The sequence below is a fragment of the Scomber japonicus genome, chromosome 7 (assembly GCF_027409825.1).
Source record: "Scomber japonicus isolate fScoJap1 chromosome 7, fScoJap1.pri, whole genome shotgun sequence".
NCBI classification, from domain to species: Eukaryota; Metazoa; Chordata; class Actinopteri; order Scombriformes; family Scombridae; genus Scomber; species Scomber japonicus.
Window position 1 is genome coordinate 16,488,534 of NC_070584.1, and position 128,421 is coordinate 16,616,954.

Sequence of the window (128,421 nt, forward strand, 5' to 3'; positions counted from 1 at the left end):
CAAGAAGCAGAGGGGTCCCAACACAGCAGTGATCTCAGGGACGAGGTCAGACAATGACGTCATCTCTATACCCAGATCTCTGATAGGAAGTAACTCCATATCACTTTGATGTAGTTCTGTGCTGCCCCGAACCCTCACAACCACCTCCACCTGCAGAAAGTATAGAAATAAAGGAGAAATGAAGAGTAATTTGTTGCTGCATGCTTGTTATGCAGTGACTATAGCCTTTTGTGTAGTAACAAGCTGACTGAGAGACAATTTAACACAAACAGTCCTACAAAAAAAAACCCTTTGTATTAATACATACTAAATTACACCTCAAAGCCTTGCAAGCACACAAAAAGCTGTTTGTATCACCCCAAAAGAAAAGTCTTTAATCTGACAGGATGGTGTTTGTTGCTGTTACTCTAAGATATTATTGGCATTGCAGTTTTTTTTTTAGAAAGCTGTCTTATGACAACAACTAAACATTTCAGTCTTACCTCATGGTCTTTCCTTGACTGTGTGGTAAGGTGTGAATCAATTTCTTTGCTGGAGTCTCCCAGGATACGGACAACTCTACTGGCTGAATTAGTTGTGTCAGCAGTCCAGGACTGGTTTGCTGTACAGCTGACAGTCATGTGCTGGAAGGATGTGTGGCTGTGTAATCGCAGAAACCTCAGCTGGACAACATTCACACCAGCGTACCCAAACTGAGACAGAGACAGAAATCATTCATCTGAAGTCTGATGAAATTGCTCACTGATGATTTAATAAAAGATCCTCAGTCAGTTTAACACAAATGTGTTAGTAGATCTTACCTTGTTCCCACCATGTTGCTGACTGAACCACTGGACACTCTGTCTTGATTTCTGCTTTTCTGGTTCCCACCTAAACTTAAACTACATAACAGAGCAGTGTGAGTTGTTACACCCTTTCTTCACAGTATTTTTACATTTTTCATAGGCTATTTTATATGTAATTGCTTTACTTTTTTATTACTGGATGAATTACTGGATGATTAAATACACACACACAGAAAACATCAAACACACAAACACAATGCTGCATTGCCCCTTCTCCACAGAACCTATTTATTCCTATGACATGTTCATTAATATATCCACTTATTTTGTTTCTATTTTGATTTCTCTCGACATCATTCCTCTTGGGTTCTTATTGTATGAGTTAACAGTGCCATATCATATATTTCACCCACAATTTCCAGCCATTCATCTGGCATTGGTGGTCCCACCCTGTACCATCTCTTTGTGATAGCTTTTACAGTGGCGGTTTTTGCTATGGGCAATATGGGCAACCGCCCAGGGCGCATACTTGGGGGCACACGAGCACCCTCAAAAAAAAGAAAAGCGCGCCCTCAAAAAAAAAAAAGTTTTCTAGACTAATACTGCTCATTTCAACATCAAGTTTGTGCAGTGGGCGATGAGGCGCCTCTACTATCACGTCAACTGGCTGCTGAGAGTCACGTATACAGGTTGTGTGTGTCAGAAGAAAAGGCAAAAAGGGAGGGGGGGGGTTGTCAACTTGCAACTGCAGAGGCTGTGAGCAGGTTGTGGTTGTGAGTCTCACTCTCAGCAGAAAAGCAAGGGGGGGGGGGGTCAACTTGCGACTGCAGAGGCTGTGAGCAGGTTGTGAGTGACAGCGGAAAAGCAAAGGGGGGAGGGGGGCGGGGGATAGACTGACCTGTGATGATTATGATCCCAGGCCACACAACACAAACTGCTGCTTCCAAATAAATAGTAATACATTTATAAAATTAATACAGACCCGTTATAGCTACATGTAAGTTATTGGGTTATGTGAAAATGCAATAAATAAATAAATAAATAACTTTACACCTGCACTTTCATGTGGTCAAGCACTCCCTGATAGCAATCTAATCACCCCCAAAACATTTTAATGCCAGTTGTAAAAAGGGTGAAAGTCTGTCAGATTACGTTAATTATTAGTGTTTTTCATTTATTTATTTTATTTTATTCATTTGTATGATGACGGATGTGTGTAATTTACTTTGGTGTTTACATACTATATTTCATTTATTTATCTTATTTTTTGTGTGATGAAGGATTTGTGGGGAGGTGCACCAATAGTCGGTCCGTCCAGGGCGCAAAACTAGCCAGGACCGCCTCTGAGCTTTTATACAAGCTGCCAACAAAACTTTGAGTAAATAAGGACTTTTTTTTCTTTAATAGATCCAAAAGCCCCTACTGCCTTGGGTAAAATAGCTAAATGTATGCTGCTTCCTATATTTGAAATCTTCTGCTAAATCCATTAACATTGGTCTCTTAAAAGGTTTTAAATCATGGATGTGGGGAACTGGAGCAATTTCATATGACCAGCAATGTTAGACATATGTTATCTCTGTAAATCTACTGTAATGTGAAATCACTGGGTCACATCATGATGCTGTTGCAAGACATTAAACTTATTCCATGTTCTGTAATGTGGTCTCTTCACACAACACTTACTATTGCCTGCCATTGTTAAGGCTCGTAGGTGAAAATGATTATACCTGTGAGTGTAGAGGGTCTATGCAGGTTGTTCCTCCTGCTGTGAAGTTACAGAACACCCTCACAGCATCACAGGGACAGCCTTGGTTGGGGTCCATGTAAAAATAACCTAATAGATAATGGAATCCCTCAGATTTATTTGTTATACAGTGTGTCATCACTCATCAGTAATAGATTGATAACAACATACAGTATCATGGTTATGAGTATATTCAGATCCGCACCATCAGTCAGATGTGGGTGTATGAGTCCCAGCTCATAGCAGGTGGTGGCTGGATCATCTTTGGTTCCCTGGGGCCAGCTGAAGGACTCCCCAGCTTCATCTCTTTGATACCATCTCCTCTTCACCAGCTTGGGTGGCTACAGAAGAATCCATCATTCAATCAGACACCCAAACATTCAATCAATCAGCCTTAACGGATAGTAAAATGAGGATACTGTGTAAATAAAGCATATGAACATATAAAGCTTGAACCAACGTTTTGCTGTCCTTCCATTCTTTTCATGATGGGTTTGTGTTTAAGTCTCTGTACAGTTTTCAGCTTGGAGCTTGTTCTGGGTCTTTGAGCCGGTCTTGGCTCATGTTTTGTTCCACGTCTTTGTGTAAACTTATATTTGCCTGGTGCACCTGGTTTTCCCTGTGAAACAATTTATTATGGGGTGTAAAGCAATTTTCACTTCAACCAGAACTTCAAATGTATCTTAAAAGATGACAATATGTTGCGGTTAAGTTTGTTGATCAGGTCAAAAAATGTCTTACTGGAGGTCCACGCTTGCCCTTCACTCCATTTGGTCCTCTCTTGCCTTGGACACCTTTCATTCCCTGTTAATGCCAAAAGACAGACAGGAACTGTGTGGGGAAGTAATGCATGATGACTAATCTCACTTTTCACAATCAAGGCAACAACAGGGGAAACTACATTTATTGTAAGACCAACAAATGTTCTCTATAACAATGCAAACTAAAAACTGTGATTTCATGATGCTACCTGTAGGTCACAGTAGGTCTGGCTATGTGAGACTAGATGCTGCCTGACTTTTAATAAAACACAAATTTGAAAAAGCACTTTCCACCACATTGGGTCCATGAAGGCCCAGAAATATTCAAAACTTACATTAACAGAAAAAGTAATAACCAGTGTCTCACCTTCATTCCAATCTGGCCCTGTAACAAGGACAGAACAGAAATATTGTGCTGTAAGTTGACTAAAATGTTTATGTTTTCAATAGTGTAACATTAAATGTATCAACATACTGAAAGTCCAAGGAACCCTTTTCGCCCAGGTGGACCACGGGGACCAGTATCCCCCTGTAAAAATCAGTACACTGATTAAAAACCTGCTGAAACAGCTGAAAACAACTTGAAAAGTAAAACAGAACTTACCTGCTTTCCCTTACGACCTATGTGACCTTTCAGCCCCTGCAATCCAGGATTTCCCTAACATAAAATTTTAACATGAGATTATGATTTTTTTGCAATTGGTGAATCATTTTAGATTATTTTATATTTAAAATAATTTCAACCAACCTTTAACCCTGGAAGCCCAATTGTCCCAAATAAGCCTGTTTCACCTGGAAGACCCTGTATATGTAGAAAAAAGGATGGGAATGGATTAAAACTGCTCTTCATGCAACAGTTGCATGATTCAGCCAATGCAGTCTATTTATATATTTAAAATAAGTCCACTATGGTGCACACAACAGACAGGTTCAAACTAATGTTGGCTGGAATTTAATAAAGGAACTGTAGCACAAAACATAAATCAAAGCAATGTTGTATGAGACACTAAGTGTCTGCGGGCTGCGCACACGCCTATAATATAAAGGAGCATATTGGACTCTTGATGATGTGCCCCTTATGTAACAGTGAAATATGCACCGACCGCAAGATGGGGCCCTTAAACAGCAGCAGCACACCATATAGAAAGCGGTATGGGAAATATAAGCCCAATACATTTAATATAGCAGTGAAATATATAATTGTGAGGTGTATGATGTGGCTGAGTTTTACCTTGGGACCAGTTGTTGCAGTATTGCCCTTCTCTCCTCTCAGTCCTGGAATACCCTGCATCAAGACCAGTGATAATGCACATGTTTACAGAACCAGGTATTGTTATAAGGTTATTAATTTAAAAAATAACAACAACTAATAAATAACATACCTTTGGCCCCATTGGTCCAAGAGGTCCCTGTTTTCCTTTTGGTCCAGTTTTAGCCTTAGAAGTGCAATAAGTGATCAGTAAGACACACAATGGAAACCATATTGAAAGTAATTTTTAAAATGTATGTATGAGATTCAAAAACTGATACCTTAACCCCTAGTGTTCCAGTGTTTCCTCTGATCCCAGGTGTGCCAGGCTCTCCCTACAATATTGCACATATTAAATGCATTAATTATCACAGCTGCCTCTGTGAGCCGAAAAAGAGTTGACAGATGGCCAAAATTTGTTACCCATCTCTGTATTGGAGCTTACCATCTTGCCAGGCCTGCCAGGTGCTCCAGGAGCTCCTCTGTAGCCAGTATCACCCTTTAGGGTGAGCAGGGGAAGGATTCAATTTAAGAAAAAGATAAAACAATAGTAAATTGCAAGCATGATTGATTTTTCTTACCGGATCTCCCTCATTGCCCTCAACCCCCAATAATCCATCCAGACCACTCAGGCCCTGAGAATAAGATCACAAAAGAAGACATGTCACAACAGACATATGTTTATTCAAGAGATGAGCTGAACCTTTTGGTTTATATGTAATTTTTTTAAATTTTGAAATGAGCAGTGGCTTCACGAAGCAGTAATGTTCTGATGATGTAGACTACATTTTTTTTCTGTCAATGGGAATACTTGCTGGTTTTCCAGGTTTTCCAGAAGGTCCTGGTCTCCCGGGTGTGCCTTCAGCTCCCTACAAAACATCCCACATCAGTTGTGAAGTCTATCTAATTATCTAGATATATTTAAATATAGTTTTTGCATTTTTCAGATGTCAACGATAGAGATTAGGAGGCCTTGCATTAAGTGAAGTGCAATCAAATCAAGTGTATATCAAAACATGTTAATTAAATGAGTTTAATAGAATAGTTTTTTGTATACATTTTTTCATTTCTGCTATGCAGAGGCGGTCCTGGCTAGTTTTGTGCCCTGGGCGGACCGACTATTGGCGCCCCTCCCCACAAATCCTTCATCACACAAAAAATAAGATAAATAAATGAAATATAGTATGTAAACACCAAAGTAAATTACACACATCCATCATCATACAAATGAATAAAATAAAATGAAAAATACTAATAATTAACGTAATCTGACATACTTTCACCCTTTTTACAACTGGCATTAAAATGTTTTGGGGGTGATTAGATTGCTATCAGGGAGTGCTTGACCACATGAAAGTGCAGGTGTAAAGTTATTTATTTATTTATTTATTGCATTTTCACATAACCCAATAACTTACATGTAGCTATAACGGGTTTGTATTAATTTTATAAATGTATCACTATTTATTTGGAAGCAGCAGTTTGTGTTGTGTGGCCTGGGATCATAATCATCACAGGTCAGTCTATCCCCCCCCCCCCCTTTGCTTTTCTGCTGAGAGTGAGACTCACTGACAACCTGCTCACCATAGACATATATACGTATGTATATACGTACGTATATGTCTATGCTGCTCACAGCCTGTGCAGTCGCAAGTTGATCCCCGCCCCCCTCCCCCCCTTTGCTTTTCCGCTGAGAGTGAGACTCACAACCACAACCTGCTCATAGCCTCTGCACTCGCAAGTTTGACCCCCCCCCCCCCCCCCCCCTTTGCCTTTTCTTCTGACACACACAACCTGTATACGTGACTCTCAGCAGCCAGTTGACGTGATAGTAGAGGCGCCTCATCGCCCACTGCATCAACTTCATGTGGAAATGAGCAGTATTAGTCTAGAAAACTGGCGATGTTTTTTTTGAGGGCGCGCTTTTCTTTTTTTGAGGACGGACTTTTTTTCGTTTTTTTTTTTTTTTTGGAGGGCGCTCGTGCTATGTATGTTTTCTTTTGAGAGAAAGGGAGTGTGAGTATAATTCGATGAGTACAAAAGATTAAAATAAAACTCACAGTTTTTCCAGAGACTCCTTTGTTTCCCTTTCTTCCAGGCTGGCCTCGTCTTCCCTTTATAAAGATATCTCATTTGTGACATCTTTATTTTAAGAATAAAATGGTGTGGTTTCTGCTTTAGATTTCCATCTGAGCTGAGCTTCCTCTTACCTTTGGCCCCTGACTTCCTTTAGTTCCTGTAAGACCAGGAGGGCCAGCAGGTCCAGGAAGACCTTTTGCACCGGGAGTGCCAATGAACCCCTTTTTCCCCACTGTTCCCTAAAAAAGTAATCATATACTTTAAAATGACACTATAAAACAACCTTTTGTTTCTGTGAAACAGAATTTTGGGATTGACAGATAATAAAAGCACTAAGCAAGACGGATTGGTCTAATTACAGAGATTGAGAAAAACAAACCCAATGCTTGATGGTTCAAATATGATATCTTACCATAGTGCCTCGTGTCCCAGGCTCTCCTTTTGTACCCATTTGACCTCTTATGCCCTGGGAAATACAGCGGGTCACACAGAGACATTGCGTCACTGTGGTTAGATCTTCATACAGACTATTAAATATGCTTGAGTGATGATGCCCACAGGGCGCTTCACATAATGAAATCCCACCATGTTTCCTTTGATGCCCGGAAGACCGGCCCTGCCCTTTTCACCATGACTGCCCTGAATTGCACAAGAATACACAGCAGAGCCAGAATTAAACATGATCCAACTTATACAGCCAGATGGATCACACTTCTGTTACTCTCACTGCATCAGAATGAAGAAATTATGCATTACACCTTTTGTCCAGTGACTCCAGATTTGCCCTCAAGTCCTCTGTTGCCTGGAACACCCTAAAAACCCCAAAAAGTATATCTTGTGTATTATTTTGTGAATTTAAAATTCCCATTAATAAAACAATACAACAATGTCACAGTCAGATCTTAAGTGATATTAAATATGTTTATAAAGCCCTTAATCACTGTTATAATCTTAAAGAGTTTCACCTACTAGTCACAGAAAAATATTGTTTATCCACAAAACTAAACATAACTAAAAGTCCCACATACACTATATTTGACCAGATTTGATGAAATGCAGACTGAAAAGCTGCTTTTGCTGCCATCTTGTGGTTAAACTTCACCCTATCTCCCTATGTTTATAGTCAGAATCAGTATAATGTCATATTAGAGGTCAGGATGACCTGCATGTAACCCCGTAAGTTTCAACCCGTAAAAGTCAACACAATAATTTTATAAAAAGTATTTCTTTTGAATACATTTAACATTTAACATTAAATCTAATAAAACATACTGGTGTTGATGGTCCAATTTGTCCAGAAGGACCAATACTGCCAGGTGGTCCCTGAAATGAGATGGCATAAAGTTAATTTGCAGCTCTGTCATATCCAAATGTGTTAACACATTTATACGTATGTTAATGTAAGACCATGAAAGACATCACATGATTATTGGCATTGGTTGCCCACATACAGCATTTTTGACATCATTTACAATCAAAGCATCCATCTCTGTTACTAACAGTGTGTCCCCGGAGCCCCTTCTGGCCTTTGGCCCCTCTTGCCCCTGTGTTACCCCCTGGTCCGAAATGTCCAGGCTTGCCTGATAGACCTCTGGGGCCTGGCTCCCCCTGTGAAATCAGCATCATAAATTTAAACCAAACCTTCAACTTCAACTCTCCAGACTTTGGCTTCAACATGATTACTCAGGTCAAGTCATTCATCATTGCTACTCTCAGTTTTACTTCAAATTGACTGACCTTGAGCCCTGGTGCCCCCTGTTTTCCTCTATCGCCTGGTGCACCCCTGTACCCCTGCAAAAAGGATAGATGGGGAGAGAAAAGAGCACACGTCTTTTTTGAATTCACACTATAGAGACATTCAACACTTGACTCAAAGCTATTACAATATTAATAAAATCAACTTAAGAAACAACTCCTACCCACCTGTTTCCCTGGTGGACCATTTGCTCCCAGTGACCCTTGGTTACCTCTGTCACCTTCAGCTCCCTTTGGTCCTCTCTGACCAGGAGGTCCAGTGTTGCCCTTATCACCCTGAAAAGCAAGTTAAACAAATGGTTTCATTGGTAAATTTATGTTCATCTACATGAAGGGTGTCTGTGTAATTGTATGTTGCATTTTCGCATTCTAGATCTGAGTGAACATGAAATAGGATAATGACACTTTCATCCACAGTTTTGAAACTAAAATAATACATCTACATTTACTCACAGATATGCCTTTTTGTCCAGCTGGCCCCTCTGGTCCCCTGACTCCGACTGGACCCTAAAACACAGAAATGCTGGGTTAATTGAACCACATGATCAAGCTGAACCTTGCTTTGGATGTCTTTTCATACAGTCAAACCTACAGACTGCATATGCCTATATTTTCTCAGGTTACATTTTCTCAGGTAAAGAGATAAAATCTGTGACCAACACAGTCTAATCAATCTACCTCCTCACCATCGAGACCAGCAACTCCCTCCTGCCCCAAAACTCCTCTGGATCCCTGAAGAAACAAAATTCAGAGACAAACAGACTGACTAATAATTGATTTGTTACACAGCATCACAACATGACAGAAACTATTCAATATAGTATTTTTAAGAGCAGAGAATGAGCTCTTTACCTTATCTCCTTTGACACCAGATGATCCACTTGGTCCTTGAGGTCCATCTTTACCCTAAATGTGGAAAGAATAATGCAATAATAAATATTTCATGTAAACCTTTATCAAATAGACACAAAAAAATTAAAATGTCCTAAAGGAAAACAGGATTCTCATGTACAACAAACCCATCTTACTGAGCTTCGTAGAGTTTTCTGTGCTTTCAAAATGTATTCAAATTTCTAATTCACTGTATTTACAAATTATTATGTATTGAGACTGTGTTTATTTAATTGTTGTTTACTTTAATGGCGTATACAGCATAAAACATGAAAATGAACCATATATCAGGTATTGTAAAACAACTGAGGTTCCAAAAATCAAATCAAAGTTCAATGAGGAGCAGACCAGACGTGACTAATGGTCTGGCCAAAATCCCATAGGAAAAATTCTATAACTGTAAAGTAGACACTTTCTGTTAGCTCATCACATCAGGCTCCCTTCAGTCCTTGTTACAAGAGGCCTGAATCAGCCAAACAATAAGTAAGTTGACAGTAATTTGTTTTCTCTCTCATGCGGACATGTCCAATGTCAAACACAAATGTGACTAAGAGCAGCACATGACAGTACTACAGCATGCTAACTCACTGGCATGCATTACCAGGACAGATAAGTGTTATGAAGCCGTCATTAAAAGTGCACCTTTCAGGCATTTGGGCTTGGTATAGGCAGCATAGGTGGAGATAGCCATTAAAAGTAAGTAGTCCCATGACTAATGACTTTTCATCCTGAGCTGATTTTCATTTCTCTTCAATAACTTAATGTATTGATTAATAAAATTAGGCTAGAGTGCAGCACTGCACTCCTGGCTCCATGAAACATGTCACTGTTCAAAAACAAAATGTATCCACACTGTTTAGGATTCTAAGTTTACACATGACAACATGAGCATGAAAACAGACTCACTGTGTAACCTGTAACTCCACGAGGGCCAATTGGACCCTTTGGGCCCTGATCACCTTGAAGCCCACCGGGCCCAAGTTCACCCCACGGTCCAATGTTACCCTGGATACCCTGAAGAGGAAAAAGTATTTTCAAATAGAAACATTTTATTTAAAAAACTATTTGTGATCAAAACAAATTTCAGGTCAAGTCAGGTTTTATCAGTGATTTGAAGCTTTCCTGGGTTAGGACAAAGAAACACTACACAAAAAATATAACACATATAATACAGTAAAATAGGACAAATAATCATGAAGAGTAAGCTTCTAGTATATTGTAGAGCTCTAAGTTTATGTAAGACTGACATAGAACTGAGTATCATCTGCATAGAGGTGGAAAGGAGTGTAGCTGATGAACTCAGTGCAACCACTTCTACATACATTTATGTTATTATTTGACATCTTGGCCACTTATAACATCAGAATACGATACTGACAATATGACAAATTGTGGCAAAGCATAATAGGTCCCCTTTAAAATCGGGTTGATTTGGTTGGAAGGGACCTATAGCACCTTCTAGATGACATCAGCTGGAAGAGGTGGTCAGTAGGTTGAAAGAGAGGACATAGATGATTATTTTTGCTCTTCTGATTGTGCGTTTGTGAAATAGAATATAGATAGAAAGTCTTTATTATCATTGTACAAAGCACAATGAAATTGAGATACCATCTCTGAATTTTTTGATCATCACTAATGTGGTCTGTGAAGATGTTATATTTGAGTGTGTCACTGATGTGTGTGCCAAGAAAATTGAACAAGTCTGTGATGGTTATGGGTTCTCCTGAGATGTATATAGGAGTTTTGGGCAGGATGCTGTGACTGAAATATAAAATAAGTTATTGTGTCTTAGATTTTTTGAGCTGGTGGTTGTTATCAAGGCACCAAGTGACTGTTTGGGAAACCCACTCCTGGTATCGGTCTTCGCTGTAGTTGGTCCAATTATGGTTGTGTTGTCTGCATATTTAGGAATGGTGGATGAGCTGTGGTGGGATATGAAGTGGTTTTTGTACAGGGAGTTGAACCAGAGAGGACACAACCCTTGGGGGGGTACCTGTGCTGTGGGTCAGAGGGCGAGATGAAAGGCTATACATCTTAACCCTCTGTTGCTTTCTCCACAGGATGCTCTGTATCCATTGGCATATGCAGGGGTCAATATTCATATCCAACAGGCAGGAATGAGGAAGGGACTTTAAAAAAAAAAAAAAAAATTGGTAATCACCTTGAATTTTTTCCAGATGGTTCTTGTGTCATTAGATGCAATCTGTTGTTCCAATTTTATAGTAGTTTGACTTGGCTTTCCTGAATGCAGAACTTAATTCATATTTGGCAGTGGTATATTGTTCCCTGTCTCTGCTAATGAAATCAGAGTTATTTTTCTATTATATATAGATCTGATATATTTTCTTGTTATGCTCACAACTGACTTTAAAAGTTTATAAAGGTTAGGCCATGAATGAGTGCACCTTGAAAAGGCTGTTTACTTGGACAGACAGCTCAACCTCTCTCAATTTATTGGGGAAAAAAAGACAGAAAGGGAAGCACAGCCCCTGTTCCACCAAGACAGTTAAAATATGCACATGTGTAAGACAAGTGAGTGGGAAATTGAAATCTAGCAAAAAGTAGTTGCCTGTCAGCCAGTCATTGTTTTCATTAAGAGACAGTCATTGTAGGACAATATTTCAATAGTATAGTGAGACTGACTGAATGAATGAGGAAGTAGAAGATCTCTTTCTTATTTGAAAGAAATTAATCACTGAAATCATCTTACAAGAGGTCCTCTGTATCCTCGTGGTCCAGACATGCCCATCTCGCCCTGAAGGACAGGAAGACATGATGAAGAGTTCAGGAAAAAAGACTTGTGTTAACAGTGTATTGATAAAATAATGATATAAAGTAGCCCTGATTTTGTATGAATAATAGCACTCAAACTGATGATGAAAATAATGTACTTACTTTGGGCCCTTGTTTTCCTCTTGGACCTTCCTCGCCTCTTTTACCCTTTACAACAAAGTCAATCCCACATTTAATTGAAATGTAAATTGTCCATCGTGTGTGAACAACCAAGTGAATACATTTCACCAACATGACAGAATCTTTGAAATAATAATGATACCTTTAGTCCTTCACTCCCTGGAAGTCCTCTGTTGCCATCTTTACTTTTAACCCCCTAAAAGAAAACCACATTATTTGTTCTCAGCATGACTGAACATGACTATCAAAGCATCAGAAACACTATATTATACATTATAGTATCTGTCTTGTCTTATCCAAGGTTTAATGTGTCCATTTTTTCAAGAAATGTTTCACTCCAGAGTCCAGCATCGTAAGAAGCCATGTGGGGTTGTGGTAACATACTCTCACTCCTGGCTTTCCTGGCATCCCCTTCATTCCTCTACTGCCAACTTCACCCTGGAAATGTAATCAGATGTACAACTATGAGAATTTACATCTTCCATCAGAGTAAGGTTGTACTATAAAACAATACTTACTGCACAAATTCATAAATAACTCCTTTTACCCTACTGCAACTACTCTAGATTAAAGAAGAGATGAAAAAACAAAGGTGATGGACACCCACACTCTTTCCTACAGGTCCTTGGGGGCCAGAAGCTCCTGTTTTCCCAGGCAATCCCTGTGGAAAATATTTAGCAGTATATTATTAAAGTATTAAATATCCACTTGTAACACTGAACAGTTAAATGCAGGTGTTTTATTAACAGAGGAGTAATCACCTTTGGTCCTGAAGGTCCAGTGTCCCCATTTACTCCATTTGCACCAGTAGGTCCCTAATGGAAAAAGGTTTATCACAACACCAGTACTGCAAGTGATTATCCTAATAAAAATTCCATTAGAAAGCAATCTTAAAAAACTAGCTTTAAAAGAAACTGTTAGGGGTAAATAAAACATTCACTTTTTGTTTGATTATTTAAAAACATAGATGAGTACATTTATGTATTTAAAAAAAAACAGTTGACATTTGGTGTAATGGCTTTTCTAGTGTAAATATCAAAGCTGGCTTTACACAAACATGGGCTTAGAAACTCTGTGAGATAATATGTGTTTTTCCGAAATATGTTAACATATTGTTTGTGGTTGATCTTACCATCACTCCGTGAACTCCATCCTGTCCCCTGTTTCCCAAATGACCTTGTAATCCCTAAAACGGGACACAGATTATGTGAGCTCTTTCGGCTCTTTTTTCCCCCTTTTCTCCAGTGGTTAAATTGCAATTCTCTTTGGCGGTACTGCTGTGAGAGTTTTCTAAACTTGGAATTATGAAAATGTCATCGTCTAACTGTAAGTCTTACATGGATTGAATATGTCATGTTTGAATAGTTTAAATACGTTTACGTGTCAATATCTGACAACATTATGACTGACATATATTATTATGATCACCTTAAGGCCTTTAGGTCCAGTCACCCCTGGGATTCCTGGGGTTCCCTATACAAACAGTTTACACATAAAAGACACATGGCCTCATTAGCATTCAAATTAGCAACAATTTTGGTAGCAATCCAAAGTTGCATGAACATATTTATTGTGGAAACAACAGATTTATAATTGTGAAATGAATGTTTAATGGATTGACATGTAGACCAGTTAGTCTACGATCTTCAAATATTATCTTAAAGTATTAGTTTAAAAACAACCACAACAACATTAAATCACAAGAGCTGTTCAAACAAAAAGTAGTGAACAGTAATAGTGAATATATGTTTGGACTGAAGTTACAAATGGTCAGAATAAGAAGTTTAGACACATAGGAACCTTAATACCAGGCTCTCCTTCAGGTCCTCTTTCTCCAGATTTTCCCATCTCTCCCTGAAAGCAGAAAACATGATCACATCACTAGTATGAATAGAGCATTATAATCAACATCAAGAATAAATTTATACTCTACTCATTCATACTCACAAAAGGACCAGGCAATCCAGAAAATCCTGCTCGACCTTCTCGACCCTTTATAGGATCAATGAACGTAATTGATTAGGAATGTATCCACACTAGTGGAGAGTTCCCACTATAGAGCCAATATAAAGCTGTTATCACTAGAAATAATTTCAAATAGAAACAACAGTGGGCAGAGAGCACCAGCTCAGACATTGTCAATCAATTCAAAAGGGATATACCAACACCTGTGATCACTTGAGTGTATCATCAATATTTATCAGTATATATATTCAATTCATTTTTATGTTTTTGTTTTCGTGCCAAGTTGTAGCTATTCCCTCACTGACATGTCTGTCAAATGAATGTGGTGCTAATACTACAGTTATACAACACAAACACTGAAATAAAGAACAATATTATTAATATCAATTTTTCATCACTTACATCATTAAGCACTCATTTTGTCTTACCTTGTCTCCTCGAGGGCCAGGAACTCCTTGAATACCTGTTGGCCCTCGATTTCCCTACAAAAACGTATGCACATACAGACACATTCACACAGACGAACAAATCGACAAAAATGTACCATTCAAGTAAGAAACATTCAAGTAATGCTTCAAAAACACACCTTCAGCCCTTCTTTTCCCTGTTTCCCTTGCTCTCCCATGATGCCATCAACCCCCTATAACAATGACAAAACCTGATTATTACAATCTATGTAGAATCATCAGTGAACATTTTTCATTCATCAAGTTTATTTCACTCACACTGGTTCCAGGAAGTCCTGATGGCCCTATTGGTCCTACAAGTCCTGCAAATCCTGACGGGCCCTGACGCCCCTTGAGTCCCTGTTTACCTGGAGGCCCTGGAGGTCCCTGAACATAAACATGACATTGATTCACTGAGCCGATCAGTGAACCGATCAACAGCCAACTGAACAGTTTGATGGTAAGAACTTACCAGGCCCCCGTTAAACCCTGTATCACCTTTATCACCTTGCTTGGCTTTAGCCCCCTGAGGTAGAAAAACGCACACACACAGCCACACACGCACACATACACACACACACACACATACATACATGCAGGCACGCATGCATGCACGCAAAAAAACAAACAACCCAGCTGCATATTTAGCTCAGTGGTTTGAAACCAAAAGAACTGCTACAGTATTATGAAATGGCATTAATGACTTGATGTTGAAATAATTAAATATTGTTATGCATTTTAATAGATGTAAACAGTTTAGCTGCAGTCAATAAAGAAATTGCTTTAAATAATCTTACGGGATCACCTGAGGGTCCAGGCACTCCTGGCTTCCCATTGGCTCCCTGAAATTAAAGAGAAAAAGATATATGTATAAGCTCATAACTGCATATCTGGGTTCGTATATACTCTGGTGATCAATTTTTGTGCAGAGGCTTTGGCCTTGTTGTCTTACATTATGTCCAGGTGGTCCAGGTTCCCCTATTTCACCTTCATCTCCTGGATCACCCTGGTTAAGACACAGTGACACAGAGATGATGGATGTGATTCAGTGCTGCGTTTATAGCTTTTGTTTCTGGTTGTTTTTCCTAACAGGTGTACTCACAGGGTCTCCTTTAGGACCTGGAGGTCCGACAGGTCCTGGGCTTCCCTGTGAGAAAAGAAAAAGTTTGGTTGTTTTAATTTTTCATTCTGCAGTATATATTAAACTGTTAAACTTAATATGCCTATATTACATTTTTGCATTTTTGATCAAACATGACCAAACTACCAAGTTAAATCTCTTGTTTCTGTAAATGCAAACCAACAATAACACACTGACTATTTCAGACTCCTGCCAAACTAGATATATAACACTATGCACTACTGAAGTGCTTCAAATACTGTAGTCTTGTTGAACCTGTGGGCCACGAATGCCAGGAAATCCAACTGTTCCATCAGGACCAGGCTCTCCCTGAAGCGACATATGTAGATACAGGTAAGTAAATATCACTGGTTTATAATTATTCATTATTCAAGTGTGCATTTGTGAGTGTTTTCTCACCTGTGCTCCAGCTGCTCCTCTTGGGCCCATTTCACCTTGCTGACCCTGACAGCATAAACAGTTCTTTCATAAATATTTTATTACTTAATTTGTATTATTACTACGATTCACTGGCTATTTACTTACTGGAGGTCCCTTCACTCCTAAGACACCTTTTATTCCTCTGGGGCCCATTTTTCCCTGAGAAGACACATTAATAGATGTGCATTAATAGATTTACTTAAATAGTAGCACATTATTTAATCCATTACATTTAAAAAAAAGTCTAGTATGTCAACTTTGTTGTAGTACATTGTGTTACATAACTTACATGTGGGCCTGGTGATCCGCTAAAGCCTAGAGCTCCAATCTCTCCCTGAAAACAGTCAACAGTGTATCAAACCAGAATATCAGTGTCATTGAGTATTATAAGAGCTGTGTATCTGATAGTAAAGATGGAGCTTAATCATACAGTTATTGTCATTTAAATAGCTATGGGTCATTTTAAGTTATCAGTCTGGCACTGACCGGTGGTCCTGATCGTCCAGGGAAACCAGGAGGACCCCTGGCTCCGGGCACTCCCTAAAAAGGAGAGTTCAGATCTTGCAATGTAGCATTTTACTATGTTAACTTTAACTTCACAATCAATATTAACAAAAATATTTTTCCAGCATACTCCTTATTTTGAACAATTTATTCATGATTTTACAAATAAAATCTTTTTGTGTATCTGAAACTGCACTTTAACATGAATTTACAATAATGGGCACAGAAGGGTCCGTTATTAAATTGTGAAGTCATCCCTACTTACTATGTAGCCAGGAAGGCCAACGAAGCCTTTGACTCCTTTATTTCCCTGTTTGAAGCAAAGGTTGGGGTATTCGAATTACATATATCATCCTTATATTTTTATAAAAGGAAACTATGTGTGCTGGATGCTGAATTTAACCTTGTTTCCTTTTGTCCCTCTGTTTCCTTGTGGTCCAGCCTCCCCTTGATAACCCTAAACGCAGAGAAAAGGGTTTGACAAATATTTAAAAAAAAAACTCCAATCCAAGCCTGTGTAGTGACAGGCATCTCATAAGAAGATAAAAAGCTACAATCAACAATATCCATATAGTCATTTAGACAGACAGACAAATAGATACATTAATATTGATAGGCCTCCATAGTTTTATTTGCCATAACATTAGAAGTCCAGGCCACTCTTACCCACTCACCCAGCTCCCCTTTGCTGCCCTTCTCTCCTCTGTAGCCTTGGGGCCCCTACAGGGATAAACATAAAATCTATTATCAAGCTGATTGCCCTCACACAGACAGGCGGAACTAAATTATGAAAATATATCAAAGACCTGTTTGACATAATTATGGCTATGAAAATATGCACATTTTGCTCCTTAACAAGCTCACCTGTTCTCCAGGTAAGCCTGGAGGACCTGGGTAAGCATTATTACCTGGAGTCCCATCACTCCCAGGTCGGCCATGGGGACCTGGCATACCTTGTGGTCCAGGACTGCCCTGAAGTGCAACACAACAACACAAATGCAGCTTATCTGGCCTAAAAGAATAATTTGATAATGTATTTTCTCCTTTACATTACAAGTCAGTGATGAAGTTAGTGTATTAACTTACTTACTGTATTTTATTCCATTGCATTGTGTTTTATTTTATTCTCAGTGTACTTGGTGTCGAGAAACATACTGAGTCAGTGTGTGTTGGGGACTTAGAGTAGACATGGTGGAAAAAAATAATTTCTGACAGTCTGACATTATTTTCCTACACATCATGTATAATGTATTCACACAGTAAATCATCAAAACCAATTAGTGTAGCTACCACCCAGAATTACCATTAATCCGGATAATATTCCAACAACTATCCAGTGCAACCAGTTAACTTTACCATGGCAACAGCACAGAACACACTAGCAACCACTAACCCTAACAACCGACTTAAGCTGCCATTGCAGTAACTTAAAACACTGTAACAAACACCTAAATGCACCCTGTTAATTATTTTGCAGCATCTTTAGCTACCACTCTTACCACCCGAGCAACACTGTAACAACCACTTAATGATGTTTATTTTATCAGTCATACACACATTTTTCATTAGTAGTTTCATATAACACCATGTTGTTCTATATAAATCAGTTACATGAATGTGTTATTAATAAAAATCCAATGAGGAGGTTGGCTTTTTTATGTAATAGGGAGTGCATGAAGCTTAGCATTGGCTTTTCTAAATGTGTGAAGTTTGAGTAAGTAAATATCAAAAATGTGTGATGAAGTGAGTTCATACGATAGAAAGCAAAGCATCACTGTAGACTGCAAAGATACAAATAAAGTAGAGATACCTACGATTTTTCCTTGAACTCCTTTTGGTCCTTGCTTTCCAGTAATTCCAGGCGGCCCCTAGAACACAAAATGAACCACAGATGTCCTTTATGTTTGGTATTTTATAACCAGGTTCAAACACAGATAGCTGTTTAAACTTTGCCCTTTCAAGTAATCCATAACACTTCTGCATACTTACAATTGGTCCGACATCTCCAGGAGGTCCAAGAGGCCCCAGTGGCCCCTTTAGTTTCTGAGGATTATAAACCCCACATCATTTTTACAGTACAACAGTAAATAACAGTACATAAAGTAATAACGTAGTATGCTGTTGCAATTAGTTCAAGGATTTTGACTTACTGGATTTCAACTTGAAGTTGTGTTAGCAACAAAAAAGGATTTTAAATTCATTTATTTTTTCACTTACTGGCCATGAAGAAACCAGCTTTTTGTAGAATTTCTTTTTCTATGAAGAAATTACGAAAAATATTATGATGAAAAATAACATGATAGTTTTTTATTGTAAACAAATTATCTTTAAACTGAACTTTCAGGACAATGACCCAAGCATGAGAACAGTAGTTTACCTTGAAAACCTCCCACTCTTCTTCAGAGGTTTTAAACACAACAATGGCAGGCATCCCAGGAGGACCAATGGGACCTCTGTATCCTGTCCTCCCAGTCCTGCCCATAACGCCTTGATAGCCCTGAGAACACATAAAAAACATGTTTCTTTGTTGGGGAAACAGGATCATTTTAGAACATTTAGATGACAGAAGCTAATCTACATTCTGATTAGCACTGGTGAACTAATAATCAGACCTTTTCATTACAGTTAGATAATTCAAAGATGCAATAAGCCAGTTTTGACCACAAGGATGTAGAGGAACTGCAAGAAACTGACAAAACTTGCCAGAGATATGAATTCCCAAACAAGCTCCCAAAGTTTTCTTAGTTTTCTGTAACCCTCACACTGGAGAGTACCTAGAATAAGCCCCCCTGAGGGTCACATCCTAAGTTGTCTATATGTGTAAAGTCATTTGTAAACGTGTAAACTAATAATAAATACATTTTAATAAAAACAATTTTAAACAAATTTCACCTCAAAAACATTGAACAGTCTAAACTGTAGCTGCTGTCTAAAGAAAACATCACTGTACCTGAGGTTCTATCAGGGTTGGGCAGTTGCTATCTTACAAATAAATAGCCTAAATTCAAGAATTCTTGGACAAAATTAAAGTTCTGTTTATTTCATAGTTTGAAGAATTGAGGATACAATAAGTATGTCGAGATTATTAACATTCATTGACTTATTGTATGTTCCATAAAAAATAGCAACTTGCTAAAACCCGGTGCGATGCATCTCTCCTTGTTTTATACAAGGTTAATGTTTAATTGTGCACTGTCCCTGTTTAAATTAAATAAAAATGACAAATTACTTGTGTGAAAATCAAAAGTTAGTGTTCATTTTTATAAATAACTAAAAACGTGTCCTTTAAATGACAAAGATATTTACATATATTGTAGTAGAGGATACATCTGTCAATTAAGATACCTCTATGATTACTCCTGTTCACTTCAGCTAAACTACTTAAATGTTTGTGATAGTAGAAACAACCCATCATAGCTAACCTGTGAGCAAGCCTTGCCAACACATCCAGCATGAGCATAACACTAGCATATCCTACTGGAGTTATGTTTATTTACTGCCTGTCAAATGTTACTTGTCTGGATATTTAGCTTGTTAGACAATAGCTTTGTCTGACTGCTCTGTCTGCTGTCCATTTTACTGAGACTCAATAATGAAGCCTGCTTTATTTCAGACTGACCAAAACAATACAGCTAAAAGAGGCTAAAAGCAGTTGCAAAGGGCAATTTATTGAGTGGTAGGTTATCTGTTTGGGACTGTGGATACTCCTTTCAATTAACACAGAGAAATTAGTCATACTATTCAGTGTGAATACAAAGCACATTTCTTGGTGGAGGTTAATAAAACACATACTTTGTCTCCTTTAGGTCCTGGAAGTCCTGGTTGCCCTGGTGGACCCTGCAACCCCTGAGGACAGAGAGATGTTGAACAGTTATATCTTATAATAACATAAACAATAACTTAATAAAATATGTAGACCTATTGTAATTCATTATAGTTTTGGTTTTATTTACAATTCTCTACTATAAAGTACAACATATCAGACTTTGATTGTTCATCAGACTGTTTCCTAAGTTGCCTCTGATGTTTTCACCATCTATCAGCCATTTAACAAAATGGAGACAGGCATTCATTGCCTAATATTAAGATATATATTTAAAATATTTAACAATTAGAAAAAAAGAAAGGTAGGAAGTTAAAACATTTTCTTCACTTAGTTTAACTTTGTCCACTTGACAGAAGTGGAACAGGAGAATTAGTACATGTTGTCAAATCTTAATTCTGATTAATCTGTTTGTTTGTTTGTTGTATAAGTTACACTGCATATGTTTGGTCTTCAGCTTGATGTCACCATTTCCCAGCCCAGGGTTGCAATAACATAGTTTGGCCAGAGGAGGGAGGTGTTTTTCATTGTAGAGATCAATCCTACCACAGACAGAAGAAAGGAACACACACACACACACACACACACACACACACACACACACACACACACACACACACACACACACACACACACACACACACACACACACGCACGCACACACACTTGCATGGCTCTCTAGGTGCTAGAATTGACACAGATATATGTTTTACCCTTTGACCTCTGATTCCAGGTTTCAGTCCTGCCCCATGATTTCTGTCTGGATATGTAGGAAGCTGATTCGCTGCTTCAACAGTCTGCAGTGGAGATTCACTCTCTGATTGGATGAAGGTGTCTTCAGTGCTGAGCGGGGGGATGTCAGTGTCATCATCATAAGTTTCCATTTCTATGTCTGCATGTGTTTCCACTTCCTCCTCCACCCTTAAATCTATCTCATCTTCAGCTGTCACTTTGCCACTCCCTTGCTCTCCACAGGGAAGCTGTTGTTGTGTTGTTTCTGTTTCAGATGAAACATTTATCAACCTGTCTTCGTTTTCCTCTTTTTCATTTATATCACTGACTGAAACGTTACTTCTCTCAGCCGCTGTGTCCTTGCTGCTTAGTGCATCTCTGCTTTGTGGTGTAGGAGTTGAAACAGTCAAGTTTCGGGATGGATCTGTCTGGGGAGCAACAAAGTCTTCTGTTGCTGCTCTCTCTGAAGATACAGTTTCCTCTGTAGCTCTGAAGACTTTAACTGAAATGGGAACAGTTGTGGCTTCTGAAACTGGAGGTGCTACTTCTCGTGGTGATGCCTTTACTTCTCCTTCTTCAAGTGAGGAGTACCTGCTGGGAGCCACCATACTCGACCCTGTGGGGACACCCATGACATGTGTTGATGTGGATAACTCCAAGTACTCTGGCCTATGAGAGAACGATCTCTCTGTACTTGCAGGTTCTGCGTCTTCCCCTTCTGATCCCAATGAGAGAGCTGGAGCTGTGGGATTCTCAAGTTGAATATCAGAACTTGAAATAGTTGTTTCAACATTTTCCAAGACTGATGTGTCATTTTTAGTGAAGCCCTTCTTGGCTGCACCAGAAGGATAATAAACGTGTGTTGAGTTCTGAGCAGTATCACTTGTTTTAACAGATTGAGTCGTGGTTATGATGCTACTTTCTGTACTTTGTGGTTCCTTCATTGATGGTAGTATTTCAGAAAGTTCCTCATTTACAGTCAAATACAGAGTCTCTGGTTCAGTATCTCCACCTCGATTTACTTCCTTACTCACATTCTGTGGTTTGTCTTTTTCTCTGTTGGTTGAATCTACAGTCTGAATGTCCATGCCAGCCTGGGTTTTCACCACAGCTTTGATGTCTACATCCTGTATATCTGATGCAGGGTGTGAGTCCAGTGGATGGGCCAGAGGGGAGGTGCTGCCCACTGGATCAAGTCTTGATGTCAGATCAGTGGGACCGACCTGTTGATTTGTGTCTTGAGAGTTTTCTGGTCTGGATGATACTCTGATGTTAGGCTGAGTAGTCACATCATCTATAGCTCCAGCCTCCTGTGAATGTTTGACACAAGGAGAAATATCACTCTGTGCCTCTGATATTTTAACATGTGTTTTAACTCTCCATTGTACAGTAAGTAACTCAGACCTGAGAACAGGATCTTTCATGTATTATTAGTAGATTTTGCACTGCTTTGTAATTGCCATTTTCCTCAGTTCAGTTATTGTATAATGCAAGAATGCATTAATCTATGCTAACACATAAAGTAAAATAATATATTTCCAAAGTACAGAATTTGTCTGACCTAAGGACAAGACCTCCAAATTGTGAAGCACACATTATAGATCAATAATGAGCTATTTTTAGTGATGATAGCCAAACAGTCTGTTTGGTAATGTAAACACTCCCAAAGAAAATGTTTCGGATGAAATCACGCACAAGAAGTGTGAGGTTAATATACAAAACAAATTGTAAACAATTTGTTTGTACTTTAAATTTTTTATAATGTTAAACCTCTCAGACAGATGACTCTGACATGTCTGCTACCACTCATACTTCTGGATAAATAAATACTATACATTCACATTAAGATGACATAAATGAATAAGAAGCACAGCCACTATCTCAGGTAATACATACTTTAGTTTTTAATATGGAGTGGTGCTGAGGAGAGACTAATTAAGGCCCTGCACAACCTTGGTACATCAACACAGGTGTTTTCACTTATTTAGCCTAATAAGACCTCTTTTAATTAGAGTGTGTGGGTGAGTTCAAACTAAGCTTAATAGATATTGCCCTTGAACAGCCTGTCAGCTTTGGAGTTTGGTGACATCATCTAATCAACCCTGATATATTAAAACACCTGTAGATTATTACAATCACTATAACAACCAATCAACTGCTAATTTAATACATACTTCAATTACTACCTGTTATATTTGATGGAACACTTTGAACAAGAAATGTTTTCAGGACATCATCCTCATGAGAAAAAACCCAGAAAAACTATTTAGACAAGTGTTTTATAGTTGACAGTGGTGTGTTATTGTACCTGTGTGTATGTCAGAGTTGAGCAGCTGCTGCTGTAATCTTGACATTGCTGCCGTGCTGCTGTAGGATCTCCCAAGACAAGGATCATCTGCTGGATAGTGCCCTGAACACACCAGAGACACACACGCACAGAGGATGACATAAAGAAACCAGCTTCATTTCAAACCATGGTTGTACAGGAAGCTTACTGTTTGAGTTTTAAGTGAATCTTATTTCAACAACAACAGTCATTTCAGTAGGTTTAAGTTGTGTCATGTCCTAACCCTTATACATTTTCTAAAATTATGTTAGTTGGTGTTACCATAAAAGTGTAACTATTGTTAAAAAAAAGTTTAAAAAATGATCACAGTGATCTTGAGACCACAGTCAAATGCCACATGAGATATCACCATGAAACGCTTTCTTTACAATGTCTATTTTGAAATAAGGAGTCACCACCATGGAAAAAGTTCCAATGACAAGCCCTCATTTAAAATCATGAAAAATGCAAAGTTATGAACTGTACAAGTCAGTCAAATCAAAAAAGTGTCATCAGTCAATATGTAGAAGTAAATGTAGGAAAAGTGGATCTGTGTAGTATTTTGTAAATACATACTGTACATAATATCTTAACGTGATGTTAGCTTCATTCTCAGGATTTCCCCTAAATCCTCATTTGCTCTTATGAAAAATGTGACCAACCCCGTACTTCTTTCTGGAGAGCCACCATTTTGATGTAAAGTTTAATAAACAGTGACAAAGAAAGAGATATTTTCTGTGCAACATTTTGTGAGATTTACTTGTTGATGTGAAAGTCCTCCCCTCTCTCTCATCCTTTAACATGCTTATGTAAGAGGCCCTAAAACTTGATGTTGGAATATTTGAGCAATGGGTGATACACTGTGTTAAAAAAAACACATGAAGACGCTGGTGCACATTTGCTATCAGTGTCTACATTTACAGAAAAAAATTCATATTTAAGGAGAATTGCTGATTAATCATAACAGAGTCAATAAAAAACAACCCTCAATATGTCAAATAGATAATACTAGAAATATACAGATGGCAATAAATGCTCTGAAGTAATGTTATGAACTGAAATAAGACCCACAACCCTGTGAACAATCAAATTATTAAATGTATTTTAATCACTTGAAACTCGCTACACAACTGTACATTTCTGCTTCTAACTGTTGGCTGATGAACAATCGGCTAACATAACCAACACAAGTTGTCAACAAAATCTAACCTGAATCCATGAGCAACATTTTGAGAGAGACAAATGATTCAGACTTACACAGCTCAGTAGCAGTAGCACCAAACCCTGCATGGCTTCTCATAAACTTCTGGACTCTGCTGACTTTTTCTGCATTTGTGTCTGCAAGTCAACGCTCCAGACAGTCTCACACACTCCTCCAGAGGCTGCCCTTGAAAAACACACCCCTCCCTGGAGGACTGATTTCAGCGCTGGCCTGGCTGACCATACATTTACAGCCCAGAGTAACGATGAAATCAACGCAGCAAGCTGGACACCCAAAGTCACAGCAGGGAGCGATGCCATACAAAGACAGGCACACTGCGACAGCACAAAAACACACCCCCACACACATATATATACATATCCCTCTGCTTCCTGTGGCGACCAAGTGCCAGACAGCACAGTGTCCAAGTGGCTTACACCCTGGAGTGTGAATAACAACAGACTCTAAGTTGTGTTGTCTACTGTGCCTGTTTCTGTACTCTAGAGTAGGATGTTTCTCATGTGGTCCAGACTCCCAGATCATGGCAGATGGACAGCAAAGGTGAGAATTTATAGACACCACAGCTGTCACTGATGCAAAACTGGAATGAGGGATGAGATATTTGGGTCCTGTCATCTTTTCAACCTCCATCTGTCTCCACTTTGACCCTATTATCACTCAAACTTGGTCAATCCACACAGAAAGGTCAGATTTGTTAGCTCATGGGTTAAAGGACAGGTACACCATTTTTCAAGTCTGTCTTAAAACAACAGTCAGGTGTCCATATGCACATTGAAGCAGGTTTTTCCTGCTGTAATCATTCCTTGTGTTTATACTGGCTGTTAGAAGAGCCCTTCCAAATGCACTGACAAAGTAAGTGATGGGGGACAAAATCAACAAGCCTTGTTTTGAGGGAAAATGTATTAAAAAGTTTACCTGAATATAATAAGAGGCTTCAGTTGTATGAAATCATCATCATGTGAAAATCTTCCACAATTAGTCTTTTAGCGTCCCTCATTGTGTCTTGTCAGATACTGTTTTCCTGTTCAGCTGCAGTGAAAGGATCATAACAAAAAGTACTAAAACGGACAGACAGTAACTTTGACAGATATTTAATTGATTTGACTAATTTGGATGACTGAAACTTCATATCCACTTGAAATAAACTCTGAAATATAATTTTACAAAGAAGAAGTTCTGTAACAAAGATCTGTTAGAAGATTATCCCATCACTTATGTTTAAAGTGCATTATTTAATGAATGTGTGAAGAGTGGGATGCCAGTTAGGCCCGGCCCTCCGTTCATCTGTATTGTTCTTCCAGCATCAGTCCTCTGTCTGCCGTCTACTCAGGACATGATGCCGAGCTCCTCTTTGCTCTGTTGTGGCAGGCTACTTGTGGTGCTCTGTGTTCTGGCCTGTTTGGTGAAACCGGACAGGGTGTCTGAGGCAGTGGGGACGCCACTGCAGTGTTCTCCCCATCCCAAAGCAATGGATCATGGGAGGTCAAGAGGAAATGAGCCATTAGCAGGTGGAAAAGGTAAGCAGTTGTAGGAATAAGATCAATTTATTGTGTTTGTGTGTGTGTGTGTGTGTGTATGTGTGTGTGTGTGTGTGTGTGTGTGTGTGTGTGTGTGTGTGTGTGTGTGTGTGTGTGTGTGTGTTTGTGTGTGTTGTTTTTTTGTTTTTGTTTTTTTTACTGCAGTGATAAAGAAACATTTTTAGGCTGATCTGACAAGCAGCAGTGACTCATCATTTTTGCTCAGTAGGAACAGGGGGGATGATTACACCAAGAAAAACGTGTGTGACTGCTGTTTTAAGACAGTCTTGCAAAATTGGGAACCTTTCGTTTAAAGTAAGATGAAGAGAAGATGAAAATCTCCTCAGACATCACATTTTTAAGTATTCTTATTTTTGTTTTCATTTTTAACAGAGAGGACTTTGTTATATTTTTCAGAGAGATACTGTGATTCCAAATATTTTAAGAGCTTTCACTTATTCATCAACTGTTGTGAAATGAGTCTTATTTTCCACCACAAGTCTGTGTCATTTGCCATTGAACTTCACATTGAACCCTCCCTCCATCTTTTTTTGTTCAGGGTTATGAGGGGAGGACTTGGACCCAGGTGAGGAATGTGACATGAGGTTCAGAAGAGCGAGGGGCTGCTGCCTGAAAGGAGTTGTGTCGGGTGAGGATGAAGCTTACGGTAAAGGGTGTGTGATGAGGACTCGAGGCTCCACCCAGCAGTGTCAGGCCTAAGGTGTTGACCTGCAGTCCCGGGGTCCGATGCCAGGGGATGCTCTCCTGTAGATAACAGTCCAGGTATAACTCCAGTGTGGATGCAGAGACGGATAGGGAGACATTGTGCCACCGTTCATCCCACAGGGGAGTGGCAAGAAACCTGTCAGACAGACCAAAATACTGTCACATACACAAAACACAATATGATCATAATATACAGTACATGCATGTGCCAAATAGGGTTGTAAATCAGTTCCAAGTTAAGATATTGATGATGTTTTGCGCTGAATCTCTGCTTCAGCTTATATCCACTAGGAAGGTGGAAATATCATCCTTTGGTGTCCCCCATTGGTGGTGATAAAGATAGAGATAAATGGGCAGTGTTAATTAATAATAAATGTAATAAAGCAGAATAAACGGCAGAATATATCTAATTGGGAAAAGTAACCCCTGATTCCACCATGTGGAGCTGCTCAGTGGGTAACAGATCAGACTGTGAGCAACTGTGTAACATATTTGAAAATAAAAAGCACAAGAACTCTTTCAAATTCTAATCTTTTAAAATAAAAAATGTAAGCTCCTGGTACATTCCAAAAGATGCAAATGATCACATAAGATATATATTATAAATAACAACTTTAAAGCAAGCTCAACAGAAGACACTTTTAGACTTGTGGGGAGTATTTGTGTAAATCAAAATTAACAAGCTTCGATAGGAAACAAGAGTATTGACACTTTATTTTATTTATTTATACTTGTATTTTTTCATCTTCAAGAAAAATATGAAGACCTGGTCAGTTTGAGTTTTGTTGCTGAAACACGGTCTAATATCTCTGTTTCTACAGTGATAATGTTTTTCTAAATGAAATAGCAAAAGGCCCAAGGCTGCAAACATTTATCAAAGTTAGCAATATGTGAATGTATCTGGGAAGTTTTAGTGCTTATGTTTTTGTATAAATACTGGACTGTGATGTGAAGATTAACCCAGTTTGGCCTGTTTCATTGTTCCACTCACTAAAGCAAATATTGCTTTCTCTAATACAAACATTCTTACTACATGTGTAAATCAATGAATGTTTCATGGAATCAAAAGATTAAAAATGCTCTTAAAATGCTCTGACATATTTTGTAAATGTTTTTTAGTGGATCATTGTTTTAAATGTGTGTAATTGTGTAAGAGTGTGTGTGTGTTTGTGTGTGTTTCCTCACTCGTAGGGTTGTTCCCACACAGTGACCAGAGTGAGGAGTCTTGGCCCGACCTTCAACTGGAAAAGCTCCTCCCCTTCTGGCCCTAAAACAGCCAATAGTGTTCTGTCCTCCAACCACTGATGACACAGACGCAGACGTATCAGCACACTCAGCTCATCTGGAAACCTGTCATGTAAACGTTAGCACATTCGCAAATAAATGTACACATACAGTAGAGTAGACTCTCCCAAACGTACTCCATAAAACACACAGGCTCATTCACATGCTCACATGCACATTTTTACATAATTGTTCATGGGACATGGAGAGTTGTGATAGAAAAGAGCACAGGACAGTAAAGACTTTAAACACATGGTTGTGGTGTCAGACAGAGACTGAAGACTCATAGAGAGCTGTTTCACAAGTCAATGTAAACTATATCACAAAGCCGACAGATTCAGATGGCATTAGTATGCTGTGTGCAAACATTCAAGGTCAAGTTTAACACCAAAGCCATGAGGTAAATCCTTCCAACCTACACATCATGGAAAGAAAATCCACAGTAGATAAAGCGGCTCAGTGCAGTCATGTTTGACCTTGTCAACTTGATGAAAATGAAAAATGATCTTGATCTGTGTTTAAAGATGCATTGACATGTTCAGTTCATATGCATTGAGACAACATTCACTACTTAGTTTAGCTAGTGCTTAATGGTTTAAAATTTGTGTGCAGTTTGGTAGCAAGAAAAAACACCAGCTCAATTTGGATTCTTAAATAAAGCAGAGGTTGTGATTCAACTGGAAATATTATATAAATGCATTGTATGATATTCTGTCTAGAAACACATAGTAAACACATGTAAAGTGGGCTTGAATAACTTTTGTGAGCTCTTCCATTATAACCAATTAATCATCTGTTTGAGTTTCACACAACTTACTGCATAGTTGACTATTTCAGTGTTAGAGTACTGGCATTTCGTAGGCCTCATTACAATAATTAGCACAATAATTATCCACTTAGGGGTACATGTTGGCAGAAATATTAGTTTATTGATTGCATAAGTGAATGCATCTGTTTGAAAAAGAATAGGAGAGATTACTTATTACTTGAGAAATTGTGAATCTGAACAAGGTATAGGTGCAGCTATGAAGTAAACACAGTTTGACAAGTGTCAAGTGTAGCGCCCATTAGATAACACAACCTGTTGAACCGTCTGGTTGTTTTGTGGATATGACTCAATTAAACATCTCTACTAGGAAGTGTCCACTCAATAAGCTCAGTATTATTACTGGTTTTACAAAACACTAAACTAACACTAAAGTTAAAAATGTAGTTACATCAGATTAAGTTAAATCTCATTATTACTTACAGAGGGAATAATTTAGCTGTTGGTAAGGACAGTGTGGCATATTGTCCTATTTGATATGCCGGACAGCCTTGGTCGTCTTCTGTTGCAGTGACATTGTAATGAGTGGCTGACTGCATGTCCAAAAGCTGCAAAAGATTCACCTCTGCCAACACAAGGAATTCTGGATTATTAAACAAATTATGTGAAAGTAACAGAGGATGTTTTTACTGTGAGAAGAAAATTAGCAATACATTACTAGATCGTAAATGCTTTAGATTCAAATACTTAGCATTTGGAGATGCAACCTTTGTCCAGAATGTTGTTGAGAAGACTTTTGGCTTCTGTCACTTAGTTTTAGTGAATGTTTTACATCTAATTTGGATCAGTTTATATCAAATCTAGAGGCTAGAGAATCAAAGTTTTTTTGACCGCAGACATAATAAGCATTGATAAATGGTGCTATATTGATAAATAAAACACAACATCCCAGATACAATTTATGACCCATATCTTATTCAGAAAAATACTGGATTTTTTATAATTTTGACTATAATGCATGCTCAGAAACAGGTTTTAGGGTTTAGAGTTAGAGCAAAAATGATGAGTCACCGCTGCTTGTCAGATCTGCCCAAAAATGTTTCTTTATCACTGCAGTAAAAAAAACCCCCAAAAAAACCCCAACACACACACACACGCGCGCGCACACACACACACACACACACACACACACATATCAATTAACCTTATTCCTACAACTGCTTACCTCTTCCACCTGATAATGGCTCATTTCCTCTTGACCTCCCACGATCCATTGCTTTGGGATGGGGAGAACACTGCAGTGGTGTCCCCACTGCCTCAGACACCCTGTCCGGTTTCACCAAACAGGCCAGAACACAGAGCACCACAAGTAGCCTGCCACAACAGAGCAAAGAGGAGCTCGGCATCATGTCCTGAGTAGACGGCAGACAGAGGACTGATGCTGGAAGAAGTATACAGATGAACAGATGGAGGGCCGGGCCTAACTGGCATCCCACTCTTCACACAAACAAACTCAGCTTACGTTTTGATCTCTCAACAACAAACTAGATATCTCACCTACGTCTCTGCTCAATTTCCAGTCCAATGAATCTTTGGCACCTAGTTATTTTGGGAACATTTGAACATGCACACAGTTAAATGAGTCAAACATATGGTCATTGAGCAGCGTGTGGGATTCAGGAAAAACAGGTACAGTAGGGCAGGTATTTTCAGGTATGAAATCCATCTGATCAAAGTCATGTTTCAGCAAGTACCAGACCTCTCTCCATTGCTGCACCGACCTTCTCTTGCACCAACCTGTGTACATTTAAAAAGGACTCAAAATTCACCCTTTTAGAGCTGCTTTTAGTGTTTGACTTACAGTAATGCCCACTGCTCTTAATGCACTTGTGAGTGTTCTCTTGCTTTTAGTGTGTTTTATATAGATATTTTTCTCTTCTGTGTAAAGCATTTCTGAAAAGTGCTCGGAATAAACTGTATCATTATAACTGCCATCAAATATAGTTAGCCATCTTTTCAATTGAAAAAGTGCACTTTTCATATCTTCTTTGGGAGGCTGTTATCACCTCTGTACTGTCTGTACATCTAATGGCAGATGGTATAGAGGTGACAGGACGTAAGGAGAAAGAGAAATAGGATGGTGCAATAAGGATATTTCGACTGGAATTGGGGATGCTGCAATTACTACAGTAGGTCAATGCCACAGAGACTGGGTCAGGGTGCTCTCCATGTTTGTTTAAAACGCATATTAATCTAGACTTAAATATTTGAAGACAGGACAAATGATTATCTTCTAAAAGCAACAATATCCTTGAAGATGACTTTGAAAACAGAACAAAACTTCTATGGCGTAAAAAAAAACATGACTCAGTACAGAAAAGACAAGTGATCTCTCTTTAATGGTCCTTTAAACAGATATGTAAACACTTTTCTTTTGTTAAAGTCATAGACAGGCATCGTGATTAAAATAAAATATTAACAGTGCAATATTTTAAACATGAATTTATTTTGTACAGTTTATACTACATATTTACCAGAAAGCTTCTCTATCTAGCAAATCCAGGCTTAATAGGGAACTCTGGAAAAGTTTCCCCAGGCACAGATTAGGCTGTTCTGTACAGACGGACATCAAGATCAAGTCCTAGGCTGCACTGTACACATTAAGCACGGTCCTACAAACGACAGGCTGAAGCCTTCACCTAACCTGTATACTGTATAAGCCGAAGCTTGTAGTCAACACACTTCAAAGGAGGTTTCTTTTGCTAAGATACATCTTTTCAGTCCAGGAATTTCTGGCCTGTGGAATCTCACACCAGAAATGTCCTGTGTTCACATTTCAGAAACATGTCAAACTAAACATATTACAGCAACACAACAGCACATGATATAAATATACATCTTACTAAGGGGGGACAATAAATGGTCTAAAGTGTTGGGATGTTCAAAGATATCAACAGTGACTGCTGGGACAAATAAAAAGCATAAACATTTCTCTGCCTGATGTTGTTGAAGTGGTTTTAAGATCCATAATAATGAATACATTAAAATAAGAACAATTAGGCAGCTCTGAAACAAATCTCTCTCCCATGATCATCATGCATGTGGAAATGACTTTGGAGCACAGTAAATACTTTCATGCTTATTTCTACTGACCAAAACATAGACTTAATTTGATGAGGGAAAGAATGGAGCAGTTAACACAGAGACAAACTATACTGTGCTTGTGATTCCTCTTTTTTTTAAGAGCATCCATGTTGCGTAAATAATTTGCATCACATTTAAAAAGGACGTTTATTTTCTCTTCATTTTCATGGTCACATGAGAGAAGGCAACACATCCTGGAGAAGACACATCCTCGGCTCTATGTACAGGAAGAAAATGGCTTTAGTCACCTCTCCGAAACGAAATGTTGACAGCAGTTATTCAGCGCAGTAGTGTTTTGAATGAAAATTCATTTGTCCTCACATATAAGTCCCAGGCTATTTGTCCTCAGGCCAGAGCCAATTATGATCCATGAACAGAGCAGATGTAGACCACAAGGTCCTTGTGATGGTCTTGTCATACTGGACATCAGGCTGACTGAAGACTCCTCTAGTCTTTTTTACTTTGTTTTGGGTCCAAAATATTCATCTTAGCATTTCAGAGGATCATACATTACATAACAAATCCAATCTTGAGACAAAAAATCTCTTATTCCGTATCTGTTCCTCCTGTAAATGATCCCTAGCCTCTTTTTTCCAACCACACAGCCACTATACTGTAAACCTACACTGCTGCTCCACAAAAATGTACATTTTCATTGTTATCAAACAGGAAAGAAAAATAATTAACTCAACAAGCACTAGAAATTCAGTTCACTTTAATGTTTGAATTCATCAATTAGTGACTGAGTAATGCCCATAAACCATGTGGACACTGTTTTTGTAAACTTGAACTGTTTGTAATGGCAGGTTGCCGGTTATATTTTGGCTAAATTTGTCTGTTTTAACCCCCTGTTTCATTGCTACTCTTACAACTATACACATAAAGACTAACAGCAACCTTCTCAAATTACCTGAAAATTAGAACCAAAAGCTAAAATACATTCATCGTATTACATTTTTAACATGCTATCTCTATGTTCATCTACACAAAATGCACTTAAATCAGTTTCTGGGATTCAACGTCTCGATATATTTTGTTCAAATAACAATCAAAACATCAACTTGTGTGGAAAGGCTTGGCAACACATGGGTTTGCCTGCAGTGAGCTACTTATAGTACAGTCCCCGCTGTTGTCATGATTTGGCAAATTTTCTCTGTCGAGAGCAAACACATGTAAAGAAACATCCATGTCCACATACGCAGCCTCCCTCCAGCTACAGCAAACACACACACACACACACAAGCACACGTTGCAGACAGACACCAAAGTATCCAGATAAATAGCAGTGAGGTGCCGTTCTGCTTGTTATGCTACTGGTACTGAGAATACAAGTTCTCAGAGCCACAGAGGAGCTAAAGCCTTGTGGCACAGCTGCTCTGGGGTGCCCTGCCTTTCTGTGCATCCTCTTCCCTATCATCCTCTCTGGATTTTAGCAGCGGTCGTCCTCGTCTGTGTCACTTAGCAGCTCGCTGGCGTCAGCTGGGCTAGACTGGCCCAAAGGCTTCCGGAAATGTCCGTTAGGAACCTGCCAGGAGTGTCTGAGCTGAGGGGCGGAGTTTATGGCATTGGCACGTCCCAGACTGGTTGCCATAGCAGTCTCAAAAGTGAGGGTCTCCTGCCCCTCACCTGCTTCACCACCACTGAGGTCCTCGTGAAATGGGAGGTAGGGCTCTGAGATGTAGCGGTGAGGAGATGGGTGGCTTGGTCCCGAAACCTGACTTCCTGATGACCCCTGACCTGCAGCCAGAGGCTTGCCATCCTTATTGGCCCTCCACGACGTCTCTGTAGAGCCACCAGGGCCATCCTGAGGCTGGGTCTGTCCCTCAGAGGAGGTTGCTAGTGTGGCAGATGGGTGGGCTCGGCAGACCAGAGGTGAGTAGGAGATGTAAGGCCGTGGACGAGAGGGTGTCTGGGGAAGCTGGCGCCGATTACGAGGAGTACCAGAGTCTGAGGCTGAAGGCCCGGGGCTGCCTGATGTGTTGACCTGTACACGACATATATGCAGTACAAATACACAGTTATAATGACCTAGAAGCACAACAGTGAGAAAACACTACTCCAGTTTCAGCTGTTATTCTCCTTAATTAGGATTCACTTTGAATCACAACTACATAACAGTCCTTGATTCAGTGGTTTGAATCCAAATCAACAGGACTGAAAGTGCTGCTTTAGTGTGTAATTTTACCCTGTTGTCTCCCCACCTGTCTCTGTAAGGTGTGTGCACGTCCTTCACTTGGTGAGCGGGATTGTGTCCTCTCGCATGATGGGTCCCGGCTGCGCTCCTCAGAGTTACAGCGGGACACATCTGGAGACAGTAGGTGGCGCCGTTCCTTAGATCGCCCTCTCTCATGACTACTTATTTCTCTATGGTTGATTCTCATGCCTAGGAGTGGTGAGGATTCAGCTTAGTCAAAAAAAGAATGAAGCAAGTGAACATTTAGCTTTTAATCAATAGGAATAAAAACATGTCTTCTTCTATATTCAAATTATCCAGTTTAAAAATAACAAGTAATTTTCCACAATGTAAATGTGGTTGTCAAAATGTTGGCTGAAAAAGATACATGTCCTTTGCCCACTTTTATTCCTAAAATGTAATCAGTTGTTAAAAACATGAGCTTCAAATGCCACATTTAAAATTCCACGATTAAACTGGTAATGAATACAAATCAGACTATATGTGTTGGGAAGTGACCTCGGAAGTTCTTCTGGCGAGGCCTGTATGTGTCGTCAGGGCTGATTCTCTCCAGAGAGTGCTGCTCCTGCCACAGGCTGTTCACGCACTGGTCACCGATGGTGGAGAAGGAGCGCTTCATCAGCTTACTGTCTGCTGACATTCCAGGCTACATATACACAAAACAACCAGATGAGCATTCACATAGGCAACCTCATCAAAACACACACATTACTGGCACACAAAGAACATTTTATTTCTATAAATTGCAATCTATACTATGAACCATGTTAAAGTAAAGGTTATCCCTCTTTATTACCTGTGGATCAACAGCCAGTCTGGGCATAGAGGATGCTCTGATAGATGCTGCCCGCTGAGGTGATTTTATCACTGTTGGGTCCCGCCTCTCCTGCTGCTTCAATTGGTTATACTCAACTACATCTGACACCTATACACATACCACAGAAAGAAGGACTGGGTGTCAAGAATCAAACTGAATATTTTATAAAGATCACGTGTCTACAATGCAGATTCAATTTTAAGATTAGATGTGGCCATATTTTAGTTGTCTCAACGTAAGGTTATTACCAGTGTGTGTAAATGGTGATGATGTGGGTTGTGGTAAGGGTGATAGGGTGAATGGTAGTTGTCATCGTCATCTCCCTCCTTCTCTTCCCTAGAGTGAGGCTGCAAGAACATCTCTTGGGGAGAGATGGGGCTGAGTGCCACAAAGCCTCCTCTGGTGCTGCAGGGACACACAAACCGTCAGGCAGGGCAACTACAACACACACTTATACACTGCTCATTTGTCAGTGATTGTTGTAAATGAGAAGGGAACAGAAATCAACTGCAAACTTACTAACCAGATTCCAACTTCAAAACAGTCATATTTCTAACTCTTCCATTATGAATAAGCACAAGCCTGAATTAAAAGTTGTGTAAGGAGACTAAATGTTGAATATTTACAGAGCAGATCCAGCACTGTGTTTGAAGAACATATTGGCATTGCATAGGATTTCTTGAGGCAGAGAGGAGGCATCCATACGCTGGAACATAGGCGCATGTTTCTATGGGGCAAGAAAAACAAATACAAATACAGCATCCTAATTAAAACAAAAACATTGCCAGCAAATTGTCACTGAAAATGATTACATATATAGTATTAGATGGCCAGTTTTGTTATATAGTTCACATCTTATTTTGGATGAAGATGAAAGTTGAAAAATCTCTTGAAAATACTTTTTAATCAACAAAGTCCAATTTGAAACTGCAGGGCCTAAATTTTGACCCAGATGGACACACAAGTATAAATGACGAACCAATGGCCAAGGTTGAAACACTAAAAAGACTTAACTTATACGACTACATTAGGAGATGCTGGATGTTTTTTGGGAGAGAAAAAAAATCAACAAAGAAAAGTACCTGTTCCTCCAGTTGTTGTCGGAGCTTCTTGGCCTTGCTCTGCTTGTAGTAGTCCATGATCATCATGGCAGCATAGATCTTCCCTATTGTCATATCACTGGCTGAAAAGAAGAAAGCAGAAACCATCAGACATTGGATTTGACCCTACAAAACTTCATCAAGAAACACCATTTTACTAACTCAACTATTATGATTACAATAATAGCCTTCTTCTCTTTGTATTAATGATTGTATTGTAATTTGGCCGATGTCACCTTTGTGAATGGGAACCAGCAAGTCCAGTGTCTTCTGAGAGAGGTGAGGCCATATGACACTAATCTCCTTCTGGAGGTCCAGGTCCATCTGATTTCGATCCTCTCCTCCTGAAAATAAACAGTTGACAAATTGAAAAACAAATAGGACACAGGAAGACAACAGCTGTATTAAGTGTGAGTCATGTGTCTGTAGGGTTTTGATGTTTCTTCTAACCTCGGGCTATCTTTATCTCCAGGGCCGTGCGGATGAGGGCCATGAGGGTGGAGGTGAAGTGGACAGACATGTCATCGTCCACAGGCATGTTCATCAGGACTAGTCTCTGATGGTATCATAGAAAGCATCACAATCAGATAACCGAGCTAAATGACAAAACACAGATATAACATTACACACTTCAATAGGACGAAGCCCAGAACTGCTGTGGTGGCTCATGATATGAAACTTTTTAGTTTTTGCTGTTTACTTACTCAATCATTTTTCGAAACCAGATATATTCCAATAGTATTTATTATTTTCTTAATTAATCGATTCAATGTTTTGCCAATAAAATGTCACAAAATCGTGAAAAATAGTTATAATTTCTTAGAGCCCATGCTGATGTCCAAAGGTATTCAATTTACTATCAAGTATGACATAGAAAACCTTAAAATCCTCATATCCCCCAGAAGCTGCAACCAGCAAAAATTATTATTCAAATACCAAAATAGTTCCTGATTATTTTCTGTCAATTGACTAATCGATTAATTGACTTATCGTTGCAGCTCTAATATATCATGGCTAGTGAACAGGTCAGATTTTACATTATCAAGGTTGGACTTCAATGCCATTGCAGGACTTGGGACTTTATAAGTAGGGCAGCTAGCTTAAAAAGTCATGAACAACCATGGCCTTTCTGTGTGACACATAAGAAACTTAGAAAGAGTGTTTCCATTTTAATCATGATTTCATAATAGTTTCAAATAGCTAGTACTTCCTTAACTAACATGTCCCCATATAACTCCATTTAACTTCCTTAAATGGAGTTAGTTTGACAACACTGCTAGACACAAGAAGGACAGAGAGGACATGTATGTAAATACAAGATAACCATTTGCTAATGCTGAGAAAATGGTATTATGTATTACGTCAAGATCAAGAATCAATGAGAAATAATTACACTTTTTTTGCATGTCATCTCTGGGCTTTTATAAATAGAGGCTGAAACTGATATATAAAAGAAGATAAAACTCACACAACACATTGTGCAGTAAGAGAATAGGCTTCATCTGTGATGGCGCATGCTTGCAGGCTCACACACATACACACACACACACACACACACACACACACACACACAGTACACCACATATTACACACTGACGTCACACTGGGCTGTAGCAGGAGGCACATGCAAACAGGTATGGAAGAAACAGAAGTAAGTATGAAAGACATGACTTTGACGGTGACAAGATACAGCATGTAGATGTTTAACAACTCTCTTCATAAAGTCCTGACTTAGAAGAAATAAACTCCACCAAGACTCTTTCATCAGATAACAGCAAACAATGACATCTTAGTTCACTGTCAAGATGCAAAGCAAAACAGGCAAATCATTACAGCAGCACTATTCATCTGCCAATAAAACAAATACTGGAACTTAAAGCTTTTTCAACAAGCGATACTGCATTATACAATAAACAGAAAAAAATGCCTTGCTTTTCCAATGTATGACACACAAAATGAGCTTCAACAGTGCTTGTCCTTTTGATTAAACGTATGAAGGCAGCACCTGTTAGCCTCCAGTGTTTAGTCTACCTTATATGCCACCTTGGAGGGGCATTTCTTGCCCAGGCCTAGAGGTGGCGACATGTTGGTCAACATCTCATACATGTCAGTGTAATGGATGCGACCACTGGGGGTGCCAGGTAGCCATGAAGATGGGGATGAGAAAGAGGAACAGAAAAGAGAGGGATAGAGGAGGGGAGGGGAGGAAGGGAAGGAGGGTGAAGTGGGAAATTGAATAATGGTGGAGGAGTTGGGGAGTGTTTTTCCCAAGGGATAGAGGAGGGGAAAAAGAAACACAGGAGGAAAGGTGAAGGATAAAAGAGAGAATGGAGGAGATACAAGAGAGAGGATTATTCCAATGCATCACACAGAGGGAGAGAGTAAAGAAGAAAAAAAACACAGGTTGTATTATTTCTATGTCACCATCAGGGCATAGAAATCTGGGGAAGGAGAAAACCTCGGACAGCGCAAGCAAAGGAATGACAGCCTCACTGGATCTGGTGCAAATTAAATACTTACGTTGTGTGTGTGTGCGCGAGAAAGTACATCTTTAAACCAGATCCAGAAGGTAGAAAGAGACAAGCTTCCCCCAGATTGCTCCACAATTGCATCAAAAGAGGCACCCTGATTAAATTTGTGAATGAGGGATGTCCTGTGCCTTAGTACCCTGAGACTGGAGTGTCATTATTCTTTGACCCAGGCAGACCTAAGTAACACACCCCTAGGGTCAAGCAAGGTGGTGACAGTTGGTGAAGGGGGAAAAAAGGAGGGAGCGGAAAGAAGGAAGTCAAGAGGGATCCCACATGAAAGAGGCAGGGAGGGGTTGGGGGCTAGGGGTTTGTTGACATGGGGGAGCCAAACCTTGCATGCCACCCTGTGGGGGCAGTTCTTCCCAAAGCCCAGAGGAGGTGAGATGGAGCGTACAACTTTGTACATCTCCTTATAGTGGATCCTACCACTGGAAAGAACATACATGTCTTTAGTTGTGTGTTATTACAGCCTTGTACTCCACAAATAAGGGTGAGTGAGGCCTAAATAGAGGCTGTACATTTTTAGGACTTTTTTGTATAAAATTCCACATTATTAGAATACTCATGATAATCAGTTTTTAAACAATGCTTTTCTATGTATCGGTGAAACTCTTGCTCCAGCTATTTTTTCCTTGCAAAACTATCTACAGTAATATATTATTATACTATTATTATATTATAACAGAAATACCAACCAGACCAAATCTTTCCCTACTTGCATAATGTCTACATGCTCTTTCACTAGTGTCAGTGAGGCACAATAATTTTTTTCTTTTTAATTATTATCTTTATTTTCAGTATCTTCACCGTCCCTAGTTAGTTAAGTAATAGTTCCATGCAGGTTTGTCTAGCTGGTTGATTTAGCCAACCTAAGAGTGATGCTGAAGTGCACAGAAATATCAAAATATCCAGCTCAAGTACTGTAGCTGCTTCTATCCTTGAGTATATGTTTATTGTATTGAAATACCTCATTGTTAATGTAAGGTTTATCAAATAAACATTTCACTGTCTATTAGTGTCAATAAAAAGGACATTTTGTATCTGAACATTTGCATTTTTAAAAACTGTGAGACACTGACCAGGCAGCACGATCATACTCCCCCCAGATTCGGACAAACTCATCCAGGTGGTGGGGACCCAGGATGGACGAGTCCCGGGTCAGATACTCAAAGTTATCCATGATCACAGCCACGAACAGGTTCAGCATCTGGACCAAAGACAAGCAGAGGAAGGAGGTCCTTAGGTTTTTTAAAACTTGGGCTGGAAGGTGAATACCACAACAAAATATGGAATCTAGACAGTGCGGTTTATCCTATTGACACAAATTCTTACACAAGGTTTAAACACTTAATATGTTTACAAGAAAATTAAAGGTATCCTTGCTGGAACTTATTATTCAGATCAGATTACTGCTTCATTGTCATAAGTTTTCGTTCCCTAGGATGGCAACGTAATGTTCTCATGCTAACCCTATCCACTCCTCGTGCCTAAACCTAACCAACTTAACCAACAAAGGCAATGAGTACTAGCCAATCAGAAGCAGAGTATGGCAGGTCTCTGCAGAACATTTTGTCACAGTCTTAGGAGTGTGGTTCAGCCCTTTTTCTTACCAGGAAGGAGCTGAAGAAGATGAAGGAGACAAAGTAGAAATAGGCAAAGTCGGAGCCACAGCCTCCCTCCTGGGCAGTTGTGTGTACTGCTGTATGCGAGGGATCCGTCTCACACTGCTGTCCCCCCAGACATGACAACATGATCTCCTGCCATGACTCCCCTGTGGCACTCCTGGACACACACACATAGACAAATTACACAACATTGGGAGGAGGAGGATGAGGAGGAGGAGTTGGTTAATACGTGTGCTGTCCAGCTCACAGTTTATTCAGTTACATCTGCCATCTGGAGGTGCAAACAAAGCATCAGAACTCGTGACACCGGCTTCATAGACAGCTTTTATATGCTATGAATATAGGATGTACACACATTTACCATATGTTCTATATGCAACTGTGATGATGAATGAAAATACTAATTTGGCCTGCTAGCTTGTCATGTGCAATTTCACTGTTTCCAGGGGCAGACAGCTAGAGCCAGAGAAATAACTTGTATGTTGTTTTACATGTTTAAATGCACAGATGTTTTAGTTATGGCATATGAGGACAAATTTACACTTTAGCTGGGGAAAACAAACAATATCAACTCTTAACACTCTTAACCTAGATAAGTCATTCCATTATTTGACCTCTTCTGCTGTGTGTACAACTTTCAAAGTGTCTGCAAAGCCATTTGCTAAGGAAGTAAATGGTGCACTGCAGCATCCATCACCCCCTGACACTGAGTATCCCCTTGGGTATTTTGAAAGCAAAGCCTTTCTGCTGTAACCTAGCAACATCATTCAGACTACATTAAAGAAATTTGTTATTTAGCGAAACCAAGTGTAGCAAATCAAGTTTAGCTTTGATCACTGCTGGATCTCAATTTAACTGAGATGCAGAGACGGTAACAACTCTGGAATGTTGAAGCTAAACCACTGGATTTAGTGGAGTGTTGAGATTTCTTCTTTTTTTTTTGAACAATGTTTTTATTTATTTTCAACACAGTACAGACTATATCAAATTTGCCAGCGTTCTTATACAATGTATACCTCTAACGTATAACCCATCAAATTCCCCTAAATACCCCCCCCCCCCAATCAAACATACATTTACGTTCCCTCTTGATTTTAACGCTTAAAGTTTTACTTAACAAATGACAATGTTATACAAAATACAAAATGCAAATCAAGTCTCGATGCTACCTTAGCAATAGATAAAAGAATAAAAAATAAAAATAAATACAAATAGTTACAAATAATATAACATGCCTCCATCCCCTTCTGGGGTCTACCATAACTATGTAAACTAATCTGGGTTCTCCACCCGTAGAAGTTTTGCTATATTTTCATTATTAATGAAGTCTTTAAATGGTTTCCAAATCCCTTTGTATACATCAAATTTATTTTTCAAAATATATGTTATTCTCTCCATTGACATGCATTGTGCCTAGCATTGTGCATTGATCCAAGCTCCTATTGAAGGAGCTGTGTCTAGTGTTGAGATTTCACATCAGATCACAGACAAGCTCCCAGGATCATGTTTTAAAGTCCCACAGTACATGGAGAACAGGACTGCAGATCCCAAGGTTTCCTACCTGAAGAGCAGCATCAGAGCACCAGAGAAGGTCTTGAAGTTGTTGTGCTGGTTAATGTGAGTCTCCTCATTCAGCTTAATGTTCCCAAACACCTGATTCACATGTCACAAGTGTCAAAAACAGCAACATAGGATGGGATAGCACTCAGATATACACACATGAACATATGAAAAATGGGCAGCACACAACATAAAGTCACCATTAAACATGTTATTTCTCCATCAGACTAATATTCTAAATGTGCTGTGGAACGCTGAGTGAAAATGGTAATTGCTGCACATTAAAAACTAGTTCCAGACAGAGAGCATCAAGTGTCTGCCTGTGCTGCTTCTGACCTGCATGCCAATGATGGCGTAGATAAAGAAGAGCATGGCGATGAGCAGGCAAACGTAGGGCAAAGCCTTGAATGACTGAACAAAGGTCCACAGAAGGATCCGAATGGTGTAGCCTTGTCTCAGCAGCTTGATCAGGCGAGCTGCTCGGAACAGCTTCAAGAAACTCATGTTGAACGTTGGAAAAGACTGGCAGTGGGAAACATGAGAAGGGAGGGAAACTGTTGTTTATCACTGGTGTTGAGTGATGATAGTTTGGCATACACAGGACTTACATAAATGCTTAAAAATGAGAGAAAAAGAGTCTGTTTATCACATTTTTCTTTTTACCTGCAATTCTACCACAATCTCAGTGATGCTGCCCAAGACAGTGATGAAGTCGAAAATATTCCACGTGTCTCGAAAGTAGTTCTGTACAAACACAAAAGATGCTTTGAGTTATTTCTACAGATTGAAGTGCATGAGAAGTTCTTGAATTCACATTTAGGCTGTGAGTTGTTCTTTTTCCTCTCACCAGAAAGCCGAAGGCCATGATCTTGAGGACACACTCGACAGAGAAGAGAACAGTAAAAGCTGTGTTCAGGTGCTTTAGTACGGCATCATATGTCGGCGGGGCAGAGTAATACTGAAAATACAAAGGCGGCAGGGGTTAATGCACAATGCTACAAGTCAGATAAAAAAATTCCTAACCAATTCACTGCAGCTCAACCTCATGATACCAGTCTGATATCAGCTTGATCTTCAGACCTGTACTCTGCAGACCTACAGGTTGATGGAAGATTCCTCCAGACCCATAAATAGTGCCTTAGTCTCTGCACCTCTCATCTGTCGCACTATAAAAGGAGTCATTCCTCTAGGGGCGGCAGCCACAGTTAATGAGGTCATGCTAAATAGCAGCCCCTGGACATTATAGATCAATATTTAATACAGGCTGAGTCACCCTGCGTCTGTCTGTCTCTCTGAACGACCAGCGCTGCCTAGGAAAAGAACATTTTAAGGAAATAAATAGTGATGAGAGGTGTGGGGAAAAAACAAAAATGTCAGCAACCAGAGGAGAGCTCAGCAGATCCAAACGCAAACATCACAGTGTGTTGAGGTGGTACTGTGGTACCTAAAATGAAAAAAAACTGTGTCTACACATCTCAGCTTATTTTAAAACCAAAGTGCTAACAGTTGCGAGCTCATGACAGAATATGCCACTGAGAAGCAATACAAGGTGTGTTTTTCCCATCAAAGAACAAGGATGTGTGGAAAATGACACATCGTTTTTAGGAGTGAGGACGGAGGGAGGAGAGAGAGATTGAAGTACGTAATGGTTAAAGTATTCATTATCATCTAATATTTTGGCCATATTGCATTTACTTGTAATATTTTCTTCGTCTGATTTTCTTTTTGTCTTCTCTTTATTTTCCTTACCTTCATCATCAGTACAATGGTGTTGAGAGCAATCATGGCCAGGACAGTATACTCAAAAGATGGGGACACCACAAAATGCCACAGACGGTATTGGAACGTGTGCCGGTTTTGGGGCATGTAACGGGTTAGGGGCTTGGCACTGATGGCAAAGTCTATGCATGCCCTCTAAAATAAAGACAACAGGAGAGACAAAGAGAGGGGAAAAAAGAGGAGGTGTGAAACAGTAAACTACAACAGCAGGCATTTCTGTTTGATTTAAACTCTTGAGGGAGAAATGTCTCCTAAAAGGCACACAGACTAGACATCAAATCCATAATATACTCTGCATAGAGGAGAGAGACAGAGAGAAGGACACCAATGTGAACTCAGTGTAAGGAAAATACAACACAGCAATCCTTTGAGACTAGAAAAGCATATTAAATTAACAAAGCAAAAATACTAAAATGTAGCTTGTTTGGGAGTTTCTGCCTTCTGTCAGGAGAATAAATATATTAACAAAGGACCAGCCAGAGTGTGTTAAATTACACCTAGTTGAGAGATTGCACCTATGTTTAAAGCCTGCATGTCTCATTTTGTCTGCTGTTTGCTTTACTGCATCTGAGAGCTACACATTAGAAAAAAAGGAAGAGAAACCGTTTACTGGTTGTGCCCACACTGATCTTTCCTAACCTCGTTCTTTTCCAGGCTGCACTCCTCCATCATCTTATCACCCTGTTCTTGAAAGGTGATGATGATGAGAGCCACGAAGATGTTGACGAAGAAGAAAGGAAAGACAACAAAGTAGATGACATAGAAGATGGACATCTCCATCCTGTTGCCGTGGCTCGGACCCCTGTCCTCCTCTGTAACATCGACTGAGTGCTGCAGGACCCTGGGAGAGCAGACACACAATACTAATGCTAACACTAAAGCTAAAAGATGAAAGAGAACGAAAAACTTCCACCACTCAGCAAGATAGTAACAGCACAAGAACAGTTATAATTTTAATGTAACACCCACTTAAAATATATCAAACTGTTTAACGTCAGTCCCAAGTAAATACAACTGTAACAGGAAAACAGGAACATTTTCCCTTTTGAACAGTGACATTTCAAAAGTGGCAAAAGAATATGTGCTGTGCTACAGCAGCAAAGAATCTATGAGTTCTGGTAGAAACTATTTAAAAGTATCTGCTACTGGGGTGGAGATCCAAAGCCAATTTGCTATTTGGAACAGGATATGATTTTAATTAATTTCCAAAGCAGCAGTCAATTAAGGAGGGTGGGAGCAGCACAACCCCACAAGCACTGTCAATGACATATTGGTGTAACCTTATTGTGCTATAATGAATGGCAAAATCTTTGTTAAATTAATCACATCTATTATATTTCCTTCCTCAAAGGTCAGATTTGACCATTACCAAAAACAAACCCAGATGTTAAAAGGTTATAATGCTCATAAAAACTAACGAGCCCTCCAATATTGTAAAATGATATGTGGGAAAGCTCTCGGTAAATTTCCTCATCCTTCCACTCAGAGACTCACTGAGGCCATCCCTCTCCAGTGGAAACAGTGAAGAGAGTCAGCAGAGCCCAGATGACATTGTCGTAGTGGAACTCATGCCTTTTCCAGTGTCTTCCCTTCACCTCTTTCTTGTCTTTCCCATAATCAATGTAATAACCCCTGGAGGAGAAGAGAGAGTAAACAGGTGGTACATCAGAAGAAAAAGGTGTAGGATTTACAGTTGTTATCTTATTTGCACAGTTTTAGAAGGACATGAAAAGTGAAGAAAAGTGGGGGGAAAGAAGAGGGAAAAAATGAATGGGAGCAGTGAGGAAAAGAAACCAACAAAAAAGAAGATGATGAAGAAAATCTAGATGGTATAAAAGTAAGGAGGTAAGTGAGAAAATGAAAAGAACAGAATAAGTAGATAAGTAATCAAGAAAGAAAGAAAGAAAGAAAGAAAATAAATGTGTGCTCATATTTGTTGACATCCATGTGGACAATAGAGTATCTATCTATCTATCTATCTATCTATCTATCTATCTATCTATCTATCTATCTATCTATCTATCTATCTATCCATCTATCTATCTATCTATCTATGTAGGGAAGGATAAAATACTGACATTAATCAGAGAGAATAAAGGAAGGACATAAAAAGAGCAACAGAAAGAAGTAAACAGGTTTTACTGGCAGTCCTTCTCTGTGTCCTTCGAACTGTCGGTACAGTAGAAAAACTTCCCCTTGAAGAGTTGCACAGCGATGACGGCAAAGATGAACATGAAAAGCTTGTAGACAATCAGGATGTTGAAGACATTTTTCAGAGATGTCACCACGCAGTCGAATACCGCCTGGAAGAGAGGGAGAGAAGGACAGATGAGATAAAAACAATATATAGAGAGATCAGGGACTGAGATCTGTGCAGAGGTTCAGACAAGACAAGCATTTTCATTTTTAAATATTCTCTTTTAACCATTAAGATTTAGTCGTATTAATGTATAAATGAATCCATTCATAGTTATGGTATTATATATATATTTTTAATTATGTCATAATTAATTGAAAAACATTTTAACTGGTAATTGTTTTGCTTTTTGTCTTTAGAAACTGTGTTAATTGTTTTCCAAAGGGACATGAATTTTCAATGCCACATTAAAATCATATTACAACACAGAAAACAAAGTGATGTCAGTGTTGTGTGTCCAGCAGAGAGCAGTGCAGAGCTGCTAGTACTAAATGCAAAATGCTGTCAATAGTTTAATGAGGTGAGCTTTTTCATTTTTGAGATGAAGATGCACTGCTCATGCCAAAACGAAACACAATTAACTGTCCAATCACAGCAGGACCATAGGTGGGGCTTACCAGTGCTGATATTGCCTGATGGCAGCCATGACCTTTCATGTTATAACAGGTTCCTGAGGGCCAGTTGGCAGGGGGATGTTACTATTGAAGCTACATTTAGTTACACTTGTGATTACATGATCACAGTGTAGACACTGTTTTATAAACTCATGTAAGTGTGTTTGAATGCTTGTGAGAAACTCAGACATCTCAGACCTAGTGCAACCAATTAATTGAAAGAAAATACCAAAAACATATCATCCTATTCACAATATCAGTGTTTACTCATATAGTACTTTATAGTAGTTCATGAATGAAAATCTTTGAGCAGATAAATATCATGTCCCTTATGTTAGAGCTTCTTGCCCTCGAACACACCTCTCTTCATTGTTGAACATATTTTGTGTCCTGAATATTTTCAGGTGTTATACTTCTGTGCATGACTTTTTCAGTTTTTGTGATTTGGCCTCTCCTATCCTCTCCTCTCCTCCCTTCTCCTTGATTTCTCCCCAACAGACAGACTACATATGAGATTTGTAAATCCCAGTCCTGACAATATCTCTTCATGGCCTGATGCTCACAGTTTGTCACCTCACGGTCTATCACCTCATCTGCTCTCACGTCTTTAACTTAAAGTGCACCAGACGAGAGAGGATGTATCTTTAACATGATACTTGTTATGCCTCTATGTGTGTTTGTAGAGATGTGTGAAAGCCCAAATTTTGTAGCAAAAATACAATGTATAAAATGTGCAGGCATATACACAAACTTAACTGCAGCGTGTACAACGGCTACATTCATGATTGGAAAAGCAAGAGACTGATTGAAAGAGAGATTATTTTACACTATAGTTAACAGATAAATATCTAAATCCAAACTTGGGATCTTTTGCTCCTTGCACCTCCTAGAAATTTACTTCAGTAATGTACTTTGAAATATAGCAAGGATAGATGTCCACTTCAGGGATTATCTCATCCATTTTTTTCAACTATTACTTATAAACAGACATATAATATTAGATAAAACTTGTCGTTGTCTCATTATGATCTTTGTTTTTTTGTTTTTTTAATTTGTCTGGTATACATCTTTTCTAATTAATTAGGCCATAATATAAAATATTCATAGAAAGGACACATTTAATGCCCCTATGCAAACACAACCAAGTAAATAAACAAAGGTTAAGCATTGCTGACCTTGAGTTTAGGAAGTCTCTTGATGGTCTTCAAGGGCCTGAGGACACGCAACACTCTCAGAGATTTGATGGTTTTAATGTCCCGTCCTTTGTTATTTCTGTACAGGCAGACAGAGAGTGTGAGCATCACACCATAGCAGCAGGGTAAATATCACATTTTTAGACTCCTATATGATATCTGAAACTATATATATAACATAGACTACTTATACTCTACTTATTTTGTCTATAGGTGATATAAGTTCTAGTAGACTACCCCATCACATTGCTGCTGGTCATTCCCACGGGGCCACCATCGACAGATGAAGAAAAACAGAAGAGGGACATGTATATCAACAGTTATAATGTTGTAAGAAAAGTGGAAGAGGTGCTTCAATAGTGTCCAAGCACATGATGTGCCAACTTACAGTTCTATAGACATTTTGATGTTAAGACATATGATTAGACCATAAAATAAATCGTGTGACTGACGTGAGGGCGAAGGCCACCAGTGCTCCCACAACAACAATGAAGTCAAGGATGTTCCACAAGTCTCTGAAGTAGGAGCCATCATGAAGGATTAGACCCTGGTCAATCATCTGAGGACAACATAAGTGAATCAAATTTAAACTGTGACGTCATATCTTTTTCAGGTATTTAAGTTTCAGTTGAAATTTTAAAGAGAATTCATTCCTCTAATCATCATTTTTTTAGTTTTACTGGCTAATTTTATTTTGTCAGGACTCAGCAAATCATTCAAATGAAACAAAGAAAGAAATCCCTCTTTAGTAGAACTGTTCACAACCAGTAGATGAGAGTTTTCGTAAGTAATCATTTCTTCTCTGTCTCTGCCCCGTCTTCTCTGCGTTGCCCTCATTACCCACATATGCTCCTAACTGGACTGGTGTATTTAAGGCTGAGTCTCTGGGTGGTCTCCTAGCAGTGTGTCAAGACTTTTTTTCTGCACTAACCGTTCCAGTCTCCTCTCCTGGCTCTCACCTGTGGACCCTCTTCAGCTAAGCCATCTTCAATTTGATGAGACTCCCCTCAATCCTAATTCAAGCTGCCTCCGTTCCCCTGTCCCCCTCTACCTGCTGACCTACTTAACTCCAGCCCCACTTATTAAGCTCTTCCTGAGTCTGACAGTGAATTTTGCATGTTATCAGTCCACAAACAATGATGTATACACATTAACTCACCTTTATAATCATTTCAAATGTGAAGACTCCAGTGAACACATAATCAAAATACCGTAGAACCTGTGAAGTCAAAGATTAAGATCAGAAATTCAGATGAGACATGAACAAAAATGAAAATGTGCTCTTCACAAAAAAGTCAATTCTTTCTAATTGTTGTATTGTTTCATTTCATTTAAGGCTTTTTTACTTCACAGATTCCCAGCTTGTGGTTTAGTATAAAACAGCCTTCTTAAATGATGGTTATACAACACAGATATTGGCCTCATTCCTCCCATAAACAACCAGGCTCTATGTGTTTCAGACTTCATTTGCCTAACCCATCAGCAATTTAATTGCCCCCCCATCAAGTCACATTAGCGTCCTTATGCAAAACAAGGAAATGTTTTTTCTAAATGTTTTTGTTTTCTTGATGGTACTTTAGCTGCTTAGCATAGATGAAGGGAGCTATGAGACCCAAGGCACCGATAAATAGTGATTGAAATGATGCCTTAGGAGTTAACATAGTGATTCAATCACTGAAACAGCAAAAAGTATTTTGGATTTTATCAAGTCAGTAACATTACATATGCCCCTGTTTGAAACAGATAATTTACAAAAAACATAAATGTGTACACACAAACCTTATTCCAGTCAGAGGAGGTGGCCACAGGGTCCTCTGCAGCGAGTGCTATACTACTAGCAGCTATGACCAGGAGGATGGACATTTCGAAGTACCTGAGGTTCACCACATAATGACACACTCGACGCACTCTGAGAGAGAGAGAGCATATAGAAGCTTAAAATTATGTACAGAGGGGGTAATGTATAACAGAGTGAGGCTGGAAATAAATAGCATTATCAGGCTAAAATAAAGGAACCATGGGATTAAATGATAAGCCAAGGGCTGCATTAGTGTCCCATGGGGCCCCTGTGCACTGAGGCTCATGGCCCCCAAATAACTTTGTCTTTATTCTGATTGGAAAACACTGCTCTTGTAACTCATAGTTTAACTCATATTTATCATACCATAATTATAAAGAGAATGGGTGTCATATTTCTGTATGAGGGGTTTGCTGCAGGACTATCTCTTGGTCAGGTGAGGTGACTTCCTGGAGTCATGTCATCACTTTGAGGTTGCCAGGCAACCAGTGGAGACTCCAGTCAGAGTGGGGGAGTGGTATTGATTTTCTCATCTAACTCTTGACAAGAAAGCAAATAAATACAACTCTGAACATTTTGAATGTGTTCAAATGGTGGAAATGTATTTAGATCGCATCTGATATATGGAACACAATTATTCCCTTATTGCACCAATATAAAAAATAATGCACCACTCCTCCATAAAGCCTCTAGTGTCTGCTCAAACGGGGGAAGAGGCAAAAAAGTAAAACAGCAGCTTCCTGTGAGCAGTGTGTAGTAGCAACTTACGGGTTGTCAGGTTTGAAGATGAACATGCTGTCTGGAGTAACAGTGTTGACAGGCTGTGTCTCCTCTGTCTCCTCCTTCTCTGATTTACAGGTTTCAGGGTCTTTACTGTTGACTAGGGAGAATTGGGAGAAGAAGATGATGACATGAAAATGAAGAAGAAACGTAGAGAAGGATGAGAACAAGGTAGAATGGATATTAATGAGGACACTCTCAAAGCCTAAGCTCAGTTTTCAGGAGAGAACTGTAATCTAGAGAATATCCACGGAGAATGGATTGAGCCTCTGTTGTGACTTGTGACTGACTATTTTCCAGAATGCCTGAGCCCCCAGAGCAAAAATTTGGGAAATAGATACTGTATGAAATCAAGCATGACTCTGCAACCGCACGATCTATTTCTTGTCTCAAATTTATTCAGAAACTAAATTTGCTTTAGCTTATGAGAAATCACATTTCCAGTGCAGTTGTTTTGCTTTTGAAAGGTAAAAACCACCAATAGATCAGTGGGTGGTGTATTCATCGAATCCTATGTATAAAGGGCTCACACTGAAGACCCTTTCCAAATCACAGTGACTGAAGTGAAAATTATGGGCCGGTCTTGTGAGGTTATAGTCAAGGTAGTAATGTCAAGTAATGAGAAAATCCCCATCTATGAAAAAAGTCACTTCATCAGATGATCAGATTATATTCCTTGCAAACTATCAAACCAACAGTTGGACCAGCTGCTGGCTACCTGTGATCGTGGAGAGCTCCATAGACGACTGCTCGTTGGGCACCTCAATGATCACACTTGAGGTGAGCTGAGATTTATCCTGGTCCTGCTCTGCTTCCTTGTCCTCTTTGTTGCTCTCTGGGACAACAGGTGGAGATGGGTCCGATTGCTGTTGAGGCTCCTCCTGCTTCTGGTCACCAGTATGGTTGGCTGATGGGTCAGTGTCCCCTCCCTCATTACAGTTACCTTGTCTGTAGACACAGAGAAAAAGACTTAACTGGATAGACAGGAGGACAGTGACACACAGTGTTCAGTGCAGCAGTCACTAGTGGGCAGAAATGTGGGGCTCATTCTTTGTGTGTGAGAGACCTGGGTAGTTAACTGAGGAGTTTACATAAATCTGCACAACTGAATTTGTGAATAATTTTGAGTGCTGAAAGTAACAACTCAACAAAGTAAAAGACATCCCGTGCTTTGATCTGCTGTAGTAATACATAAAAATGATATCTGTATTTTGTTAGATACAGTAACATCTCCAGTGATAATCACTGACATTATGACACTCTCAACTGAATTTGACCAGGATTCTTTGTTGAATTTAATTCTCCTAACTTCTCCAAATCATTCCTGTCACTCTTTTATTTGTCACAGTCCCAAACAAACATATCTGTCAAAAAATCATGCTGGATAAACAGCAGTTTCTCACCTGTTCTCCTCAGGTTTGGAAACCTCTCCCTCCCTCTTTTCAGACTCTGCTTCCTTCTCCTCTACTTTCCCTGGGTTTCTCTTTCGCTCCCGGCTGACTGATCGATTCTCCAGGTGGCCTCCATTCCGCGGCGATGACCCCTGACTTCTGGTCCCAGTCTGATGGTCACAGTGAGCCCTCCTGCCTCTGACCCCACCATGACCTCCCATCTCGGGTGTCAGGGTGTCATTGTTATCAGGTGGTCGGAACTTCTTCACTGCCCTATGCTGACGCTCGCCGTTCAATCTGGGGCTCCTGCGCTCACTGTTGGTGTTGTGATTAACACCAAGTTTTCCGTCCTCAGTGACGGGCTGTACTTCAGGAGGCTCTGGTACAGCCATGGTCACAGAAGCGTCAGGAAGGAGTACTTTCATTGGATCCAGTGACTCTGGCATCAGCACTGACATTGACGGATCTGTAATGTCACCAGAGAGGGTAGCATCCAGAGGCATATCCACAGCCTGGTTTTTGGATGGTGACGCCAGGGGGTCTGTCAGGTGCTTCAGACTCCCAGATGGTGTTTGTTGCATGGTCTTGCGGTGAAGTGACAGTGGATGCCCGTGCTGGGCCTGAGCTGCAGCAGGCGGCCCATCGTTCTCCTCGCTGGGGTTGTTGTACAGGATCTCTCGGCTGGACATCTGGCGGTGTTTCCGCAGCTGGCTGGTCCTCTGCTCCCACACTGACATGGTCATCCTTTTACTTCTCTCTCTCCTGGACATGAAAGAGTTAGAGGGGTTGAGTGGTGGGGGTGGACGGCACTCCCTGATGCTGCCCTGGGCCTCTTCCAGGGAGCAGGAGTAGGTAGGCCGACTGCGGTGGATGGCTCTTTTCCTGTAAAGGTAGGGCCGCCTTCTCCGGCTTCCCCTAATAAGAGAAAGAAAAGATAAGGTGTCAGTTTTTACATGGAGACAGCAGCTTTAAAGTAAGGTTAATATCTTGGAGTTAGCATATAAGTTGAGACAACTTTATTTTAGCTTGTTTTTCAAATTATTGATCCAGGTTAATAGTTTATTTTGCATGCTGGTAGACTTAAAATTCTACTTTTTAGGCCCTGTAGAAAGTGATAATGTAATAATTTCCCAATAATGTAACAAAAAAACACAAAACTCAATAAATAATGTAATAATGTTATTACAATATTGAGGAAATTATTACATAATTAGGTTCTGCAAAAATAAGGTTAACCCAATAATGTAAAAAACCTCCGGTTAATGTAATAATTTATTACATCATCGGTGCAGATATTTTTACATTATTGGGAAATACACTTTATTATATTATCAGGTTTTATTACATGATCAGGTTTTATTACATTTTTTATTGAGTTATGAGGTTTTTTTTATTACATTATTGGGATATTATTATATTATCAGGTTCTACAGGCCCTTTTTGTTTTATGAAAGAAAAGTAGCAATGAAAACATTTGTTCTAAGAAAAAAAAAGGAAGAAGAAGATTTTAAGCGGTTTATTAGCAACAAAAATATCTTTTCAACATGAAACAACTTACTGGATCAATGAAGATGTAAAGTGATAAATTAATCAAGCCAGGAATTGTTGTGTGACTTCAATAACAAAAATATGCAGAATGAAATCAGTGGAATAGATATAAAATATGTGGAATCAAAATATGTTTGAGAGTTTGAAGGAACAGGACAGAGCATGAACAGAATGGTACAGTATACAGGATGAATCTGGGTTATTTACCCATTTAAGAAAAAGCGAGCAGGCAGTAGTGAGAGATTCAGAGAGCTGAACAGACAGTCTTACTTACTGGAGCGTGGACTCTTGTGTGGTCCGTGTTATCAATGAGCGATTGGTTGAAAACAAGACATTAGTGCTTTTGTGAGCAGAGACAAAACAGGCCAGGAGACACACAGCAAACAATCCTCAAAGATCACAAAACTAGACTTTAACACAAAGACCAAAGTTATAAAAACATCTATATAGAGGATTAATGCCATTCACCAGCTGTTCCAAATTTGTTATTCATAGCTTTAGGGTAAAACTGCTTTTTAGAGGACTACACACACACTGGTGAATTATTAATTTCTCATTTCTACATCATGTATTCAGTTTGCAACAGAACATTTCCATTGCCCACATCCTCTCTTTAAATATTGATAATGAATAAAGAATCAATTTGGAGCTTTAACACTGGACTCTAGATGCTTTGGTGTGTGTCTCCATTGGAACCAAGCAGCACATTGACAAACAAGATGGTGGCAGTATTAGACCAATTAAACAACATTAATAAACATCAACAGTAAGCGCAACACTGATAAGAAGACATCTTAAGTAGATTGAGATGTTAGACAGTCTGAGCTACAGTATGGGCACAGGTAAAAAAACACAGAGATGGACTCCATCAGCAGACACAGGAAAAGAGTACATATTTAGATACCCTTCAAACAAAACCACCACATTGGGATGCAGCTCTGAACACCACCGCCACCTCAGAGCACTAACACATTAGCATTCTTTTAAGTCATGCTAGCACAGCTAAATGGGGAAATTCATGTGCCGAGCTTCCAAATGTTAGCTTTATAATTAGAATGTACAATGGAAGAAAAAACTGTACACACACTGAAATCACTATTCAAATATTCTGGTCCTTTCAGTATCACTTTGTTATAATGTACGTGAAAAGTAGTCTCAGTGAGTGTGTGTGTGTGTGTGTGTGTGTGTGTGTGTGTGTGTGTGTGTGTGTGTGTGTGTGTGTGTGTAACTTCTGTTTTTCTTCCTTTGATCATGCTGACCAGATGCATGCGGTCCCAAGGTGAAATCATCATCAGCCTCCAACATGCTGCATCTCTTTTTTTTTTCATGGAGCAAATTCTGTCATGCAAGTTTCCTGAAGGTCAGCAGGGGCAGGGGGGTTTCATAACTGACATTCGAGATGAGACCCTCAATGTTCAGAGGGTTCTCTCTGAATACAGACACTGGTCCAGATGACCCCATGGTATTCCAGTCTTCTCTATTGGCTTTGACAAGAGCATGACCCTAGGCTGGCTCAACTGAAACTAAAGCACATTTCTAGTTTTCTTTTCTGTTCTCATTTCATTTCTCTTTCAAGAAAATGGCAAGACCCCAAGACAGATAGAAAGACAGAGAGAAAGGCAGAGAAACAGAACAAAAAGAAAGAAAGAAGTATATAATTCATATTAATAAAATGTTGTAAAATCTTCCACATGCCCATGCAACACACTGCTTGTTTTTCAGAACATAGCGTGCATATATATGCAGTGGTCTCCACTCCTGTGCATGCACATGCACGTCTACCACCTACAACACACACTGCAACCAATCCCTGAGTAAAAAAACAAAAAACAAAAAAACTATCTATTCTGAACGCTGGAAACCTGGGCATTGAGAAAACAAGGTCACATTACCCCCTGAATCAAATTTTCCACAAATGAGAACCCTTAGACAGACTTTATTTTACCTCTTCACACTCTCTCCTAGCAACAATATCCACTTTGCTGAGTAAAGAAGGACATCACTGTGATGGACACACCATATTAATTTGGACACTAAGTAACCCTGTCTCCATGACAACAATATAAGCACCTCCCTACCACGTGGTAGAACCAGTAACCATGGAGACATGGACTTCAGTGCTGGGAGCAGGCAGAGGCTAGATATGTTTCAGTATAGACATATATCAACAAGTGTCTAGTGGGACAGCACCAAATACTGATAGCTCAACAGGTCCTAAGTGATATTTAAGCGTTACAAGCCAACGCTTACAGAGCAGCACAACTTGACGCTCTTTATATTGATGACCCTTTGCCTCTATCTATAACTGTTCAGCATGCCATAGTTTCATTATTAACTCTAATCTACTGCAACAAATGATAGACTCGCCATTTGCTGGAGTCAATTCATGCTAAGTGTTGGTGCTGTGGTTTAGTCCTACATGGACCCTTCTTGGAGGAAGGGAGGAGGGAGAGGAAACGAGAGAGAGATGGAGGAGGGGAGAGGAGGGCGTCAGGCAGGGAGAGCAGTTGCATACAGCACTTACTCTGAAGACATGAAGGAGGACAAGGGTCCGACCTCCTTTGCTTTCTGGAGAGCATGCTTCTGATTGAATGCTGCTTCTGCTTCCTCTTCGTCCTGATCAAAAGAGGAAAAGAGCAAAAGGCGGCTGAATAGTGTATCATTTGTGACATTAAATAATTTAACAGAATCAAAGCGATGAATGGAGGAAAGAACAGAGCTGGACATGGCAGAGCGGAAATATTATTGAAACTATTATATATAGCATTAATGAAACGAGATGATCAAAGCAGGCTTGTACTTTCAATTATTCAGTTTTTGTTTTTATTATTATTCACTTTTTTATTACCTTAGTAAGTTCTTGTGCATTGGCAAGGTTGTCCACAGCAATGGCCAAGAAAACATTCAGCAGAGTGTCTGGTCACAGGTGAGTTAAGAATGTGGTCAAAGTGCTATGGTAATAAAAACACTGAGTGGTACAACACTGACTCCTTGCTGTGATGTACTGTGACATTTGCTAGTGCAGTTTTCGCCTCTGTGTAGCTATCATATTGTAGGCAAACACTCTCAGCGCAGACGTTTAAACAAACAGATGATATACTATATTACCTGCTTGGCATGAAATGGCTGGTGAAATGTTTGCAGTAGTAAGCTGAAACCCAAATATTTTTCTGAGGGGGTCTATGGGCGAAACCTGAGCTAAACAATGAGTGGATTTTAAAATGACATTCAACAAGTCTCCAGCAGCATGTGCCTAATTGGATGCACATGTTGCTATGTGTCTGCTGAATGTGTAAATAAGAATTTGCAAATATATTTCCCATAAGTGAGTGCATGTTACTGTACATAGAGGCTCTCTGTAAGTGTTTTGTGATACAGCAACTAGGGGCGAAAAACTTACAATCAATCAGTATCAAGAATGTCACTCTAAAATGACTAATAAAACATTTGACAACATTTGTAAAGCAAAAAATCATCAATTTAAAAATATGGGTACGGTCTAGACCTGCTCTATATGTAAAGTGCCATAAGATAACTTTTGTTGGGATTTGGCACTATATACATAAAGATTGACTGATTGATTGATTGATCAATCCAAATGCTTTATACTGAATGATAACAAATTACGGTACCTTTATAAGGGAAAACGCTCATTTCTAGTACTGATAATGTGTTCAAGCGCAGCAGTACATTTATGTTACATCAGATTGTGAAATAAACTAGTACTTTATTTGCTATACTGGAATGAAACCTTTTACATTTTTTGAACAAACAAGTAAAGAAGGATACAGTTTCCAAACAGTGTGAGCACTATAAAGTAGATGGAGGACCACATGCCTGATTTCACTCCTCCTTGAGAACGAATACCGTTGTACATCACCTCGTTCCAGTCCTCTCCTGTCAGGATCTGGGAAACAGACGCACTAAGCATCACTATTGAAATGAAGTACACTTCTCTCCAAATTTGCTACACTGTTATTACACTCAAATTTACATTCTCTCCATATTATGAGTCACTGTAATAACTTCTCAGGGTGCTGTTTTAATTGGAAAGCAATAACTTCACAGATTTATCTACCTGAAAGACAGTCATGATGGCTGCAGGAAAGGTGTCAAAGTTTGTTGGGGTGTAGTCTTCGAAGATGAACCTGTGAGAAAAATTTGACACATATGGTCTTTAAAAATCTTAATGTTCAGTAAGAGAGAAATCATCCCCCCTCCTCAAAATGCTGGCTGGCTGATTAAGCTGTATCGATGCTCTGTATTCTAGAGTCCATGCAGTTCATACACAAGGCCATGTTTGTGTACCTCAGCCAGCCTTTATTGAAATGACAGGCTAACAGGAAACAGCCTTCTACTCGGGGGAAAACTAAGCAACTACTGTATAGCTGTGTGTGTGTGTGTGTGTGTGTGTGTGTGTGTGTGTGTGTGTGTGTGTGTGTGTGTGTGTGTGTGTGTGTGTGTGTCTGTGTGAGTGTGAGTATGAGTGACAAAGGCAGAGTCTTAAATCCCTACCAAGCTCATGTAGTCTCTTATTATAATGAAAACAACTGTGAACAGGCTATTGGACAATTTATCTCCCCTCAACTCTGTCTATTCAATAAAGAGGAACTGACTGAACACCAAAGTCTACTCAAACCTTTGTTTTTTTGCTGTGTTGTATTTACTACCTCTATTTTCAATCAAATTGATAAGATTAGTCGTTCCCATCTTCACCCCATTTCTTTATAAGACTCATAAGTTGTGATGCATTGAACTATGAGCACTATTATGTTATTCAGAGGACCAGGTATGACTTTTTATTGTTACCTTCCACCAAAGAGCTGCATGCCAAGAAGTGCGAAGACAACAATGAAGAGGAAGAGAAGGAAAATAAGGGAGATGATGGACTTCATAGAATTCATCAGAGAGACGACCAGGTTCCTCAGAGACGCCCAATACCTTGGCAGTCACAAAAAAACAAATTAGTGAAAAACCCCACAAGAAAAGACAGTGAATAATATTGAAAGATTTTTGATTGATCTGACAAAAGATACAGACTTCGAGCAGTGAGTGTAGAAGAATGGGACTTTCCTACATGGGACTTTCTTTTGTAAGGAATATAAATGTCATTGGCATATATTTCAATATTTAGTGTCCTGTCCTTTATTCTTGTTTTGGGCTGGGGAAACATAGTTTTTTGTGCACTTTGCTTTGTAAATATTGCAAAAAAGACTGAATGAAGCTCTAACACAACCCAGTATCTCTTATTAATGTGAAATATAGTATATTGCATATTACACTAATGTGTCAAACTTTACATACACAACACTGCTGCCAGCAACCATTTCTAAAAAAACAAAACAAAATGTCTCAACAGATGGCAAAGAGTAAGGAAGGCTGCTGCACTAACTTTGTGATCTTGAAGATCCTCAGCAGACGGAGAGCACGCAGGACACTGATGCCAAAGGAAGTGCCAGGCCTGAAGAAACCCCACAGCACTTCAAAGATACTGCCAACAATCACCTGTAGATATATATCAATAAGGAAAAACAGATTCAATGACAAATAGAGGAACAAATCAAAAATGTGTGTATATGATGACCTGATACAGATGAGAGAGACAGAGAGACCAAGATACAGGGCTGATGATGCATGATTTAAAAACACAAGCAGTTGAATTTTGGGAGAAACAAATATGAAGAGAGGGAGACGAAATACTCACACTGCAATCAAAGCAGTTGAAAGATGAGTGGAAGTAGAGGCGTGGGCCCAAGCTGTACATCTTCAGAAACATCTCAGTCAGGAACAGAGCGAGGAACAGGAACTCTGCATAGTCTGGAGCAGCAACAAAAAGATGTATAAACATTTTGACACAAACAAAGACCGCAACAATTGTCATGGAAAAAAATAACTAAAAACATACATTTTCATTTTTATTACAATCTTGAGCATGGTTCATACTTCAAAGTGCTACTGAAATGATGTGTGACTCACAGAGGAAGGTGGACAGCCAGTGAGGCTGATTGTGGTGAACAATTGCAACACACAGCGTGTTGAGAGCCACCAGACCCAGCACTGTCCAGTAGAAGGTGTGTGTCTTCACCACGCGGCGGATGGAGATGCGCAAGAGACGCTCTTTACGGCGAAAATATGCTGTTGGACCTCGTCTGGCACTCCTGATACTTGCTCTGGCCATGGGGATGCCTTCAGGGACAGAGAGGGGGAAACTGTGGTTTAACCAGCAGTGCTTGTATAGTACAGCATATTTCCCCTCCGAATCTTGAACTGTGCTTCTAACAATGTGATTTTTACAACAGTATCAAATATACATTTCCAACACTGAAGTGGAGCTTGGTGTGCCTCACTAGAGTATGCATTACACCTAATGTGCATATTTATGAGCCTGTCCAGTCTCCCACTCACCCACAGAGGAGATGTCACCATACTGTTCTTCCCCTGGTTGCCCTCGACACACCACATCCATTCCTCTCCTCTTTATGGTGGTGGCTCTCTTCAACACTGCAGACAGAGAACGTTGAAAATGAAAAGTCCCAGAACAAGCTGATCAAACAGTTTTACCAATACAGTCAATGAAGTTAGAGTAGATAGAACATAATGTTAAGGTGGTCAACTAAGGCCAACATCAGGGCAACATGACCAAGCAATACTTGCTTCTCATTTTTGTGTTGAATCACTGACCACATTTATAGTTTGTCTGGTCGTATGTCAACATTGCCCAAAAAGCTGTCTAATGCTTGACCACCCTTACATTTTTAAGACACCCATAGTTAGTCTTAGGCAGTATGTAAGTGCGTAACCATACAATGCAATGAAAAGATCATGATGAGGCAAATGATGAGAAGAAGTGAAAATCATCTGCATGACAAGCTAATGCTGGTGAAGGCTTAGCTGAAAGAGAAAGTTAAGCTCATTAGCGCTGCAGCTGAATGAGATAAAAATGATCATTTAATGTTGGTGTAATGATCCAAACAACTGAATGCAAACCTTCTGCTGCTATTTTATGATCTCTGTCATAGCGAACCATGCTCCAAGGCGGCTTGGCGGTACATGCATTTGTCTTATTTGAGCTGTGTTGTCATACGGTATCAGGGGATTCGACGTGCAGTGCACTCATGCCGAAGTGAGTGTGATGAGGGTGTTTTGACCTTTTGCTGAAGGATTTGTTTATGATTACCTCTCATCCTACCCCTGCCTACCCCACCCGACTCACACCATCCCACTACCTTGTGATTTCTGAATCTACTTGTGGTCAATATTTGCTTGGAGATTTGTTAATAAGCTACTGATCAAACACACAGACACAAAAATATTGCTGCCATCTCACACACCGGAGTGATTGCTAGAGGCAGGAACACTGGGCCCTGTCAACACACAGACACATACACATATACGCACACACACAAAACAAGCCCATGCATGATAATGTCTTTCCAGACCAGTGGTTGCTAAGGCAACCACAGTGCACCACCTTTCTTTTTAATCAAAGCTATCAGAGCTTCCGCATTTATTTCTGTCACAACAGCTGAACCCACTATCTAATTTTCCTCCAGATTTGCATTATTCAATTCATGTTAACCTGGTCAGAGTGTCTTTGTGTGTCAAATGACAGAAACATACCTAAGGTTTAAAGTGTGCATGTGTATGTGTGCAAATGGGGTGGTGAAGTTGGTGAGAGATAGAGCAGAGCAGAGGACGGTTCTCACCATAGACACCACCTGTACTCCACTCTGGGAGCCTCCTGAGAGCTGCCAATCAATCAACATTTAATAAAAGGCCTGCTGGTTTCGCGAAGAGGAAAGGTCAAAGTAGAGTTGAGAGGGTCAGAGCAGGCACTTAGCTGTCTGCGGGGCACCGTGTCTAGAGGCAGGTTTAGCACTATCAGGGCTAATTCACTCTATGTGAAACTGAGAGTTGTATAAAGAGATGTAACAGTGTAAGCGATGCATGCAAGTGTGCCACAGCAGCAACAAAATCTTGGCAGCTCATGTGAAACCATTTTTTCAATTCAAATTTTCCAGTTTAGCCGTGAAGTTCCACCAGATTGAAATGTTATTCAGCTTCACTAGAAAAAAGTGTGTGTCAATCTAAAATTCAAGACAAATACACAAAACATACTATAATGGTATATGCCTGACAAATGTTTGTAAAGCAGATTTGCACTAAAACAGTTTAAGAGAGACAAAATGTAAAGCAATGTGAGCAAAGAGACAATGTGCATAATGGAGGTAGGACAAACAAACACGTCCTCTAACTTACCATCGAGTGCAGAAGGTCCTGAATTCTTATTCTCCTCAGCAAGCATCACCTCCTCTGGAAAGCAAAACGTTAAAACCGCAATTAGAAATGAGCAGCAGATGATGACTCAGATGGAGAAACAGTATACTGGCATCTTTTGTAGTTATATGTGTCTTAGTTGTGGCAGAACTAACAGCTGCAAGACAACAGGTTGCATCAGACAGTCATGCGTTCTTCAATGGAGATGGTTAGTCTTAAAGCTTAAAGTGAAAGAACGATTTCCCATTTCTCGTCATGAGCCAAATCCTTGATCTCCTTGAGCTGTGACTGAGAGTAAAGCCACCTGCTCTGTCGATCCAGGCCCGGTAGCCGTTGAGCTCTCTCTCAATCTGCTGTTGGCGTCTCAATTTCATGAAGGCCCTGCGGTTCTCCACTCTCTCCCTCTCCTTCGCAAATTCCCTGCAGATCCAAACCACAAAATCATTTATTTTACTCTCTGAGGGTAGTGGGATTTATAGTCACACACACATTTATAAAAAAAATCCTCTTGGAGACAATCAGTTTATTAGACCACAAGAGGAAGTGGAAGAGTAGAAGAGATGAGAGGAAAGGAGAGGGGAGTCTTCTTCGTCCCTCTCACTGTGGAGATAATGACAATAGATCTCCCATTAACCTTTCTGTAAAACTAATTAACTTGTATAGACTTTGACACCGTGCACTGAAACAACACGGCTTGGTGTGACAGTAGCTGTTGTGCCAGCCACTCAACCAGACAGTGAAAAATTAGAGCTACAGTCTAGTCTGCCAGATACTGAACCAACTGGACAATAAAACATCTGACTGCAGCTGTGACCCATTCAGGGGCTGCTTCCTTTGAAGGAATTGGCCCATGAAGGTGGAGTAGCTTTTGGGAGACTCAAGACTAGTGGGCTGAATCTGTGTCATGTCTCCAAAGGACACCTGTCATGTCACAAGTTCACACTACACTACATGCTAATTCTAAGCTGGTTTTGAGCATGCCATGTGTTCATACCGGAGAAGTGAGAGAAGTAAGTGTAGCTATTCAGACTGGGTAGCATGTATACTAAATACGAGAGATTTTTGTTGAAAACCCTGCATTCGGCATCTACCTTTCTTTTTTTAGCACTAGCGGACATTTTTATGAGGTAAGGTAAGGTCGTCTTGTGACCTGCTTGTGATCTTGATGTACGTATTGCATCATTATGTACATGAATAAAAGACTTCAAAATAAAAGCAATGCAGCTTTAGTCCGTGCATGAGGTAAAATTAGAAAATATGTTTATTTTGTCATTTCCAAGTAACCTTACACGGCTGGTCAGAGTCAACCAAAGGGCCGTACAGTATGTGGCCCGGGCTGTACAATGCCCAGGACTGCTTTACACGGTCTTTAAATCTTTTTGCTCTTAATTCCTCCAATGTTGCAGTTCAATTAACGCATGACAGTAGGCCTACTGATTGTTTTGTGTACCAACTGCTAAAACAGTATGACAAAGATGAAAGACATACTGTATAGAATTAGTATAAAGTATGAAATTGGGACACACATACAGTCTACCTTCATCAAGATCAAAACCTAACTGGAAACACTGCTAAAAGCTTAAAGTGAGATATCCATTTGATCAGTCCTCTCCAAGTCATAATGTTAACATTTCCAAGTTAACCACCAAACAAATTCTACTCAAATGGCAAATTTAATGGTAGTTTACTGTAAACGCATCAATACACTGTCACTTCTATTTATCTGTATTGTCCTGTGAACTTTTGAACAATATGTCTAGGCTGCTAATGAGTATAAACAGCTAACTAGCCTGTATTACATCATTTACAAACTGCAGTAGCATATAATGTATTTAGCAATGACTGATGACCGCCTAAACACAAACACCTGGTAAATGTAATAACATTATATGCTGATAATGACTTGAATGCACTGTAAAAGGGGCAGTAAAGGAAAAGCAGGTTTTGTCCTCTAAATTAGAGCAAGAATTTTGAAATATTTTTGAAATATGTGACAGGCATTGTTTGACAACTTTAGATGTATTGTACTCTCAAAATGCAAATATGGAAATAAACAGCCTCTGAGCTGGAACACAGTACTGTATGAGTCTGTCTGACAGACTCCACACATTCACAGAAATGTATATAATTCAATAATTGGTTGATAGTGGACAATGAAGTCAACTCAAAGGCAGTGAGCATGAAAAAATAAAATTCTGACAATAAATACATTTAAAAAATCCCCATAAACTTTTACTAGAAGTCAAGTCTTTGTCAAGTATATAGATGTTGTCAATAGACAACTACCTGGGGCTTGGACATAAGAGTGGACCTACCCAGAGAGGACTCCCAGCACCAGGTTCAGGACAAAGAAGGAGCCGATGATGATGAGAGGGATAAAGTAGAGCCAGTTCCAGTTGGGGCCCAAGGCATCATCGGTCTGTAACATAAAAAAAGGCTTAAAGTCAGTGAAATAAAGTCAGGCTTGAGCAGACTTTTGCCACTGTTGGGATGTAAGACAGAAATACACCAGTGTAGGTGTTTGGGCGGCTGCTGGAGGTTCCAGTCCAAGTACAGGTAGGGCACTGAACAGAGACATCCTGTATATTGATCTGGTCGGTCTCACAGAGAGAGTGTGGAGGAGAGTGAAGGTATTCCGCACTGGAGAAAAAAAAAACTAGTGTATGAAATAAATATAGAAACAGAGAGTTGCATTTCTGCATCTGGACCTGAGAAAGTAAACATGTAGGGTGTCTTTAAATGTTTCATGCATAGAATGTGATTCTTCACTCCAGTGTGTGTGTGTGTGTGCATATGTACCTCTGTGTATTCAATGTTGATTAAACTAGACTACGGTAAACATCATTACAGTGCGTATGTACGGTCAGCAGACCTTTTGAAGTAGCACAGAAGCGTCTGTCTCGTTCCTCTGTCCTTTCTTGTTCTCATTCAGCATCACTTAGGGCAACATAATACAATCACTCTGGAAAATCATCTTCCTTCATCAATCTCAATAAAAACTGAAAGAGTGGGCAGCTGATTACAAAGTACACCCAGACACAGCAATTTATGTGTGTGTGTGTGTGTGTGTGTATGTGTGTGTGTGTGTGTGTGTGTGTGTGTGTGTGTGTATGTGTGTGTGTGTGTGTGTGTGTGTGTGTGTGTGTGTGTGTGTGTGTGTGTGTTGATTGTAACTGCTGCTGATACTGACATCATTTTGAGTTATGCAAATGATTCTTATTGTTTTTTGATTTCCACCCATGTCTGTGACTGCCAACTCTGACCTTTAGCCACAATAAGTACACATAATCTTTCAGAAGTAGTGCCTTCAACTAGCAGACAGCAACATACCCATCTACCATCAAACTGTTCTTTCATCCTTTACCTGATTAAAACTGACCCAGAGTAGCAACAATCTTCAGACTGTAATCTGGTGAAATTAATGAACTCCGTAATATCTAAGAAACAACCAGCAAGTTTGTCCTTGAGGGAGCGTTTTTGTCACATCTTATCTTCTTTCGCTCAAATCTGACCATAACATTGGCAAAGAATCTTTGAAAACTGACTTTTTTCAAAATTTGATAAAAATGTGACTCTGTACCACACAAAAATGTCTGCCTGCAAAAGTCCCTTCCATTTCCCTTCAACTGAGGCAAACTAATACCAAATCTTTGTGATATTAATTTGTAAGACAGAGTATATGTAGGACATAACCTTAAAAATTGTGCATTTAAATGATCCAAAATTCAAAAAATCACACTGATTAAAATTCACTAACTCTGGCTGAAGTAAATAGGAGGAAGAACAAACCATTGATTATGTTTCCAAAGATGCTGTTCTGATGGGTTTTTTTTTACATGTGCACGGTTCCTATCTGAACAGGATCTGGTAATTCTGCTCGGCTGCAGGCAGAGGTGAACATGATTGGACTTGATTTGTTGGATGGTCATGCAGGCAACAGCTATATCAAATTAGCAAATGGTGCCACTGCTTGCCTCACTGTCTACACACTGTCTGTCTGTGTCTGGCTGCCTGACATAGAGGCTCATGGGGCATAGTGCAGCATCTCCTCCCTGTCTGACAGCACTCTGCGGCAGAAAATTGTATTGTTACTGGTTTCAATGCTCATTATTTGAACAGATGTCTCTGTGAGATGCAACATGACACATTATTCTCCTACTTCTCTTTTGTATAACTTTAGGGGATTTTAAAACATTGCCTCAAAAAGTGCAGCTGACCTATATATATATATATATATATATATATATATTGGGCTAAGATGAATATAAAGCTCTTAGTTTCCTTAACTCCTAATTTGAGTCAATCTTTGAGCATTCTCCCCATTTTTGTCAAGCAGGATAATTAATATTAACATAGAAGGAAAAGTATACTTTTCAGATGTTTCAGGCAGACATTCATAGAAACAAAAGTGCAAAAGTTTTCTGCAAGATTTGATATAAAAGGGTATTTTTGATAAAGAAACACATTAGATCTGTATTTTGAGTAAGCAGAAGCAAAAGCACAATTTTTCCGTTACACGTTTTGCTCATATTTATACTTGGCAGATGATTTTTTGCTCATATTTATACATAGCAGATGACATTTTTATTCTAAGAGAAATTGAAGCATGACATATTTCTTAACTAGTATGTGGGCAGTCTAATCTCTATTCAGGCAGCATTTTGCACCAGTTGTACATTTCTTGAGACAGAGAGAATAAAAAAGGCAATCTGCGAGCAAAACTGAAATCGACAGAACGCTCATGCAGTTTCAACACTGAAATCAAGAGCCAGTGACTCCCCTCCATACATTTTCCTGAAAGAGAGCCTGAGAGAGAGGAGGCTGCAGGGGTTGCACACATCCACTCAACAACCATCAGTGTGTTGGACCCAAAGCCGCTCCTGTTCATTAGGGTTAATGGAGTCTAAATTGTGACAAAACACTGCTGCACCTCTGTAATTTACTGCAATCCAGAGGAATATTATGAGAGCCTTACATTGTAGAGTACAGTGGTCCATCCCTCCATGGTGATGCACTGGAAGACAGTAAGAACAGCAAACAGGATGTTGTCAAACTGGGTGATGCCGTCATTAGGGCCAATCCAAGTATCGCCGCAGTTGTATTTGGCAGGACACTGACGCACGCCACATGGGAACTCAAACTCGGAAGAGTCCACTGTCTCGTTTTCTAAACAGAAAGGTTTAAAGACAAGAGAGGAAACGAAGCAGGCATATATCATATACATTACAAAAGACCTGTTAGAAGCATTGCATTTTTTCCTGTTACAACTGTATATACAGTGCATGAAATTTGAAGGCTTGAAAGCTTTTAACAATTTCAGTTTTAAGCTCCAGCACATGCAATTTAAAACAATCCGCAGGTAGGACACTGGTCAACAGTATAAGATAGATTTTGAAACATCTCATGCAGTGTTTCCCAGTCTTGATTGTCAGCAGTGGAGTAATGTTGTATGTATCAGTCAGTCATAAGAGTTAATTAATTTAAAAAAAAACCAACCTCAATAAAACAGTGGAAGAGCAGAGCTCTGTTTGTGTTATCAAACTGTCCATTCAGTTTTTAGACAGGAGGAGCTTGGAGGTTAATGACAGCTGTGAAAGTACAATGAGCCATTGTGGTGCTCTGTATTGTTGGTTTTAATTATACAGGACAACACTGCCAGTTTGGTTTGATCATGTCTCCAGTTTCAGCTTGACATTGTGTGTATGTGTGTATGCATTTGTTATTATGATAATAGGGCTAGCACCTAAAGAGCTACGTAAATAACATGAAGTCTCTCTCGCTCTCTCTCTCTCTATAGCACACACACACACACACACACACACACACACACACACACACACACACACCTACACACACACACACACACACACACACAGTGACTCAGTCTGTTGTTAAAAGTAGCTCGAAAATGATTCCTTTATCTGTCCACATTTATGCATTATTCACAGTTCTCCAACCTTTTCAGGTCGCTTCTACCAATTGCTTTTTTTGTTTCATTCATGCCACCAGTGTGGCAGATGATTAGACTATTTCCAGTTTTGCAATGCAGTTTGATTAGATTTCGGCACAAGAAGAATACAACATCTGAATTACAGTAATCACCAAATATCAACATTGGCTACCATCATAAATGGAGTAGTATGAATCATTTTGTGTGCTTGTGTGTGTAACTGAACCGATCTGACTAGGTATGATTTACTATGTGGATTGAGATCACAACATTTGGTATATTTCTTTTTTCACTGAATGGGAATAGTCTGTGCATGTGTGTGCATGTGTGCAGTTATGATGTCAGTCTTTCCTGATAGTGTACATTAAGGAGCTATTGTGGTAAAAGTGGTGAATTAGTAGCATGTATGATTTTAAATGTGTGCTTTATGTATAGATGTTCATACACACATTCTGCTCAGGTGTCTGTAGATAAGCATTTCTATGCACAATCTGAATAGATATACAATGTGTGTGTCTGTACCTAGTATTCCAGGTTCTGGCATGCAGGTAGAATGAAGTTTGCCACTGTAAAACTCTAAGCCGATGATGGCAAACATGAGGATTGCAAAAAAGAGCAGCAGGCCAATCTGCAGCAGAGGAACCATGGCCTTCATTATAGACTTCAGGACTATCTGCAGACCTGGAAGTAGAGCACACAGTGGACAGCAGGGTTAATGAGAAAAACACATCTACTATACATAAAATTATTCAAGCTCCATTTACAGAGATTTAAAAGTCCTATACATCAGCCTCACATTGGTCTTGTTTATGATCTCCAAGTATTCACACATACTTACTGGACTCATAAGCCTAACATTTTTTGTGAAAATGTATGACTATAGGCTTCAGAACCTCTCCTGGTTGCGGTGATTAACAATTTTTGAAAAATCTATTTCATAACACAATTCCTTATGAGCCTATCGTAAAGCTCAGACTTTTGTCTTTTCAGCAGTCCTTGCCCTTATAAGGCATGCATTACCACATAGCAAAAGGCTTTTCCAGCAATTGGCTAGGCTAAAAGCAAGGCTTATCTAGTCTGTTACAGGCCACATTTTGCCTTTGTCATGGCTCAAAACCTGACATGCATAGAAACGTTTGGTCTCATACTGAACCAAAGCATCTGCTGATTAAATCTATACCTGATATGTTATGATCCAATAAAGTTAGTCACAATACCAGATGAATAAATCCCTGTGTCATTTATCTTTGCTACCATCTTGACGATATGCACCTGGCAGAGATCTGCACTCTAGTGAGTGCACTCTCTACACTGAAACCTTTTCTGGAATAACAGGGACACAGTTTCTATAAAAAGGTGTCGTTCTTGATGTAATTTTTACATTTTTTAGTGAATGCACAACAAACAAAATCCCATCCTCAACACATGGCCAAACAAAACCAGAACCATTCACATAGCTAGATACAACAAGTACAAGGGATTTTATTTGTTTTTGTGACGTGGTTGAATGAACTGTTTAACTGTTTAGCGTAGGAGTTCTGTGTACACAAATATATACATTAAAGTGAAAACTACATCCACAACTGTTATGAAAAGACAGATACTCACTGGGGATGCCTGAGACTAGTTTGAGGGGCCGGAGCACTCGCACTGCCCTCAGAGTCCTCAGGTCCACTGAGATGTTCATGTGAGCCCCTGCTGCAGCCAGGATCCTAAACAAGTATACACACACAAAAGTGCACACGTTAACCCACACAAACACACAACCAGAAAACAGCAGAATTAATTGTTGATTTTATGCTTTATAAGCTCTGTAGAGCTGTGTTGCAGAGGGGCCTCGCACACACATACACACACTAATACCACTGCGCACAGTGTCTGAGGATGGCTGCAGTGTTTAGATATGCAGTGTGAAGACATGAGGGTCTCCAGCAGGCAGAGAAAACAACAAGGATGTTTTTGGGGCTTTTGGCTGTTTCCCTATGTGTGGGAGGATGGCTGTGACAACTGCTATTTAGGAGGAGAACAAAGAAAGCAGCTCCATCAGGGAGAAGGCAGGGCACCCTTAGGCATGGCGCAGGGATGTTGAGAGGATGTTAGAGGAACAGGGGCCCAAATTCATTAATAATTCAATTAAAGAAATATATGCCTGGAATGACTACCTTTGTAACACTGTGAAAGGGATATTAAAATATATGTATGTCTTTAAAACAAACCTATGACTAAGGTTGGTTCAAAGGCAGCTACAATTATATCAACACATAATAATAATACTGAAGCTTGGAAGACATCATGCAATTAAGACACTTCAAAAAAGCTTTGAGCTTTAGATAAGGTGCATTAGACACTGGTCTCATTTTTATTGATTTAAGATTTTAACAGTTAATGTTCCCTCATCCCTTACCACATCCCTAACCCTAACCCTAACCCCAACCCCAACATTGAAAGAGTAATGAAAAAAAGTGCTTACTCACTATTTGACTAAATATATGATGACATTTAGCAAACATTCACATTCAACATTCATGTAAATGTAGCTGCATTCACTGTCCGTGTACACATATTCACCTGTTGAGCAAACATAACACGTAAAATAAAAAGAAAGGAATATATATGCTTAACTGTAGCTTTACTTTAGTGTCTGATAATAATAACACAAACACAATGACAACTTCACTGCTGAGTATAGATCATGCCATTCAATTTGATACTAGAAACCCAGATTAATTTAGCTAACACTGAACACACCTCATTGGTTGCTTGTCACAGAGGGGATTCTTAAGTGAATCATATTATTGTTATCTTGTAGCTTGTGGAGGATAAAAATGAATACATTTTCACGCTTTATAACTAACTTAAAGAAACTGGAGAGACGTGTTGTGTGGCGGTATCCATACTCGTTTTGCATGGGATGTAGGATAATAGTCCCCATCTGTCAACTACAGTCACTTTAACTCATAGTAATTGCAAATACTATTAACACAAATATATATTTATATAAATTCTCCCGACAGCTGTTGCTGTGTTACACTGGATGTAGCAGGAATAATGGGAATTTATTTATTTATTTTTTTAAAAACACCCCAGAAAAAGGGCACTTTCTCTCTAGGAGGCCAAACAGCAGGTGCTCAAGGCCTAGCTATGCACGTGCCCAGCATGGGGAGACAGTATGCTCATGAACAAACACATACTGTATGTGGACACACACACACACACACACACACACACACAGACACACACATACACACACATACACACACACACACACACACACACACACACACACACACACACACACAGCAAACACATCTATCCTTTATCTGGTGCACAAAGCCCTTCAAAAGTTCCATTTTTACTTTGTTTGTCTTGTTTTGTCTCCTTTATTCCCACCCGCCCTGTAAATACACCTCTGTGGCCTTCAGTCCTCAGACTGATGAGAAAAATAAAAGCAGCGTCTCCCTCCCTCCCTCCCTCCCTCCCCACTTCCTCATTAGTCTGCCCTCCTGCTTTCCTTTCCTCTCACTTGCCTTTCTGTCTCCCTCTTCATCCCTAAACCTCTCTCCTCTTATCTCACTCTTCCTCCACCTGTTTTTTTCCAAGTACCCCTCGCAATTATTCTTGCACCTCTGACTCTTTCTCTGTTTTTTTTTACATTTTCCACTGACCTGAACACACATTTATTCCTGTTTCTACTGGATGCCTACACAAGGAAAGAGACAAGAATGAAAAAACGAGGTAAAAACAAAAGAAAAATAGAAAAAAGGGGAGGTTGAGGAGATGAAGACTTTGAAGTCAATATTATGACTGCTAAATAAAACTGACTGAAGAGGTGAAATCACGTGATGATTGCTACATAATTTCACATATTAAAGACACAGATAAAGGTGGTCACAAATTTTAAGGAAGGAATTTGAAGGTAAGTGGATTATGTAAATGGGGTGCAGATCTGTAATCACATGATTTACAATGTTGTGTGAAAGTACCATCTTCATATTTGGTCTTTTGCTTTAAGATGATTGCATATTTGATCATCACACAGTTAGACACATTGCAACACACACCCAATTAAACGTGACACAGTGGTGAGAAGAAGTCTATAGTGTTAGGAGACACACTGTCATCTGATTTAATTAAGAGAGAAGAAGGAAAAAAGTGAAAGGGAGTGAGAGAGACTGAGAAACAATACGGAGAGAAGGAGACAGAGAATGGGGGTGAAGAATTAAAATAGCTCACCACCATCCACACAAATATAGAACTTGAATTACCCATATGAGCTTCACACCTCTAACAATACCACTTTTGGATTTTTCACCTCCCCCTTTTCACCTGCAATTACAAACTCTCTGCACCTCCCTCTGCTGTCTTTTCTCCATCCCTCCTTTATTCCCCTTCAATAATCCTTTGCTGCTCCTACCACCTCTGTCATTTCATCCCCCACTTCCTCCATCTCTCCATCTTTCTTCAGACCATTAGTCAGTCCTGGCTGCTCTTCAGTTGTTATGGAGACTAGAGGATGGAAGGTCTAAAAATGGCTTCCTCGTGTCATCCACTCTAATTCAGTGGATGTCCTGGACCCCGTTTTTCAGTAACCTCTGTATTTTGAAGTCATGTGATGCCCTAAAAGTTACAAAACTCATTATTTTCTGATGTCAAAAATCACGTAAAAGGGATTTTTCTGTTTTGTTAGCTTGTTTAGGTACAAGGCACGATGTAGCCGGCTCACAGTTTATGGCTTTTTTTGTGTTTGTGTCTTTATCAGCATTAAGCCATTACAACAGTGCTGATTACTGCTTAATTCAAATAGATTAGACATGTTTTGATCACCTACATTCAAGAAATTGGATACCCAGTGACAATGTGACTGAAATGCGCCCAGACGGGGACATTTTAATCTGTTTTTTTGTCCCTTTTTTCTACTGTTGAGAGCTGTCCATGGTTCTGAACTAAATATTAAAGTAATTTGTTATTATTTTTTATTTGTTTGTTTTTGTTTTATCTGTTTCTAATCTTTTCTGAAAAGCATACTATAAAATACAAGTAGATAATGGAAGCATTTTAGCTGCCTTGACAAGATGCTTTCTTCTCTCTCCCACTCCGCCGGGACTGGATAAAAATGACATGTATTTACAAACTAAACAAAAAACATAATATCAGGGGCCTGTGCCATGAAGTGAGATTAGTTGGTTAGGGAGCTATCTTTGGGCTTAACTCAGGTTTTTTGGTATCACTAAGCTGGCCCTCTTTTAAATAGGATAAATCACCCTGGCAACTTATATTGAACAAGTAACTTGCTCCACAGCAGAAAAACCTTAGATGATTTGATCACAATCTGTCGACACCCTGACTACTGACCGACCAAGGAGTCATCTTTCCTACAGGATCCCAACATGGACAAAAGTCTGACTTTACAATTAAGTGACAAGTAAAAAAACAGCACTATATATTTTATAGCTCAGTGGAAAGATTCTATTGTTCCAGGCTTTCTATTTCCACTCTGGTTTTAAAACAGAGCTTCCAACAAACACATCATGATAATTTTAGCTGCATTTTAATTGCGCAAAGTTGATATTATCCCCGGAGTGACAGCTGACAGCGTGGATAATTTTACACTCACACAACTTTGTGATGACAACTAGAAATTAAAACGAAAGATTGTCTTTTATTAGAAAAATAATCCACACGCTGTTAATTGGCTCCCATTATTATAAATGCAACATTTGGATAAGACAGACCTCATAAGTCATTAACTACCTTTCCACTCTTTGCTTCGGTAGAAGAAACAGTCTGCCAATTACTTTTAAGTTGTCTTTTTTATGTTTCATATTCAGAATGATTTCTTCATCATCCAACTAAATAGCAATAGCAGACTTTAAAATGAATACACATGTATATACACATATACATGAAGATGTTGTCAAAAAACAACTGTAACCTTTGTCACAGTTCTCTGCAGACATCAGCTACACTGCACTCACTTGCCGTCTGGACATTGGAGGCTAGCGATAGAAAGTGGCAGATGTAAGTCAGCCAAGGAAAGCACAACATATGGCTGATTTGGCGCAAATGAACAATTTGGCAGACGGTTTGTTTCTTCCCTGTCGTTTTCTCCCAATTGCAGGACTATTCATTTATTGGTTTATTGTTTGTCTTGGCTTGGTGTATTTTATGATTTAAATAGAACTACTCATTAGTATCAAACACAATGTTAATTTACATACAACATCAGTGATCATGAAGACAATGTGTAAACAAAAATGAGAGACTATCCATTTTGCCAGTGTTTGTTTTTTTTAATAAATATTATTCTCTATGGCTTTCTGTTGCATCAGAGTTACTTTTTAATCTATGATAATTTCTGGCAGTCTTCACAGTACATTTGAGAAACAACTGAAAACCAAAACCAATAGTTTCCAGATCTTTCCTAGTCTCTCCCTTACAACTAAGAGACAACACAAGTCTGTGCCAGAGTCATAGCCCAATGGTGCATGAGAGGGTCCAGAGGGTTATATTGATTGAACTGCGGTTGTTACTTAATAGAGACATTAATTGATCTCAGAGACAACACACATCTGATAGGTGTCTGTTGTATCCATAATAAAGTCACTTTTAGTCACTACAGAGCTGTCACACACAAAAACATCTTTGTTCGCCTTGTAGGCATTATGTAAGATACACACTGTAGTGAACCGAGCTGATGCCCTGGTCAGAGTTGTCAGCTATGATAAGTGAGTAACAGTGACATACGCCGCAGTACTGACAGCTCCCCGCTGCGTGACAAATCTGTCGTGACAACTGTCATGCCGTGATAATGATAACGTTGTGACTTATGCTCCATGTCACTGTCAAGCTGCTAACTTATATGATATGAATGCACTATTGTAATAATATTAACTGTACAGCATGTGTTATTCATGCTGCTGGTTCTCAGTTCTTCAGTGGAGGTCTAATCAGACAGGGTGATTGAAAACACCTGTGTGAGTGTGTAAGCTGTCCCAACCAGTATGCACAATAGACTCTTTTCACAGCTTGTGTACATAACAACATAATGGCTCTGTAAGTTATTTTTTCTGCTTTGACAAGTCAAAATGTTTGACATGAAAAAGGCCTTTAACTGGATCATCTAAATGAAATGCTGTAATTAGTAATATCAGTCTAATGTAAGATAAGATAAGATTAGACTTTATTGCCTTCCTTCGGAGAAATTGGTCATGGTCATCCAAGAGAAACCAGGTGCAGCACATAGCCTTCTCATATACACACAATATATACATTTACAATTAAACTACAGTTGACATGCAGTGTCTGACACATATACACCAAAACATTGATCAGAAATATTGCATGACGACCTACACCAACATACTGCCATTCCCCCCATTAAGGGCATAATAATGTCACCCGCCAACATCCCACCCAACTCACACCCCTCATCCTCACATCCCTTTCTGTTAAGTAGTTTGATTAAAAGTCGAACTAGGGAAAGTATACCTGTTCAATTCGCAGTTTGGTAAACTGTACCATCTGCCCTAATGCCTCAGCCCTTTGAGAAGAATGTGGTTTGGGTCACAGATGATTGTAATTAATGTAATGTATTGTGAGTATAAGGTTAGTTGAACAATTACTGTTAAAGTTATTTGGCAATACATTATTTCAGAGTTCCTGGAGAGCTGTGAAGACAATGTACGATAGTCTTACTGTTTCAGTGTGTACAGTCCAGCAGCATGGTTTGCAGTATATTGCATCAATCAGAGAGAGTCCAGCAGTGTAAAGTACTATGAAGAAACACACCACAAGATAGAAATGCAAAAAAAAAAAAAAAACAATACAAAAAAAACACACACATTAAAACATACCCTCTGATTGCATGGTAGTGTATGAAGGCAATTACAATTAAATATTGTGACATTGCACCTAAAACCTAATCACATACTAGCCAGAGAAGAATGTAACCATTCATTATGAGGGTGTTTAGCCCTTGGCTTATTTTCAATGGATATTTTTAGTTTGGTTTACCTGTAACTTTTCATGATTCATTAATCTGCCCATTATTTTCTTGATTAATCGATTAAACTATAACATGAAAAAACTGAGACAAAATGGCATTCACAATTTCTCAGAGCCAACAGTGATGCCTTCAAGTAATCAATTAACTGTAGCAGCCGTATCAAGCCAGAAGAGCACAAGGCATTAAAATTACAAAACCTCTGAAGCACACAATAAACACAGAGTTAAACCCAGACCTCAGGACAACCGTTTCCCCCACCTTTTTCTCACTATACGAATCTTCAGTCCTTCCGGTATCAGGGTGATGCCAGACCTGGCTCTGAAGCCCTAAGACCAAATGGCAGTACAGCCCAAACAGTGTGAAATTTATGCCCACAGAACCTCTAAACCTGAAAAACACCAGACCTGGAGTGAGGGCGGTGCAAGTGCATGACCGATGCTTGATGCCCACAGAGCCTGTATCACTACACTACAACCCTACAAAGAAAACAGGATTCACTGTCGACATCTAAAGTGACTTTTGATAACTTTTAACACCAGAATCATTTAGGGACCACAACCTGGATAGTGTGTGTCTTAGTCCCGAACTAACACAAACACGCTCACTCAGGACATTCCTCAAAGTGGAAACTATTTTTCAAATAGTATTGTTTTAATTTGACTAACACAACAAGATCATTTACTTTTCTATATATATTTAAGACCTGCCTTGCAATTATGTTTTGCAAGCTACCTTGTCCAAGAGTAATTATTTGAAAAACAACAATAGAAAATGTTTTAATAGTTTAGTAAGTCTGTTATCAGGTATGTTGATGAATCTATTCCAGTCGCAACATGTCACTGCCATGCTGCACTTCATATGGCTCCCATCCCTCATGTCTTATCAAGTCACCACATACTGCAAGTTTTGCAGCCATTTTCTGCACCCCCAGACAACAGTGCATAACTCTATTCTGAAAACTGCATCAACATTTGTTTGCTTACAATAACTGCAGACATCTGCACTGCAATCTAAAATAGGACAGACACAAGATTTATACAACTGTGTATAGGTTTCATAACCAAGGTTGCTACACAGCTTAACCTTATTGAGAACAGCTCCAAGTAGCCTATCTGTAGAGTCTGATGAGGCTTTTATTCTTTCTTTAAAGGTTAGATGGTCAGTAAGTCATAAGTACCTGTTCCTTGTTGTTTCACTGATTCAGTTTGTATTTAATCTCTAATGCTCCATACTGCATTCAGTTTTTTTGATAATAAAAAGCTCCTGTTTTCTCCAGAATGTGCAGTCTCTGCTAGACACATGCTCACACACATTTTCAGTAGTGACTCAGTTGTTGCTTTCACATGTGACGACTCAGAGAACAACATGTGAATGTGCAGCAGTCAATACGTTTTTAAGGCCATTTTTGCCACACGGCCAAATCATAATTTAAGACTCTGACAAAAACAGCAGTAGTGTGAGTTTGTATGATTGCATATTATAAAATAAGAACTGGTCAAGAGAACATTTAATGATTAAAAATAGATAGATTTGATAATAAATTACAGATGTGATAGTATAACAAGTTGACCATCTAACCCTTGCAAACAGATTTCTTTCTAAAGTGTCCTTGAGCAAGACAATGAATCCCTTCAAGCTACAAGTATGTTGTATTGTGTTTGGTGGATTGTTTCCTGAAATTAAACATTCTGTTCTACTTTTCAAATGTTGATTTAGTTTGTTCATGCACAAGGAGCAAATAGCTGATCTTGCCGTACAGCGAGGTCAACATTTCCATTTAACATTTTGCACATACACATTAGACTGCATTTAAACCTCTCTATAGAAGGAACAGAACACAGTATCTACCTTCAGGGATAAAATAAATCATATGTTCCCTATTCCATAAAGACCTCTGATTCTGCAAGATGATCAATTAAAAGAGCTGCTCTGGGGGCCCACAGTGCAGTGGGTGGTGTGTGTACAGCGGATTGTCTTGACAGAATAAGGAATTGTGTGGAGCAACTCCTACAGTTCTGCTCTGGTTGGTTTAGCTGATATAAGCCTCTCTGCCTCCCACAGTGTGCTTTCTCATTTTTAACTCCCCCCTCATCTGTCCTTTTTGCTTTGACACACACAAACACACAAGCTGAATCCTTACTCACACACATCTTATTCGAGTAGTTATGCAAGATCAAATGTTACTGCCCCTTGTATCAACAGCCGAACATACCGGCCAGACATTATGTGAATCAACTAAGCATCATCAGCATATTGGTTTATGTGTCAGTTCGCTAAATGTTTACTGTTTGGCCTGAATGAATAATTGATTTGGGTTAATGATTTATTTGCCATCTGTTGGAATAGATTGAGAGAGACAAATAGAGGAAGAGTGAGTGAGAGGTGTTAATTTAATGCAATGCAGAGATGTGTTGTTGACACACCAACTGTTTCATAGGTCAAAGGTTCACTTGCAGCATGTAAAACCAAATGAAAATCACCATGTTACATAAGAGTTTAACCAAAGCACCTCCGCGCAATATGTTTTTATTAATAAATTATAAAGTGTACAAGGCAAAAAGAAGGCTGAAGGTTTGCAAAGACATATTAAATGAACAAGCAAACATAAAATAAAGGATAGGAAAATAATAAAGGTCAAAAATGTGTTCAACTGATTCCAACAATGTGATGTTCACTGTAATGGTTGTGTATATTCATATTCAGCCTTTTTTTTTAATGGGCTATTTAGAGAACATTTCGATCCAAGCAGGACTACATCGCCTTTTCAGCTTTTCTCTGTGAGATTGCAAACTTGTCTGGAAAACATCCAGAGAAATATATAGTTTTTTATTGTATGTAAAGCATATTCTTTTATATGCTGAAATAAAGATTATTGCATTTTGGCTTGGAGCTCTATTTTGTGTCTTGCAGACCATCAAAGCCATATGTAACACACTGCTTGTTGGCAGCGATACATCTCAAGGAGCTGCCTCAATATTCCCTCCACAGCAACACTGACAAACAAACAGTGTCCTCAGAAAACCTTGTGCTGCATTTTGTTGCCAGACACTTACAACTATTAGCTTTCTCACACATTTCAAAAAATATATCAACACCTGGTACAAATGGTCTAATCAGTGATATGACTGAAGGCATATTTCTGGTTAGATTATCCTGCTGATGCCAATTTACAGCTGATTGACGAGAATGACATCTGTCATTTCCACCCCAGCCAGACTCCAAGGTAAAAACACTGTGCATCGGTGTAATTCACCAAGAGCAATGGTTTCTGCATTCATCTCAGTGGTAGCTCAGTGCCACTTTAACCCAATATAGAATGCAAGTCTGGGGTCAAGTGAGATTTTATTGTTTCACTTCATTAACAAATCTAGTTGTGCTGCACTAGTTTAAATGAAAATCCACTAGTGGTGTTTTTTTTTAATTCAACACACTGGGTCAAAAAGCCCTGCACACTGGGTATTTCAAACACCCTGCAGCCTTCTGAATTTCTCTCTTTGGTCTCACTTAACATCCCTCCCCTCTGGACACTTATCCATCCAATATAGTTGCTTGTCATAGGCACTCATTCCGATATTTCTCAATATCCTTGGCCTGTAACACGTAGAGAGGAGACAGGGGTTTCTGCAAAAGTCTAAAAACACTCTCCAAATTAGCTCTGCTTGAGACTCCGATGTGGACTGTGTAATCAAATAACTCTACATTTGCAGGGAAACTGTGGCTATAAGAGAGCAGTCACTTTCTTCTTGCGAACAGCAGGGATGGTTGATTCTGACACCTCTGAGAGGACATTGTATGCTGGTTAAAACAAAGACTCACAGCCATATAATCCCTGCATTTCTTCCAGTGTTTATCATTCAATGACAGAAAGAAAGTTATTCTAAAAAAAGAAAGATTAAAAATATTGTTTGATTGTGATTCACAGTACTGCCTCATAATTAGTCTCTATACTCTCTTTTTATTCATAAATACCTCATAATTAAATGGGTGATTAATCCTTATTGAAGCTTTCAGAGAGCAGAGAGAGTTTATTCTTCAGGTACACTATTTTTTTGGAGAAAAAACATTAACACTCATAACCTACCTAAAACAGGAGGACATAGCAGTCATCATGATTTTATAAATGTTATTGACTATAACGAATGCAACATCTTTGTAGGGTTTTTTTTTTTAGTTTTTTTTAGTAAAAATTGCTCAAATTTAACCCAGAACACCCTTTATGTACAAAAATTGCATTAACTAAACAATAACAAAAAAGATTAAAATTAAATATTGCCATTTTTGTATATTCTGGGTCCCTTAAAAGAAAAAGAAAGGTGTTCTGGGTGTTTTTCCTGTCAAATTTTAAAAAACGGTCAAATTTGACCCTGAACAGTATTCACAGGTTAAATGGAATGAATTTGATTATTTCCTGTATTGTTTATCTGGTTTGTTACACTGGTTTGTTTCAGCGCCAGACTCTGCAGAACGAGGCACAGTGGTCTCAGTTTTGGGGTTTATACTGTATGAGGCTTTTTCTTGATTCTTTACATGATCTACAGCAGTTTTATAACAATCTTTTTAAAGGTTTAATGTAAACTAGATGTCTGCCAGACTTGATTCATGCAGCACTTTTTGCCTGTTTGATGGTATAATATCTCTGGAAATCGCACTGACATACATCATGTAAAAGGAGCTGTATCTCATCCAGTGAAGTGTATGTATGTCAGTCTCTCTCAGCTCATTGTGTACAGTGCTGCCTGCCCAGCACGGACACCTGCTGCGCCTCCATATCTGTCTGACTTTGAAACATGTCATTTCACTCTGAACTCCTTGTGAGGAGATTCAACAACAATTTAAGTTGTGGGAATACTGTGTTTCTCCTTGTTTTTTTTTAAACAAGTCTTTTACCAAAGAAATACAAGTCAGACTGAAAACTGATATACTGCATGTATGAATGAAATTGGCTGCTTTTTTGTCAATCAAAGACAATAAGGAACAGTCTATCAAAAGGGCAGTCTGCCTGGAATTCAATTTTCAAAATGACATTGCTAGTTCATAATTCAGAAACATTGCCGTGGATTTCAGCTCAACCCTTTTTGCAGGATTTTGGGAACTTTTGCTGGTAGTTGAACTGAAATTAATTCAACTTGAATCCCAGCTAACATCAGGACCACTTTCATCTTAGTGTAGCACCTCATCTTCTCTGATCAGATACCAGACTGAACTGCATAAAGACGCTCGACTCAGTCTTTGTTTCATGGCCCACTAAGTCTCTTTATAAAATCAAGGAGGATGGAGAAAGAAAGAAACAGAGAGAGAGAGCGAGAAAGAGGGCATACGGGGACAGAGCGTGAGCTTGTTAGACTGTCTATTTCCTCAACACCATCATCATTATTCACTGACTTAATTCAGGATCACAGCTAAAACACCACCTTCACTGAGAGGACATTGTTTGAATGTCACTAACTACACAATCTGCCTCTCATGTTTTTTCTTCATCTTATTCACTCCCAGATTCATGTTTTATTTAGTTTGACCTGCAAAACAAAGGCTAGTTAAAAAGTGAGAGAAAGGTTTTGCCAGCGGTCTACCTGTTCCTTTTTTTGGGCACACATAAAGAGCAGATGTATATAAGCACATTAGACTCTGAAATCTATGGATGCAATGTCATGAATGTGGCAAAAATCTATCCTGATCTATAGTCTAATTGTGGAGACATTGACCAGAGAAGCAGCAGGACTGCAGGCAGTGACAGCCTGACTTGGGGTGGGGTCCTCAGTCACCACAGTAACAGCTCATGGGGACATATCCACTCCTGCTGTGTCTGAACTCATCAATCGATCAGACAGCAGATGGAAAATAAGATTGGAGAGGACAGGTCTGTGTGTGTGTGTGTGCGCGCGCACCTGCGTGCGTGACAGTATGAACTAGTCAGTTTTAACCAGTTTTAACAGGTGTATGACTGCCAAACAGACAGAAGGTGTTGCTTGGCAAAAAGACATGCAGTAGTGGCACATTTGGTTCATACACATGAATGCACACACACATGGTCACTTTTGGGGACATTATATGAACTTACATTAATTTTCTGGAGGCTAACCCTAGCCATAAGCACTTATCCAACAAGCTTTTTCCCAATTGGGGATACAGCTTTTGTCCTCAGTTTGACAAGTTTTCCCCAATTAACTGGTCCTAAGTCTGAAGTTTGTAGCCTATGACAGACCCCACATTCACACACAGCAGACAGGTTGTGGTTTCAGCTTTCAGTAAGTCTGGTACAGTGTGGTGAAACAGCCACTGACACTATGTTCACAACCTGACAATTTCTCTGAGATAATAACATGCAAAGCTCAACTTTAGCAGCCCTGGAGGAACTTAACTAGAAGAAACAAAAAGAAAAGGAAGGAAAAAGGCAAAAGGAAAGGAAAAATAATGGACAAGACAGGAGAAAAGATGGATACAGAGAGAAACTGAGAGAAAATGTAATTATGCAATGTAATTAAAATATGAATACATAGAACAAGAAACTCTGAATATTCCTGTATTTTATTTGATGGCTCATATTCAGTGTGGTGTGATCAATGTGAAGCTCTTATGTTGGATCTCCTTCTTAGCCTGCAGTGGTAATAGAGTAAAAATAAGCAACAAGCAACAAATAACACCGTCTCTCTCTGCTATTTAAAACTTGAGGCCTGAACACAACCAGACACGACAAGATGTGCACCAAAATTCATATTAGAGTATCTACAACTTGAAGAAACATAAACGCTGCTCATGATTGATCAAAAGATAAAAATGATGTGTATTACTGTTTGAAAACTAAATCAACTTTTGCACTAACATTGAGTAGATTATTATGTGATTTGCTTTTGGGGCGTCTTCATGCTGTAATGGGTTTTTTTTAATTAGATTTTCTTTTTTGGAGGCAATCTTTTATCCCTTTATTAGATAGTGACAGTAGTGACATGACAGGAAATGAGGGGAGAGAGAGAGGTGGGGGACAAAGCTCCACCATGGGAATTGAACCACAGACATTGTGGTTATGCATCTTAACCAGAAGGCTACTTAGTCACACCATAATCTAGCTATTTAAAATGCTGACTTGTTATAATCACAATGTCCCCAGTTTAAGTCCAGCTGGCGACCTTTGCTGCATCTCATCTCCCATCTCACTCACCCTCTCCCCTCATTTCCTGTCTGCTCCATACTGTATACTAACTAATAAAATGCTGATAAAAATCTGCATGTTTTAAGGTCTGCAAGTTTAACATGATATGAACAATTACTTTTCCATGTTCATGGCTATTCTTCAATAAAAGAGCAGCCAAATGAGAAGATAATCCAGTCTTAGAGTTATTTACCTATTTTGAGGTATTTTAAAAGCTTGAATATAATCAAACGTCATAAAATTCAATATGTATTTAAACAATATACAAATACTGTCTTTATCTTAAGCTGGCACCACAAGAATCTCTTTTAAGGAGATCTAAAATACCCTCTCTCTCCTCTGCCCTCCTCTCGTCTCTTCTCCATGAAGAAAACTTCCAGCTTCCCCATCTTCCTTTCTCGTTGACTCCCTCCAAGTCTAACTCCATCCCTCCCTGAGTGTCTTGCACATAGTGGTGACACAAACCCTTGGTGGGTGTTGCCCTCTGCCAACTGTTGCCAGTATAATGGAAGGCTTGCCAGCGAACGAGCCTGCCAAGGTGTCAATTAGCATGTACGATTATGCATAGAGGCAACCTCCTCATTTTCTCCAGCTCTTTCTCTTCTCTACTCTCTTCACTCTCTTTGTCCTCACGCCTCTCTATTTTTGACTTTCTTTCTTTCTTCAGGTTTTTCTGATCCTCTCCTCTCCTCTCCTCTCCTCTCCTCTCCTCTCCTCTCCCTCACAGCTTGCCGTTTTAGCAGGAATAACCAGCTGGGGAAACATGTGTGATCTGAGATCTGAGAAAACCCTCAGCCCTTCAAATCAAATTTGAATCACAACCGTTGTAGGAGTATTAGTACTTTGTTATTTTATTACCTCATTATTAGGGTCACCATCCACTTTTTTGGTTAGGATTTGTTTGTGCCAGGAGGAAGCACTAACCCTTGTACAATTTAATCAGTGAATCAGTTTTATCACTGTAAGCTCTTATTCCAGTCAGTGACCTGTCTACTATTCTCCAGATCAATGCAAACAACAACTTCCTGATTAAGACATTTTTTATAGCTAAATGCATGACGAGTACATGACATACATAGAATAACATATAAAAGGAAGGTAATTTTCTTCTTCAGGTGTTGAGTTGAGTATTCAGGCTTTGGTTGGCTTGTAGTAACCGGAGTTTAATGCCGAATAAGGATCAACTCAAATCTTCAGCAACTTATAATTAACTTATTTCTAAAGGTTTAAATTAAGTGCTTACTTAGAATAAAAAAAGAAAGAGACCTCTTAAAAGGGCAGTTTCTTACTCATGAGGTTTCTGGAGGCCAGCTTAGAGAAAAATTAAGGTTGTTTTTATAATTTTGAACAAGATAGGCTGAGTTCTGGGTGTGCTTTCATTTCTGTGCTAAATTAGGCAACCAATGAATATTTAATTTCTTTGTTCATTGGAGACTTTAGGTGTGACTGGTGTCCTCTGAAATAAATACATTTTTGTCTAACTCTGAATTTGTACACACAAAATCACAATTCAAGTCACTGTAGTATTTCATAAGGTGGCCGAGACCCGCCATAGCTGCAAATAAAAGAAACGCTGCAAATAAAAAGACACACCGCAGCAAACAAAAAAAACGCTGCAAATAAAAACAAACGCTGCTGCAAATAAAAGAAACACCGCAGCATATAATAAAAAAAAACGATGCAAATAAAAAAAGACACAACGGAAGTGGTTACCGGGGACTGTTTTTGCCGAAACACCGGAAGAAGAAACAACAACAACAGGACTACGAATTGGAAAACGAACTAGAAAGTAAGTGAAAATGGTAGAGTTTATGACTCTGGTCTGGGAGACAGACATAAGAGGCCCAAAAGAGGGGAGTTTTCTGTCCATATTTATTTCCCCTGGTTCAAATGACCTTAGAGGACGTCTGTCCTTTTGCTTTAGCCCATAATTTTTAATTGGTCAAACATGGTTTCTCAGGAGATCAGCTCAATCTCCATTTGTCCCAGTATTTAAGTTTTGGGTGATGTCCTACTGTCCTGCCTACTTGGCTAAGGGGTCAGTTTTATCTATGCTGCTAAAGAAAAGACTGCGAGATGTCTTACACCATTCTCAACTACCACAATAACAGCCTCAAACACCATCTGCTTTTACATACATCCCTCCTACTCACTCACTCTCTCTCTCTCTCTCTGTAATGCAGACTATCTTGAGACTCCAAGGCGGTTTTCTGAGGTAATCATGGCCTCAAGTGTTGACACATTTAGCGAAAGCTTCCATAATTACACATTCACACGTAATGTTAAGTGAGTCAGGGGTATCCTGAGGAAAAGTTTGTAAGCTTTGAAGTCCGAGCTCACAGTCATTTTTTTGCCTCTATAGGCAGGGGTCCCCCAAAGTTTAATATAAACCGCCAATCAAAGTTAGCTCAATAAAATCATGTGAGTTAAATCAACACCTCTCTGGCAAGATGTCAACTAAAATGACATGCCTCACAAAAGATTGGATTTACTGCAGGACTATTGTATTGAAATCAGTTAAGATGTAATAAACTGGTAATTCTGTGTATTTTCACACAACTCCTAAAGGAACAAGTTGCAGTTTTGTGTTGTAAACAGAAGCCTTTTATTGCCGTTACCACTATGTAAAACCATAAATGGTGTGTTTATTTTTATCACATCAATTTAAAGTTTACAAGGTCTTTTGAACACTTCATCTCCCAGGCCTCATAAATGATTAAAAACATTAGGTAATATAAAAAAATTATATCACAAATTTTAATCAACTGCGTCTAAATTGTGTAGATCTCAGACTTTGAACAAGATGCACACACTAATCAACCACATCATACCAGTGCTTGTCGGCACCTGATGTTGTTTGATGTCTGATCCACATTATTCATATATGTTTGCATTTTATCTGCTTCATGTTTTCCATATTGTAATTTTAACATTGTTACTGTCTGTCTACTCTGTATACACAACATATCCGTCATATTCTGGGAGAGGGATCCGTCCTCTGTTGCTCTTTCATAAGTTTCTCCTTTTTTCTGGTGGGAGTTTTTCTATTTCCTTTTATCCTAATCAAGGTCTAAGGATAGAGGCTATCAAATATTTTTCAGATTGTGAAGCCTTTTGAGGCAAATGTGTATGATTTTAACTTGCTACATTAGCAATTTTGTCATCTTTTTGTACAGTAGCTGCCACTTTAGTTCAATTGTTCCTTTCTCATTCTCATTGCTTGGTAATGCTGCACACAACTACAATTGTTACAAAGTTAAACAAGTAATGGAACTGTATTTCTAATCCATATTTTATTTATTGCCACAACATGTTCATGAAGAGTATATGCATATCAAGAATAATAAAATAGAGTAAGACAGAATAGAGAATAATAATAATAATATTTCAGTTGCATGCATACTGTTTTGAATTCCTAACACAACCTGTGACCCTTCCAGTCTGCAGAGGCCTCCTAATTACTAACTGATTGACAGCACCAGTGTCTTGTGTAATATTATCAGCATATCTCATAATCGTCAATCACTGCAAACCTTCAGTGATGGCCTATACTATACGTGTGTGTGTGTGTGTGTGTGTGTGTGTGTGTGTGTGTGTGTGTGTGTGTGTGTGTGTGTGTGTGTGTGTGTGTGTGTGTGTGTGTGTGTGTGTGTGTGCGTGCGTGCGCGCTAGATGAACGATGTTTGAGAGAAAGAGGGAGAGCGAGAGGGAGAACATTTTCATTAATTTGTCTTTACTGTGGCCAGAATGATAATTTAGAGAGGGATCTATCTACAGCTCACTTCATCATGCTGAATATTAATAAAATGAGGCCTGGGAGGATACTATACATGTATCCCTATAACTCTGTATTGGTGGCTCAAATTCAACCCACAGGACGTGAAGGAATAATAAATGCTTTGCTGTTTGCACTCTTGAAAAATACCTTCATCTTGCTGCCAAAGTAATGATTCAGGAAATTCTAGAGACATTTTTGAGAAAGGTTTGTGTTTATATTTGCCATTTGAACAAACACATGTTTTGGAGAGTATGCAGATGCTTTTAGGTTTGCATTATTTTTGCTTGAGTCAGATCACTTCAGCCTCAGCACACACTGACCTCTACATCAGAAGAAACCAACACCTCAGTAAGTACTGCCTGATCTATAAACAGCATGCACTGAAAGGTAAAGTATGATTACAGTATCTGTCACCCTTGGGAGAGCCGTGGCAGTCTTTGGCCTCTTCCTCTCTGTCCCCATTCAGGCAGGTGAGATTAGAACAATCCATTAACATGTGTCTGTCTCACCGTGTTTTAATTAAGCTTCTAATTTTGGTCACATAGTAACTTGCCGAGGGGTTGAGTATCCTCAAGCTTTGTCACATGAGAGGCTGGGGGCTCTGGCCATTTTCTCTACACCAACTTCATCTGACATCCCGTTCTCTTCTCCGACCTTGCATCCTCCCTCTCTCCAGTAGTGAGCGGAGTATCGTTAAGAACCAAGCTCAGCTCATCAATAATGGAGCAGCCAGAATAATGTAGAATTCTCTAAGAACCCTGTCTGCCACCCTTTGTACTTCTGCGCTGTGAATTAATTAATATTTCATTTGTGTGTGTGTGAGAGTGAGAGAGAGGGGTGTTGAGGTTAATCTGCTGTCTCATCAAGCTCCTCCTTTGAAACCATGAATATTTCTCTCTCTGCTCTGACTACAAGGCTCCTACCTCTCCTGAGAGTGTATCTGCTGTAATATGGCCTTAAATATAACACCTTAACCCCACAGAACAGACTGAGTCCTTTAACTAGCATATAATCAATAGAGTGAGGTGATGATTTGAAAGCTGTGACCACTGCACCTAAGTCCACAACTGCTCATGGTGTCACTTCAGCTCAATCATCTGTGTTCAGGTTAAACCAACAAGATGTTCAGTCCAAATTCAAAGTGAAACACAGTTATTTAATAGCACCAGAAATTCAATGAAATGAGGCGCATTGATAGAGGTGTGAATTAACTGCACTTATAAAGCACCTTTCTAGTCTTCTGACCACTCCAAGCACATTTGAACACATGTCAACATTCACCCACTCAAACACACAGCACACATTCATACATTGATGGCAGAGGCTGCCATGCCAACCTGCTCATCAGGATCTAATCTATTACACACACACACACACACACACACACACACACACACACACTTGCCCAAGGATACTTCAACATATTGGATGACCTGCTGTACCTCCTGAGCCACAGCAGTACCATATAAACTACTCTTACGTGACACTACACCAGTCACAAAATTACAATAATTCATTTGATGAATCTTTGCTGCTCATTTTACAGTAAACTACTGAGTTTTTATGATGTGGGGAACAGTGAATGGGTCAAGGAAGGAATTAATTTAGATATTTATAGTGAGAATTTTTCAGCACTAGTTCACTGCCAAGATCTCCTCCAGACATATTTTAAGATATGTATAAAATGTTCTACTTCGAAAAAATAAGTTGTATAAGTTTTTTCAACAAAAAAGCTTCTTAAAATTCTTGGTATGACATCTATTCATTCTCCCTCATTAAACAATATATAAATATGCAAATGGTTAATTTCAAAAGTTTAATTGTTGAACACAAAATGTCTCCTACTTCACTGAAAAATCTATTTCTCAGTATATGTGTACTAGAGATTTAAAGTTTTCACATCAAACTTGTGTAAGTTCAATACTGGACCACAAGTGGCTCCAAACCAGTTGTGATGTTACAAATCATCACAGGTACACATCTTGAGCACAGAAAAAACTTTGTGAAAGCAGCTTTTTTTGTCTCAAACTTAGCACATACATCATTCTGCACTCGAAGCTCAAAAACCCAACTGTGGGAACAAGATGCAAAACAGATTTTTGAGTGGAGGGTACTCAAGACCGGACGAGGTATCCTAACATGGCTAATCAATTATTCTACTGGAAACTGCTCATCAACACATCTACAGAACATTAATTGATCAAGTATGACAGACAGCCTATTCTCTTCATCATTTTACCACAGTCTCTTTTACAATCAATTCTTTCTGGGCTGAGGGATGACTTCAGCCACCATTGCCACATAGCCAAGAGCTGTATGTGTGTGCGCCAGTGGTGATGTCCAGTGTGAAAAGTCACAAAAAATCTGTTCATTAAACAACCTCCACGTGTGACTTTTGTTTACAGGCCCTGGTTCGCTGATAATTTTGTTAATGCAAGTTAATAAATAAAGGAAAAAATGCAGAAACCAAAAAAACTCACAGAATAACCATCCATTTTAACTGACAGCTAATCCTTTTTCGAGGCTCTGTATCCAAATACTGATCAATACACACACACACACACAGACACTCACCCACTGAGGACCACAATGAAGTCCATGACGTTCCATCCATTTCTGAGGTAGGAGCCTTTATGAAATACAAAGCCCAGGGCGATGATCTTTATCCCCGCCTCAAAACAGAACATCCCTATGAAGTAGGGCTCTGTCTTCTCCTGTTAGTGCAAAGCAGCAGAGCAGTCAGATAATCACACCAGTTAGATCTGTAGGCTTCATCAGACACAGCTGGTGCTGCTGTGTGCAGATGTTTACATGTGTGAATATCTCACCAGCCTCTTAGACATGGGCGTTTTGTCCTCTCCGGGAAGGTGCTGCTCCAGAGCCAAGACGATACAGTTGGCGATGATCGTGGCGAGGATCATGTACTCAAACGGAGTGGAAAGCTGAAGTTAAGGAACTTTTGACTGAACAGATGTTGACAGTGTTAATATATGTCAATTTAAGAGATGCATTTTAGTTACATATGGGTTGAGAAAATTGATTAACACTAAACAGAAACAGAGAAACCTCTAAAAAGATTTATAGGTCACCGTAAAACACAAATGCAATAATCATCAGAGCATATGCACGGAAAGGCACTGAAATCACTATATATATATACAGAACATCAATTTTCAGAAGGATAACACCAATTTACATTCAGATACAGGACTGGAAAAAAATAATTTAGTTAATTATAGTAAATCATGCTTGCACTGCAATTATAATGTCATGTAAGTAGAGGTTAACATTGATTGCTCTGTATGAAACAAAATTAACCTGGCATTCAGCAAGCCCTGGAGCTGTGGGCACAACCAGGCACAGACTGAATCTTATCTGAGGTCAGCTGCAACAGACAGGGACACACAGACCTCGGCATGTGCGCACACACACACACACACACACACACACACACACACACACACACACACAGAGGCAACAGAAGGCTTATCAAGGAGGGATGAGTGGGAGGGCCTGAGACGTGATCCTATAAACAGGGTCACTCTTACTACAAGCCTCACAGCCTGTGCTATGAAACCTGAACTGGTTGTTGGTTCAACTCCTGCCTCTCTGGGGTTGAGCTACAGCCAGCAATGTGCTCTTTATCTAATGCTCTGCGTGGGCAGTCCCCTTTCTCCTGGTTCTGTGCAGCAGAGGTAGGAAGGAAGGGAGCTTAACTCTGCAGAGAGGAGACAGGGAGAGAGCGGAAGAAAGGAGGTAGCAGAGAGAGAGATAACAGGAAAGAATAAACCATGCAGGAGAAACTGATTCGGGGGAAGAAGGGTGATCAGTGGAGGAGAAAATGATGGTTATATAGAGTCAGAAGAAACAGGCAGGTGAGGAGGAGCCAACAAGACCAAATAAGATTGACACAGGATGGATCGATGTTGCGCTGGCAGCTAGCTGCACCCAGCAGGGTTACTCAGGGACATGTGAGCTATGAGAAGCTAAATAAACAGAGCAAATACAATCTCACTCCCACCAGCCCACAGGGACTCTAACTTAAACCTAGGCTGAGCCACAGATTGACTCAGTGGTAGCAAGTTAATCACTCTCTCTCTTGCTAAAATAGATTATGGAAAAACAAAACCACAGTAGCCATCAGCAAACGGGAGACGATGAGTAGGAAAAAAAGTTTCTAAAAGTGTTGTAATGACATAATATCTGTCTCAGTATGAAGGGTTGTTCTCAAGTTTGTGTTTGTATTTTTAACAGCGGAAGGGTGTCTGATTCACTCCCCTAAAATAACTATTGTTACTTTAGCCTCACTGAGAGCTCTCAGCGGCAGCTAGCCACCACGCCCTACATTCCCTCAAACACACACACACACACACAACAAACAGGAGGACGGGAGAGAGGAGATGGAGGGACAGACAGAGAGAGAGGTACAAAGTGTCTGTGGGGGGGGGGGTGAAGATGGAAAGAAAGAGGAGAGAGGTATCCAGGGCAACGGGTTTCTCCTCCAGCCAAAAGTCAATGCTATGAGACAGTTACCGGGCAGCTGAACTATCTCTGTGGTTACATGTGCACACAAACGCACGCGCGCGCGTGCTTGATGCTTGATGCTGTACAAAAGGCTTTTAACCTCTACATGACATATCTTAAAGAGCAAAGCAAGAACATGTTCGTATCAGTAAAACAAATTACTTTGCAGCTGATTGTAAATGTAATCCCACATTTTGAAGTGTTATCACTTCAAAATAGGGGAAAAGTGATACATTCATATAGTGTGTTGAACAGTCTCCAAGAGTTTAAGAAGTGCTCCTCTAACATTGCACAATTTTCTAGAAATCCCAGGCTGAGATTCGCCATAAGTTACAAACTCAAAAAGTGAAAACTCTTTCCTCTCCTCAGCACTGTTATGGATGTCAGCTGGTGTGTGACGTGGTTCATGGATCGTCTACCAGCTTTAGCAGCGAGGCATCTCGTGAGCAATCCTGTGAGTCACTGTGACGCTGGCAATCTGCCTCGATTCCTCAAACATGCGTGTAAAAATAGACATGGAGACAGAGTGTGATGCCCTGTGCATCTGTGAATACACTCGAGCCCAGATTGGATCCAAGCCGCCCCTGTGATTATTATTACATAGAGGTGAAAATCATAAATGAATCACTGGCATCTGAGTCTGGCTTATTGGAAATCTGTGAAGCTGAGAGCAATATTACATATACAAACATAGAGGAAAGCCAGGGGTGTAATCTCCATTTAACATTAGGCAAAGAAAACACTGACACACTGCAACTTAAATCTCTTAACAAATTCAGACTGTGCTATTATTAAAATGTTGAATTGTGCTGTTATTTAACAACTTTGTGGATCAAACAGGCTCTTGCATCAAAAATATGTGATATACATTCCAATCCATCTGCAATTCCTCATCACCTCCAAATAACAGTGACCTGCTTCTGTGGATCAATTTTGAGGATAAATGTGGCCATAGTTCAGTCAGCCCTGTTTATACACAGCAGCCCTGTAAGCAAACTGTGTTAACTCAGAGTCAAAACCTCTCTTATCTTCACTTCTAGGTCAGGAAATATAGAGGTGGGTAGATGCTAATGGCCTTGAGGTGACCAGAGCAGGGCGGTGAAACAAATCTCATACTTGATGCTTTGCAGATAGATTAGATGAACTTGTTGTGCATGGCAGTTTAGACTAATCTCATATTTTTCAGCTAATTTCATTTCTTCAAATATCCACTGAAGAAGTAAAAAAGCAAGCAACAACCAAAAAAATGTCTTTTGTGATTGGAAATAAATGAGAGTAAGATCTTTAGTACACTGGGGACACTAGGGTCATTTCCTTGGTAATTTTTCCATTTTCATGCAGAATGCAATTTAGTTAGAGGAGAATGAATGGGCTTTCTCGAGTTTAAGCCTACTCCAGAGGCATGTGCACATCAAATGCTCCCTTAATTAAATAACCAAATGGAAGACCAACCTCAATCTCACCTCACTTCACTTCTGTGTTTTTGTTTCTGAGAGAGACCCATGTGTCCAAAACATAGCTTTAAAAAAAGCACTGACATGAAACCTGAATTGACTGCAAGTCTAACCACCTAATAAATCCATCATATTATTTATGTGTGCAAAGATGAAACACATTTTATTAAATCCAACAATCAATTATTTAGAGGTGTACCAACTCAATGGGACACTTCCCACTGCGGGGGATCCCAGTGGGGATCAGACAGGAAGAACAGCTTCCAATCCTCCCCAGGCCTGCTATACTAACCTCGTGCCGTTTGCTTCATTAGCTCTGCCTCTTCCCTGCCAGGCCTCCATCGACTGCGACCTCATGCAGTTCACCTGACAGTCAGACTCTCACATACATGTACACAAACTCACTATATCATCTCTTAGTCCCGTGAGCTCACATATAGGCATAAGAGAGAGCATACACTCAAATACATCACAAAGTATGCTCCCGTAAGCCCACACACACAGCAGTCTGGCTGCAGTGTTACTCACCCAGCCGCGGAAGCCTCCGGATAATTCCTGGATTGATCATCTGCAGTTAATTGAGCACTCAGAGAAAAAAGAGCCTCTTACAGCGAGGTGACAGCAGCAAGTTGTGCTCCAAACACAGGGCTGACCTTTACGAGATGTCCTACAGAGATTGTGTGTGCACTTGTATACTTCCATCTTTGTAAGGACCAATGTGAGTTTGAGACCATGAGATTTGGGATGTTTGCAGGAGGGGACTATGTTTTGGGTGGTGTTCATTTCTTCTTTTTTTAAAAAAGATATTTAGATATTTAGCAGTAAACCGACAGGAAACATGGGAGAGAGAGGGGGGGTGACATGCAACAAAGGACCTCCGATCGGGATTCGAACCGGGATCAGCTGCGTATATGGCATGCACTCTAACTACTCGACCACCTGCGTGCCCTTGGTGTTCATTTCGTCTTTACATTTAAAAATAGAAGGGATTAGATTAAGTTTAAGCACTGCTAAAACATGTTTGGCAAGCGACAACAAGACCCCACTTACTCCCAAATAAAAAATAGTCCACCACAAATAACACATCGATAACACCACAACTTGTCATTTTTACACTTCAGTTATTGTGTGGATGAAACAAACAATATCAATAAGTGAGCTTTAGAAGTGCTTTTAGAAGTGCTGGTTGGCCAATTTTATCACCTTCGGACAGAGCCAGGCAGGCCATCTACCCTTCTGCTAAGCTAAGTTAATAGTTAACAGATATGATGATTTCAATCTTTTCATCTAACTCTCTGTACTTACTTACTGTACTTTTACTTATGTGTAACTTTGCATGCAGGATACACTGTGATAATTACTGTGACATTTCTTCAACCTCCAATGTGGGTTAGAGGGCCCTCACAAGTATGGAAGAAGAAATGTGTGTATGCCAGTGTGTTTATATGCTATGTCTTTATATATTCAGCATCTGGTCTTTATTTGTGCTTACTTGTGTATTTCTGTGTAAATCTATACACCATGTACATGTTTCACATATAGCAGATTGAGACACTCATCGCAGGCAGCCACACTGAGATATTGACCAAAACACAGCACCATTCAGTTCAGCATCACGCCCTTCAAAACCATATTAACACACAAGAAATACAGTATGACTCAATGACTAATGACTTGTTGTAATAGCATATGACACTGCGATCAGACATCATTACATATAATTCCTGTTAATGTCTGTTAATCAGATACAGTAGAACTCATTAGATGTAATGGGACACTCCCTCCCAAACAGCACATTAACCTGGAGGTTAGCCAGTCTAGCTGCTTTCCTTCTGGTCACTATAGCACAGGACACATAATATTTTGCTTTAAAGCCATGTTCTTGCTGCCAGAGTATAAGATGTCTGTAGGTGAAGTTGTATTATCATTACTGGTAATGACGCAGCCACTGGAGGGCTGACACATATGTAGTACATTAACACATGAACACGTCAACCCTTTTTCCACAGCTGTTGATTGAAATTCATCCTGTTTCTATTTTTAATCACCTCAATGAACAGGCAAGCCCAGGGGAAACAACAATAGATGGCAATCAACAATACAAGAATTCTATTTGCTGAGTTTTTAAAAAATCAGCAATAGGCCAGTCAGTCAGTCAGGAAGCTGTTGAATAGAGCAGAACAATAGCAGTGAAGAGGCCACACCTGGTCCCAGACACCTGGTGAGCTACACAGCGGCAGCACAAACACACCACTAATGGACATTTGTGTGTGGTCGTCCCTCCTTAGCAACAGGCAGAGAAAGTAATACACCCTCTCCCTTTCCAGTAATAGTAGAGGGAGTCATTAGGTTTGAGCAGGCAGCCCAATAATCATTAGTGTAACAGCACAAGTGAAAGTTAATAATAGTGTTATGTAAGATTCAAATAATGCTCCTCTCTGTATTAAGGCTGATAGTAGCATATTCTATTTTGGGAGTTTATATGAGTGAGGAGGTCAGGTTGCTGTGGTTGAATTTGATACATAGTGTAGAAAACTAATCAGCAGGGACAGTGAACATGTTTGCAAGCAGGTCTTCATAGGTTTTTGTTGACAGAAAGATTTACATCCATGAACAGTGAAACTCCTGTGTGTTCCTGTAATCCACTTTCCACTGACGCATGCCCCCCCCCCCCCCCTCCCTTCTAGTTTTTGTTTGGATTAAGCTATCCTATAACGTATGTCAAATTTACACAGATGTATAATTTCATCAACTTTCAACTTTTATTGTTTTATAAAATAAAAAATAGTTCCAGTGGTACACTACAAAAAGTCTGATTTAGAACTTGTTTTATCTCTACTTTCTCATTTCCTAATTTCCTGTTGTACATTAATGTGATGCATTGGATTCTTTCAATCAATGAATTGGTTAATGAACCACCAATTTATCACTCAAACAATTTCTAGACTGAACTCAGAACTCACTGTGTATGTGTGTGTGTGTGAGTGTGAGTGTCTGCTGTCCATGGTGCTGAATTTTCTCATTCAGTCTATAGTACAGAGAATGTGAGGCCAAAACACTAAAAGAGACTCACTTCTCTAAGGACTTTGTTTGCACTTGTGGAAACGTGTAAATTGTACTTTATAAATTGTACGGGGGCTTAAGAGGATTGAGAAAAAAAATATCTTTTTATGCAATGATTGTTGACCAACAGAAACCGATTACCCACCTTTGCAATGTACTCATACACCACTCCTTGCATGTCTTGTGTTAGTGTTTGTATACTGTAGGTATATCAGACCTTGCTCGATTCATTGTCATCATGAAGTAGAAAAGGATATGGCCATTCAATGATTTTCTTGGCGTACTTCCTGACCATGTTGTCCTCGCCAAAGATGAAGAGGGACCTGTTGACGGTGAAACAGTTCTCCCTGACCGGGATGGGGTTGTACAAGGCCATGGTGCGGGCACGCTGCGCTTTGGTCTGCTTGAAGGCTGGGGAGATGCCACCTGTGGACACGGCCGCGCCATCGCGGTTCCTGTTGCGCTCGGACCCTCCATCTCCTGAGCTCAACAAGCCCGGAACGTCGTCTCCAAATCGGGCCATTCTGTCAAAAGCAAACCACACGGGAGGGAAGACAGAGTGAGACAGGAAAGTGAAAGGAGGTTATAGTCTCCTCGAAAGCAGGGCGCGGTGCTGCTCTCGGTGTAGTAACAGCTAAGAATCGAGATCCCGATCAGCTTTAGTCCATCCGTCCAAAAACACTGCTTCCACCTTAAAATAGTTTTCAGTTCAAAACATTCACAGTTTTTTGTCCAGTTTGTCGCGTCTTAGGTCCAGTCAAAGTAGCAACCCCCCTTTCAAGTGCGCTCTGCGTAAAAAAGACATAAATCCAAAAAGTAACTCATATTTGCTTCATTTCACAATCCGTCACCTTAAATGAAGCTGTAAAAACAGATTTCGACGGTGCATTCTGCAGCGTATTATCCATCCAAACACTAAAAGCTTAGAGAAAAGCTGCAACAGGTCACGTCTTCAGCCATCCTCATCAGTCCTCTGAGCGAAAAGAAGAAGAGCAGGTTGATCCATGGATGTTTAAATAAACCAGCAACAGTCCACTGACTAATTCAGAGCACATCACTCCTGTCTCTTCTCCTCTCTTCTCCGCTGACCACCTACAACAAGAGCATTATCCTACTGCACGCGTAAGAGCACGACCGGAAAAAAACTTTGGCATTTTCCACAATTTCCCAGAAACAATGCGTAACGCGAACGCAACAAGCGGTCAACTAGAGGAAGCGTCAACACAGAAAAAAAAAATGACCTTCTGAATCCGTCTTGTCAGCAGTGGGATAGTGAAAGAAGCGTCTCCCTTTCTCACACTAAATGAGCAGCAGAAGAGGAGATGGCTATGTCTCCTTATGCGACAGATCAACACACCTCTCTCCTAACCTCTGTCTAACCTCTCTCTATACCCGCGCAGTTTACTATGCACGAGCAAAACACATTAACAGGAAATAAAGAACAACAAAAACAGTACTGCATTGAACTGATAAAGTTAAAATGTAATGAAAACAAACAATAGATGTTGCTGCCTGCATATTGATATGATTATGTAACCAATTATATTTAACATTAGCCTGTAAACCTGTTACTCCAAATATGCAGTGACTTCATGGTTTTCTTGTGACTCTTAAAAAAAATCCCGGGGTGGGGGTAAGAAAATACTTTAAATTGCCTGAAGGATCATCCTAGCGCTTTATGTGAATGGTCAACTATCATTTGAAGAGGGGCCAAGCTGTGATCTTCGCTCGGACTTGTGCTGTTCACCCTGCACGGTCACGCCTCAGGGCGAGCACACTAAATTCTGGTCACGCATCAGATGGGAGAGGAGAGAGTAAACACTTGTTGTGAAACACCCAGCGCCAGCAAGGCACTCAGGAGGACAGCAGCACGCATCTTTGCCTAATTACATGGTTCAAACCCCACTATTGCAAGGCGTGATAGTGGGGGCCGTCATGCTTCTGTGTGCTCCCTGATCATATACTCTCATGAGGATCAGGGATTTTCACAATGAAGAGGGGAAAGGATCCATTAAAGTTGGGGGTTGGAGTCACACATGTAAGATATGAGAAATGCGACTCTTCAGACCATGACTTCAGAGCAAGCTGTGAACCAGGAGAATTAACTCTCAAGGATGACGGTTTTGGTATTTTTTTAATTGTCAACAAATTCCACAGAATACCCAAACCAACACTGAACAGACCCACTTGTTACATACTGTACATACACATTTGTCAGTGCATATACCATCATCCATTCACATGCACACATCTGTTCTATTGTTTATATCCGAAATCTGTTGCAGCAATATGTTTGTTGGGCTATTGTAACTTATATTGATGTGCAAAACCACCAACTGGGCTGCAAATTAGTGCTAGCCAACATCTGTGGTATTGCTGTGCTCCCTGTGAAACAATATTTATCTGTATTGTGGCTGATAAAGAAACTAACAAACAAGTAAATGATCAATGAGCTGCACCTTACATGTTGCTTCATTATAATGAATACAGACACTGTAGTTTATGTGTTGTTGATCCCATATACACCATCATGCTGCTGTAAATATTCACTAGTACCGTATATCTGTAGTAATCCACGGCTGGAAATAGCTACCATCTACTATCTACTCCTGTTTTACCAAACATCAGGAGTAAATAGGGCATTTGTTGGGGACAATTTCAGCCATGCATTAATCCTTATTAGTGACTAAATGTGTACTAATCCGCAGCTGAAAATAGTCCCCAACAAATGCTCCATTTACTAAACTACAATGCCCACCTCTTAAAGGAAATGAACACGCCTCTTTAGAAATTTAAACTATTATTTGTGACCCTTTTTAAAAAAGATTTATGACCTCAGTAGAAATCAGTGTACTTGAGGCAAAGAGACATTGGAAACATTGGAAAGTATTAAGAGGCAAACAAACACATTGCTGGTTTTGGTATTTTCATGGGAATTGAGTGACTGAATAAAAGCTCTTATTCACAAATAGTATCAACCAGTGTCACACCGGAGGAGTCAGTGCAAGTAAAAGACACCAGCTACCGGCATCATATCGACTGAGAGAATAAACTGATGTTGGTGGAAACAGAAGACAAAGAAAAGAGGAACCACAGGAGAGTGTTAATCACCACACTGGCACGAGCGGGTATTTAGTGATGGTGGTATGACGAAGGCAGTGATCAATGGTGTGTGGCCTCAAACTCATTAGTGCTTCAACATATTATGGGCATTAAAAATAGAACACATAACAGACAGAAATCAGACGTCTTCTCATTAAGCGCAGTGAGAAGTGATAGTGTTTCTCAATGGTCTTTGGGAGTTAGAACTGCTGAAACACATCATGTTTATCTTGTTTTTTTTTGTTATTTCAGTCTCAGCGAGTGATACCATTACATCGCTTTCTGCCAGGATGATAGCGTACAGAAGCAGCAGTCACAGCTTTCTTGGTTGAGAGGTGAAGGGTGAATTATGGTAATTAGGTGTTAGCAACTGGGATGATTAGGGTGGAAGGTTGATGGTTCTTTCCTGGATAAAGGCAGAGAGACAGCGGTTAGAGAGTCTTTGTTGTAAACAATGCTTTAAGTCAGTAGTTGTTTGTTTCTCTCTCTAATTGAAAACCCACATTTTGAATCAAACAAGTTATTTAGTTGAAGAACTGTGACTGAACCCAACTGCAGCATGACTTTAATGGATTTACTCATGAGTTCTGGCTAATAGATTTACAGACTTAGAAATCTATATCTCTTGAATTTTGTTTTTGTGTCTGTCACACATAAATAAATCAAATCATATGATATCAAAGCTAGTTGAGTTAGAATTTACTGTAGGCATTAAAATAACTTAACACTACACAATTTGCTCAAAACCAGATTCCATTCCTATAAGTGCAGTTTTTATATCCAATTATCTGTTGCAACTCATTTCATCACTTATTTTTGAATATTTTGTGTTTCAACAGGCTTTGTAGTTTTTGTGGTGTACATATTTCTCAATGCTATATATTTTATACACAGCAGCTAGGCATAATGTATCTAGTGTTCTTTTTCTGTGGTTACTTAAGTATATGTATCTATTGTATCTTCTTCTATTAGAGTTAAGTTTCACAGTTAAAATGTATAAAGACTATCTTATGTGTTCTTTTCTTATTAAAATGTTTCTTAACTAAACTTTAAGTTACTAAGCTAAAAGGGTCCTGACATAGGTGTGTCTTTAAAACGCATTAGAAACAGCTGTAAGATCCAAAAGAATAAATAAAAAAGTCAGAAAGTCAAATAGGATTTTTTTTTAGACATTATAAGAATCCTAAAGGTTTCTGAAAATCATATCAGATTTATTGACAAGGCGTGCATGTGGGTTATCTCTACATTTTATCACGATGTAAAATATAAAGTTATAGAAGATAAATGTTGCTGGAGAACTTCTAATTTGACATTGTAGACACTGCTGGAAGGTCTCCAAGCTGTTGGAGATGAGGTGCCTAACTTGCAAAAATTGAGCTGAGAAACATGGGGTTACCACGGTTACCCACTGTTTTGACAGCAGGTTGACAGTCTCTATAGGACTTAGTGCCACAGGACTGAGGTGTGAACAAAGACTTCAATTCAAAAATAGAACGTGTAAATGAAGATACCTGGTGGGCTTGTACCTGAAACCTGGTCATTATCATCCTCTCAGCCTAATAGTACTCTAACTAAATTAGCTGCTTTCCTTTGAGATACTATAATAGTCCCACACTTTATTTTAACACACATGTACTTACTGGACACATGTTTGTTTGTCTTCTGTGAATATTTTAATAGTTTCTATTTTCCAGTGTGCTCCAGTGCCTTTCAATGTGGCTTGTCCCACTTTTCTCTGAGAACTTGAACTATTTTCATGCTGCAGTGTAGCGTTTATCTGTTTTTTCATCCACATAATCTCAGAAATAATATCTACAAAAGACAACCAGGAGAACCAATGTCTATAAAACACCCACTGCCAGGTTGTAATTTAAAATGTTTACCTGTCAACTAGTTTAAATTTGTTGGCCTTGGTTGAGGGTTATTTTCTTTTAGTCCTCTTGTTCTGTCTGACATGGATTTGGAGCAGAGTAGGAATAAGGTGACACATTTATAAGGCAGAAACATGTGTGTCGCCTAAAAATATCTGCTTCAGTCACATTACTACAACATACGTTTAATGCCATTATGCTAACTTAGCAAGGAAAAGAGCAGTGCAAGAAACATAATGAGAGCAGAGTATACACACAGAATTCTACATATAGAAAAAAACACTTCCAATGTGAGTTGAAGAAACATTTACAGCTTAAGAAATATTACACATCTTTCAGGTCTGGATCCACATTAATTGTGAAGGTCACCAAATACTAAATGACAGATTATTCACACATACTTCTGTCGATTAAGTTGTTTCTAACTTTTGTTCCTTTGCTGACCACTTCAATTTGAAATTCCAGTTGGGTAATAGGGAAAGGAAAGGAAAGGAATACGTAATTACTGAAAAAATGACAGGTAGTGTAATTGAAAGAGTGTAGATGCTGTAGTGATTAACATATTATTTACGCAGTGCTGTGAGACAGACAGACAGACAGAGCAAGAGAGAGGCATCAAATAAGTAATCTGTGTGTCTGTCTGAGATAAACGTGTCAACACTTTTTCATCAGTGTGATGAACGCACTCAATGACAGCTATGGGTGGAGCTTTAATTGTGTAGGTTATAAAAGAGAAGATCAAAATACAATTAGACAGTGCGATCATAACACATGAACAACCCTTAACAGTCTAATGGTACTTTCATTTAGGCACATATTCCATGATCACTCCTAATTTCAGTCTATGTTTTACATACGTTTAAGTTTGTTTTAAACACTATTTGTCAAATAAGCATCTTTGCACCAAAGGATTCTGGGTAGTGAAGTGAAGTGTGTTAAATGCGTATCCACCCATAAGCATGAATAATTGTTTACTGTATATTAAATTCATTTTAACAAAGCAGCAGGAAGCTAAAGTTAACTTGAAAGTTTTTTACTTTTTCTGGGTTAACCGAGCATTAAATTGTTTTCAGACAACAACTGGTTGACTGCACATTCTGCTTGATGTCCAAACTTTACTCCACACAGTTTGCAAGGAGCAGTTGTGCATTTCCACTTCTAAGGAGTACATGTATATTCAGCAGATGTATTGAGAAAGGAACAGTGGTTGAAAGCAGAGTGAGTGTACCACAATAATGTTGAAGTTTTAAAAAAGACTGATAGTAAGGTAGCGACACAAAAAAGAACATCACATCTAAATGTTTTATAAAATGTCTCACCACACAAAGAAGGTTGCTTGCTGTCCATTAAACAGCTAATGCACTGTGGTGATTGAAATGCTTTTGAAAACACATTATACGCGTCCTAAGAGTCTATTCACCATCGTCACAGTGAGTTAGCATCTCTACGAACATCACCTTCATCTTCAGGGAGGATTAATGACCACAGAGCCATAACTCCCTGTCTGCTCTTTGTACGGTGTTCTAACACAGTCAAATGTTGTTTTCATTTATTATAAGCTACTGCTCTCCCTCTCAGTGCAGGTCTCTGAAGAATACAGGTTGATTAAATTTGTTCTTACCCATCACAGCTTTTACTCATACCTGTGCAAATTTGCTGCTGCTATTCAGAGACAGAGAATTTGCTACACAAAACCCACAAGAAAACAATTGCCTCTCAACAATTATCCATACTTATATTTATTTACAACCTAAAATGAATATCCAATTATGGTAAAGGACAATTTACTGATAAGTTGCAAAGAACAAGTTAAATCAAACGTTTGTTTGTCTCTGGGAGTGAACCTGTAAACCTGACCAACAGTGCAGAAACATTGGCAAACACTGAACCATTGTAGTTCTTTACACACAAATATATCATTCCAATCAATTCAATTTTGAGATTCATTTCATTTCTTCAGCTTGCAAAGGCACCATTACACTTGGACTGAAATCAAGTTGCACATTTTAGTAATATGCCTCAAAATACGATAAGCATGGACTGGTGGAAAATGTAGAACTGAATCAGCACAAAAACAGTCTGTTCTTGCAGTCTGTTGATGCAGCTGATGAAAAGTATGAAGTATGAAACTAATTGATATGGGTGAAAATATAACCATATTGGCAAATGCAAAAACAGAATATGTTTTAAATCCAGCGACTATTTGCTGTTTCCAATAGAACTGAGCACAGTGCACAACTGAAGATGTGGATGAAGACATGGTTTGTACAATCAATCACAACAACAACTGTATTGAGGTTATAATAAATCTGTTTTCAGTTTTCTGCCCAAAATAATAAAAAATTTTATTGCCAAAAATGTATTGTATTGGGTATTATTGACCTACAATCACTTAAGATATTGTCAGTATTAGTCAACTGTCAGTATTGTGCACTTTGATTGAGGGATCTACCAGAGACACATAGGGGATTTTGATGTTTGATATTCTCATGAATGAGTTTGTATACTGGGCGATGCTCCAATCTCCAAAAAAACAAACCTATAAAGTTCCCCCAAAAATAAATGTGCGCTGGGTCAGTGTGCCATCGGCCAGAGCACAGATTTCATGTGACACAGAAGAACTCGGGGTAAACAGAGAAAGACAGACAGACGACAAAACCAGACCTATTGATGTGGCGAGATGAAGGGGGCTGGGGGATTGGACTATATTTAGCTTCATTGAGATGGTAATGGTTGGAACATGAGAGGACCTTATGTGTGTACGTGCATGTGTATGTGTGTGTCTGTCTGAGTTTGTGTTAATGATGAGCTGTACAAGAGCCACAATTTGAATTTCTGGGCTTTACATGAGGGAAGAAATAATTACAAGTGGATTTGACAGAATCAATAGTCATCTCTCTGTAATAACGCAGCATGAAAATAGCAGCTCTGTTGCTTTCTTTCCTGGCCTTGATCAATGCCTGTAGGAAATATGATGAAACACATTTACCCTTCGGCACGATATCTCTTCCTGTCTCTCTCACCCTCCCGTCTCTCTAGATGTCTTACTCTCCCTCTCGCTACCCAACCGAGATTTTTCCTTTCCACTGTTGTCTTCCTCCTACTTGTTTCCTAGCAACTGAACTGACATGCCCCGTATTCTCAGCCCTGTGAATCTGTCGCCATAACCCTAGATTTTATGGAATAACCTATATAAATCATTGTTCCCCATGGGCAGCTGAGTTATGGTTGTTGTCTCCAGACAAACGACTCAGTCTACAAGCAGGTTGTTATTAACCTGGTTCTTTCCGCCATATTGCAAGTTTAGTGGTCAAAGCAACGAATTGGCCCGTGAATGGTGCACTGCAGTTATCAACGAAATAAATATAACGCTGACAATTACACAGCTGTCTGGGATGCTGAGTGAATTTAAGCAACTTCATTTAGAAAGATGAAGAGGAGGGTTTTTGAGGACGTCTTTGAGACTTTATGGACGAATTGTGCTGCTGTGGTGAATTTATTGACTTGGGAGAGGATTAGCCTGACACTGACCTGATCATTTTGAGAAATTCATATATTCAACCTTAAGCGGTAGATAACAAAACACTGCAATGCAGTCTTTAGCAACAACACTGCCCATGTCATGATGAGCATCCTCACATTCACATCTAATAACTAAAAGAAGGAAGAGCTTTGGCATTTTAATCATTATATATAAACTTCTGATGAGATACATTATTAGATGTATATATATATATATATATATATATATATATACACACACATATACATATATATCTACTTTTTTTCTTTCTTGCAATGAAAATAATAATAATTTAATTTGGGAGTGATTTAAAATTTTTGTTTGTGTCTTTAAGCATTGGCAGTTCCTTGGGGCTAAGTGACACACCAGGTGACACATTTCACGCATGATACAAAAAACTGTTGGTCTATAAATAAATAATCTGAGTTGTGAAAGCCTTACTTAAACAGTTAATGGAATATATTTATCTATCTATCTATAGCTTTAATGAACTTTCAGGAGCATGCCCCCAGCTTTGTGCAAGTAGATTACATTTTTGGCTGATATCTGACATTTGAAAGGTCAATATTAGCTTCATATATCAACACTAATTCATGTCTGTAATAATATTACATGTCACTCCAGGAATCCTACAATCAGTTTCATACCTCACTTTCCTTTAGTAATATTCTCAGCTGTAGGAAACAAGGAAGAAAATAAGATTGCTGAGAAATTATCCCCATCTAGTGACAAACAGAGGTACTACATTCAATAAAAGACATTTTAATTCTATTTGGATCATTTCAAAACTGTAAAATCCAAATTGTGATCATGTACTGTTTTGTATGCAGTGCTTGTGCTTGCAAAGTTGATAACTATCATGTGGATAATTCCCCATTCTCCTGTACAACATCCCAGTTTTCTTTAAAAATGTTGAATGCAGACATTCAATCAAAACTGACATGTTTGTATTTTCCTTTTCTCAGTTGATTTGAGTTTGTTGCGAATAGAGATCATGAATAAGAAATGGGATATTATGAAATTAAATTAAATGAAATCCTGTGGTATCACTGACTAGTATAACCTCCCTAGAGAAGATAGAAAAAAACATTACTATATATCATCTTTCAATATCACATACAGAGATACAGCTTTTCATATGAAATATGAACGTTTTTTATGTTATTCAGCCACTGTAGGTGTTTTCCCTGAAAACACATACTGTAGTTATTATTCATATGAAGAACTGAAATTACTTTGGGAGGCACGAGGAGAATACTGTAAGTTTGTAGAATAAAAAACTTAAATATAGTGTGCTTATACAAAGAAAACAAAACATTAAGGGGGTTTGGAGAATGTTTATATTGCACAGTATGAATAGTCAGCAGTTTCTTAGTCTAGAACTTTCTTAGTCCAAACCTTTCAACAACATGGTGCAAATCGTGATGATGGATATCCATCATACAGTGAATGGGAAGCAGGTGGGGTAATCAAAAAAACCATGAATAAGGAATTTCCAACTTGTGCAGCCAAAGAGGGAGTGAGTTCTCATTGACTGCTCTGTGCTGCAGTCATTTCCTTTTTTAAATTAAACCATCCATTAGCTCATATATCTATCTAGCTCAAAATTAGAGTGAATAAAAAGTGTGTTAATAATCAAACTGCCAGCCTGGCAGATCAATATTGTCAACAGGCAGCTGTAAATTTATCATGGAGGTGTGCAAGGGCCTTGCTAGTTATAAGCAGATGGCTGGTAGGCTGGTTGACGGCTGCATACTCCTGAGGTCTGAGAGGAACCAGTTAATACGCGGTGTGTATGAGTGATGCCTGAATTCTTTACTTCACTGATTCAATCAAAGCTGCAATAAATATAAGGTGACTAAGTGATTTTGTTTATTTTGTCTTATTTTCCTCAGTGAAAGTATGGATCAATGTTCAGACTTGGCATTGGAAATGTGCCCCAATATTTACAAAATTAAAGTTTAGCAATGTCATGCATGTGTGTGACTTTCCTCAGATTACTATTCCAGTAGCTGCAGATTGGGTGTGCTGGATTTTTCACTCCACATGACAGTATATCCCTACATCAATACCTAAAAGTGGCAGCTGCTCTGATCTGAAAAAAACATACTGTGCAGACAAGCTCGACTGAAGCTGCGGTGAATCACTAAGACTGTGGAGTAGGGAAGCCCTCTGGTGCAGCAAACAATGCTAATTTTACATTATCTGACTGAAAAGACACCACAACATCAAGTCTGGCTTGAGATGGAAAAAAGGAGAATAATTCACCAGTTCTTGGTGTATTTGCGGTTCCTGCCACTGCCCCCTGCCCTTTACAAATGCAAGGAGGTCCCAGTGTGAGGAAGATCACAATGCATTCACAACGAGCCAAATTAAAGCTAAAACGAGATTTTAAACTATATATGTGTCAGATTTCACATCCTCGCTCTCATTGTAGCGCCACATATATAATTCTCAAGAAAATCTATGTCAATTATTCCACTTTTTGTGTGAATCCCTAGTTGGACTGATGCCTCTCAACATATTTACCTAGTAATTTCAGATGCCATCATAATATAAACAAATGATTAGAGGCTAAACACCATCCATTTGTCTCATGAATACATGCATGGGGCCGTCTGTGCAGTAAGCATTTTTCAGTAGCTCCACTAGAGGTCAGAGACATGACGCTGAGGTCGCAGTTTGCTGCTATGATGGACTCAGTTTGCTTACAAAGCGCCTTTTACTCATTTGTCAAAACTACTCCATGATGCAGCAACATAAGTCACACAGCAGCATTTGGAGTCCCTCCTCTTTTGAGAGAAATGGATGATGAATATTTCACAAACACACACATAGACAAACACAAATTTAGGCATGTATCTGGCTTGTTTCCCTATTAGTTTCAAACAAAGCTTAATGTGCGTATCTTGATGCTGACCACATGCTACACAACCTATCACTGAATTATAATATCAACACAGGAGCCAACAAGGGCAATTTAGATATAGCTAGGGTTCCCATTTGGCTTGAAAGCATCAGTGGCTGAAAGAAATCCTGTTGCACTACAAAGGTATTATTTGCTCCAATAAGCTAACAGCATTGAACTCTGAGAACACAGCACAGTCATCTTTGATATTTAAATCTGAAGCTTTGAATTCAAGGTCTATGACGGGGCCCACATTCACTGGGCTCGACATTTCAGGACTTTAATGTCCAAAGAGGTATATGACAGTCACAGTTTCAGCATGTACATACACAAAAACATAAATAACATAAATACACACACATACGCACACTAGTTATATTACATTACACCTAAATCCTGCATAAAAGGCGATAAAATGCTAACTTCACAAAGAAGAAGCCATTTAATTTTCAGGGGGAAAAAATTAAATACCATGAAAGAACCAAAACCAACAGTGTGTTATCTCTAAATCCTTTCTTACTTCCCTATGTGTCTGTGGCTCTCAGCCTCAAGTCCACTGGATCTAAATGAAGATCTTCTGAAAACCTCCCTTTTAAAAAGGGTCACACAAATTTGTTTCATTCAAAATGGTAAATATTTTTCTAAAACAGATGGGCAAGGTAGTTTTTAGCTATGTTACTTAAACAGCAGTAGATGGTCTGCCTGTTAAGGACTATTATCAGACATGACATGATTTCTGTGTACACAACATTTTTCATGTGACTGTCATGTGACCTGAGCCTTGGTCTGTTTAAGATGGTGACTATATATTTGGTTTTAGTCTGAAGGAGAGCAGTGCGCTCGAAACGTCACTACCCTGGTTAAACCAGTATTTGCAAAGGGAGCAACAGAAATAATTTCTTTCCTTGATGCTTTTGGGTTTTTAATCGTGCACCTCATTCAAGTGTTTTGTTCCACACACCTTTTGATGTCATGGGTTTTGTTGACAATGTGATAATTACACCAGTCTTATCATTTAAAATGCAGTGATTTGAGCTTGACAATAAATAGGACATTCAAGACCCACATCACTTTCTGTCTTGTGTAAGCTGATGACCTGTTCCTATTCTGAAAGAGGGGGGTTAAATGTGCCTCTTCTCTAAGCAAACATCATTTCATGAGAGTGTTTTATTTGTCGGTGTGTGTGCTCATATGGAGGTCAACACAAAGTGCTGCTTTTTTCTAGTAGACTTGCCTGGATAGCAGACCAGCTGTTCGGAAAAGCTTATACCTCTCTAAGAGACAAAGAGTGAGTACACACAGTTAGAATAATAATCTAACATTAATCAATATACTATAGTTTATTTATCTATGTGGTTAATTGAAATGGGTTTTTTTTCCAGGAAGAGGCTGATAGGCAAGGCAGCTGTATTTATAGAGCATATTTCATTACATGGAAATTCAATGTGCTTTACTTTTTTAAAAAGAGTATTAGAAATAATAGAAACAACATATATAAAATATTTATAGTCACAATACCTACATACACACATATTCGAGGAAGGTCATACAGAGCAGTCACACGGTCTCATGGGCTGAACCACACACACACACACACACACACACACACACACACACACACACACACACACACACACACACACACACACACACACACACACACACACACACACACACACACACACACACACACACACACACACACACACACACACACACACACACACACCCCTTTAATGTGGATATAGTTTGTCATCAGACAAAGCACTGCAGAGGGTAGGTGCACAGTAAATAAATGCACCTGATCTTATTGTGGATACAACCAGAAAGCCACCATCTAATGACCAGAGAGGTCTGTTGGGGGTTTTGTCAGTGAGCAGGTCAGAAATATACTGTACTACATGTACATGTACTACCTTAAAAACCAATAGGAGGAATTTAAAGGATTTCTCCTATCAATGTTAAGCCAGTAAAGTTATTTAAGTATTGGAGTCTTGTACTGATAGAATATGTTAATAAGTTATAAATTGTTCTTATAGATTAATGGAAATTAGTTCAATGTAGCTTTATGCTCCTCTGGCAGCTGTTTTATTTTCCAGACGCATAATTAAGACAGCTTGCACTTCATTAAAAGATAAAACTGTAAATGTTTAAACTGACACTAAACTTTTTTCCAATGCATAGCCTGAAACATAATTTACAATATTGCTTGTAGCAAGTGGAATTATCTGCACATCTATGGTTTTTAATTATTAAACAGATAATAAATGTTTATCTATCTACATGTCTACTACTTACCCATGTACAGCAGCTGTGTGTGTGTGTGTGTGTGTGTGTGTGTGTGTGTGTGTGTGTGTGTGTGTGTGTGTGTGTGTGTGTGTGTGTGTGTGTGTGTGTGTGTGTGTGTGTGTGTGTGTGTAATAGTAAATGAGAGCACATGCTGCCTTCATGTGGTGTTGAAAGGGAGGACCAGAGGCCATATTTCATAGAGGGTTCCCTCAGGGGATGTAGGTGGTGTCAGTAAAGCGGGCATGAGCCCAGAGATGCATGGTAGTAACATTTAAGGTTATAATGGAGAATGGGGGCGTCCCGGTGATATTCTGAGGCGAGAGAAAATATAGGCCATCTGATGGTGTGCTCTGAAATACCATCACATTCAGGTTTAATTAAAATTTTAAAGACCATTTCAGAAACAGAGATGGTGACTGAAGCAAACTAAAGCCATTTATTAATATTTAGTTTTGGCATTTTTACATTTATTCATGGTGGCAGAAATAGGCAGGAACATAGCGAGAGAGAAAGGGGAAGGGATAATGTTCAACAAAGGTATCCAGCTGGAATCAAACCAAGGATATTGCAATTATAAGGTAAGGTAAGGTTGCAATTATAAGCTCACTAAAGCCAAACACAAACTAATTCTTTAGAATTTGCAGAAATTTTAATAATCAAAATCTTTGTTGGGGCTTTTTTTTTAAATACATACACAAAATCAAAAATTAACACTATTTGAGCCTGTGTTGGTCTTTTTCCTCTTTGCTGCACTCCCAAAGTCTTTTTCATCCCTACACTGCTTTCATTTTGCACCACATAGCAACATTTAGTAAAACTCGGACACTATCATCCGCTGACAGATCACACATCTCAGTAACTTATGATATCTCTCTGTCTCTGTGATGGTCATCAACAGTGTTAGTTGGCAACACTTTGCAATCGAGATTCAGGGAGATGGACATACAGAAGGGGAGGGAGAGAGCAATGAAGAAGTAAAGAGAGAGAATGAATACAGAGAGATTAATGAGAAGCTCTCTACCATAAACACAGCACAAATATGTCATTGTCATAAAACAAATATGCCAGCCTGAATTAAATGAAAACATTTCTATAGAGTGCGTGTTAGTGAGCAAACATTTCTACACTTTTCCCTCGACACACATTCTCTCTCAATAATGCTGCTGTCTCCATTCTGCATATTATTTGACAGACACATGGTTTTGTGGTGCGGAAAATGGCTTTCAGCATGTCATCATTAATAATTCACTTATGACAAACAGCTCTGACATTTACACTCCGCTGGGTGTCTGTCTGACACTGACAGCAAGACAATAATGAAGGAGAAGGAGACGGAGAGGGCGAGAGACGGATTCTCTCTCAGTTGTGTACTAATGAAATTAGAAAGGATCAGGACTACTAAAAGTGTCAAACCGTCAGTAGTAAAACACTGATGGAAGCTGCCTATGATGACCTTTTCAGAGATGGTCCATTGAGCACAAATTGAGTTGAAGTGAGTTTCTGTAGCTTTAAGAAACATGAACAATGAAGGAGAGCGCAACAAATCACATATGGCATAAGATTAACTTTAAGGTGCAGTTGAGCCCCTTAAGCAATCTAATGAAATTGGTGTGAATGAACAACGACATTTAGATTGCATGCCTTGCTGTCCAATTGTGCCTCTGCTTCAAACATCAATCACACACTCCCTCAGCTTTCAACAGACAAACATGAATAAGGAAATATGTGAATGAGCTGCTAGCAGACTTGCTGGCAGACTAAGTGATGGACTTTTTAAATCCCTGCCTCTCCTCTCCTAAATATCTGTCTGCCTCACAGGTCCACAGGTTTAGAATAAACGAAAGTGTGAGGTCCTCTGAGGGCAGCAGAGTGCATACGCTCTTTCAGAGCTAACACTTTGTGGGCAAATACTTAGAGAAGCAGACAGATTGAAACCAGAGGTGGTATCACTGTTTCCAGGACGATATTACTGGCTTCTCAATCTGTAGAGCTGCTTCCCAAAAAAGTCTCATCTGAGAGAAACAGAAATGACAGCAACAAATTGCCTTGATCAAGCTGTGCAAATATTTTTCCTTTGAATGTAATTTTGAAAATAATAATTCAGCCAGAGGAAGACACAAAGTTATAGCTTTTATACAACAGTCACGTCTGTACTGACTGAAAACCAATTTTAAGAAAGATTCAAAAGAAAAGAAAAAATGAATACAGATAGAAATAGAATAAATAATGAGAAATACCAGATGAATTCAATGCTCAGAACCTCATGCAGACTTAAACTGAGACCTGTAGTAGAGGTCCTCTTTCTTTGTCCTGGTGGATAAATAATGAGGCTTGTGTTCAATGTGTAAAGAATGAAAAAAGCTACTGCAAACAGGCAATTTTCCAACAGCAGCAGTGAGCAACGGATGCTTTATGGATAGCCAGAGGCACAGCCAGTGTTTCAATCACGTTGTGATCAGAAGAGATGAGGATCACACACTGCCTGCCCAAGTCCGTAAACACCCCTGCCGAGAATAGTATCAACACAGGACACTTGCAGCATCGCCTCACAGATAACCACTGATAACACAACACACACACACACACACACACACACACACACACAATGATGATATGCTGGTGTCCCAGTACCCTCAGTATATTGTCTGTGTGCAGATATATGTGCATGTTACCGGTCAGCATACAGCAACAGTATATCAGGTCATGAAAAAATGAGAAATCCTTCTGATAGGTGTTGATGCATCATATTCTGCTTTGAGACAGATATGAGGGTTTGATGGCTTGAATGATTCTACTCCAAAACTGGGGTGATAATTTTCATGAAATAACAAAATGCTCTTCTGATGTGAAGCTGACTAATCTGGTGAGTTGTTCCTGATTTGCACTGCAAATATAATTTTTGAATATGCCCAGCTGAAATATTGTAATGATCGTCACTTCAACAGTTCATTTACAACTCTAATAAATCAAAGATCATTTTTTATTTTAATTTCTCTCTCTACATTGTCAAAGTACAAGAATATAAAATCTGATTTTACTCACCTTGGACCTTTCCCAATGCTCTTACTAAAACATTTAAGCAGTAACTTGAACAGATGATGTACACGTTTACCTTTTGTTTGTGAGAAGGAGAAGAAGAAGACATGTTGTTTACTCTCCTTTTGAAATCTCTTTTAATAATGACATGAAGATGCTTTTAGTAATTAATGCCCAATTCAGTCCTCCAGAGACAATGGAGTGCCAGTCTCATTCATGGTGCATCCCTTTACTGGAGAGGAGTGTGTATGAGCCCTCATTCAGAGCAGAAGAAAGGTGAAACAACACAGAGCTGCAGATATGACATTGGACTCAGAAGAATGGAAATCAAAGAAATCAAGGAACTAATTGGAGAAACACACAAACTAGTCAATTTACACAATCTGCTTGTATTCACAAGATGACAGCTAGGTGTTTGAGGAGTAAATATCATTCTGGGGGAGAGCCTCGTTCACAGTGCTGTCACCAGGAAACTTGCCTTATGCTTATATGCTAGATACTCTTGTATCTCTTTCAGAAATCTGCTCAATTTCCGCTTTAGTTTAAAGCTGCAGTTGGTAAGTCTTATAAAAGTAACTTTTTGTCATATTTGCTAAGTACCAATTCAAGTATCCTTAAAATGACACTGATACCAACTGAGTACTTCATTTGATACCCATTACACATTTTGTGCTGTCTTTTATCTGGTGTATCAGGCCTGTAGTAGTCACACTGAACTGCTAAGCACGCTAACTCAAACTGACCGCGACTTCACCACCACAGATGGGTTGTAGCTGCTGTGGCAGTGGGCCAATCACATGTCGAATTAAATTGAAGAACGCTTGCAATGATTGGCTGTGAGAAAGTCCATACAAATAGTCATATTTTCTAACTCTGAGTGCAAAAAGGATTGATTGCAGGTATCGTTTGACGATTCAGTACTACTTGGTATCGATTTATTTTGGTCAATACCTTAACGGAGTGTCTATTTGCACCCCTGGTACAAATAGCCTCGGCCACACAGCTGAGCTATTTGCACCCTAGACGTATAACAACGTGAAAACATGGAGGATATTCATCTTCCATGCCAGCAGAAAAGGGGTTTCATCTCTAATGTTTCTTTTTAAAGACATTTCTGGCGGGAAAGTTGTATTATATTTTCATAATATTTCCTCAGTGAATGCATACAAGCATGCGTTTGTCAGTTAGAATGATTTTTCGCCAATATCTATCGTCCATATTAGCAAACATATTGGGCTGTCACATCACTACGTATCAATTTAAATTCTAATGTGTCAGTTTGAGGGCAGTCTTCTGAACACAGCACACAAAACATGGCTAGGTCTTTAATTTTCAATAGTCATTGAGGCTGTTACAATTCCTTGTGTCACGTCGTTTAGGTTGTTATCAGAAATACAATTCAATTTAAGTTGCCAGAAGTATGATCTATAGTAATTTAAATGTATAACAATAAGTTATAAGTAGCAGCACAGTCTCTGTCTCAAACACAGTGTGTTTACTTTGAAAATCCCCGTGATTATCTCTCTCAGTTGTGGGAAAGTGGCGGAAATATCACTGTATAATTATTCAGGCTATTTGTTGTTAGGTTGTATTTATTTCATTTCGCTCTCCTTAAACTGACAGCTGCGGCCAACACGCTTCAAAACGCCCAACTCTTACTTTGAAGGCTGTTTCCAGCACTCGACATTTTCATTGTACAAGTTGGATAAAGGAACAAGCGGACGCTTTGTGCCGCTGAATTGGATTACACGTCTTACGACAGTGAAATAGGACATACTCCCAAAAACAGGATTTTTCATTATACAACGTAAACAATGCAGATGAATTATACTTAGTGCATGGACCCATTAGTTTAACAACTCAAACTGCCTTGAATCTCTGGCTTCCAACTTTTCAATTAACCATTACTCCCACAAAGATAGCAACTCTTCTTTTACTGCTTCTCTCTTCAATAAAACCAGCAACATCAGACATGAAACTGAAGACCCTAAACTGATGCAGAGATCTGTTCTCTGAAGTGGTGGAATGTAAATGAACATAGTAATGGAACTAATCTAGTACAATTTGAAGATACTTGTACTTTACTTGAACTGTTCCATTTAATGCTTCTTTATTTATTGTATCTCTGGCATGATAGCTAGATACGTGCAGGGACTCCAATCTGAAAGTGAGAGTTAAATGCAAATACATTTTAATGATCACTTGTTGGAAAAGGCAATGGTTTGAATGTTTGTGTGGCCGTTTGTGGACAAATGCAAACAACAGGCATCCACTACACAATTGTAAAGGAGTCTTGACACAGCAGTCATAACAACAAAAAACTGTAGACTTCCTCCCTCATTTATACTTTTACTGCACTACATTTCAGAGGGAAATCTTATATATTATACTCCATTCCATCTATCTGACAGCTTTAGTTACTATTTACTTTACAGATTAAGATTTAAAATAAAAACATATGATAACCTTATGAAATATAATGCATTTAAATATTAAACCTTTGATTCACAACCTTTTTGGCTTGTGATCCAGTACAAAAAAGGGACCCCTTGCCACATTTCAGATGTCTATGAGGTCTTAGCAATTACAACAAAGAGGAATTTCCCCTCTAAATGGTTTCATCTACATAATTGTTTGAGGTCAGAAGAGGTAACATTGTCCAGTAGATTACAAAAGAAAGCAAAGATTGGAAAAGGGTCATAATATGAATACAGATTTGTGTAGCCGAACTTAATTTTTTTCTCTCTCCTACCTTATTGATTAATTAAAAAACTATTGTTTCCACAGATACTAAATACTGTAATGTCAAGGTGAAAACATCTAAAACCTTTCCAACTGATATACGGGCAGAAAAATCATGTCATTGGGAGTTTGGGTATTTCCCAAATTGTACAATAAACACTCTCCTGTGCCACACACACACACACACACACACACACACACACACACACACACACACACACCACACACACACCACACACACACACACACACACACACACACACACGAGGTCAAATAGAGTCCAAAAGATTAGCGCTCTGCCTGATTGATTCAGTGTGATTACTGTCTTTGAGGTCACGTTAAAGCCAACACTGAGTACTGTTATTTTATCCGGCACTTCCGAAAGGATATTTTTATCCACATGTCAAATGTTACAAATACTCACACACACACACATGCATCTGTTACTCAAACAAACAAAACACAGTTAACCCCCTGCTAAAAGCAGCAGAAGAAGATAACAAGATACCAGAACTGGAGGCTTAATTGCCTCATTTAAAAAGCAGTGTTTTCTATTGTAGCATGTATTTCAAGTAGGGCTCTGAATGAGACATGAGAAGCTTTCAGAAGATGCCATTTGGTGGCACATGAACAAGGTCAGTGGTTCATAGAGTCTGCTTTGCTCATTTCAGGCCACACAACAAGAGGTAAGAAAAAGGACAAAGCACATTGAAGATTTTGTAAATGTAATCAACAGAGCAAATTAATCAAACTACTACACAGTATGCTATATTTTGTACCAAGCAGAAGTTTTAGTGAGTCTGCAAGTTTCCTCTTGCACCACTGTCATACTAAAATTTCTAAATAGGCATGAGGGTCATCTTCCAGGAAACATTAATATCCTATACAACTTTCATGCCAGTAGTTACTTTGCATAAAATCTGGCCCGGGGGTGCGCTACAGGGTGAGCTACAGGGTGAGCTACAGGGTGAGCTACAGGGTGAGCTACAGGGTGAGCTACAGGGTGAGCTACAGGGTGCTCTTAGGGGCAGGACATTTCATGGCAACCTGTGAAATTTGGCCTGAGGATGACACTAGAAAAAACATCAAGGAATCACTAAGACATTCAGAAAAGTCTTCTGGGAGTCATGGCTATCTACAGTAAATGTCATGGGAGTTTTACCACTGGTTTTCAAGAAACGTTGTCATGAACAAAAGTAAGGGGCAAGAAGAGAATTTGACCTGATGGTGGCATTGTATTAAAATTATTAGGACTTTTAAATATCATGACAATCTGGCCAGTAGGTTCTCAATTATCTTGCTATAGAGAGAAAGATGAATAGAGGAACAAACATAATTACTCTGCTAATAACAGGTACAAAAAAAACCTCATAAGCTTTTTATAAACACATTTCTTCTGTTTGGTCTAAAATCACAATGATCCCCCTTCAAAATATAAAAGCAGGTGCACACTTTGGCTCAGGTGCAACATTTCATTTTCCATTTGTCCTGTCAGGTGTGCTTGCCTCTAAGTGGCCCTGAGAGGTAAATTTTCATGGTTGTAACAGATCCTGACTCACTATGGTCATTGTCCTCTCAGTATCAGAAGTGTAAATCTGACATCTAATATTATATTAATTATATCAGGCAGGCCAGAGAATAGTTATTCAGTCCATGACCGAGCATCTCTACAGGCCTGGTAATCCAGTAATTGCCCACATCAACTACTGTCACATGGACTTTAACAAATGCAAATTTGAATGGAAAAAGTTCTCATTCAAAATGACTCCTCTTATTTCTAATACATATTTTGCCCCTACCCTCTTCACGAATCCCCCTCCATTTATTGTGCGTCATCTGTCTCCTGCCATCATGCACCTCAAGTCTCTGTCTCTTTAGTTATACACATAACACAGCATGGGATGTGGCATCCTCTACCTGTGGTGAGGAAGGGTGTGGAAGCGCAGTTGGGGCCAATTCCACTCACCACTATAATCAGCTAGAAATCCCACTGCACCCCAGGGCAGGAAACCAGTAAATAGATACACACACTCACATACACGTGGCATGAGCATGTGAATGAGCATACCTTAAACACACACTTAGGGTAGACAAACACACACTTACATACACACATACAAATATATATGATGCGTGATGATGACAATCATCATCACTGCGTCAGTGACTGAGATGACAACATAACAAACAAACAACTGCTAAAATTACACTCTTACGATAATCAATTAGATGAAGACACTGTCCATCTCCATTCCACTGTAGGATGGTTGCAGTTAAATTGGCAATCAAAAGACCTAAACACAAATCCATGCTTTAAATACTTTAAGGCATATTTGCATCTGTAGCTTCTGTCAACACATACATTGTCCTCGTTGTGACTTTGAAAATACTAATGAAAAAACATGTGTTAGTATTTTTGTATTTCATAGATTATTTCAAGTTGTACCCAAAGAGAGAATTCTGAGAGAAAACACTGGTTTGGTCTCATATTTTTAATTGATTATGAAGAAAGTTTACTATATCACCATAAATGTATTGTAATGAAAATTACTGTATTAGGAAAGTGTGTCTCACCTACTTCTACCTGATCGTTCACTATGTAAATAAGGTATTCACAAGTGTAGTCACAAAGCTAAACATTATATCAGTTTCAGCTGCATAGATTTGTCAAATTAAAATTTGGTCCCAGGTACACTGACTTCACTACTCACAGGTGGAGATTGAAATAAACTTAATGTACCACAGAAGCTGGATAGTAAATGCTCTTACATAAAGTTAAATTAAATTTTTATTTTAATTTAATTGGACACAAAATTGCTATGTAAAAATAGCCTAGTAATGTTTGTTTAGTACAAGTTCAATAAAAAATAGTTCCTAATAGTTATCATATCAACAAATGTTGATATTGTATACAACTGTATTGCTGTGGTCTGTTTCCCCATGTTATGAGAGTTGTGAGCAGATGTGATCTATACGTTTCAGACCATTCAGAAAAACAGTCATGTAGAAAACTCCCAGAGCGTTTTAGTGGGTAAGTAAGAGAAAGTCAGGGTTTAGAGTTTAAATCAGAATCATACTCACTCCCACTCCTTGCGTCGTGCCTGTGGTGTGCTTTGTATCTTATGAGCCTGGTGGGCTTTCACAATGTCCCTCTGCTCGATCAGACCACCCCGACGTCTCTTCATCACATTGGGACTGACCACCAGTTCTCCTTCCACCCCCAGCATTCCCCCTCCGACTTCGAACGATGAGGTCACATCAAGAGACAGGCCGAGGCCGTCCTGGTGTAGAGGTGGAGCAGGGACAGACATGTGTGGGAGGTAGAGAGTGTCATAGCTGGTGGAGAGACTTGGGGGCTCCAGGAGGGAGTGGGACCCAGAAAACAGGCTCGAGCCACCGACCAGTCCTGTACGATGCTTCTGCCAGCTTTCACAGTCTGTTGGGGATGTGTGGAGGATTTGGCGCCTGGGGGTGCTGCTACCACACGTTGCACCAATGCCAAGATCCAGACCATCATCTGGACACTCTGGCCCTCCTGGGGTTCTAGACAGCCCCAAAGCATTGTGCTCCCCTGTCAGAGACTGAGAGCTGACCAAACAGGAGCCCAGTTCCAACATGGTTGAAAGGCTGTCCGAGATCTCAGCATAGTGCTGCAGGAAAGAGCAGGATGAGGGAAAGGGAGTGCAATTGGGGAAGAGAAGGGAGAGAGACATAACATTAATGTACAATCATTAAGAGACATCAAAGAGTCACAAAACAGCTCATTTCCATGCTAATTTTATTGTGTGTGTGTGTGTGTGTGTCTTCATAGAGGTTGTACAGATGTGGTATAGCTATATCATTCCCACTTAGAGGTCCAGATACCCAAACAGTCTGTACTTGTTTGATTACAGCTACACCAGTCAAATGGCTGAAGAGATCTGACTTCTGTGTAAGTTATGCATCCATTCATCTGAGCCTCAGAGGCAATTTGCCAATGGCCCAATAGCTCTCACTGTCCTCAGTCAGTTTAAAATATTACCAGTCCTCTGAGCATCAGAACCAATTAGATAAGCTGTAATGCAGCCCTCAAAACAAACAATCATACAATACTGCCACCGCAGGCTTATTGGTGCAATTAGGAAGAGGGAGGAAGGAGAAGGAAAGTCACTTCATCAACCCATTTTTCTCCTTTAGCTAGTAAGAACACTGAGATTTAGGGCCCCATTTTAACGTTCTACTGCGCATGGAGTGAAGCACATGTCGCAAGTGCCTTTGGGGCGTGTCCAAATCCATTTTTGCTATTTTAACAGCGGAAAAATGGTCACTGCGCCAGGCACATGGTCTAAAAGGGATGGACTTAAGTCCCCTCATTAATATAAGGGGTGGGGTGTCATACACACACAAACAGAGACAGTGAAAAAACAGCTCCAAGTGTGACAACAGGTATGCTGACACAATATATATTTAAAGCTGCAAAAACCTCTTTACTGGTCCCGTTTTCCTGAGCCCCTTGTCATTTTAGTTTAGCAGAATGTTAGATTTACAGTCCATTTGAGAGGAAGGGCTCTAAATAACTTTTGAAGATATTGAGCAGTAAAAAGAGGATGTATAGTTGTACAGTGCAGATAAGATGAAATGATTAAATCTATTCAACTGTCTGGAGTAACAACTTAAAAACCTCCAGACTGCTGAAGCATCCTAGGAGTGGCAATAAGTGGACATGATGAGAGGCTGTTCAGGTGATGATCACAATGATGGTATCACTTGTACAAGAAAGCTGAGCCTCTTTGATTTCAAGAGGTCTCAACACACACCTCCAGATATCAAAAATGTTTTGAACAAACTATGAAAACACTGCTTGACTGACAAATGTAATGAATAACCAAGACACACCTCAGGCTGAGAGGCAGCTGATACAATGTTCTCCTCTGAGGACATAAATCAAACAGCAACGATTGTATTCATTGAATTCACAAGAGAGAAAGTGGTATAATTTGGGGGATTAAAAATAAATGAAAAAAATTGAAAATAAAGGTGACAAAAAATACTGCACATTAATCATCAAACATAATGTTTTCCTGAGGTATGGGTGACTGGCTCAGCTCATTAGAGCTGATTGATGTGACCCAGTTGGTGACAGTGTTAACAGTTGTTTAGTGGTCCCACATTACAGAGTCTGTCTAAAAAATAAAAATGCATTATTTCTTAAACTATCTAAAGCAAACAAGGAAATGGAGCTGGAGTTCATTAATCTGATCTTAAAAGTTTCAGTGTGGCAAATAAATGTTACATTGTTAAAATGTGTTGTACTGTCTCTAAATGTCCCATAAACTAATTTATTAAGTTAGGTTGAGCCACTGAGGATGCAGTCAAACGTTATAAATAGTATTACACTTTTTTGGAGAAACCATCTTCATTGCTATTAAGCTTTGCATTTCAAACTCAATAGCAGGCAAATTATCATACTTCACTACTTTTTACAGCTATTCTCTGAACTAATTTCATTCATCAAAGGCATTTTAATAAGAGACACAGCAAGAAAAAGACAGTCAAACAGTTGTGGATACAACTATAATAGGTTCCTATCCCTGCCATAATGTTCTTAAACCACACGGGACACAGAGGAGGACCATTACTCCACCTCTCTGACAATATTAAATACATAAATTATTTTTTACACAGAGCGGTTGGTGAAGAAAGAAATTCAGTATAATAGTTGAAGACAGTTTTATGACTACTGTTACTGGATATGGAGTAATCGCCACTGCCAATATAAGTACTGCCAATACAGTTTTTAGTGTTTGAAATTATGTACCTAGCCTGAAATCAATAAATTATGAATCAATTCTTAGATATTACTTTTACAGGTTTCCTTTTCAAAAGGTAAAAGGTTTTCAAATAAAGACAGAAGACAAACCCTGCCCCCCCCCTTTACTGAGTGGAATACAGTATATATACTGTACATATAACTATATAGACATTTGTCCATATAATTGTCCATTGTTTGGTTTCTGGCAGTTGATGCTTCATCTGAGATGTGGCAGGAGAACCTCCATTAATCCAGTGCTTACTGAATCCATTTTACAAATTATGTTTTCAAATTGCTTGAACAGGAATACCAACTCAATTAGCTGTTATATACAGTAGAGATGTTTGAGGTTGAACGTTGGATCTGGGTTTGATACTCCCAGAAAAAGCACCTGCAACACTTGACTGACGTTGGATGTATCGCATCTTTTACTTTTAGCAAGAAAAGTAAGAAAAGTAAGAACAGGAAAAAAAAGTATACTGTATAGGTCATTGATTGTGGTCATCTACCATCTGCAAATGAGATAAAGAAGACATACTGTATACCTTAGATAGTATATTTCGTCTTTTTAATCTATATTCTTTTTGTTACAGTTGATAATCTTTTTGGGTCACATTTAATATTGTGATGACAAAGTGGGAAAAAAAGAACAATTAGAAGCATAAACAGGAAGTAATAATCAAAGATGTACTCTAAATCCCCTGTTTGCATCATGTTTTGTGACCATTATCAAGACCATTATCACAACAAGACCCATTTCACCAGTTCGACAACAGATTTTCATCACAGAGTTTAAAAGCACACTGCACAGAGTTGGACAACAAGGCTCAGCTGCTTGCCTCCATGCTCCATTGCGGTTGCTCTTCATAATTACCAAGATCCCAATGCCAAGAATTTTGGTTTGATACATTTCTCCTCATTAGCGTTGAAGAGATTGGTTGTTGATTACCCTCAAGTCTCTGAGCCTGCCATTATCTTAAATTGACCACAAACATCTAATGTGTTATTCACAGCTGTGTGCTGCTTTCTCAGTCATTTAGGGTCTGATCAATGGAGACAAAAGAATGTGAGTCGCGAAAACTCAAATAAAAATCTTACCAAATTGTTTTTACGCTCTTTGCTGGGCGGCCTGCAGTCTGCAGGGTTACTAATAAAGAGTGAAGGAGACAATCAGGCAGGTGAGGATACCTTCTCACACCTGCTGCCCCCATCAGCCCACACACCTGCGTGATTACACATCGTATTTCACCACATCGTCCCCTCAACTTGTGAACATGGATAGAAGCCAAACATGTGTCAAGAACTGTTGTGTCACCTGGAAGTCTAATGGGAGTGATGTGTTTAAAAAGGAAATCAGCCGTAAACTATTCTGAGAGCTGAAAATAACCATCCTGTTTGTAGGGAGGTGCTGGAGATTCATGTACAGGAGGGATAAAGAAGTGCAAATAGTAACTTTAAACGATAAAAGGGAATAAGGTTCATAACTGCCATTTCCTATAATTCTTCAACAAAAGGGAAAAATAGAAGAAGGTGGCAATTGGCAGATAGGGAAAAGGTTTCATAGACTGTAGTTAGTGTGATGCATCTACAGTTTAAATAGAAATATGTAGAGTAAAAAAAGACATAAAGACAACTGCCAGCACTTATAGGAGTTATCCATCACAATGCAGTTGGAACAGAAGGTACAAAACAATATGCTGCAGATAGCTACATGACTCAACTGTGTCAAAGTTATAATATTTCTTCAGACATTTTCAGTCACTCTGTAGGTTGTGGATTATCTTACAACTTTGTTCGACTGGTACAAACAGAAGAACAAAGGGCTATTCAATGTTGACATATCTTCTCAATGAGGAGTCTAATTTTCTCGGCTAGCATCTCACTCTAAAATGCAGCCACTGCATATTGCTGTTCTGTATTATACAGAGTGCATTAGGCAGTGCCAACATCTACAGTACATATTAAATTTACAACTTTCTATTATACTGTACACTATGATGTATTTCAGTGAGCTAATGGACAAAGGCAATATGCAGATGAGTGGTACAGGCAAAAAGAATTATGTTAGAATTTTAAGATCATTGAGGAAACATAGGGACAAAAAGCAGCGGTGACCTTTCAACTAAACCAGAAAGTTAGCAGCATGCCTAAGGTAATGGTAAGGATGTTGAGGTAAAAAGTAAATACTACATTGTTAACCTCTGCACTGTTCATTCATCTGATATTTATCCAACTAATGAACACCACGTTTTCTAATTGAGTATTAACAAAAGGGCTTCTGATGGCAACTGATGAAGGAAACTACAGGGGGCAAAAATAAACCAGCAAAACATTTCCACTTCACTGTGCCAGCAGTCTTTTCTTTTTTTAAACTTTTTATTTGTATCATGCATTTCATGTAGTCTTTTCCACCCACAGGGCCGTCCTTCTGCTTCTATTGTTGTTGCTATTTCATTACTTCATCCTTTGTATATGGAAATTAAATGCATCTAATGACCTAGTGTTACCTAACAGGACCTATACATTTTCTTCTTAATCTTTAGTCTTCATTTCAATGTATACATGTATGTATTATACATGTCATATTTACATCTTTGCATGTTTCATATCTTCTTCTTTACACTCTGTTTCCATACTTTCTGAGTTTTGCTCTAATTGTCATTCATTACATGCATCCATTAACTTTAATCTTATTTTAACTCCATGATTCTTTTCTGGATCCTACTAGTATTATATTTTATTCTACCACAACAACAACAACAATCACATTTCCCTCTAGGGTTTATATTTCATACTATTATTATGCAACTACTGTCCCATAAACAAAGAATGGCCTAAGATTGAGTGGATCAATTAGTTGTCATTGTGACTGTGAATGTCCAGGGTGACTCAACGTGTGTATGAATTTTTCTGCTCTGAGCCCAGCAGCAGATGATTCAATAAGAAGCTTCAAGCTGCACGATGAATCACGTAATTATGTTTCAGGACAAATGTGGAAAATTTCTAATAGGTTTATAAAATGTTTGCCTATTTAAATGTTTTAGTAAATTGGTAAGCCAGTCAATCCACCACTTTGGTCTAGACTGACTGATATCTCAACTACTGGATTAGTTGTCATTTTTTTGTACTGACATTTGTGGTGCTCAATGGATGAATAATAATACCTTTTACTTTTTTGACTCATATTTAGTTTTTTTGTGTGAAATGTCTCAACTGTTGGATAGATTGCCATTAAATTCAGTACAGTGGTAGCATTTCAAATGTGCATTTCCATACAGCGAGAACAGCAAGCCTGTACTGTTGATGTTAGCATTTAGCTCAAAGTACCACTGTTCACGAGTACAGTGTCACAGAGCTGCTAGCATGGCTGTAGAGCCGTCATCTTAATAGTCTACTGGATATAATTTGCTTTTAACTGGTGTAATTTCTTATATTTTGATTTGAGTAGACACGCATAGCTAGATGTCCACTTGCACCTAATCAGAAACTTTGTGGGACAACACAATATAATTTAGAATGAAAGGTATTTGTGTGTTCTATGAGTTTGTCAGCAGTTCTTCAAAAATACAACCCACCTTAAAAGGAAAGTTACCATTGACTCTTCATTTTTCTTCTTTGTGCTCAATTTGTTCAATAATTTAAGAGTAAGGCATTTAGGCATTGTCCCTAACTGCAGCCCAGTATTCCATGACATGTAGCCTTCAGATAATGAAAAGACATTTCTCAAAGAGATCCTACTGCTGTGATGACCTTCAGGAAAGACCATTACGCAACACCACTGGCATGTCAGTAATGATCAACATTATTAATAGGACCTCCACACCATTACAGTCCAATCATTGGAAGGTGAAGTAGCCTCATGGGAAAGGGTTGGAGGAACGATCATAGGGTTGATAGTGATACGCTTCTTCAACTCTGTGCTGTAATTGTTATTCTGTGATAAATAATCTAATACCCAAACTTACTAATGTCGGTAAGTGCAAGTAACACAATAAAAAAAAATAGAAGTGGAACTATCGAGTAAGTTAAAACTAGTCCATTCAGAAAAGAAACAATCATTCCAGGAGTTTTTCCTTCCTGGCCCTGGAGTATGTGTAGATCAATGGCTCACTTTCAAGAAAAAAAATCTACCTTGCTTTGAGGGAACAAGGGGTTGAAAATGAACAGTACAATCCCATGTCCCATGAGTGAATGTCTTATTAAAATGTCAATTATGTTTAGGTGTTTGATTAAAAAGGAAGGCATCCTTTCTTGTTCCAACATGCTGACCATGAAACCACTCGAAGTTGTTTAGCAAAGTATATTATATTCTTTGTCAGTACCACCACTATGAAAAACTCAGTCCCCCAGGTCTTGTAAATCAGCTTTGTATACTTTGGCAGCCATGCAACCTTGCAGAGAAACTGAATTGTATACAATGCTTTAAAGAAAATGTCAGTCATGATGAGACATATTTTACAGTGTGCAGCAGACATTATAAAATGTAAACCTATGTTTTGCAAAGTGTTGGAAGGAGTCTAGATTAAAATCGCCTCATTTTGCACTGCTAGACATGTAGCAAACGCCTGTCATTACAGTGAGGAGAATAAATCAGTTGTATAACCTGGCCAAAAGCAATTCTGTAAATCTGGGCTGCAGGAGCTCTGACTGTATGCTTGAGAAAAGGCTTTGTGAAGAAGTATCACAATTATTATTACAACACCACACAAAAACTTGAGAGGTTTGTGGGCCTGTTCTGGATATGTGCATCATGTATGTGTATGTATTGTACAATACTATACTTTTGTATTAGGTGCTGTTCTGAATCGACTCTAAAATGTGTTAATAATTTAAGATAATTAAAAGGTTTGTAACACAGGCAGGTGCTCATATCCTGACAGTGCTATATACAAAACATGCTTCACCTAACACTTAAATGAATAATTTAATTGAATGGGACCATACCGCAGCAGTAATTGAATTCTGCGGAAAGAAACTTAAGAGTATAAAATCATTAAAAAATAGGCTTTTTGTACATAATGTTTGCACTTTTACATTATAGCATTTTATCCTATGTACTGTACATGATATTAGGAAGAATCTCCTGCACATACACATTATTGCTGTGGACTCAGTTTCCCACAGGGAACATGGACCAATAAAGGTCAAAGACATTTACATCTGCCAAATTTATCCACAAGGCCATAAGTAAACATCTTCATATTTGAAACACAGACCCATTCATAAAACATAGGAATATCTAAACACTGTTTTCTATCTGTTCTGAGATTGTGCTGAAAGGCATATGTACTGATATTGATTGTTACTATAATTTAAATGTGCAAACGGGCAGCAAACGGGCAGCAAAGAGAGCAAGAGCCAGAGGCAACTACAACACTGTGATAAAATGAAATCACTGTAATGAGATCTTTGGTTGATAATTAATTGATACAAATGGGCAGGTTTTAGCATATCAACATGAATTACAGTATGTTGTCAGTGCTTCTTTTCTGGCATATTATATTGTAGTGAGTGCCAAACCACATCAATACCTGAGCTAGCAAACTGCTAAAAGGACACAGCAGGGTGGTTGTACTACCACACAACTAGGAGGTTTGATCCCAGTTACAGCCATCAAGGCAGTGTTGTACAAGAACTTTTAAAATCCCTGCCTGCTCACAAGCCAATGACTTGGATAACTATTGAAATGATATGCTAAAACAAACAGGAGTTTCCATGAAATACAGATCTGATCATATCAAATACAAAAAAGGGACCTGCCCTCATTTAGATATCCATTGTACACCTAAAGCCTTATATGTGTGAAAACGAGCATCAATGTCTAAACAGACTAACTAGTTTACAGTCGGCACCAGCTGTGTGGATGGAGCCTTGAACCTGAAACAGCTTGACAATATGAGTAAGAGTCTCATTTATTTCACAATTCAATAGACTGCATTTGTCCTTGATAAACTAATGTGCTATCAGTCAGTATCTACAGTAAGTTGTGTTTCAACCAATGATTACACATTAGGCATTTTAAAATACCCATGGCACTAATCTACTCAGCTGTACTCTTTAATCACTTTGCTAAAGGCTTTGTTTGTCTTTAACACCTTGAATTGTGGAAATGTTTAACTTGCACATAACATTTTCACAGAAAGACTCTGATGAATCACAACCAGCCTGTATCTGACTGTAGCTATGGTGGTCCAACAAATATGCAGCTTGTTTTCCATAAGAATCAGCTCAAGAGGTCCACTCGGGTTCAGGTTTGTACTCAACAGAGGCACTAATTTATACATCATGAAAACCAATGGAAATCCCTTCTAAGGAGAGTGGCGTTATTTAATCAGAACATAATCAGAGCCCTTGACAAGAAAAGATTAATAAAAGACAATTACAGGAAAATATCGCCAAACTAGATTGGATGTGCTAAGTGACGAGTGTTAATGTGATTAAATAATTAACAAGACAATCCAGAGACAAAACATTTGATCAGTTCAAGCACAAAAATGATCACAGTGCCTATTTATCCATTGAACAGCAGCTGGGTATCTTAGGAGATAGTATGACAGCGATTTTAAAGCTCTACTTCTGTTAAAAGAGAAATGTGACATGATGTCGACTTGCATCACAGTGTTTGCCTCCAGCAGCCTGTCATCTATAACACTGCCTCTGTCTTTATTGTGAAACTCCCAAGAATACATAGTGTTTTGCTTGTTCTAATAGATTACCTTATCTAAACACATTGCTACAGGCCAGGGAGTAGGTTCATTTTTCAGTAAAATGATAAAAAAAAACACACACATATGATTTGATATTTCCCCACATCAAAAAACAAACACAAGTGCAGAGACAAACAAGCACAGTTTAAAGATGAATAACACAAGCAAATATGTCAAAGCCCCTCAACAACTTGTCAAACACACACTTCTCTCTGCTCACTGAATAAAATGCAGTCTCGATTTTCTCATGTTTAATTAATTCCTCCCTCCTTGTGGTAATGACTGCTGCATTTCCTATGCTCTGGGATCGAACTGGGCAGATTTCTTGTCCTACACTTAAAATTGTATCATTAATTGGTCCTAGCACACTCATTAATAATCAAGATTTAATTCAAGTCTGCCTCCATGTGGCCTTCATACTGACACCTGCACTATCACTCTGAGCAACACTCTGGAATGAAGTTTGACTCACTCTCCTGTTGTTGCACTGGTTTAACAAAGATTGGTACTCTTTTCAAGGCTTATCACATTGTTGTGTGATGCAGGATTAAGTAAAAATGCAACAATCCAAGTTGTCCAAACATTTAGAAAGAAACATGTACCTGCCCACCATATTGTCGTAGAAGAGTCTTAATGTCGAAAGCAATATAATTACTGTTCAAAACGCGTTTTGACGAGAAGACTCCTCGTTATGGATTTCTACACCCTGTTCCTCTGGGTCGTACACAAACATATGTGCCAAAAAGCTTTAGTCTAGTTGTCATCTGCGAGCTCAATGCTGTCACGGGTGTTGTTTTTCTCTTCTAAGTAAACACCTGTTAGAAAAACATTAGACACGCAACATTTCTTACCTAAAAAGGAAGAACTCCTTTCCATTTCGGTCACCTTTCCACAGGAAATGAAAATGTGGCAGCAGATACGACCACGACTGTCG

At 39.1% G+C, this 128,421-nt stretch overlaps 1 protein-coding gene across 1 annotated transcript; it reads right to left on the reverse strand.

Moving 5' to 3' along the window:
• Window positions 1-33,461: 33,461 nt before the first annotated feature.
• On the reverse strand, window positions 33,462-118,158 carry LOC128361846 (voltage-dependent R-type calcium channel subunit alpha-1E). Its single transcript, XM_053322411.1, has 48 exons — window positions 118,071-118,158; window positions 95,776-96,042; window positions 89,306-89,411; window positions 89,052-89,191; window positions 69,156-69,259; window positions 68,070-68,228; window positions 66,573-66,763; window positions 63,913-64,016; window positions 61,902-62,017; window positions 61,580-61,633; window positions 61,027-61,068; window positions 59,726-59,821; window positions 59,297-59,506; window positions 59,025-59,137; window positions 58,713-58,825; window positions 58,130-58,261; window positions 57,399-57,468; window positions 57,110-57,227; window positions 56,169-56,236; window positions 55,845-55,936; window positions 51,785-52,687; window positions 51,100-51,329; window positions 50,370-50,481; window positions 49,583-49,712; window positions 48,963-49,022; window positions 48,256-48,362; window positions 48,041-48,052; window positions 47,786-47,882; window positions 45,942-46,102; window positions 45,294-45,431; window positions 44,439-44,640; window positions 43,770-43,934; window positions 42,868-42,978; window positions 42,684-42,764; window positions 42,357-42,542; window positions 42,022-42,113; window positions 40,446-40,617; window positions 39,915-40,042; window positions 38,336-38,432; window positions 36,755-36,860; window positions 36,541-36,648; window positions 36,287-36,387; window positions 35,831-35,931; window positions 35,453-35,609; window positions 35,184-35,312; window positions 34,886-35,033; window positions 34,395-34,576; window positions 33,462-34,177 (listed from the first exon to the last, which is right to left on the reverse strand). Exons 2-48 carry the CDS (start codon window positions 96,039-96,041, stop codon window positions 33,623-33,625), a joined length of 7,065 nt encoding a protein of 2,354 aa, XP_053178386.1. The 5' UTR covers window position 96,042; window positions 118,071-118,158; the 3' UTR covers window positions 33,462-33,622.
• Window positions 118,159-128,421: the final 10,263 nt, after the last annotated feature.

Coding starts and splice junctions, on each gene's coding strand:
- LOC128361846 (XM_053322411.1), bottom strand. CDS start 96,041: ATGGCCCGATTTGGAGACGACGTTCCGGGCTTGTTGAGCTCAGGAGAT. Junction 49,023..49,582: donor CCTCCTCTGACTGGAATAAG/GTTTGTGTGTAC, acceptor TTGACTTCACAG/GTTCTACGGTATTTTGATTA. Junction 45,432..45,941: donor GACACAGAGAAGGACTGCCA/GTAAAACCTGTT, acceptor CTTCTCCTCCAG/GGGTTATTACATTGATTATG.